The sequence below is a fragment of the Hirundo rustica genome, chromosome 3 (genome assembly GCF_015227805.2).
Source record: "Hirundo rustica isolate bHirRus1 chromosome 3, bHirRus1.pri.v3, whole genome shotgun sequence".
Classification (NCBI taxonomy): Eukaryota; Metazoa; Chordata; class Aves; order Passeriformes; family Hirundinidae; genus Hirundo; species Hirundo rustica.
This window is the reverse complement of record NC_053452.1, coordinates 80443888-80588066: the sequence shown is the minus strand read 5'-3', so window position 1 is coordinate 80588066 and position 144179 is coordinate 80443888. Positions and strand designations below refer to the sequence as shown.

The window sequence follows — 144179 nt, the reverse complement described above, 5'->3', positions numbered from 1 at the left end:
CAGAGTTTGTTAGATTCATGTTTCACTGACTTCATGCTGTATGAGCCGTGCCTGTGTACTTGCTTAGCAAAATGTTATACACAATGAGATTAAAGAAGACCAAACGAAGATTCAATGCTCCCTTTATTTGATTTAAACTTTACTTTCAGAGTTCTAATTCAAAGTTTTATTAAGGTTTGACAAAAAGATCCCCAAGGATGCAAGCCTGGGCAGCAAGACTAGGACCAGCCTTACTGTCTTGTACAGTTGAAAAGCAGATGATTATGCTTAGATATTATTTTTTGAAAATTGTCCTCGAACAGCAAGATGAGAAGAACAAGTGAAAACTGGAATGAAGGAAGGAACACATGCTGTCGCTTGTCTCTCTCGGAGCCGCCAGCTCCATTTTGCCCAGGCTAGCTCGAGATGAGCCGCAAGACAAAAGAGCTCCCTTGGGTCCTGAAAACTTGGAGGCAGCGGAGGGCTTTTCCCTTTATCACGAGAGAGAAAGACCTTGTTGGTGGTGGAGGAAAGGAGTCAGACTTGATCCGGGGGCAAAACCAAGGCTCTATTTCAGTCTTTGTCCCGTCCTCTTTGGGCTTCTGCCCCAGACCACAGCCCGAATTACATCACGGCCCAGGCTTCGTTGTCCGGGCTCATATGCAGGGGAGGAGCCAAAGGAGGGGACAAACCAACACCCAGTGAGGGATAAGGTGGGAATGGAGCAGGGTTGGAGGAACATTCAAATAAACCAATGGAAACATAAAGGGAGGAACCTCCTTGGCTCTTGCCCTATCACTCTATGCCTTTACCCAAACTTTCCAGAAGCTGGGAGGAACGGTCAAATGACAGACAGGGCCTGTAGGAGGGGACTGGGAGGAATGTGGGAGGATGGACAGGGAAGGGGGACAGGGAAAAGCCTTGGGATATAACATTTTCCAGGAGAACAGGGGAGTACAGAACAAACCATTGTAACATAAAACCCAATATAAAAATGAAATACAATATGAAGCAAATGCCAGAGTAGCAGACCCAAGGTGAGGCACATCTGGGTCTGTGTGACATGTAGTGTTAAGCCCTTCAACACTTGGCAATAGCTGCCATCTGAGACTGCTGCCCTTTCTCAGTAACCAGGAGCCGAGGACACTCTACCATATCAGTGCCCACAGCAGCAACGTTTGAAGGAAGAGCAGGAAGATTGGGCAGACCCCATGGACCTTTGAACCCCAGCCTGTAGTACCCAAACTGGTCCTAAATGAGTCCCAGAGTGAGCTATGGCTACTGCCAGGGAAGAGTGGAAGAGTGCTGCAGGACTCTCTTGGTGAACCTGCTTGGGAAGAGTGTGCAGTGGGAGTTGTGCCAAGAACCAAGACCCACACTTGCTGGTACACCACATAGTCCTGGGGTAAACTCATGGGACTACTTGCTAATCCTGTTCCATATTGTGGCACTTAAAAACAAAAGTAAAGCGAAACAGCATATGCCACCCTTCCTCTACATGATCTCTGCCCAGATATCCAGCCCCACTCGGCTGTCAGTGGCTTTCTCTCTTTATGGCTTGTTCTGCAGCATAAAAGTCCCTGTGGATTTTGGCCCTGTGTCTCTGAACAAGGAGTTCATCAGCTGACAGCTGACACAGATTTCTGGTACCTTAGGCAATTTTCCAGCCTCCACATTCTGGAGTACAGCTCTAAGGAAGAGACTGAAGTGAACAAACAGTCTGTTCTTCTCATGTGTTCCTTGGAAGACATGGGTTTCGAATCCTACAGATTTAATCCAGTCTTGGCCTGTCAGTGTGATCAGCTGTAGGGTACCAGAACACCACTGGGACCATCCCATAGCAGGGAGGATGCACAAACAGGGAGCCATGGACCAGCATCCCTCTTTGTGGGGTACTTCTGGAGATGTACCAGCAAAGTCATTAGTGTTATGTCTGTCCTGTGCAATGAAGGAAATGACCCAATCTTGTGTATATTTGGCAAACACCATGTCAAGGACATGTTTTTGCCAAGGGCATTGTCTAACTATAGCACTTGATGGAAGCTGCTGACAAAGCTGTGTGCTCTGAAGGCTGTGGTTTTTCCCTCACAATTCATTGCAAGGCAGAACCCAACCATTTAAGGAGGTCAGCTGGAACTGGGTCAAGATATCTGGCTGGGGTAGGTTTTTTGTGTGTCAGTTTATGCTCTGCAATCTCCATTCTGTCTGTAATTGTGGACACTGGGTACACAGGATGCTTTCCTACACAACCAATAATGTGTAAGGAAAAGCCACAAATTGTATCACTAATAGTAATTTTAAGTTCTGATTGTGTATCCAAGCAAAAATGATATATTAGAACTTTTTGAAGCAGTGGTTCAGCTTCTGTCATTGCTCTGCTACCGAGCTGTGCAGATGTTTGTAGTAGTCACAAAAAAGGAAATGAGGGCAGGCTGCACCAGAACATTTTAGAAGCCATTAATAAGGCTTTATGTTGTTATTCTGAAGGGCATTTTCTGCTGCTCTCAGCACAACATTGTGACTGGTCTCCCTGAGATGGAAAAAATGAAGTATTCTTACTTCATCCTAAATTAACTGCAGCCAGTGTGAGAACAAATCCTAAGGAGGACAAGATGATTTGCGGCTTCTATACACGTGAGTAAACTCTAATGTTAGATCTACAAAAGGGCCCAAATGCCACCAAGCTTCAAAATGTCACCTGGCTTTGAAATAGCAGCAGCCAATCTTTTTGCAGCACCTCAGAAGAGAGAAAAAAGCTGACCTTGAGCTTGTAATCCCTGTGTGGCAGCTGAAGCAAGGAGAAGGGCTTCTACCAGTCATGGATTAGAAGGAAGGGGCAGCTACAGCCTTTGACAGTGGCAGCCCACTCTCAAGGACCTGGCCCCAGGCTCAAGCAAGGGAGCAGCCACATCACTTTCTGCAGTCCCTTCTGGGTACAGCATTCCCCAGAGTGGCACATTTCAAAATGAAGGAAATAGTTTCTGCTTACGGGGCAGGGAGAACAAAACTTAAATTCCTTTTAGGAAAGAAAAAGAAGACATTTTGTTTCCCATGGAATTCTTGTATTGATGTATTTACTTTAATCCCATTTTGTCCCATCGGAACAAATACACATTGATGTATTTCAGGAAGGACGCTTACCCAAAAGATATCTTAAAGAGCCACCACAAAATCCTTTAATTTTGGACTTTATGACTAAGACGCAACATTGCCTCACTGAAGTGTCTGATACTGAACTGGCTGGAAATTTCAGGTCTTCAGTGCTCCAGGTCATCCTGTAAGAGGTGGTGATTCCCTGTTGGGAGTGATATATCCTGAGGTGTGGCAACTGGTCCTCCACGGGGCGTTGGAGTGCCTGAGGTGGGATAACCCCTTTGCAGCTCCAATGTATATCTCCTAGGAGTTACCACACTGCTCCATCAGAGAATGGCTGTATCTGTCAGGGGACTTACAGCTCGTTTAAGTAAAAGAGCTCTGAAAGTGCAGCTCCTCTGAGACTGCATCAAAACAGAGAAATTCATTATATAGTGTTACACAGAATCATAGAATCATGACAATGTTTCAGCTCAGTCAGACAATGCAAGTCATCTCTAATTGCAAATAAAATATTTTTATTCTGGAAAGAAAATAATAATTTGAATAAAATAATTTTTAAATTTTTTTTCATGTTTTCTTATTCTCTCCTCTTTCCACATAACTGTAGTGTGTGTCTGCATATCTGTATGTGTGTGAGCAACTACGCAGCAAGAATCTACCTTGTGCACATCTTGGATTTCTCCTAATGCAGGCAATCCTGCTAGTTCCTGAACTTTGCCCATCTGCTCGAGCCTAAGGGGCAGCAATATTAAATTAATCATAGTCTGACATTTCTTTGATAACTGACATTTGCACAAACAAGTTCTGCATGCACATGTACACGTTAGGAAATTAAAGTGTAAAGTAAATAAGATTATCATTGTGTGTTTCTGCTCAAAAACATATTGCAAGTCATTATCTCTCCCTCTAATGAGTGAAATTCTGTGTGTAAAATGGAGTAATTCAATTTACATATCTGAATGCATGCCATTTTCTTGCTGTTGCAGGGCCTATACCGAATGTCTCCCAAATTAAATCATTTCATTGTCAGGAGTGAGCAGAGCTGCGGGCAGATAACTCTTCCTGACACATCGCGTGAGAGAACAGACACGCACCAGGAAATCCTGCTCCCTCTGTCCCTCTGGAGCACTGGCGATTTTGGGGGAAGGCTTCTGCCACTGTGAAGCTCCCCTTTCCTTCCAAAGGCAAATCCTGCTCCCAGCTCAGTTATACATCTCTTCGTATTCCCACACAAGCCAATAAGGCTTTTCCCCATCTTTGATGGTGAAACCAAGACTAAGCCCACAAAAATTGGATGAATTTCAACTGCTTGGCTAGAAATTCACAAGATGTTGGGAAGCCCTGTCCTTCTGTCCACTGACAGGGGGTGTAAGGCTGCTGGATTGGTAGCTACCTCAAATCCCCTGTATTCAGATAGATAACATGAGTTGAATGAAGTAAGACATTTTGCAGCTGATGCAGGTATGACTGAGGATATCCACATTGGATGTCACAGAGAAGAAGGCCAGTCTGACATGTTAATTAATTTAAATACCAGTATCCACACCATGTCCAGTATGCACTGGGAGAGCAGCTAGGCACTTCTCACTGTTTTCCAGCTCAGTGAGCTGATCATAAAGAGTTTATTCTTTTTCTACACATAATGATGCTGGGGAGTAAAATTTTAGGTATGTGGAGCAAAATGTATTCAATAAGCATTTACTACCCTGTGTTCTGACATAAACTCCAGCAGTCAAGAAAGAGGAGTAGGTATTTTATTTTTCCCACTCACACACACAGTTTTGAGATCAGACAAGATTGTGTTGTCAAATGTCCATATCATTAGGCATCAGAATGGGTAGGAATCAAGTACTTCAGAAATGAATTTTTCAGCCTGGTCTGACAGTCTCCAAAGACTCCCTCACTGGAGGATTCTTCTGTGGTTTCTTTCTGCATTGGGGAGAAAAGAATTTGTCTCTCTCTGCTGCAAGCCGCAATCACTTCACTACCAACTGATAAATGGCCTCAGATTTTATTACGTTTTCTTCTTCTTTTGTTCCTATTATCTCTGCCACCTGTGATTTCTCTGCTCTTTGTAGAACCTTATTTCCTCCAGATTTAATTCCAACTGAGAAAAGTATACACTTATCTTTTCATCACATGAGGCCATTAATCTCTCCTGGAATGGTAGTTGTTGCTGAAACACAAGCACAGACACAGGCTGGGCAGACAATACTTTGAGAGCACACCTGAGGAGAAAGACTCGGGGTTGTTGGTCGATGAGAAGCTGAACGTACCCCTGCAATGTGCGCTTGCAGCCCAGAAAGGCAACAATATCCTGGGCTGCATCAAAAGGACAGTGACCAGTAGGTCAGGGATGGGATTCTCCCCCTTACTTCACGCTTGTGACAACCCACCTGAAGCACTGAGTCCAGCTCTGGAGTCATGACAACGTAAGAAGGTCATCATAATGATGGAGCAGATCCAGAGGAGGGCCACAAAGATGATTGGAGCATATCTCTTACAGGGACAGGCAGAGAGAACTGGGGTTGTTCAGCCTGGAAAAGAGAAGGCTCTGGGAACACCTTATAACACCTTCCAGTGCCTCAGGGTGTCCTGCAAGACTGCTGGAGAGGGACTATTTACACGGGCACATAGTGATAGGACAACAGGTAATGGCTTTAAACTGAAAGTGGGCAAATTTATTTTAAATATTAGGAAAGAATTCCTTACTGTTAGGTTGGTGAGGAACTGGAACAGATTGCCCAGAGAAGTTGTGGATGCCCCTTTAGATCTTTAGAAGCATTCAAGACCAGCCTGGATGGCACTTTGTCCAGCTTGATCTAGTGGAAGAGATTCCTGCCCATGGTGGAGGAGTGGGAACTTATGGTCCTTTCCAACCCAAAACATTCCATAATTTTATAAAACCTGCTGTGGTTCAAGTGGCTCACTAGAATTTCATGCTAGCATTCCTCTTTCTATCATCAGAGGGAGCTGCAGATGCTGAGAGGTTGCTCTGGTTTGGTGCTGGTCATATACATGACCATATTCAGGGAAAGGGTTTTGCTTTGATAAACATCCAGGGGCCATTAGGAGTGTAAAAATTCTGCACAGGTACCTGTGCAGGGTTTTCAGGGGATCAGGAGATGTAGGGTGCCACAGCACCCCTATCTTAAGCCCAGCAGCAACCAAGTGCTCATGTTTCAATGTCTGTCCCATGTCTTTCAGGGCACACCATGTACCAGAGTCACCCCTTATTTGTAGAGAAAGGTAAATAATTAGATACTTTAACTGTCAGCACTCCTTTACTTCTTCCACCACCTCTCTGCTCCCACCGGGGGAACTCCCACCATGGGGCAGTTCTGCAAGTGTCAGGAAGTGTCAGCTGAAGCACACCTTAATTTTAAGCTCCTTTTTTCTGATCCGGTCAGAAAACTGGAGAACTCCTTAAAAGGTCACCTGTTACCTTTGGACCAGCAGCTTCTGAAAACTCATGTCCTAGGACCAAAAAAAAATGTGTCAGAGTTTACAATTGTGATGCTGGGGTGACATAATGTTTTTCCATTATAAAAGCTCTCTTCACTATTCAAATGAATGAAAGAAAAGCAAAATCTCATCATGTTAAGCCTAAGCATTTAGTAGTGCTCACATTTCTTTTCCCTGTCTTTTGAGGTGATGCTTAATTTGCGAGTTCTGATTATCCTTCTGGACTAGAAAAATGAGAACTTCAGCGGGTGTAAAAACACCATCAAAAATTATCATAAAGAAAGCTGTGAGTAGATGGATGATGTGAGTGACTGACAACTCTTCATGTTACATGATTACAACCCTTGCAAATGGGCTTTCCAGAATTGTGAGACTCTCAGGTTTCCAGCAGCATGTTCGGACGTGGTATCTCATTCACTAACGAGGACAACAGAGCTGTCTCTGCTGAATGTTGTAAGGAAGCAGATTCAGCCAAGAGGCCTTAGCATTATTTGATATGCTTTTAGATAGCCTTGCAATCATTCCTTAACAGCTCCTCAGTGTGAACAGGATTAGCTTCTGCAGCCCTGTTCAGTAATATCACATGCTCTGCTCTTTCTGGTATTTGAGATATGCAAACACCTGATGGTTTTAATGACCAGTGTCCATAAACTATTCATTATTATTAGATTTGTGGCTTACATGTCACTTGGACTGGCATTTATTGAACATTGTCTGCATTTTCACCATAGAATTTTAATTTGCTGTTCTTAATGTGTATGACCAGATATACTGCTTCAAATTTTTAAACAAACAAGAATAGTACAGTGAAAAAGCTGTATTTTTCTCTCTGTTCTTATATCCTCAGCTATTGCATTGCTCATAGTTAAATCTCCTGTCTTTCCTCCATATACAAAACACTGTGTTTCCCAGGTGTACATGGTGAATAATATGCTCTTGCTTGAAAAGAAATTTGGTTTCTCCACACCAGAAGTGGATTACTCCAAAATCAGGAAAACTTCCAGCAGACATTGTATTTGTTTTGAACAGAGAACAGGAAGAAAGTAGGCATTGACATCACAAGGTACCACAAACATTGCAGAGTCACAGTTTTCCTCTAGCAACGTGAGATTGCCTTTGCTTATGCCATGCTGGAAGTAGCTCTTAACTGTGGAAACTCTGACAGCTCTCTGCATGGTACAGGAGATTAATTCAAAGCCAAGTGCAAAACAAAAACATAATATTATTCATCAGCCTAATCTTACAGAAGTGATCCTAATGTGTACCTCTGGGAAAGAACAGACTCATTACAAAATCAAGCCAGAGAACTTCCCATAACCAGAAAGTCTTGATTCTCTCAGACCGTTTCATTTTACCACTTTGTGCTCATTAAACATTAAGGAAAAAAAAGCAAGAATCTAATAAATAGGAGTCTCTCTTTTAGCTGGCCATCTGGTTCAGGTGGATAATGACATCTCTTCAGTAATATGCACTATATAGGAGTACTTAAATTTGTGATCTTAAACCATTTTCTACTGGATATAAATATATCTGCAGCAGCAATATCATTGTAAGTGTCTGCAGCATCACCTCTGGGAAGGACCCAGCACATTTGAATTCTAATACTGCTAAATGGTAACCAACACCCCAAATCTGTTTACTGGCAGTTAAACTTGTCAAAAGATGTGCACCCTCCACCTCTAGCCTTGAAAGTGCACAGGGAGGATGTTAAATGGAAAGATTTCTGCCTTTGTATCTGCCTTTATATTTGTATTTTCTGCAACACTGTCATTGCCCTGCTAGGAGTCCACAAGGCTCTCATTGTTTTTTCAAAGGAGGCTGGCAAAAGAAGTCCAAAACCATCTCAAGCATCCGTTTAATTGTTCCACCCTAAAAAATCAAACATGCATTAATTGCAAAAATTGCAACACTGACCCTCATATGATCTCCTGTTAATTCACCAGCTCCTGTCACTGTCAGGCCATTGCTCCATTTGAAAATGCTCTTTCTCTGTCACGAGTTTTGTGATTAAATGCGCTCTGCTGAAAATTCCAGGTTATTGAGTGGGAAAGTGTGAACAGGAGAGGTTCTTTCTTTGATAAATAAAGCCATTTCTGAACATTTAGGAAAAGAAATTTCAGGATGTTTTGCTTTAATAGTTTCTAATTTTTCTTCTAGTCCAAATCAGCTTTCAAAGTGCAGGTGGTCTATGCTAAACAGGCGAAGATGATCAAAGGTAGAAATAAAAAGCTTAGACACTTCAAATGTTCTGATCTATAACTGATTTTTAGATACTCGTTTCATCCCATTTTACAGCAATGCTGTAGTGCATATATTACCTGAGCAATTTCTGCCCAGCAAATTTGCAGTGAGTTTCTGAGGTAATAATCTCTGCCTTGGTGCTGTTCCCAGGGAGAATTTCCCATAAATCCTCTGTAGTACTGTGCTTGTTGACAAGAGTTTCCCATAAGTCCTACAGAGGCCTTATGGGAAATTCTCCCTTTTGACCAGCCCTGTAAGCACACCTGGCAGCACTTTCCCCTTGAAAGCACAGAAAATGTCACCACCTCTTCCTTAGGTATTTGTCCAAATCTTGCTGCAGGGTTGAGAGTGACAAAGTCTTGCTGTGTATGGAGCCAGAAGACAGTACTTCGCAGCTTGTTTGATCCCTTTAGTCCAGTAGCAGGCAGCCCTCATAATATTGTGGACACTTTATTATAAATCTCTCCACTGTCCCACATGAAAACCAATAATTGTATCCTGGGGACTTGGGAGCAGAACACAGCAAACAGAGGCGCCACAGGCAAATGCTGGGGATATGATGCATCCCTGTCTCTGTCTCCCTGAGTGTGGGTGACAGACACTGTACCAAAGAGCATCTGGAGCTGAGAAGCACCTCTGGTCCATCCCCATCTCCAGCAGGGTCAGCTAGACCTGGTTGAGCAGAACTATATCCGGGTGGATTTTGAGTTTGTCCAAGGACAGAGACTACATGACCTCTCCAGACAACCTGTGCTGGTGCCTGGTCAACTTCACAGTAAGAACACTAATTTTGTTTCAATTTTGTGCACATTGCCCCCCAGACACGTCATTGTGCACCACTGAAAAGATCCTGGCTCCCTCTTCTCCCTTTCCCATCAGGTGTTTATACATATTGGAAAGATCCACCTGAGTCAGGCCCAGCCCATCTCTTCCCCATCCTATAAAGGCTCTGATCAACCTTTTTTCGATACTTTGCCCTTTGCCAAATACTCCAAGAGATGAGCGCTGCTGCTGGACTTTGGGTAGTAACTGAGGAATGACACCCACTCCACGTATAATTATTCCATGTTGTACATAGCAGTTCCTGAGCTCATATTCATGACCTGGATGAAAGATCAGTGGGGGGTTTTAGCCTTCTTCACCTTTCTCTTATTATATATGTCTAAGGCAATTGTCTAAGGCAACCCTTCTTCATCACACTTAGCAAGGTCTTAGACGTGAATAGAAAAAGATGGATTTACATGTAAAACCTGATATTCCCCTTGTTGTCTGAATAGATACATCCTATTTTCAATTGTCCTGAAGCAATCGTTTCAATTTTTTTTTGAACTAAAATAAAAAAGAAAAATCAATGAGTTGAGGTTAGTATAGAGATCAGGTTGATATTTCTAGAGACAGAAGCTAAAAGAACTGACTAGAAACAATACATACTATTCTTATTTTGGCTATGTTGTGACTCATGTTGATAGGATCATAGGAAATCTTGTGTTGGAAAGGATCTTAAAGACCATCTAGTTCCAAACTCCCAGCCATGGACAGGGATACATTTCACTAAAGCAGGATGCTCAGAGCCACGTGCAACTGTGCATTGAATACTCCCAGGGGTGGGACATCCACAGCTTCTCTGAGCAACCCACTATCTCCTACTCAGTGTGCAACTGATATTAAAATAAGTTTCAGACTGCACTTCCTTCTCAGCTTTCCTCAGCTTCTAAGCTACTCCCTTCCTCACCAATATATTCACCTCGAAGGAGAAGGAGGGAGAAGACAAGCAATTTTTAAGAAGACCTGTGTATAGTCATTAGGACCCAAGGTTCACGTAAACCAGCTAAAACTTGTGAACAACATTACGTATAGCACCACAAAACATTATTTATTGAAAGGAAATTCAAGGCTTTTGCAGAAGAATTTTTGGCACAACTCCTTCTTAGAGCAACCTATGAAACAGCTCTTCCTCCTTTTCTCCTTGACAATTTCATAATGTGTATTTCATGGACAGAAACTCTGTTTGTCTTTAACAATTTCAAGAGATTTATATAAATCAGCATCTCTTCCTTCTTTAAGGTTTATGGAAATCAAATTATTTTCCCCCACAGAATAAAATCTATCACACTAAATCAGTGTAATACATGACTTTGTGTACTGTGGCAGTTCATTTGTCAGAGCTGTGAAATATTGCATTTTAAGGACAGCAATCAAGCTCTCTGGATGTCATTTCTGTTGACATTCTGCCCAAGGTCCATTTAAGCTTAGAACTCAACTTTGCAATCTAGCAATATTATAGTACAACACTTAGTACAAATTACTTATCTGAAAGCAGAAAAACAACATTAGTGCAACATGCAGGTGTCTCAATTATACTCCAGCATATGTGCTTTAACTTCTAGTACAGAAGTTTTCTAATCCAGTTATCCTTGTAAATTTATGCATAACAGAATCAACAGTCAATTATTTGCTAAGGTAACTGCGGTCCATTTTTACCATATTATCATGTGTATCTATTGCATTTCAAATTGAACCCATAAGGATCAAATATTTCAAATCAGGCTGTATGCAATTAAACAAAATCAATGCCTAGGTAATTGTTATTTTGTGTTATATGCAGTAAAACCACTTTTTTTTTTTTTTTCTTGTAAATCCCAGGGATTTTTGCACTGATATCCTTATTGTAGATTGAGAAGATGTAGGTCATTTTCAAACAGATAAACACAAACATGTATATTTTCATCACATTAACAACCTCCTGTCTGAGCTTGGTTAAATGAGGCATTTGCCAGTTGTGAGATGCTGTTCTTCTATCCCACTTTAATTGGAGGCAACTGTTCCAGCTGGACTGGTTGTTTTACACAGAAGATGATGACATTGTTAGCAGGATACAGGTTCTTCTAACCATCTGTCTCAAATGGCAAGATGCTAGGCTATCTTCAGCATCTTCCTGTTGGCTGGGATTTTCAAATGTGATGAAGAAGATAAAATTTCTGTTCATGTTTCTTTGGCTCTGCTGATCAAACACACTTAGGCTTCTCAGGTAATTCTAGCTTTCTTACAACTCTGCTTAATGACCCAACTATTCTCAATCTATGAAGACTGATTAGTACTACAATTCCATAGGGGCATGCAAAAAGAAAAACACTGTGGAAGCTGTCCTGGTTTAGGGACAAATTTGGGAGAAAACCCCAGAATAGGATCCCTCCGGTGAGCAAACCCAAATGGCCTCCCCCTCCAACCAGTCTGGTAAAAAAACTCCTTTGGAGAAAAGTGGAAAAAACTATTTTACTTAACAAATGAAGTGCATACAAATATAAAGAATGAATAATATGAAAAAATAAACCTCTTGTTCTGAAGTGAGATGGCAAATTGAGAAAGTCCTTGCCGTGGGTGTAGCTCGGCTCTCTCTCAGTCTCTCCTCAGTCCCAGTCTCTATGGTGCTGCTGGAAAATGCCGAGGTCCAGGCCCCGGTGGGCCGCAGGTGCGGCCCCCAGTGCTCCCCTGGGTTTTCAGTCCAGAGCAGGTTTGAACAGTCCCGAGAAAAAGGAAAAAAAACAGTCCAGGGAACTTCTCTGCCCTAGCTAGCTGAAACTAACTAAAAGCAAAAAGATCTCTGTCCTGCAGTCTCTCCAAGCCTCCACTGAACACCCCGTCCACAGAAGAATGTGGAGGAGTCGGGCAGTTTTCTTAAGAAAAACTCTGCGCTTCTCCTTGCTCTTAGAACCGGTCTTAAAGACACAGAACTCAATATACAGCACAAACAGAACAGACTATTGGGGATACAAGCATCATAAAGTCACCCTAGGACAGAAGCCAATGGTGTTCCTCTGTCATTCATACAGCAATTGTACCTCTCAACTCAGACCACTGGATATTGAACTCTGGCTTTCCATCTCCAGTGCATGTGCAACTATGTTTGCCTTGGACCTTTGTACAAACCTAACAACAGCCTCAGAACATCAGCTCTCACAACTTCAAAAGGTCAGAAATCAAAATAATAGGAGATTAATATAAAAATGAAATTCAAACTACTGGATAACGCTGGGCAGCCACCTTCTACTGTCTTTTTTCTGCCCATTTTTCATACATTTCACAATTTGGATGGTTAACATGAGTTTCTTGCAAAGAAATCACAGCCCCAGCTTTTGTGATGCTGCTTGAGTTCCCCATTTGTTGCTCTCTTCACACTCATGTTCCAAAGGACACCTCATTCTGCCTTGCCCCAGCTGCCAGCATTCCTAGAGATGTTCTCCCCTCCTTTTCCGTGCTGGCAATGAATTTCCTATACTGCATGTGATGGCTGGAGCAGGGTCTCTTCCCACAGCCTCAGAAAAGCATTGCACTGGGCTGCAAATGCTTCTGCCATCTGTTGCTCTGAAGACTTTAGCCATACCAGTGCCACTGAGGGGACATTGCAAGTGACTGTAATAAATGCTCTGAGGCTGATGCTCTTTCTCCTGAGAGAAATGGTCCCCTAACATCAGGCTGCCTTTTCAGCCGTGCCTGAGAACTGGCAATCCTTTATGAGAATTAATGTGAGTTACTTCTGATCTCCTGACAATAAATTTCATATCCCTAAGACACATGGAGTGACCCTCACAGTTATCTGTAACCAGAAAAACAGCTCAGCTTTCTTTCAAAGTAAAATCTTACCACAGTCACGTTTGGAGTAGGAGAGTCACCACTTCTTTCAGCATATTCTCCAGCCACCTCGAAATGACCCTTTTGCAGCCAGAGGAAGCAGCAGACAGGGGGTCTTCATTGATCCTAGAGAAGGCATCCTCCATCAGACCCACTTGCTGGGCCAACAAGAGCCTCGGCAAAAAAGAAAGCCTGGGTCATGGGGGTTTATTACCCCTTAATACCATAATCATGAGTCTTGAAAGAATGTACTATTTGCCAGTTTTGCTTGAAAAAAGAAAATTCACCCACTGGTGTGGTATTTCTTTGTGAGACCAGACAGAATCACAGAATCACAGAATAATGAGGTTGGAAGAGACCTCTAAGATCATCAAGTCCAACCTATGCCTTAACACCTCAACTACACTATAGCACTAAGTGCCATGTCCAGTCTTTCTTTAACACATCCAGAGATGGTGACTCCACCACGTCCCTGGGAAGACGACCGCCGATGGCAAAAGGAAAGAGTCTGCTCTCTCTCACTGGGTGGGATATAACAGCTTTATTCTGGAGTCCTTTCCCCATGGATGCTGGTGCCAGAGAGACCGAGGCCCCGCCCGTGCCAGGGCTTTTTCCCCAGGGGTCAGGCCCCAGAGGCAGGGACAAGCCACTGCCCAATCAGGGATAAAGTGGGAGTGGAACAGAGTTGGGTTACATTCCAGTGTGGGGGATGGGCACTGCTGAGCAAGGACAAACCATGTGATACAGAGAAAAAACATTACAAATCCGATGAAACACAATATAAACCCAATTAATCCATTACAACACACTGGGATTTTTATTAGCATATTTAAAACCTTGGCTCCTTCACTGGACATAGAGAGGTGGATACGATTAATGTGTTCTTGTGTGGTTTTTTTTTCTTCTTAGCTGTCTCCAAGATCACTGGAATTAAGAATGAGACATTGTTAAAATGCAAAGCATCAAGAGCTGTATAGAGCTACACTTTCCCTGAAATCTCCAAAGGAAGAGTTCAAGGGGACAGCTGAGACTCAACCTCTGACATGAGATGCAGTATTAATGTTACATTGCAACTGGACAAATCCTGTATATAAACTAAGCAAGAACTTGATAGGTCAGTAAAACAGAACTCTCTAGAAGCAGCAGCACTAGGATTGGAGATTTGGCAGCAGGGAGTGAGAAACATTGAGGGGGAAAGAGATCTGTGGAGTTGGGGAGAGGTTGTGTGTTGCACAAAGAATGTGTGTATCAGCAAAGGCATAGCGTCACAAGGAAGGAGTGGGGAGCAATGGAGACACGCTGAGGCTGGCCAGGAGAGAACTGGAGGATTGGCAGTTTGGGTGAGAAGATGTGGGAGAGGATACCTCGAGGTGGGTAGCAACGGGAAGCTGACAGGGACGGGGGCAGACGACACAGGGAGGCATGCAGGATGAGCTGAGCAAAGGCAAGCAGCTTTCTGAGAGCTGGTGTTGACATTCTCCCTCAGACAATGGTTATTTGACACACACTATGAGCCTTCTGGCAGAATTAGACATGTGACCCTCTCCTTCCTTTATATAATTGTTCTTCTAGGAGCTTTTAATGTAAGACAGAATAAGATAACAACTAAAAAGGCTTGTTATTAACACCAGCGCAGAACCCTGACTTTTACCCCCATTCTTAGAAATGAAACAATATTCTGTTTTTTCTATATGAAACATCAAAAATTATAGTATGAAAAAGTGTAAAACAAAAAAGAAAGGAAGAAAAAGGACCCCAGAGAGGGAGCAGGCCACCTGGGAGGTTCAAGGGAAAATGGTCTCTCCCTGAAGGCAGGTGAGGGTGCAGGGATGCACGGGAACAAAAAGAGACCTCTATTTCTGAATAGCCCAGGATCTGATTTGTCCAACGGCCCACACCTAAGAGGAGAAGCCAGAATGTTTTTGCACAGTAATTTTCAAAATCTGTAGTAATTTGGAAAATATTGTACTCTTAGAAGAATAAATTTCATGCTGTTAAGATCAGCTCAAATGACATTCACAAATTACATTCCTACAGAAATATATTTTCCAACAAAGGCCGTTTTACAGGCAATGGGCATTTAAAGTTGCTAGTGGCTGAAATGTATTGGACTTCAGTCCATTTTCTTCTGAGACTTTGAGAACACTTTGAGAAACCTGGGACTGGGAGAGGGAACACTGAAGACTTGTGTTCCTTGCAAAGCTGCATAACTGTTTTCCATTGCATTTTCAGAGATTCTGGTATCAATTCCTGCAGCTGGCAGATGTGTGCAATGTCTGAGAGCTGAAAGCAGTGCATAAGCAGCAGCTCAATCACAGCCATCACAAAAGCTTAGTAGCTACCACTGTGTCTCAGTAAAAGCTGAAAACAAAAGAAGTTGGTATCACAGCAGAAATAAATGGCAAAAGGATAAAATGTTGTGCTTACCTGTAGAAGAACTTACTAAAATGTTGTGTGCTTTTTTTTTTTTTTTTTAAATAAATCATTACATTATTTTCTTTCTAAACAAGAGAACCTTAAAGGCTTGATTATTTTTCAAAGGTATTGAAGTTGCAGGTGTGAGCACAATTTCTATCTCTGTGTGCATGTTTTTAACAAAAGCACAATCTCACTGTTTTTGAAAGGAAATACACTGCAATCAGACTATAACAGCATTTTTAAATCCTGTGCAATGACCTGAAATAATGAACATGTGATTGTAAAAGTCAATCAATTTGTGTCTTTATCCTACCTAGAACAGTTTCTTCTGAAAGACAACAAACAACAACAAAATAATTAAATACTTTAAAACTATATCAGTTTAGTGTAATGCAGAAACAAAAAAATTATGTTTCAGAGGAATTTATTAATTAATTTTCTGGGGGTGTGGAGACCATTCAGTTTATGTACAGTAGTAAGCAACTGATTTCCACATGACTATCCTGGCATGTTCTTTCCAGTCTTGATTAATGTTTTCTGGGTATTCACCTTTGAAAGAGACATGAAAAAAAAATCATGAATTGTAACATTTTTATTTAACACTATATCTGATTTCTGTGTATGTTAGAGGTAAAAAAAAAAAAAAAAATTTAAAGAGTAAGAAGAAGGCTGATGGATACCTTTTTTCAGAAACAGGATCCACTGCTTGTCCTAATCAATCTTGTCAGAATCATGGGCTAATTGGGCTGGAAGGGACCTTCAAAGGACACCTAGACCAACCTCCCCTGCTATGGGCAGATACCTAACTAAAACATGCTGCAAGGCAGAGTCTGCTGCCAGGGGAAGATCTCAGGTTTTTTAGTTGGTTCAGTTTAGTTTTGGGTGGGAGGAATTGAGAATAGATGAGAACTTTGTGAGAGTGGAAGATGACTTCCACAAAAGTCATTTTGCATAATAAAATTCATTAGTATAAGGAATTGGCAGAGAAAAAGCAGCAGAATTAGTTATGGAGTGCAAAAAGCAAACTAAGAATGCAGGAAATCGGTGGGAAGAATTCCTAGAAAAAGTTAACTGGTTTAGATGTGCCAAAGACTGAACGCTACTAAAGATTATGTGAAAAGCTGGACCACTGCAAAGGAAAAAGATAAGATAATTAAGACCAGTCGAATTATCCCAGGAGTTGTTTAGGGAGTTGAAAATCAACAGATATTCTGAAAAATATGGGGAAAAAGAGTAGTCTTTAAATCAGAGCATAAGGTTAAAAGTGAGGTAAAGACTACAGCAAAATTAAGGGAACCAAGAGAGAGATGTGCTGACTGTATGAAGAGCAAGTCTAGATCTACCACTTAAAAAAAAGAAAAAGCAAATTAATTTACACAAAAATGCAGAGATGTGCTTTCTTGGCATAAAAAGAGTTAATTCTAATCATTGAATTACTAACTTTCATTTAAGGTGGTGCTAGAGGAAAAGAAAGAAGAGTTCCTACAAGAGATATATTCAAGCTATCTGATGAAGAGGACTGTAAGAGGGAAAACAACAGACTTACCTTTAAAAAGCAGAAAAAATCAAACCGACGAAATCACAAACCCATCAGGTCAACTTCAATCCACAGAAAGCATGGATCTAGAGGATAAGATGGAATAAAAACAGCCAGCACAGACCTGTAAATAATGCATCCCACTGAACCATCCTACTTCTTTTCTTTGGCAGAGTAGCCAGCCTTGTGACTTTAGAGGGTTGATATGATTCATTCTGGTTTTAGTGAGGTCCTTCTAACTGCAGCAGACAAATATCCTGCAGATGCAATAATTTAATGACCCTGCAGATGCAATCATTAAAAGTGGGTGTATGGCAACGTGATGAAGTCCTCTTCACAAGAGTTAATAAAAGATTCTCTGTCACTCTTTAAGGGCATTGAAGTGTAGTTGTACAGGGGTCAGAGTCATTAGCAGTTTCAAAATTGTGTTTAATAGCTGAGAAGTTGTAATAGAGCACGTGAATATCAGATTTGAGAATGACACCAAACTGAGTGAAGAGAAATCGCAAGGAAGACCAGGAACGTGAAGTGGTTCTCAGTGAGATGAAACTCATTAAAGTCAAGTACAAAATGCAAAGTTTAGGCAGAAGGCTCCCATGTATAATGGGACATATCTGGCTGAGTGTCTGCACTGTAGGAAGGACTCACATGGCATTACAGGACAAAATGATGAAAAAAAGGAAATTTTATTCAGGAATATATTTTTAAAAATCAGTAAGATGGGATCACATTTTCAACTGTAGATTTCTAAATTGGGGGTCACTGACTTCTTGGAGTCATACATAGTACATGACATCTGAAGAGTGCTATCTAGTAGAATGATAGGGAAATGAGGGAGTCCAGAAGTGAGCTCCAAAAACGTGAAGTGGCTTACGCAAGTAATTTATGTGGGAAGGGAAAAGTAATATTTTTTCTGGAAAATGGGAATATGAGCAGACTGAGAATTGAGAAAACAGGACACAGTGATTTATAAGCTGCTGAAAAAGTAGAGCTGTGCTCAGTGTTCTCCTTTCCAGCACAGCAGAAATCTGCTCACTGTTCAGGAAGACGATTTAGGATAGGAATTGGGAATAACCTACAAGCAGGATGGTGAGGAATTGGGCACAAGCTAACTAGAGAAGCTACAGAAAGTCCTGCTCTGTAGTTTTTTAAGAATGTGTTAGTTAAAATATATTCTCAGGTGTGAGAATTGTGTGTTTTCTCTCACACAAAATCCTGTACCAGGGTTAAAAGATGAGCGGAACTTGAAGTTTTTTGGTCTTTAGAGATGTTTATTCAGTTTCTTATCTCAAGGTCCACACGCCACTAACACCTAGCTTAACACTGGAAAACACTGCTGGAAAGAACTCCAGCCAGAGAATTCCAAGGTCTTTTAAAGGTTTCTAGTCCAATTAATTCTTAAAACTCTATTTACAGTTTTGTGCCAATAATTAATACATATTTTAAACAAGCAATTTTTACATCAAACCCATTCTACCAATGCCTTTGTGCCACCATCACAGCAGAAAAATAGAGTAGAAGAAGAAGAAGAAGATGAGACACTGCCCCAAATCCTCCATCTTGCTCTCATCTATCTCCATACTAAAAACCCAAACCCACAAATTTTCACCCTGTGACAAACTAAACTACCATTTATTTCAAATCTTGGTTGCTTTTAATTAATTTCTAAGTGTTGGAAGTTCTGACCATGGACTAAGGTCAAAGGCAATGCTTTCCTGGGATCCCAGCCAGGGTTTCGGACCCCCCTTGGCCACTTAGAGGGATTTTCCACGTGCCCTGGACTCCAACACTCAGGGTTGGCAAATGTAAATTCAATCCTGCCTCAAAGCAGACTGCAGTGACCCGGGAGTCTTCTGCTGACTTTTCTACAGCTGCCATCCATTTCTGGTGCTTTCATCAGGTTCTCCCTCCAAACAAACTATCTGCAATGTGTCTCTATCTCTATTGTCTTCTCCAGGCTTCCCATTTCACTGCCTCACATTGCTCCAGGAAACCAAGAAAGAAATTGGTGCCTGTCAATCAGAAGAAGGAGGAGGTGCACACTGGAGCCCAGGTCTTAGACATCTTTAGATTCCTGCAGTTATCCCCACCACCCCCAGGCCTCCAAAGGGTGCAGGATCCCTCCATGTAACAGTTGAATTGATACAAATACATGAATATTTATGTACATTCAATACCTCAGCTCATCTTTGTTTCTTCAAAGGTAGCAGGAGGTACATTAATGATGCAGGTGGCGGGGGGAACTATGAACGACAGGTGTCAGTGGGGAGAGGGGGCTGCCAGCCTTTGCCATTCACCACCCCTGAGGCTGCACAAGCTCAGAGCCTCCTGCACCTGCAGGCAGGATGCTCTCTGACAGAACAAAGGGCATTGGAGCTATAAAGAGTAGAGAAGCCTGAAACTTGTGCTGAAATTATGGTCCCAGTACAAAAGTTTCAATGTCAGGTAACTTGAAGCAACTTTTTCTGCAGTCAGTGAGTTGGGTTTTTTCTTAAATTATATAAACAACTGCAAAAACATATATCCTTGGATGCTCTAAGGACTAGCTGACAACACATTTTAATGTATCTTTTAATATCATTACTTTCTTTCCTTCAGCTACTTTTCTCACAGTAACAAAATTTAGGGGAAGACAGGCCATAAATATCTTTTACAATTACTCTGTTAGCATAGTATCTCAGATCTTTGCACTAGAATATCTGTGCATGTGCAAATTCATCTCTTCAGGAAAATATTTCTCTTGTGTTGAAAAGAATAGTTCTGAGAAATTCCACAAAAAAGATATTTTAATGCAGTGATATACCTGTGCTGTGATTGTGTACATCCTTCTCTGGTGGTTTTTTTTTTTGGTTTTTTTGTTTGGTTGGTTGGTTGGGGTTTTTTTTTTGTTTGTTTGTTTGTGTTTGTTTTTGGTTTTGTTTTTGGTTTTGTTTTTGTTTTTTTCCTTTTTTTAAGAGCAGTTCAAACATCTACTGTTCCAGAAGTAGAATCATGGCCTTAACATTGCTACTATAAGTCTAACTCAGCCACTGTACTCAGTATATCCATAGAAGACATATTTATGCTTTCCCTAGCATGGTGTTGAGCAGGATCTACCTCTGTTTGCCTTATGTTCAATAATTTAGTCTTTCAAAAAAGTCTTCCTGTGATAAACCACATGCTAAACCATCTTGTATTACGTCATAACTATATTTCCCATCTGTAAGCCCATAAAGTGCTTTCAAGTCTTTGTCACTGGATATAGCTGGCCTTAATGTGACAGGAAGGAAGCAAAGGCAGTGTGGCTGCGCACTGCAGTGCTATATTTCTTGGTTTTCCAATATTCTGAGTGTTGCTGAGCTCCGTATTCTGGAAGGACAAGACTTATCTCACTGACTAACTCAGATGGGATTTATAAAGAAAAAAAAATTGCCTCTGAAATGGCAGAAATTAATTAGTGTAGACCCAAAATGAATTCTTGCAGGGTCCGTACACTCCGTGACGCACTGCAGCACTTTAGTGGCATGGCTAAGACATTTTGCTTTATTTCTCAGTAATGTGTGGGGCTCACCTGCAATTGGCTTTGCGTTACAGGTTTTACCTGCAGAAAGATATGCTGATGTCAGGTTAGTTGATGACATGACGCTGAATGGCACAGTAGACATGGCTGAAGGATGGGGCGCCATCGGAGGGACCTGAACAAGCTGGAGAAATGGGTCCATGTGAATCTCATGAGGTTTAATTAAGAGCATGTGAAATGCAATCTGGACCTGGGTCAGGAAACCCCCAGTATCAACACAGGCTGTGGGATGGGCAGAGTGAGAGCAACCCTGTCCAGAAGGACTTCGGGGTGCTGGAGGCTAAGAGGTTGGGCATGACCCAGCCATGGGCACTCACAGGGCAGAAAGCCAAACGTGTCCTGAACTGCATCCAAAGCAGCAGGACCAGCAGGGCAAGGCAAGGGGATTTTCTGCCTCTCTGTTCTGCCCTCACAAAACCTCACCTAAAGTAATGCATCCAGTCCCGGGGTACTCGGCACAAGAAGGATGTACCCCTGTTGGACTGAGTCTGGAGGAGGCTACCAAGCTGATCAGAGGGATGGAGCTCCTCTCCTATGAAGGAGTTCACATGGGAAGCAGATCTCAGAAAACACCTGTTCTGTTGATGAATTAAAATAAGATCTTTCTTCCCTGGTTTTCAGAGGAATGTTGGCCAAGCAAGTGGTGGCACCCATGAAATGTGGGACTCCCACCCTACATTTCGGCAGAAGTCTTAAGGAGCACAGGTGTTTACTCCAAAGAGAGTGGAGTTCTGGATTGATTGAATTCCCCTTCTCTGAACCTCTGTTTCTAGAGTGCTCATTGTATATGGGCATTTGTGCTGTCAAATGTAACTTGCTGAAACATTTGTAGAGTTCAAGCACATTAGCTGCCGTGCCAGAAGTGGTGCATTTGATGTGAGATAGGATAGTATTCGACAGGAGAAGGGCTGAATTCCCAAAATCTTCAGCTAAGGCTGCCTTAGCATGATAAGGTCTATGCACCTTTTGCAAGGAGGGTGCCTGCAAGCATGATTGGTTTGTTTTGGTGTCTGCAGCTCTGACAAAAATTGGAGGTGAATATCCAGTTTTCCAGTGGATTTTGTACAATATAGAACAATGCTCAGGACAGTGAACAGAGAATGGATCTTTTTCAAAATCTGGTACTAAGAGCTCTCTCAGGGTCCCAGCAAGGGTGTAACAAACAGCTTTAGCCATGAGGACTGTTCATGCAAAAATTGATGTTATAGTGATCTCCAAAATCCCATTTGCTTCCACTTCTATAATCGGAAGCTTCTTTCCCTTGGAACAATACCAAAAAAAAAAAAAAAAAAAAAAAAAAAAAAAAAAAAAAAAAAAAAAAAAAAAAAAAAAAGGCATGAGCATTTACAAATAGTATCCACAAAATAAAAAGTTTAAGTGGTGTGTAGAAAACACCAAAGCTCTCAAGCTTTACTTGAGAGTTACAAAACTACAGGGTCTGCTCAAACTCTGCCTTCTACCAAAGTTAGGCTTTACCTGGTCTAGCAGGAGGAAACTGAAACAAAACCTATCTTGTGAATTAGAAGCAGACAATGCTTGTACTGGAAGCCTAAAACACATGAACCAAACAGATAAACAGATTAAAGAAATGAACAATTAAATTCCAGAAGAAAAAGAAAATTCTCTTATCTCAGCAACAACAATTATGCCAAATTTATGGAACCTGTCCAAAAGGCTCTATATTATTGTCTTTTTTCGGGAGAGGTGATCAAAATTCCTTTTTTTTTTTTTTTTTTTTAATTCTAGTATAGAAAAAGAAAGCAAAAATAGGAATCAATGATCAGTGATGGCTTTGACAACGTGGCATCACGTGCTCTGTGTTGCAGTCCTGTCCACTCCAGCCATCTCTGAACTGCCAATGGACACTCTGGCCTTCCAGCTCCTCATGCCCGCTCTCCCTGTGTGCCTTCTCACTGTGGTTCAGGTTTTCGGTCTCTGAGTTTATCACTCCTCCCAGACATTAGCTGCATGAAGAGACATGTTTCTCTTCTATACTTTAGTCCCACCCCTTTTCTTATTACCCAGCTGATCCCTGTCTTTTTCAACCTAATAAGTCTTCATCCAGTTGCAGCATTTCCCTTAAAAAGGGAGTTCTCACTATTGCCTCCACCTCAATTTCTACATCCTCTCCAAATTTCCCTTGTTGACATTTTCTCCCAGTTTCTCCAGCACGGATGATCCTACACTCTTCTGCTCTTCCACCTATGACAGGCTCTAATGCTGACTTTTGCACTTATTTCCATTTTCTTCTAAGTGTGCTTCAAAGTGTGTCTAAGTGTGTGCTTGTGATATCTCAACTCATAACTAAATAGAGTCTTTGGTGTAGCAATGTTCTTCAATGCTTTAAGCAATAATCAAGTGCACAAAATTTTGTGTGCAAAACAACAAAATGAACACTCATTTTCAGTAAGAAGAGAACCAACAATTGAGTGGCACTTTGTCCCTGAATGTCCAACAATATTCAGCTTCATGGCTACTTGTAGTGGGAGCAACTTCCCGACCATAGTTCCTTTCAGGATATTTTGGCTTGTGTTCGCCCCTCATGGAAGAGCTTGGTGGAATTCCACCCACTGAAGAAGGAGCTTGAAGCACTGACACACCAGAGTGTGGGAGGTTCCCAGGAGTAACGTGCCACTTGCTGGGTTGCAAGTGCACCACATGTTACAGAATGTTATTTTCTCCTTTTCATTAGTCTTGTTCTTTCACTTGGTGCTTTTAAAGATATTTGAATGTGTGCATTTTCCAGGATGAAAATATATTGCTAATAGACCAACTCTTTGCATAATAATACCAACAACAGCAGCAGAATTTGTGTAGGAAATGTTCCTGTAGCTTTGAACCGTTGGTCACCTTACCTGTTGCTGACCAGCAACATCTTGAAAGGAGGAGGAAGCATGTAGGTTTTCTTGCTGGTGTCCCTCACTGTGCCTAGTACTGTGTGTGGCAGTCCTTTAAGGAAAAAAGGGGCTGCAGAGAGGTGATTAGGCACAGACAGGTGGAAGGTTTGATTACAGTCACAGAAGAAGTACTGGATCATGTAGATATGTTCCATCTCCCCACAGAGGGGTGACTACTGGCTACTGGCAAGAGAGGTGATTAGACAAGGTTGATTGCCTCGTCTCCTCTGTAGTCAACAGAGAGAAAACTCCAGAATGGGTTTTGTTTCATCCTGAGGTGGGTGGATAGGAAAGGAGGAATGACTCATCTTCTGGGTTTGCGCCTCTGTCTTTACTCACTATGGAGGAAGCTTAGTGATGAGTTATCACAAGGTCCAACCTTGTGAATTGCATGAGACAAGTCACACTCAGAGTACCTGTGGCAAACCTGGTCCTTACTGGAGACCAGCTGGGGCCCTGCAACAACTGTATACAGAAAATTCAGAAAATTTGGTGTGCAGCCATATTTGAAGACAAAGATCCTGACTCCTCCTGTGTTCAGCATCCATATCTGGGGTTTGAGCCAGAAGGAGATGCTGGAGGTGAGCTTCTTCAAAAAAATTATCTCCCAAACCACACTTCTAGGTTAGTTGAGAGAAATCTGGCAGTCTACTAGCTACTAGGCAGTCTGTAGCTCATTTTTCTTAAACTCTGTGTTGTTTTAGTGTTTATTTTTAAGGATAACTGGTTAATGGCTATTCAGCATGAAATACAATGACAAGAAAAAGGAAAATAAATTAATCAAACACACAAATATACAGAAACCTGAAAAGACAGATTGATTGACCATTTAATGAACAACTCAAGTACAACCTTGAAGAGTCAGAGGCTCAAGTTTGTAAAGTGTCTTGGGTTATGTAACCTAAAAATGCGCATTCTATTTCATCTCTTGAAAGCTGTTTTTTGGGAGATGTTTTATCCTTATGTCTTGTAACTCCAGGGTGGAGGGGGGCGGATGCCTCCTGATAATGGCCCAGCCATTAAAACCAGGTGGGGCAGTGTTTCTTATCTCTTTCACCACCCCTCCATCCTCCAGGGGGACATCTTCTGATAATGGGCCATTAGGGCCCACCAATGACACGACACATTCCATCATCCCATTGTGAGATGCTCCACCCAGTGGGGGAGGAGCCAGCTGTTCCCAGCTAGATAAAAACTGGGACTGAAGGACACAAGGTATCCTGTTTTTCCACTGGATTCTCAGAGGAAGACTGGACCCATCTCGCCATCACTGGACTTTCTACAGGACCACTTCTACTCCACAGAACCACATCTGTTACTCCAGGAGGATTTATTTGGACTGCTTCCAACACCCTGACCACCAGGGTGTCAGGTGTTACCCCTGACTCTGTCAGGGTTTTTCCAGGATTTTTTGTTTGTTTCCTTTCTTGTTTTTTTTTTTTGTACTACTACATTTGTATTTACCTTTTTTTTTTTTTTTTTTTTTTTTTAATATCCCTAGTAAAGAACTGTTACTCCTATTCCCATATCTTTGCCTGAAAGCCCCAATTGCAAAATTGTAGTAATTTGGAGGGAAGGGGGTTTACATTCTCCACTCTAAGGGAGGCTCTAGCCTATCTGTCCTTGGCAGATAACTGTCTTTCAAAACCAAGACATAAAGGTAAGAAGAAAGCAAAGTATGTGTGGCTGTTTTAAACTTATTACATAAGATTTAGGGGAAGAACCAAAAGGACCCATCAAGGTGAATATGGAAGGCACAAGTGTGGGGGGAAAAGGGTTATGAAAATAGCCAAAGGAAAATCATGTGTTATTAGCTGTTGGTCAGCATGCTCACCTGGACAGGCTTTGTGCCTGAGCCCCACAGTCTCTCCCATTTCCCTATTAAACGTTGTCCATAGCTATCTGCTATGAGTGTACCCTCTTCCATGGGTGCAATCTGCCAGCAAGCTGCAAGCCAGAAAAGCCAATGAGTAGGACAGGTCTGTGGTTGGGTGTTGGAGGGATCACAGGCCTGGGGTTGAGAATTTCACCCATTTTTTAAGGAATATGCTGGACACATACTCCCTTGAGAACTAGGATACTTTGGGGAAGGACTAGAAAGAATATCTCCTTCTGCACACAGGGCTTAAAGCACTGACATAAAAAATTATTACCCCAAATGAGTCCTCCCTCATGTTGTTCCACTTTGTCCATGGTGGATCTGTAAGCAGTAACAACTGTTGATAGGAACAAGGTGTGAAATTCAAGTTTCTAATTTCAGTCTTAAAAGTTAGGCAAACCTTTCACATAAAAGGAGATTTATTTTTCTTTTTATTTATCAGATATTCAGTTAAGCTGTTTTGATTTTCTCTGTAGTCAGCAGGACTCTGCTCAATTAGTACTACAGACAACCTAATCTATGGCAATAATAAAACACCAGAGGAGATTACTATTAGTTTTTGAATAATGCAAGGAACAAATAGTTGCTGCTTAATTTTCCATTTGGTTCCACATGAGTTACCACAGGCCTTAAAAATCTGACAGAAATACTTACCAGAGTCAAGTGAAGTTCATGACTTTTGGGAGCTTATTGTGTTTTTCCTCTGTGTATTTCCCTCATTTACCAAACTGACTCTGGACTACAGTTAATATTATTGATGTCACCTTCTAATATGTTCTTTAACTATATTTTTCTGCACTCATTTTTTCCTCAGCCATAGCAGAGCTACTTTCAACCCTCCATCTTCTCAGAAAAAGGACTATTTTGTCTGTAAAAGCCAATTTTTCTCTCTGATTTCAAGTGAGAAAGCTACTACAAGGGAGGTGTTTTTTGAAACATTGTTTCCCAGGTGATTTCTCCAACCTCAATCTATCCAGAAGCCTCTGGATTATAAAGGATTTTTTCCCATAAAATTTCAGATCCAATTCCTTCTTTCCATTTCTATATTTTATCAGTATCCAACATGTTTATCTTATCATTTCAATGGCATTTTGAAGAAAAGGATAAAAAAAACTAAGTGAGGAACATAGAGTACACCACCTTCTCTTGACATGTATTTTGTGTAAATAGCTCTTGGCTTGAAAGTCTTCTGTTGATATGAGGCAATTGAATAATAAAAAAACCCCACTAAATTGTTGTTTTAAATACCAGTGTCTAAATACCAGGAGCTTGCATCTGAAAAAGGGCAAAGAAAAAACATTAAAATATTTTTCCCAGAGAACAGAGCTGCAACTACAGCTATTCTCTTGGTTTTTTTCTTGAGTCAATAATTTTTATTTATCTCTTTCATGACTAGATTGAACAAGGAAGTAAATTATATTCTTCTTATGTATCTAGATTTATTTTAAGAGATATATTGGATTTGGGTCCATAATAAATATTGGAGTTGAAATCACACAGCAGAACCAATAGTTCAGGTTGGAAGGGACATTTGGGGATCATTTAGTCCCATTCTCTACTCTAAGCAGAGCTCATTTCATAGTTACATCAGACTGGAATCTTTGCCTGAGTTTCGAATTTCTGAGGATAGAGATCCCACAGCCTTCTGGGCAGCCCAAACTTGTGTTTCACTGCCCTCACAGGGGACGTATTTTTCTTACATTTGTTTGCAATATCCTTTGCTTCAACCTGAGACCATTGTCTCCGGCCTTCCTGCTGTGCATTCTGAGAAAACCTGGTCTTGTTTTCTTCAAAACCTCCATGTTGGATGACTGCAGTTGGCTGCCCCTAAGCCTTCTCTTTTCAAGGCTAAACATACATAGCTCACCCTGAATAATTTCAGTGCCTGCAACTCCTGGAGGTGGTGCAAAGGGCTGGAGGTGCAAAAAAACCCAAAACACTTCTGATGTAATAGTGTTGGTTATCTTACAATCCTAAATGCAATGGTTTGCTCCCTTAGCTACTTATCTTGCTAATGGTTTGCAAGCAATTTCAGAAAACACCAGGCCACATGTCAGTTTGAGAAATAAAAAGTTATTGTCAAAACCAAAACAGTGCTGTCTATCTCTCTTCTTCATATGAGTTACTCTTTTTATTTCAGTCTTCCATTTTGATTTTATAATTTATGTAAATTATACACAGGAGAACGGTTGTGATTTCCGCAATGCCCCAAAGTCTGTAGTTTGAGGAATTCATGTTTTACAGCTGAGGAACACCCGGTTCCCAGCACAACTCTTTGCAGATGTACATCTCTTGTAATACATTTTGTTACTAATAAAGAACAACATCTCTCATCTACTTGCCATTCGATAAAGACATTAGCAGCCATACAAAAACAATAATAGGCAGGGAACAATTAAAAAGCTTTATCCCCAAATAAAAATCTCCTGCTCCAGAACTATCATTTAATTTCGAATAGTGACTGTGCAGAGCTGAGCTAGACCATGTTTGTGGGTAGCAGTAATTTCTTCTATTAGATCATCTAGTACATTCATAATCCACAATATTGTTTTTAAACCTGCTTCATGGAAGTTGGTATCTCACAGACTGGCACATAGTGTCCAGCACATCTGTCATTTTAAACAAGACAAAAGACTCAAAAGAGAGCCTGTCATTTTCCCAAACTCACCTCAACACACGGGAAGAAAAAATGGAGCACAGAATAGTTGAGGTTGTAAGGGACGTCTCTGAATATCACATAGGCCAACATCAATGCTAATGCAGGGTCAGCTAGAGGACTGTGTCCTGTCAGGGTCTGAGTAACTCCAGGCAGGGACACTCCAAAACCTCTCTGGGCAATGTGTGCCAGTGTTTGGTAACAGGTAATAACTATTTTCCTTATGTTAAGATGAAATTTCATAGGTTTAAATTTGCACATGCTACCTCTTGTCCTGCCAGTGGGCATCACCAAGAAACCTCTGTTCATTCCTTTTCCTCTCAGGCTGAACAATTCCAGCTCCACAGTCATAAAAAGTCCTCCAGTCCCCTCAGCACGGTTTTCACTTTTTCCTGGATTCAGTCTGATACGTTCCTGTCTCCCAGGGGGAGCCCTGACCTGGAGTCAATATTTCTGATGTGCCTCAGCAGGGCTGAGAAGAAAGGAAGGATCACACCCCTCAGCCTGCTGGTAATGTTCTACCCGGTGCACCACAGGATACTGATGATAACTTTTGGCATGAGAGTGCATTTCTGGCTCATAGTCAGCTTGGTGAGCCCTAGAACCCTCAGGTTCTTTTCTGTAGGGGTGATTTCTGGTCAGACAGCCCTCTGACTGTACTGCTTCATGGGATTATTCTCCACATGGTATAGACTTTTCATGAGGTTCCTGTCAGTCCATTTCTCCAGCCTGTTGAGGTCCTTCTGGATGGCAACGCAACCCTCTGGTGGATCAGCAATGTTCCCCAGTATTTTTATTTCCGTTGCTCTCTGTTGTGTTTTTATAAGTGGTTTGTTCTGGTTTCACCTATGTTTCTGTAAGTTGTTGGTTTGCCCCGAAGTTGTACTCTCCTCCCTATTTCCCTATATGTCCATACCATACCTTTATTCTCCCTGTCCATCACCTAAATCCTGCATACCCTCCTTGCCCATCATTGTAAACCCTTCCCTTTTCCCCAGAATGTTCTATGTACATCAGACCTCCCTCAATATCCTATTGGACTTAACAATGCAATCCCTCCTACCCTGCAACCCTGTTGGTTCCTCGATTACTGTTCTCCTCCCATAACTCCTCCCCAGTTATACTTGATTGGTTATCTGTTTGTATCCGCCCCTCACTGCTCCTTCAGTTTATAATCCTGAGTACCTGTGCTCTTCCGGGCTCTTTCTCTCCAGATCTCTTCTGCAATAAAGTTGTGGACTATATCTTGGAAGAAGAGTCTTGCTTTAGTCCTTTGTCCTCGTCCTCGCAGAAACCCCCGAGTTACAGGAGTCTCACCAGGTTGCGAGTTCTCTAAGGCGCTGCTACAGAGGCTCTGTTTCCTGCTCCTTGCAGATTCCCTGGGGCGACAAGCTAGCCCTAGCTGCCCCGAAACAAAAAGGGTTTCTACAGCTCTCCTTGTGTTATGTTTGGTTGTCTTTATAAACTCCCATTTGTGATTGATTTCAAACTTTAGCTGTAACCCAGAAATTTGACTGGTGTGACTGTTATCCAAAAGGTTGCATTCTGTCCAAATGCATTTAACCAGGCTGTGCTCCATCGGATGCTCTGCCTCTGTTTTGTTGAGCTTTTAACCGTGCGTCTCCCAGTGCATCTCATAGGGGATTACATTTCTGATTTTACCCAGATGCATCTGAGAGAGGTTCTTTTCCCTAATTAGTGAAGCAGAAGAAAGCTACCAAGCAATCTGTAATGAAGTTATTCAGTATTTTCAGTTTAAAGAAGTACTACAAATTTTTCCTCTCTGAAATACCTGCAGGTAGTGATTTGTGGGTATTAAAGCAGTCTTGGATTCATCATGAAGAGAATAAGGTCACAGTTCTAATACTCTGCTTCTAAATAATTTCAGGCAAGATTTCCTCCCCAAGTGCTTTTCTGTATATAAACTTGCTTTGTCTCTCTTACCCTACCTCCAGTATATGCCAAGGTGCAAATACTTAACATCACAAATAACTACCAAGTGGCAGCACTTAATGTCAAATTTATAAATCAGTCCCAAAACTTATTTCTACAAAAGCAATTTTTCTTCATTAACTGAGCTGTTGACATGAATAACCACCACACTGTTTACTTAGTTGCTCTAATTAGTTCCCTGGAAGCATTTACCTTTCTCTTCTGACTAGATGGGAAACCTAGGATGGGAACAGTTCGTAATTTGAATCACACACTTAATCAGACGCAAAAGTTGCTTTGAGCGATGATGAGAACGCTTTGTCTATTCAGACCCTCTGACTTTAATAGAAAGTAAAGATCTGCATTATTTTAGAGGCACAGAGAAAAAACATCTGAATAAAACATGTTAGTTACACAAAAAAAAGCAGTGTAACTCTGACTATCTCGTTAAGTACTGAATTTTACGTAATCCCCCCATAATCCTCTGTCCGTAGAAACAGCATTTTTTGTTCCAATGTTTAGGTGTGTATGAAACTGTAAGAGATGTGTAAGTTATTACCAGGTTACTACTTCTATCTTCATGCCTCTGCATCTCTCAGATGCAAGAATTGTCTCCGTTCTCTTCTGAGAAGAAGACAGGAAAATATATACAAAGAGGCTAATTTTTATTAAATAAAGATGGAACCCTAATATTTTGGAAATATAAAAAGTGGAATTCGGCTAACAGATTTTTTTTTGAAATAGCCACAGATGGGTTGTTTTCTAAATAAATGGGATAGCAAGGCTATAGCTGTGGCAAGTGAATTTTACTCGCAATTCTATGCCACCTTGTTTGATATTCCCTGTTCTTCTAAATTTTTTTACAAGTGAACTTTCTCGAATAATTCTTACTAGGACTTCTTGTCTATGTGCAAGCTGAACAGCACGCACATAGGATTAGTACATGCATTAAATAGAAGCTTATTGGCACAAATAGTTCTACAGTTGGGACATATTTTGTTCCTTATTCCTAAACAAAACAAACAAAACAAAACAAAACAAAACACCTTTTGTTGTTATTGTTTATGAAGAACAAGCTAACGAATTTTAGGCTCTTCATATGTAATTTTACCTTTCTGCTGGTACTTCAAGAAAATCTCCACTAAGGAGGTTTTCTTCTCTCCATTTCCATTACTTTTGTCAGGCAACACCAATCTTGTTGCTGATGGATATCAGATTATGTTCCAAATTTTTCTGCACAAGAAATTGTAGGTTTTAGCCTCTTAAACTCTGTGGAGTGTTGTCTTGGTTTGAAAAGACAGGTGTCTGCTAAGGAAAGGGAGGCCTCTCTAGGAAATGAGGAATTCAAATCCTTCCCTCCATGTTATTATAATTTGGAAGATTAAAAAAAAAACCTTTTCAGTCAGAGCTATGGGGAAAAGGAATAACAGTCCTTTACTAGTAAATATAACAGGACAGACAAAAAAACAACAGCAATTATAACAATAGTAGAACAGAACCAAGAACCCCGAGGGCACACGGTGGAGGCTCCGGCGCTGATGGCTGGAAGCCGGGCGCGGTGGACTGTCCTCTGCAGGCAGGGGATGTCCTCGGCAGGCAGAGGTGGCAGTGCCGGAGAAGCCGCAGCGGCGGGACCCAGGCTCACCCAAAATCCAGCAGGATAGCGAAGAAACTCCGAATTCCTGGGTGCTCTAACAGATGGTAGAATTCCCAGGACTAGACTCCTTCATTAACCGTGGACTCCAGGCAGCTAGCAGTCGCCCAATCCGTGCTCCCCAGAAGACTGAGAGCCATGAGATGACCACCCTCAGCTCTCCCCGGAGCTTTCTCCCTCCCCCAAAACTAAGTGGTCAGCTTCCTTTGTCCAGGTTAAGCACTCTCTAACTATCAGTATTTAGTCTCCTAGCAACTTGGGGGGGGCGGGGGGGTGGGGGTGGAAAATTCTACAGGAAACTTAACCCTCAACAAGTGTCTTCACTCTCCTTTCCCTGGGTAACAGCAAAGGTGTGGAACTCATTTGTATTTTGGACAGAGAACAAAAGAAATCATGGTTTCATGTAAAAAAACCTATAAAAAGCAGTTGCCAATTTTTCTCCAGTTTGCAGTTCTTCACTTGAAAGAAGACCCAATCTTTAACACCTCTGGCTGAAATGGTGCCAGCTGAATTTCTAGGGAGACCTTGGGGTTTTTAACCTCTTTTTAGAAAATAGTAATGAATAAACTTGAGAATATTGCTCTAGTCAGCTTTTCTATTTACTTTCCCCAAACACATTTCTTAACAAGGTGCTAACACATTTGGCCTTTCATATTCTGTCATTCCTGCAGGATTTAAAGTCTGCAAGAACATTTACCTGAATTTCTGTACACAGCAATTATTTCAAATTGTAAAGTTAAGACAGATTTGTTATACGGAGGCCAAAAATTGTATTAAAATGAAAAGAACAAGCTAATGAATCTGTGTGGGCTCTTTATTGACAGTTTTATGCTTTCTGGCAAGAACCATGGAGAGAAAAATAATACCTTGCACTGCAGTAATGTTTTCTGTCTTAGCACCAAGAGAAAGTTTTACAAACTTTTAACAGCAGAAATGCTCAAATCTTCTGGCTTTGGGTAACCTAAGAGAATATACATTTTCTTTTTTAGCGCTAGGGGTTTGTCTCTGTTGGGAGCACTAACATCATGTCACAGGGCTCTTCTAGTTTCAAGAGGTCATAGTGATGTGTCTGTAGCACAAGGTTGACCACACTGCCCATGAGCTGTTCTTCCCACCAGAGCCAGGAGAGGCACTTGGATGGCCTTGGGGCTGCTCTTCCTGCTGTTCTATTGCTTCCAGGAAGGAAATGATAGTTACTGCGGAATGTGCATGGCCACTAACAGCTAAATCAAGGATGAATGCAAACTGACAGAGCATCCAGCGGCTTCTGTTGGGTGGGCAAGGGGTGGTGATTCCATTGTCCCTGAAACCACAGAGGATGTCAGACCTGCCACCTTTTTGGGAACAGATATCCATACCTATCTTGATGTGCTTTTTTCAAACAAAAAGAAATTGTGTTTGATTTCTGCAATGGGTATTTGGAACAGATAACTCCCTTCCTTTTGCTCAGGTCAGTCCATGGGGTATTTTCTCTTTGGTGCCTGCCATTTCCATCCCCTTCTCAAGGCCAAAACACATGCCATGGTCCCTTGAGAAACCAGATGGAAAGCTATCTCCTAGAAAGGAACATAAAAGACATATCAAATAAAGTACTCAGGGCAGTTGGCAGTAGGGGAGAGATATATGCAGAATAACAATGACTCAGAGAGGAGTTTTATAGGCAGCAGGGAAATGCTGCATCGAGGGAAGAAAATGTTTACAATTATAAATGATTAATAAGCATGCCAATTTTCTCCCTCATAATTTTGATCAACTTTTCTGAAGCCAGATTCCCTTCTAACATGTTCTCTGCATTACATAACAAAGCCAGGTTTGTTCCATTGCAGCCAAAGTAATAGAAAGTTTCTGCATGTCCCCTTAGTAGCTTGTATTTTTGTCTCAAGAGAAATAAGAGACCTGGTGTCCAGAGCCTGCTACTTGGTTGCTGTTTTCCACGCAGGGGTCACTCCTGAAAGCTCAACTGGTTTTCCTTTCCATAGGTTCTCTGCCAGCACTCAAAATCTTGGTGTCCCTGATGGCAAAGACAGGGCGTGGGTCCATGCTCAGCAGCTTCTGGATCTCCCCAAAAACTGACAAAGGTAATTTTTGGTTACCTGAGGAACCCCTAAGTGTCCTCAGTTTTATGAAGCTGGAGAAACCACCCAGTAGGTGAGGATCCACAGCACCTCTGCTCCTTGGGGAGGATCCAAAGCTTTAGGGATCCCCAGAGAGGACCTGTTTGAGCCAGAATCAAAATAATCTGTGTTGAAGACCTCTTCAGCCTCTTTTGCTGGAAGACAAACAAAAGCTGTCAGGACATGCAGTGTCCTGCCTGTGCCTTGAAAAGTGTGAGGCTGCATCAGTTCCCTGTCTGTTTATAACTGTATGGATTAGCTGGAGGGATCTATCCCATAAAGTGGAATTCCTTCCCTATTTGTGTGGGATCCCAGACATTTGTGTGCATTATAAGTGTGGGTCTCCTCTACTTTTTATTCCCTGAAGATAGGTTGACAGACAGACAAATAGATACATGCAGCCCCGGTTTATATTTGTATAATGTATAAGGAATGTTAAACAGCCATTTCTTCTGATAAACTCAAGTTCTTTCCTGATTAAAGAGCACCAAGTTTATATTTCTCTCTGCATATAAAATTGCAAGGCATTCATTAACTAATCTGTAATCTAATCTTTTCCAGAACATCCCATAAAATTTTTACAGTCAATTTCCAGCCAGTTACAAGTTTACTAATGCCTTCATTTTCACAGAAATAGGAGAGACCATGTATTTTCATTATGTATTAATGGAAGACAAATTTTACATGAAACATTTGAATTTATAAGTTTATAGAAAAAAAAATGGGTTTTTGAAAAGTAAAGTTTCACTCAGATGGTTGATCTGAATTCAAGCATATTTCAATAAAAAGTTCATTTCAATAAAGAAGATAATAGTGCAGGTGATAAACACCACTGTTTATTCCAGAAATGTTCTAAATAAATGCAGATCGTCGTGTTTTGTGATTGAATTGATGACTTGCAATAAAAGGACTGATGAATTCCTATGACATCTTAGAGAACATAACAGAATGATCAGGCTTGGGCCTGACCCTTCATCCATCATCTGTGAGTTCCCTATAATATTCTGTGATGGAATCTGCCCCGCCTGGTTCTGAACATGCTTGCTACTGCTTTGTGAGAAGGTAATTCAGCTGAAGTTTCATTCATATATTTTCAAAAGGAGTGTAATAGCTTCAGTTTGCCCTCCTGCTTATTTGTCCCAAAAGGACAAACTGAGGAGCAAGGAACAAGCACTCACTTGTTGAGTGGCACAATACAGACAAAAAACCCCAGCACCTTTGCCACTTAAGAAAACCCAGGGCTAAGAGCTGGGTGAATTTGACACAAATTAGACCTGTTTTGGAGTAGTGAGCATAGGTCTCCAGAGTTTCTCTGGGTTTGATTTTCTTCCCTCTTGAACCCTTTCTGTCTGGTGCTTGGATGAAGCAATACTGGTCCCCAGTATGTTTGTATTGATCACACTGGACAACTGCTCTTGGAGAGGAATAAAATCCAGATGCTATTTTTCTGGCTTCCCCAGTGTAATAGGGCCCAAATCCTGGGATTTCATGACAAATTTTATCTTTCTTAAACACAGTACTTTTCCAAAACTCTGTTATGAGAGGAAAAAATAATTTAAAAAAACCCCAAACAACACCCCCCTCAAAAAAGAAAGAAAGAAAGAAAGAAACAAACAAACAAACAAAAACAACAGAAGAAAGGGGGAAAATATCCACAAACATAAAAACCACCTGATTCCAAACCTTAAAAGTGATTCAGAATTACTGATCAGATTACTGATGCCATGTAAACTTGCCTCAATTTCCACAAGCAAAACTAGAATAAATGGGGATAGCAGGTTCTGCAGTCCCTTCTTTCCTTGAAAACCTACCCTCCTGGGAACACCCAGTTCAATTCACGGCACATTGACTCAGGAATTCCTTCTCTGAATTCAAAGGCTCTTCATACTGTTTACTGCATTGTGAGTTTCTCAGCAGAATCTTTTAATCTTGCCTGCAAAGATGTTTAAAATGGAGTGAGATTTCTAATACAGCAAAAGTTATTTCTGTGTCCTTGGCTCAGCAGCAAAACATCATCCCCTGCTGCTGTGCCGTGCCACTCTGCAGGCTGAGAGTCCCTGCCACAGGAGGAGATGCACTTCACTAGCTTTGTCTGTTTACAATACACAGTATTTTGCCCAGAGGTTTAAGAAAATGCATTGTATAAAAATTTTATGAATCCCATTCCTTATATCTTGGGGCTTGCTGCATGTTCATAATGATCTCTGCTTATGGGCCAGTGTGGACATGAAAACACATCAGGAGCTGGCACTGTAAGCCCCTAAAGGAAATCTGGATCTGAATATAAGCACCATGCCTTGTTTTGTCTACAAATAATTTATAGGTTTTTAGTGAGCACATTCCAGGCAATTAGAAAATGTTCTTTTTTACTTCCTGTTGTGCAAACAAAGTGAGGAACATAACTTGTAACCTGGAATGTGGACAAAAGGTATTTATGGATGTATTTCATGCTGAAATACGTTGTACACATGACTCTTGGTCATGTACTTTGATTACCCTGAATTTTCTCCTTGTCCATCCTCTCTCCTCTGCTTCCATATCCTCTTCCTGCAAGATACCTTTGGATGCAAGATGTAGCTCTTTCTGTTCTATCTCCCTCAGTAACACATTAAGTAGTCCAAGAATATTAAAAACTGCAGACCTCAGTGTTCTGGTTTTGGTTAGGATTTTCTTTTTTTTTCCTTGTATCTGGTGTAGTGTGTGAGATTAATGTTGATATCACACTGTTTGAGTTGCTGCTGAGCAGTGCTGACACTAAATCAAGGATATTTTCAGCTTCTCATAATCCTAGAGACGAGGCTGAGAAGGGGGACATAGAGAAGCTGAGAAGGAGCACAGCCAGGACAGCTGACCCAAACTGGCACAAGGGATATTCCATGCCATATAACATCATGATGATCAATAAAACTAGTGGGAGCTGGCTGAGGGGTACCAGGCCACTGCTTGGCGACTGACTGGGCATAAGTTAGCGGGTGGGGAGCAATTGCATTGTTCATTATCTGTTTTGTGTATTCTTTTATCATTATTTTTTTTATTTTCCCCACCTTTTTTTTTGTCCTATCAAACTGCCTATATCTCACTGGTAAAAATAACTGGGAGAAATAAGTGGGAGAAACAGATTCTGTCCTTCAGTCACCCTGACCATTAAAAATTATAAAGAGGAAACATCTGAAAATAAGAACATAGACTCCCCAACACAGGTTATAGTCTCAAGTCTTTAAAGGAATTAATGATTCACCAGACTTTTATTTCGGATATTTGTAGACCTTCAATAAAAGCAAGTAGATATATAATAGAGCTGCCTGTAACAACATTAATCTTTCATTAATTTGATTTCTCCATGGATATTATATTTTTACAATACATTACCGTGTGGCATGAGTAATTAGTCTTCCTTCACTTTAGAAGTTCTAATCTTTCAGGTGCAATTGCGGACTGAAGAATTAAACAAAAACAATTATAAACTGAAAATAAATATTTGAAGTGATTCCCCAAACAAAAATGACTGATGACTCTTTTCCTCTTTAGAGCTGCAATTGATACTAATAATGAGGGCTGTGGTCAAGCATGGTCTGTGCTCCCATTCCAAGTATCAAAGCTTATTACCTGAGGCTTCACCTGAACAAAGCTACTGCAGAGTGTTCCAGCTGCTCCAGCAGTTCTGCTCCAGCCCTCATCTGGGCTTTCCTGTGAGAAGGTCCCTTGACTCTACTGCCCCTTGCCTCCACCTGCCTCAGTTCAAGCATGATCTTACAACAAAGGTTGCCTATCAGAACAGTTCTTTTCCAGTTATATCAATTTTGGGAGACATTTAGATATAGGAGACAAACTATCATGGTTTTATGATGCTAAGACTGAGGAAAGATGTAAATGATGCAATAGTTGCAAACTATTGACTGAGATTTTGTTTTGGTTTGTTTGCAGTCAAAATTTATTTTGTCTAGAATGTCACACACATTTGAAGTTGTCGTGAGTGTAATAAGTAGGTAGGACCATGGATACACTTTTTCCCAAGAGAGAAAATTGCAATACATGAGTGAAATTGAACAGGGACTTTCTTGTTTGCTCCTGATCTATTCAGAGGAATGTGGCATTCTAGTTTGAAGAGATGTTTCTGCAAACATTGCTTTGGTTATGGAAATTTGTGTCAGTGGCATTGAGGAGATTCACGTACTTGAAACAAATGCCTTATTGAGAGGGGAGCATGGACGAGCCGTTGTCTCTGCTTCCACTGGAGAGAGGTGACACAGCGAGCTAGAGCTGAATGGCCAGGTATCCTGAGCGAGCAGAGGAGGCTGTCCAGGTGCCTGGAGAATTTTCCTACTCCTGATGACGGAAGTTTGCCTGAATCATCAACTGTTTCAAGTTCTAAGAATCCCTTCTGGGAGAGTAATTACATCTCTTAGATGAATCGTGTTTCTGCTAGACACACCTTTCTTTCTCCAGATGGATCTTCCCATGGAGTTATCCTCGTAGTTTTAAGAACTTAGCTTTCCCAGCAGCATGTGCTGGGGGATTACATGTTCATTATGTGGAGGATTCATGTACTTTTACTTTAATGCTGCATACATCCAAAAATGTGAGTATGCCAGTTGCTTTGATTTTTCATCATTTGCCTTTCTTTATTAAATGTGAACAGACTTTTGATTTCAGCAAGGATGCTACAAGTAGCATGCAGTGCTTCAATGTAGCTGTACAATTTCAGTTAAAAACTCATCTTTCAGTTCAGTAGAGAATATTAAGATAAAATCAACAGGCAACTTCAGCGCATGTCAAAGTATGCTGCTTTTCCAACCCTGGCTATCTCAAGCCTGGGCAGTGTCTTCCCCTATGCAAGTGTAGGAAAGGAAGCCTCAAAGTCCAATCTAACATACAGGAGAAAAGTTACTTTTGCTCTCTCTTGGAGCAGGAATTTCTGAAGAACCAAAAAAAGAGTTGTTATTGGGACATTTTGAGGCAAATCTTCCAAGAAGTTCAATGCACTTTTTAATGGACATTTTATCAAAGTGTTTATCTAACTGGTCTGTATGCCTTAACATTCATCCGTTACTTTCCCTACCATTATATTCTCTCTATTCATTTTAAGTTCTGGTCCCTCTTATTCCCTGTTTTTCTACTCTAACCTTGCTTCTCTGTGCTCCTTTCTGTTCATCTTTGTTTCGCTTTCTTCAAAAACTGAAGATGAAGGAATTGAAACAGTTGTCTATAATGACACCAACAAAAAAGAACCATGACATGAAAATTTGCTTTTGAAAGATAGATATTGGAAGCTTCTTTGGAAGCTCCAGATAAACATTACAGGAGCATTGAAGGAGCACAATTTTCCAAAGGCTGTTCTGTCTAGTAACAGGTTTTGCTGTTGGCAAAATATTTCCTTGGAGCCTAGGTATTCAGCCCATCTGTCTTTCTCTCTTCCTCTAACAATGCCTTCCCCAACTGTCATGGAGAATTCTGTGGAGGTGAACTTTAAAACATCAGTGGCAGATGATTCAAACTGATGCATTCAATTTGAGGCATGATATGAAGCTGTCATAATAAACACTGTATTCTCCCTATAATCCTTCTACAGAACTTAATGATATTAATCACCCTAAGTGGAAAAAGTAGCCACTTTGTGTTGCATCTTTGGCTTAACATGGCCTAATGTCATAGTTCATTTGGATTTCTCAATTTTACAGGACAATATACTCCCTTAATTAAACTTTTGTGAGTTCATTAGGAAAGAAAACAAGCACATCAAACAGTGGCTAAACACATAAATTCATTATTGGTTTCTTAATTCAGAATATTTCATAATTTGTAATTCATAAACCCTGCACCTATGAGCAAAATGGTTACCTGGCTGATGGTGAAGGTGCTTACACTTCCTCCTCCATCAAGTTGTGGGTGTCCCATCTATCACACCTGGAAGCATGAAACCTCAGCATTCTGGCTGCTCTTGGATCTCCTTCAGAAGCTCCTTGAGAGAGCTGACATGTCCCTTTCACCTTGCACATTTGGTCTGTACCATTTCTCTAAGTTAGATTCTAAAGGAAGAGACAGGCATTGATTAGACAAGGATGATAGCTGCAGGTGACAAGAGCTGCGTGACCTTTATCTTTTCCTGTCCATCATGTCCCACGTGTTGCTCTTGCTTTGACATAATGGCAAAGATCCCAGCACACAATGGGCCACGGCTGTCTGCCAACGGAAACCAAAGCTGAATTGAGTGAGTAGTCACATTGAATTATTCCTGAACCAGAAGCTCTAAAAGACACGTAGTGGGAGAAGAGAAAGAGATGGAGATAGAGATAGAGATAGAGATAGAGATAGAGATAGAGATAGAGATAGAGATAGAGATAGAGATGATAAAGAGAAAGAGAGAGAAAGAAGAGAAGAGAAGAGAAGAGAAGAGAAGAGAAGAGAAGAGAAGAGAAGAGAAGAGAAGAGAAGAGAAGAGAAGAGAAGAGAAGAGAAGAGAAGAGAAGAGAAGAGAAGAGAGAAGATTTTCAGTTGAAAGGGACCTGCAATGATCATTTACTCCAACTGTCTGAGCACTTATGGGCTGACAAAAAGGTAAAGCATGTTTTTCAGGGCATTGCCTAAATGCCTTCTAAACACGGACTGGCTTGGGATATTGACCACCACTGTAGGAAGCCTATTCCAGTGTTTGACCAACTTCTTTGTAAAGAAATGCTTCCTGATGTCGCATCTAAACCTCTCCTGGAAGAGCTTTGAACCAGTCCCATGTGTCAAATCCCTGGACACCAGGGAGAAGAGATTAGCACCCCCCTCTCCACTTCCCATCCTCAGGAAGCTATAGAGAGCAATGAGGTTGTCCCTCAGCCTCAATTTTTTATCTTTCACATTACTACTTTTTTTCCCCACTATTTTTCCACTGCATTGGTCACAGTGGGAGAAGATATTCTGCTCTTCTCAGTCCAAGGCATTTTTCCTTTCACATGAATGTTGGGTCAATGCATAAAAGATTTCAAAGTGTTATTTGCACTTACCTGCCAAAACAAAGTGACTTCAGCTAATAGTGTGGCAGATGCTCATGTTGCTTGGGTTTTCTACCATAAAAGAAGGCATCTTGTGTGGTACTGTTACGCTGATGTATCATATTATAAAATTGAATTTTATTTCTCTCAAAACCTTTATGCTCTGTTTATTCAACCAACTCTGTTAGCTGTCTCCTAGTATGGTAGGAAGGCTCTTGCATGGTTTGCTGCAGGTTAAAAGAGTGCTTGAAAGTGAATATTCTGTGTGATATTAGACCATCAAACCCTTCAGCCTCCCAGAAAGAGGTCAGAGCAACTTGGGTGCTCCTTAGGGGCCCTTATTAAGCCCTGGCGTACACAGATCCAAGAGTAGCCAGACAGACCCCAAAGTACATGCTGAATATAGGAATGAATATGGATATGCCTTAGTGCCCTTGTCCCCACCCAATTTTTGTCCCCCAAATACCTACTACAACCCTGGCTGCATCTGTCCCTTCTTACCTGTTTCTTTGAGCTGTCCTCACCCTTCCTCCATCACTCTCATCTCTGTGCTCACTTCTGACCTGTGTGTTTGTGCCTCAAAACAGACTTTGCTGTCCCCAGGCTGGGAAGGTTTTGTGGGAGATGTACAGTGTGACAATAGTATTTTCTTAGCAATACTTATCCCACACTATCCTTCCACTGCTATGTTCAAAAACCTATGCCTTGACCCATTTCAGGCTGTCTCTTCTCAACAAACTGGGCAAGTGTGGTCTATGGATGCCTTAGGAACATTAGCCTGAATTGTTGAAGCTGTGTGGGCAGTTACCCAAAATAGTTCCCTGCCTTGGAAGTACGTGCATAAGATCGCTGACCGCTGTTTCTCAATGCTTGCTCCTCAGTAGAATACAGGGTTTTCATCTTTCTATTCTAATATTTAAACTTGGGTGAAGCAGCAGCATTACCCAAACATGGAGAGTGATCCTGAGAGATTTCCTCTTACAGTTCTAATTCAGGCAATCAAAACACTTTGGAGCTGGATTCAAGCTATCATTTCCTCTCCTCTGTACTGCAAGGACTCACTTTAATTCAGCTTCCTGAGATAGTAAAAACATCCTAGTTATTGAAACAAAGTTTTAGGATACTATTCTACATTCAAATTCTAATATTTTTCTTTCCTTTTTGCCTCCTTTTCTCTGGTTCAAATACAACACCTCACTCTGAAGATCATTAGATTACCTTTCATCTCTCTCACCATGTTTAAAAAGACAAGTATTTTCAGTTATCAATCCTTTTTTTGTTTTCCTTTGTACTGAATAAATTATCCAGATCAGGAGGTGGGCCCTTCATGTGTGAAGTATTGGGTATTTTAAAAGTTTTGAAACATTTCAAACTTTTTCACATTACAGCTCCAACCTCCTAGGCTCAGATTTTCCGGTAGCAGAACTTCACACAGTCAAAGCAAAACACAGCATCTTTAAATTAGCTGATGTACGAGTGCCAAGGGAGGGAGTGGGCAGTGAGAGACATTTCTGCTCTAGCCCATGTTTTATCCTCTGCAGATCTGCTCCCTGCAGACACACAAATAATTCCTTGGGAACACAGCAGCAAAATAACTGTCTAAATCTTCTCCTAGATAGTCCTAAAGAATCCTATCTGCCTTTTGTGACATGAAGGCTAAAGACTCCAGAGTTCATTAGCCTTCCCTACCATGAGAAATATTTCTTTCATTTTTCAAACAAACAAACAAACAAAAAATCCCTTTCTATGTGCATTATAAACCCTCCACTCCAATTCTACTTCAGCCCGGCCCCTGCTTAATGTGCGTGAGGTAAAAGGATCCCACAGTCCATTTGGCAAATGACTGTAAATTTTCTGGAAGCGCCTTCTGACAGTGTACACAGAGCAATTAGCAGCTCTCTTTTTCCAGAAGGGTTACAGCAGCTCTGGCTATAACTGCTCGTGACACCCTCACAAGGCCCTGCAGGACACAGTGATCGATCAAGGCTGTAATTTAATACTGGGACTGCTGCTGCTGCTGCCTGTGAGGCTGCTCCCCTGCTTTTTTTTGATGCTGCAGAACCTCCTCCAGGATCTCTAGGGGAACTAAGTCATAACAGATGCTCCTCATTGGTTTTAATGCCACTTGCATTGCCTAATCATTTTTGCTGTTTATGATCTCAAGAAGATGCAATTAAAAGAGTGTGTGGCTTTATTTGGCAAGTTCAGTGTGCACAAGGAGAAGGTTTGGGCCGTGTGTCTCATCGGGTTCCATCAGTTTGATAATTTCTGTTCTTTCTGAATTTGTTAAATCACACTCTGCATTTAGATAATTCAATCCCATGCCTGAAAGATACTGAAAATTAACAAGGGTATGCTATATTTAAAGATTAAATCTCCAAAAGAGTAGGGTAGAGTGGTGAAGATAAAAGAGACATTTTTCTTGCTCTGACTGTCCAGCTGTGGTTGTCATGCATTGGGTTTCCAACAGCCTTGCACACTTGTAGTGTTTGGTGGACTCCAGTTGTTAGGAAAAAAAAGGCAACAAGCCACATCTCCGCCAAGGAGGTGCCCAATCTTTGGTGACCTTCTTTGCTTTATAAGACATCAAAAGTTACTCAGCATCATTAGCAGCAATTAAGGATTCTGTCTGTGGAAAGCAGCTTATACTGTTTGATGCTTTTTCTGTGATGAAGGCTGTGAGAGCAAACTAATTTTATTATGCATTTTATTATACATCAGAAAACATGAAATACAAAGCTCTTGGTAATGACTTGTCTGTGGATTTTGCCTTATGTGAACATTCTGGGTTTCATTTCAAAATTGGTTTATCTGGTTATAAGATCTTAGCTGAAAAGTTTTAAAATTTAAACAACTATTGAATAGTTTCCATATTTTGAGAATTATTTTGGTAATTTTATGTCATAAGACATTTAGGATATCTTTTCATCTTATCATGTTCAGAATAACTTTTCCTAAATCTGTGAACTCCTCAGGAGGGAAATATTCCAACTCCTCTCCAATTTTTGAGTTAGTGCTGGCAGTTCTTGTTAGTTGTTAAGCAGGATGAAGAACAGAGTGAAAGAGAAACAACTTTCAGCTGAAACATTCAGTCAACAAGTCACAGAAAAGAGAAAAAACCCTTCACAATGCAAGGCTTTCTTTTACCACTATAAATCTGAAGATATTTCTTCTTTTTAGGCTTTTTCCTTTTTAGGGTCAGGAAAAGGAGATAAAAAACCACATGAAAAATGTGAAGTTTATTCAAATATCAAAACTGTTTTGTAAAGTATGTTAATTTTATGAGTTAAGCAAGTATGAATTACAAACCAGGACTGATATATCTATCTGTTAAGGCTTACTGACGCAGTGTGAGAACACATCTTCCTTCATCTGCTGAATGAAAAAGAAGTTATAATTGGAAATCGAATAGAAAGAAAGAAGGGACTGATGTATTGTCAAACTGTGAGTGCTACCCGAGCATCAAGAGCATTGGTGCAAGTTGCAGCCCAGCTTCTCACTCTCCTGGTGGCAGCTCTTGCCCTCAGGGAAATCATGAAAGATGTTTGTACCTCCACTCTCATTAAACTTCAAAATTGACAAGATATCAGGGTGTCTGCAAGCCTAAAGCAGGCATTACTGCATTATCTTTTCCTCAGATTTGGAGGGGTTTTAGCAAGGACAACTTATCTCTCTCATCTCTGTCTCCGTCATTATCTATATCTAAACATATCTACATGATCAATTGCAATATACCTGTATCAACATGCATGTATGTCTATATTCATCTCTACCCTCTTTATCATTATCAAATAAAAGTTTAGCTTTTGGACTAATCGACTGACAAGAAATGAAAATTTGTTTGCATTATGCCCAAACATCTCAGTCCCATAAACAAAAACAAGCTAGCACTCAGCTTTGGTTGTTTTGTTTGGGTTTTGTTTTTCATATTTAAACTGACAGAAAAAAGCAAGGCTTCCATGTTTTCCTCATCTTTTTTGATTCAAGCTATAAATATATTACATTGTGATTTTGTTACTTGAAAGTAAATATGTTGCAAATTGTTCAGTTCCTAAGTGATGGAAATATTTACTATTTAATATGCTTGCACAACAGAGATAAACTAGGAAAGCTGCCTTGAAAAGAAGCAATAAGGAAAATCACAAAAAATTTAGGGTGAAACCTAATTTTTATCTGCCTGTGAATACGGTAGAAACTGTGGATCTGTCACTTTTACCTCTTCATAAGGGAGAAGCTCGATAGTTTCTCTTGGGCCCCAAACCATCATGTTAAGATGTACTCACAGCTGGCTGTCTTTCCATCATGCTCCAATGCAATGAGACCTTGGGTGAGGAACAGAACCTGGCTCAAATATTGCAATCTGCCTGATCTGAGCCGATTTGCTATTTCACGTCTTGCTTACACTTATAGCAGCCAACTATTCAGCATGTGTTCTGCAAACTTCTTTTTGCTTAAGTTCATGTTTTCAATCCATCTGTGTAGCAAAAGTAGTCCTTAATCCATTTAGCATCCTCCACGTTGTTCATGAAAAGGTGAGAGAATTAGTGAAATTATTTTGGTGCCTAAAGATGTGCCCAAGATACGGTCCACGCATCAGATGCAAAAATAAATTTATCAAAGATGTCAAAAAATAATTTCAATTGTTTTAGTGATCTCATTAATCTGCAAGTCTTAGCATGTGTCTTGCTATTGTAATGGACTTCCCAGGCCTGTCTTGACTCATATTTTGCCATGAGTACTGTTGCTAGAGTAGAAGTAGAATGTTTTACCTTGCACAGCTGTGAAGTGTATTGTAAGATTATTTTCTTGTAGCCCACAGGAGCATGTGGTGATCTGTTGTTGGATTTGATCTGTAGTGAACTAATTGAAGTGAAGGTGGTGTCTTCTCACAGATTTGTAAATCCAGTTCAGGGAGGTGTGGCAGACACAGGGCTGCATGTGCTAACTCCTCTCAGAATAATGTGTTTCTCAAATAACCTCAGGCAGTGGATGCTGCTGGTGTTCCTTTTCTTTATGCCATAGTACTTCCCTATCATAACTGTCATAGATTCCCTGCTGAAAATTGTAAATAGCCCTAAATCTCCTAAAATAATGATGCGTTTAAGCAACTCAGATGAAGCTTGGGTCTAATACTTTACAATGTATGATGTTGAAATTAAGGCTTCTTTGTACTTGAAACCCTTCACAAGAAATTCTGGAAAGCAGAAATAGGAGATACCAACAAAGCACATTTTCTCATTTTCCTTATACATAGGGAGCTCTATATTTGATTCCATGTTTCTTATAGAGGTTCGGGGGTTTTTTCAGTCCCCTAACAAACTTTTCTGATGGTGAAACTTCCATACATATATAATATATGAAGAAAAAATATTGTCCCTGCCTTTGGAATAAAATCCAGGTTGGGAATACTGTCCTTAGAAAGAGAAGAAGAAAATGTTCTTTGGAAGTAGAATCATGTGAATACTGTTGATTTTTAAAGAGATTTATTATCCTGTTAGTGTAAGAAGTTAAGTGGAGTTACATCAGACTTGACACAAGTGTTTTATCTCTTTCTTTCTCTCATCTCACCTGTGTCAGGCGCAAGATAAAAGATTTTGGCAAGGTGTGCGGTATAAGACTAAAAAACCAAGATAAAAGTTTATGAAAACTAGGTGAATTCTGTATGGGGAAGATAAAAATAACAAGGTTTTCGTTGCTACTCAGAAATGTCTTCAAGACTTACGGAAATGTAAGCTTAGAAGGAGGAATGAAAGTGAGGGAAGAGAGGCAAAGAGAAGCTCCTTGCGAGGCATTCTAACAGGAGAAAATGGGACGAGAAGGTCTTCTCTAACCACTAGAGACAGGTATCTGGAAGAATGTAGCAGCTGTGAAGTCAAGAAAGCAAAATGCCTCAAGGATTCTGGGCTGATCTAGGAGGATATTGTCATTTTTGTCCATTTTAAGAACTAATGAGTGAAGAGAAATCAAGGTCAATGTAGAGAATACCATTCACCTAGAATTAATAGCACTTTCAGTAGTGAGAGGGATTAGGAAAACTGTGAATTCCAAACAATTTGAGACATTTATATGCTATTGCAAGTGTTTGCCTTCATTCTGCAATTCCAGAGAACTGAGACAAAATATGTTGGCATAAAATTTGTGTAATGAGGTGATAAATTGGTTTGTTATTTTGAAGAGGGGAAGGGCAGTAAAGAAGTGAGATTTGATTTATAGCCACTGGTTAATAGCCACCAGAAAATGCCAATAGACATTAAATGGCTAATTATAATATCTACAGCTAAACTGATGCCTCAGACTCTTGCACAGTGTTCCCTTAAAAAGAGAGTCATCAGCTTAGTGAAAATATCCTTAATTGATAGCTTTAGTTCAAAATGTAACCTGAAAATATTAATAGTTTAATCAAACTTTGTGAACTAAAATTCAAACTGCTTTATGAAATCATTAGTAAAAGTTGCCCTTAGATAATGATTTCCATTATTTAATCAGCCCTATAGAGGACAAAATTTACTTGCTCTACAGGTGGTGGATCTTAAGAAACTTGGAGAGATGTGCATCTCTAAAAGGAAAAGCCAACAGGTGCTACCTAGCTGCAGCTGTCAAAGGAGAATTACACAGTACTGGGCTTTTTTGTGAATAGGTAATGTTCCTTGGCTATCATACAGCCAGAACCCCCCCAGTACTGGTCCTCTTTCTCATATGTCTCATTTCATGGATCCCCAAGGCATCCTCTCCTGCTCCTCTTCCAGGAGAATTCCATGGCAGTAAGATAGTCTCTGATAATTAAATCTCTTCCAAACAGAGAGGAAGAGTGACTTTTTGTTACTCAGCTCCCAGTGCTGGCTGCTGTTAATCTGCTTGTAAATGGGGTTTCTTTTCTAGAGACATGATGTATTCTGCAGGCTGTTTTTTCACACAAATCCTGTTTAATCCTGATGGATGGAGTGAAGCTCGGTTTCCTGGAAGCCATTAGACAGCATGTATTCTTTATGAAACACTTCTGCCACCTCAAGACTTTTGACTGAGCCCAAAGAATGACAGTATTGTCTTGCTTTCACTTTAAGAGTAATTTTTTTCCCTGTTGACTAAAGCTGACACATTAAGACAATTTAAAAAAACCAAAACAGTATAAGCAAACAGACTGAGACATATGTTTTTCTCTCTGAGTCTTCTAGATGCATAGTTCCCTCCTACACATGTGGAAAAACATAGAGCACACCCAAAAGCCGTAAGTCCTTTCCTCCACTTTTCTTTCTTTTGGAGGAGTAGAAGGTAAAGAAAATAAACATCACAGAACATATACTAACTGTTGATGGTATGCACATGTACTCAAAGACTCTCATTGCTGCAGAGAATGGCAAGAAACAGAAGGAGATGCTGGTAGATGCATCTGTCTTGAATAGAAATGAAACTGTGTTTTTTAATTCAGGAAAAGTACCAGAGTCTGATCAAACACAAGGTCAAGTGTTCTGAGAGCCTTTTTTTTTGGAAGAGTTATTCAAAAAGACTACTGCCTATGTATGAGACTTGATGTTTATGTGTAGAGCTCCTTTTCGGTACACAACTAATTTCTGAGGTATTTATTTCAGAGTTTCAACAGTAGCAAGGAAAGGCAGCAAAAGCAGTAGAGCAATTTTCATACATTCTGCTGCTAACGAAGTACCTCTCTGCTTTCTATCATCAAATTACTTTCATCCTAATTACAAGGGCAGCACTTCCCAAACACATCTCCCGAGAAATCCCTGAATGATCTCACAAGAAAATACTCAGCATGAAACTTCATCAATTCACATCTTCATAAAATCACATTTCGGGGAAAGTGATTAAGGGGTATTCACAAGTGAGAGGCAAATGTCTGATAATGTTAACAGAGGCTCTGCTACCAGCTTCTTAATCTGTGGGAGGACAGCCAAGATAACCATCTTCACTTCAGCAGCTTTTGAGATTTAGATGTTTATGACCAAAACAATCCACTGATAGCAAAGGCAGTTTCCTCCAGAGCTGAATTTGACAAAATTAATTTTTTAAAATACTTTTCTTCTTCTGTAAATTCAATTTTTATTTTTTACCCCCTTTCTTGGTTCAGGCAGCAGTTCCACACAAGCAATAGATAGCTTCCTTACAGGAAGCCCACACCACCGTGTGATGGAGGACGGTTTATCAACTATTTTATACGTAAAAAGTTTTTAGATATATTCCTTCATTGCCATTTGCATCTCAATTTTAATGACTTCGGGTACTAAAAAGTCTGTACCCTCAGCACTGTTGTTTACAATGAGAAAATCATCTTTCAGTCTTCCATCCAGCTCAAAAGAAAAAAAAATAAGCCAAATTTATGCTGGCATCTTTATCCAATAGAGGAAATCAACACATCCTTCTGTCTTCCTCTTGAGAAATTCAGCGCTTCCCTTTGCTCCTGGTTCACTCACGAGCACTGAAGTTGAGTGTGTGGAACTGAGTTTCTATTCTGGGGAAAGAAAAAAAACAAACAAAAAACCCGAAGAAGCAGCTATCAAATTTCTAACATTGCCTAAGTAGAGTCTGTGGTTGAACAAGAGACCATTCCAGGCATTAAAAAGTCTCAGGTTTATCTCTATGCTTGACACCAGGATTTAGAAAGTTCAGGTTAAACCACAACTTCTCTGCATCGGTGTGCTGCTGTTGCTGCTGTTGCTGCTGTTGCCATGGGGCTGAGATAAACTCAGCAGTGAGACCTCCAGCAGCCTGTCATGGAGATCTTCAACCAGGGACTCAGAGACCTTTTTAACTCCTGATCAGCCACACAGATCAAATGTGCTTGTAGGTGGGACGTAAATATACAGCAGCACTGACCTTCCCGCTTCCCCCTTCCAAACGTAGGCCACTTCATGCACCTCAGTCCACTGACATGGCATGTTGGATACTGCATCCAGACAGGATGGTTTGGCAGATTGTCACCCCAAAATGAGCTGCAGAAGGGCCCAAGAGATCTATCTGTAAAATCAAATTGTCTAAATGGACTGAAAGCAGAAAATACTGGTGAGAGCATCTTAAAGACAAACAACTTTCTGGCATAGCAAATAGTTTCGCCTTCATTTCACTTTTTAAAGAGAGTCTTCAGCATTGAAAAGAGATTGAGTAAAACGGTCTGTTTTAAGCTTTGGTCCACAAGCATGACACCATTAATTTTGCATTGGTTTAAGTTGGAGTTGCCCACAGGGTAAAGATTTATTTACATTCATTGGGACCCTTCGGAAATACTTAGTTCAAAATATTCACATTGACCTCTGGGAAGTAAAAAAAAAAAGATAATAAGAGTACATTTGTATTATTATGTCTGTCTGATTTTGCTCCTCTTGAAGGGTCATACTTAAGGATAGGAGAGTGACCATTTTTTTTGTCTCACTCTACAAAAACCACACAACTTCGAGAAAGAAATCGGTTCTTGGTGTTGTGGTGTTTTGTTTTTTTGTTTTTTGGGGTTTTTTTTCCCCTTGGTCTTGAATTCAATTTAAGCATAAGGAACAAACAGAAGTACACAGTATATATCTTGTGACTGATTTGAAAATAATTCTGTAATTCTTATGAATTTCCATGAAGTTCTACTGAACAGGCAGACAAGATTAACACTCAGAGCATCTTTGAAGAATTCTGTGTTCCTGTTTTACTTCACAATGAATTTAGAGCCAGTATAAGCCAGTATGTTTACCAAGATAGGAAATGCATTTACATATAGCTTTACAATAAGTTAATCTCATCAAAATATCTGTCCAGGATACTAAATTAATCCATTGTGAAATTCCATTGAATTCACAGAGTTTTGATTGCATGATTGAATATGGCACAGTATTTTTCTTCAATAATAATAGAGCACCTGTGGAAGTTATAATTTGGACAGAAGGTATTGGTAGAGCTGTGAATCTCCAGGTGCTCTTACACCTATAAATGACTTGGAGGATGAAGCTGATCTGATTCCTGTAAATGTACATGTCTGACCCGCTTCCCTAAGATTCCCTGTATAGTCACTGAAAAGAATAGCCACCTCTAGGGCAGGATTCACTGATCATAGAGCAGGTACCTGAACAGGTCATGTGAGTTATATCCTGAACAAAGCAATTCCTCTCAAGAGACTATCGAAGGAGTCTCAAATGTCTCGTTCCCATGAAGTGGATTGTGCCTCATGAACTCTCTAGGTCAGGTGAGTCTGGATGGATCTGTTGGATGATCCTAGGCCCTAATATTTCAGTCTGATGTCTTATATTATGCTTAGTTAAAGCGCATCTTAACTACGGGCACTGGAGCATCAAGATTTGAAGACCTCAGCAGATGGATTTGTTCCCTCCTCCTAAGGCTCAGACTTTTAATATATCAGCTGTAATTTGGGGACAATATACCAGGAGTATAAGTCATTTAGCAATACATATGCTATATACATTTTAAAAAACCCCAACCAAACAACAAAAAAAAAGCCCGCCTAATATATCTGCTAACTTTTCTATGCACATGCATGTGCAAGTGCATATAAAACGTGAGACTACTGCATCAAACAAAAGGTCTCTCTGGACTGACATCAGGTCTCTTAGTGTGTCCTAAATGAATGCCTAGGTAAATAAGTAAGACTAGACCAAATATGTATGACATTTTCCCTGACATACTCTACTTGTTTCCTACTTCTTAACATTCAAGGACTCCGTGAGCCAAACATTTTTCCTATCCTGATTGGACCCAATGATACTTCTGACCTCAGACTCTTTCACTGAGCTCTCTTCATCTCTAGAATTTTCAACATCCATGATATCTTGTGCAGAGGTGTTCTGGAGCCAACCTGCATTTGAGGGAAATAGTTACCGCTTTGCTATTGTGGAAGCTGGCACCCACCTCTTTCATTCAATTCATCCTCATTGTGCTAAGAAGTGATTTTTGCTTAAATAGTGCTGAGGTCTTCTCTGTCAGCCACTTGAATCTGGTCACACCATGACAGTAAATTTGGCTTTGATGTCTTTCCAGATAGCCACAAAATCTGTTCCTGCAAACCTGGTAAAGACTGCAGACTCCAAAAGATTTGGTGACATCACTGAGGGGTTAACTCTGAAATCCTAACATACTCTTCTTGGAGAAACTCTACCACACTGGGATTTTAGATCAATCTGCTGCTTGTTGCCTTTGCAGCTGGAACAATTATAGGCCCAAATATTCCCTTTGCCCTTTTTTTTCTGCCCAAGGAATCATTTAATAAAGTCTTCATAGGGCTGATTGGATTTTATGAGCAGCTTTTCCATGGTTGCTTATTCGGTTTCCCCTGCCTCATTGTTGTTCCCATCCTTTTCTGCAAGTAAGCTAATGTACTTAATGTCTTCTGGCATGAACGTTCAGCACAGCTGGGAATTCTGGCTGAACAGGAGCAGAAAACAAATTCTGAATCCCTAATTGCTTTCATCACAAGAAAGGGGACTTGTGGAGCTTTTTGTAAATAGTTCTGGTGTATGTGACCCAGTGAATAACATCAAACCACAGAGGTTAGCATCTTAGTCCCGGAGAGTTAACAACCTAATCCAAGATAAAGGCCTGACAAGCCACGGCAGCAAAGCACATAGGAGTAGGGATGCCAGGGTTGGATGTGATAAATTCTGCATAGTTTCAGAAAATGTTTGTAAGGCCGCAAGTAATTCATATTTTTTCTTGCTTGTTTTCAGATGTAAATAAATGCAGGCATGTTCCCCTGGCTGTGAGCAGTTGGTAGTTTTCTTCACTAAGACAGTCAGCATGGATCTCAGAAACAGTCATGAAGAAACAACGGGTGACTTCAGAGCTTAACATGGGGGCAGACTTTCATTTGAAAAATGCAGAAACAAGAGCAAAGAGGAAGTTGCTCTGATGGCAAAAGGAGCAGCAAATATATTATTTGCACACAGCCCCATGCGGGACAAGAGTAGCACAAAAAACAGCAAAATTTTAAAATTAAGAATCAGAAACTTCACATCCTTTCTTGGTGGGGCTTTCTGAAAATATACTTCCCTCTAGCCACCCCCCGGCTCTCGCTAGCTCAGTTATTCAGGGGTTTTAGGGAAATATATTTCAGAGAGACAGAATAGAGATTTCAAAAGAGTGGCTCTCACCCCCAGCTTCCGTCCAGGCTTTATTCTCGATGTGATGTTCCAGGAGGCCGAGGAGAGAGAGAGCGAACCAGGAAGAAACAGGGGTTTATCTAGTTTTTGGCCAAGGAAAGATATTGGCCCTGAGCCAATAGGGTCAGGAGTAGGTATGATAGGGAAAAAGGGTTGAACTACATAGCACAGGTTTCAGGGGGACTCTGAGGGGAAAAACCATTCCTCAGAGGAACACAACAGCTTTCAATATTCACTACACTGAAGCTATGGTTTTTCTCTCCATCATTTATGATTGGTGTTATTGTTTAAGTTGCTGTGAGGAGCTGAGAGCCCCTCAAGCTCTGTGCCAGTCACAGTCTCAGAGGCTGAGAACACGGCACATGCACCACTGTGGGTGCCCCCCGTGCCCAGCGCAAACAGCAATTCACAAAAGAACAGTCTGGGAATAGGTGCTGGAGGAAAGTTCAAGCCACTTGAACTCCCCCCACATTCAGGACTGACACATCACTTCAGTGCAAATGCAGTCAGATCTAAGAATGGCACGCCTGAGACAGGTTCCTACCTGGAACCATGACCTCCACTGTCAGTCAGCACAAATCCACAGGCAGGACTGAGCTACATGATTTATCCCATCCATGGGTCTTCATTTGAATCTATACGCTCGAAAGAAATGGAGCTGAAGTCAAGTATGGCTGTAGTAGATCTCACAGGTGACTAGGTTTTCTAAGTCACTGTTGTGTGGCTTACTCAGCAGGGTCCTGGTTTTGGCTGGGGCCTCTGAACATCGCTGTAAAAGAGAGAGAAAGTCAGATAGTAATATTTCAAAGTCGTAGGTCTTAGCAGAGAGGGACTGAGGCTTCTGTGTTTGTTTGCAGTTAGTAGTACAGAAAGCTGTTCCTGTTGTGAGCAAGAAAATGAAAATTATCCAGGGTGAGGGAAGGCTTTAATTCAGAGAGGATACCTGGAAATTAGCTGGAGCAGAGCTCATTATTAGCCATTTATACATTCTTCTGCCAGGTAAGGTATTGCCTTTATTTTAATATTTATGAAGAGACTAGTCAACACAGAGGTACCTGATAGGTGAAATATGCCAAAAAAATAACAGGTTACAGCAAATTAACAAGTGATGTCTCACTTTTTTTTTCTTGGGTTGTTTTTTTTTTTTTTTTTGAAGGCAGAGTTCGTTAGACCACAACTGAATACGAGACTGACACTGATGACAGAGCAGAACTCAGGAAAGACAAGTCATCTGAAAATGTGAGAGATCTGGTGATGCTGAACATGTCGGACTTGGTGAAGCTGCCACAAGGCAAGTTTTGTTGTCTAATGGGGCTTCTCTGCTTACTATCAATTACTTTTCCACAAAAATCTCTGCAGGTGCCATCTTACTGATCGCATGCTACAAGCAAGAACTACCACTGTTGGGGCTGAACAGTACCACAGCAGCTTTCACTGGGTGATCTTTTAGAGTGATGTGGAGGTTGGAAACATGACAAAGATTAAAAAACCCAAGCAAACGTATTTTCTTACTAAATCCATTATTTATATTTTCTGTCTCCCTTCTTAAAAATTTCCAGTAGAAAGTTAGCTTATGACTAACACTTGTGGGATTTTTCTTTTTCAAATAAACCCTTGCTCTGGGTATATCATTAAAGGATGTGTTGCTGTCAGGTCTGGTGAAACTGTAATTACAGTGAGTGCAATAAATAAAAGCATAATGACTCCACTGCATAAATAATGGCTCATTATCCCAGTTTTATTGGTGTTTAGTTTGCTGAGCCAATAAGTCCTCCTGCATTTCCAAAGCCACCATTTGGTTCTGAACAATTCTGCTACATTAAGTGAAAGAAACAAGGGGACAGTTTTTGTATAGAGAGGACATTTGGTCCCACTGATAGTCCCTTGCATGGTCTTGCACTGCTGCTTCCCAGCTGAAGAGATGTGTGAGCATCCCACCTTGCCATGGTGATTTTCCACCATGTGTGTTACCAGCACAGCAATCCACTGACTTGCCAGGGCATGCCCAGCCTGCATGGCCCTCCAAAATTCCCACTGGGGTCAGTTTGTGGTGATAATGCTTTGGGACTGGTCGTATTTATTTGTGCTGTGAGCAGTGGCGGGAGATTTGCTCCAGCCCCCTGCCGGCACTGTCACTCCAGATCCTGTCCTCCCAGCTTCCCTGGGACCCTTTTCATGTTTCCATTTACTGAGCCTTTCCCTTCAATTCTCCTAAACACTTGTTTAAGTACACTTGAGTGAGATTGTTAAGATATCAATGCTAGTTTGAAGTCTGCCAGCCTCCTCATTCCTCTTGCCTGCTGTGGGTGAGCTGTTAGCTCCTGTGTTTGCACCCTTGTATGTATTGATATATACCAAACCAGTAAGTCCAAATACAGCTAATATTTAAGACAGCAATCAGCATGGAAGAGTCTGAAGGTGAGATTCTCTCAAGCCTCCAGCTCGCTTGCCCTGTTCTTCAGAGCAGGTATGATTTATTCCTGTGAGACAGGCAGAAACCACTAATTCCCGATCCCGGTGTCCTTGCGGCATATCAGGCTCTGAAAAGGTTAGAGGCTACTCTGCCTTCTTGGCACTTGCATAATAACAACAAATGATGTAGAAGCCTCCAGGTCATTAGAAAGCTTCAGCATTCAAGCAAGGAAGAATCAGGAAATTCTCAATCCAAGATGAGCATGGATGAGAACTGGTGGTCATACAGACGGCTTTCGACACCCAAGTTCATGCCAAGTGTTTGTTCCCTTCATCAAACCCACCCACAGGACTGATTACACCATCGGGGATACAAAATACACTTTCAGGCAATTGCCTGCCTGAGGGGACACGTCAATCAGCTCATCTTATATGCAAGGCAGTGAGTGGTAACAGACGTGTCTTCAGGCGAGACATGTAACCAAATTACCAAGGCATAACGAGTTACTGGATGTCACCCAAGTCACAGTCACAGCCTGTGCCCGTGCTCCTTTCCCACGGTGAATGGAGCCCTTTGCGTTTGCTGTGAGTCAGAAGTGCCTGTGGACATTTTCCCTGGCCTAGCCAAGCACAGTGTCCCAGTGGCTGCAGTGCCTCCAGCAAGGCTGAGCGACCTGCTTGCAGAAAAAAGTTGTAGCCTCTCCATCAAGGGTTGGAGCTCCCACATTTTAGCTGCTGGTCCTCCAAATTTCAGATTTCTTTTAGCAACTGACGCTTTCCTAGAACTGGTGACTCTTTTTAGCAACACACTCTTCTCTCAGTGATTCTTGCTGAACTGGGTCTCCCCACGGGTGTTCTGAAACATCAGAAGGGTGACCCAGCCTGACACAGAAATGCATGAATAATATGAAATTTTCTACCATTATTATGACTTTTTTATATTCTTCTGCAGTTTAAAGTTTATATAATGTTCAAGAGTGCCATGAAAGTGGTGTTTTAGTACAGAATTATGATTGAAATGCTAGGTTTTCTCTTGTATATTGACAGTCTTGGATGATCTGGTATATCTAAGTCAAACCTGAACACAACACAACCTGCCTTGGGCTAGCTTTGCATTTCGGGTAGGGCAAAAATCTGAATTGGTTTTCATTGGGTTGTATGCATCCCAATCCTCAACTCAAGTCAGTGCATGGGCATTAACGAGAGGTGAATTATCAGCACAGAGTTGCTCATTGCCTCTCCCTGGGGCCACGTCTCCATTTCCAGCCATCCCACACTCGTACCATATACTTCCCTGGAGCCTGGCAGGTTGGCTCAGCTTAGCACACTGTCAGTGCTCTTGTCCTGAGCATGGATGTTGCTCACACAGCTGGATCCCTGACTTTCATGCACTGCCATGGAGAGGGGCACAAAGCCCTTTCTGGCTCCCTTTTGGGTCCTACCTTCTTGTTTGCATCTTGGTGATGCTGCATAGGAATCAACACATTTCACCACACTCCGCCTTTCTTTCCTCTTTTGGCATCCAGATTCTTTATTTTCATCCTACCTGTGCATTTGTGCATACACCTTCCAGAGCTTACTTAAGCTTAATTGTAATCGTTTTCCTTATAATTGTGTTTTGCACTGAGGACGTGCCAGTTCTTTCCTGGTGCAAAACAACTAGGTTTAATACGTTACATTAATTTGTTTTCCAAGTGATTAGATTTGCTGTAATTGCCTGAATACCCCTGAATGACCCCTGTTTGGGGCTTTAATGAAGATTTGTTGAAATGCTCTTCTGAGCTCTGTGTACTTTCTTTCATGTATGCTCCCATAATAAGAGTCCCCTCATCTGCAGGGACAGCACTCATCATCGGTGTTCTATAGGGAAGCAGAAATAAGAAATTGCCCTAAACTGTTACTCAGAATAGTTATTTTAGTTGCATCTTAGTAAGTTTTTCACAAAAGGCTGCAAATAATGGTGCAGAGAAAACATAATTCCTGTCTTTCAATTATAGTCTATCTCGGAGTTAGAAAAACCCTTTATAACAGTCTGGGCCATGCCTGGCAAGTCACATGCAAAATAATATATAAACAAATAATAAATATTAGGCTACAATAACTTCTCTACTCTTGGCAATGAATGTATTTTCGGGCAGTTACTGTGTTTCACTGGAGCTTTTGGCATTGTTCATTTACATCATTGTCTCAAAGGGAACTGTAGATCTTGCCTGCAACATATGTATCTGATATATGTTTTCCCTAGGTTGAAGGTTGAGTGCCTTAAGGGTTTTGCTTTTCTTTGTTTGTTTTTCTTTAAACAGAAGTACATGTAGAGAAAGAACGGGACTTCTGTTATCATTAAAGCATTTAAAAATCAGTGCTTATATAACTGCTATTATATAGTTCCATTATCATTTTTTGAACAGTGCATTACGAGTAATTGGTTTAAACTCTGCAGCCATATCTATCTCACATCCATTATCATAGCAGATTCAAAGAGTGCTGGCAGTGTGCAAAGATAAGCAGAACTAATTGAATGCATATAGTCTCACAAATAGAGTTTTCAAGAAATTTATCTAGTGCAAAAGTCAGTTTGACCCTGTCAAGTACTATTCTATGGAACCACCATTCTGGGGTGTAGGTGCCCCACTGCTGCAGCACAAGGAGCTTGATTCATGGTAATTTGCATGACTGAGCACTTGCTCAAAACTAAATTAAAAATGAACAGGGGCTCAGGAATTCTATGTAATGAGTTAATATTTCTGATTGTACAAGGTTTTAATGACTGATTATAATTCTCCTCAAATGTAATCAAGTTCAGATTGCTGTCTTTTTGAGACGGATATATGGGGATATTGACAGAAGCCCAGGACTAACAATCAATGCAGGCTGGCAGTGACCAAGGGAGACAAACAAGGAAAATTTATTTTATTTTATTTTATTTTATTTTATTTTATTTTATTTTATTTTATTTTATTTTATTTTATTTTATTTTATTGTATTATTTTTTTTTTTCCCCAGAAACAAGCATCAGGTGATACTAGATTCCCTTATGAAGATGTAATTGTATGCAAGTATTAGTCTGGAGCTTTGTCAGTGCAGCAGACCCAGCAGCCTTGATCCTTCTTCTCAGGATGTGACTTCAAATGCAATAGATTTAAACAATTTTATAAAAGGAGGTTTAAAACCTTTAAAGGGAATAATTTTTTTCTCCCTAACTGAGGATCCTTCAGATGACCCTGCTGCTTCCTTGACTGGCAGAACACAGATCCCCAGAGTTTCTGCTCTGCAGGACCTCAAGATTCTCTGTGGGAACAGTAATAGCAATGGCAGAGCCCAAGAGCACTTTATGTGCATGTCACATATTATCCTGAGCCAGTTAAAAATCACCATTAGCACTATCACCACTGTAAACTAGTTGAATCAAACAACGTGTGAAACATGTTTTTAAAGAGTTAAAATTTTAGCTAAGGGTTAGAAGCAATTTATATTGATCAAGATGTAGGTTAGATTAGTAAATGGTAGGTAAATCATTATTAGATGCCCAAGCTAGAGCTAACTGTTATATTATGAGCTTGTTTATAGAAAAAGTGGAGTAAGTGAACTGTCCAGATTGAAAACAGTAAGAACAATGGCCAGCACCTGGACTTCATACCAATCAATCACAAAGCAGGGGACCTTAGGTCGCAGAGACCTGATGAAGACTCTCCTGACTTCATCCTTTGAGACCACTGACCCAATTCGAGACCACCGACCCAATTCAAGAGAAGAACTGCACATGCGTGAAGGACTAACAGCCTCATTTTAATGCAGAGCAGGGATGGGAGGTGCTGGGTTTATGCATATGTATTGTATGTAAGATCCTGGAGAATAAACAGAGAGCAAAGAGCAGAGCCTTGTTCGGGGCGGACATGCCTTTTGGAGATGACTCCCGTGCTGCCCACCGGTGAATAAACATACCACTTTCTAACTTTAATTGGTTAGAGGGTCTTTGTCCATGATTATATCAGTTTTCAACGACTCGTGTAGTAGATATCTGTTTACACCATGAGCACAGCTTTTGCAGGGATGAAACTTCTTTAAAGCACAGACAAAGTGTGAGGCAGGGAAGCAGCAAGTAAGGTTTAGAGAACCCCCATTGCTCTTTCCTTCCTCCACTGAATCTTGCAGAATGGAGCACTACCTCCACTGAAGTGTAGAATATCCTGGACCCAGGAGAAACATTGAATCTAACACCTGACCCCACACAAGGCAACATAAAAGTTAAACCATGCATCTGAGAAAGTTATGCAAACACCTGTTGAACAACAACAGAGTTGACCTTTTCCCCAGGGATCTTGTTCTATTGTTTGATTACCCCTCAGTGAAGACCTTTCTCATAATGCCCAATCTGAACTTCTCCTGGTGCAGCTGTAAGCCATTTCCTCACATCCTAATAGACACCAGAAAGAGGAGATCAGCACACTCCTTTACACTCCCCTTTTGAGGAAGTTGTAGACAGCCCTGAAGTCATCTCTCTGCTTACTCCTCTCTAAGTTGAACAAACCAAATATACTCAGCCACTCATCATAAGTCTTGCTCTCTAGTCCTTTCACCATATTTTTCTCCCTCCTTTGGACAAATTCTAATGTTAAAACATCCTTCTTACACTATGTAGCCCTAAACTGTGCACAGTACTTGAGGTGAGGCTGCACCAATGCTGAGAATAGTAGGACAACCACTTCTTTATCCAGTTGGCTCTGCAGAGCTTAATGCACCCCAAAATAATAAAAAAACAGGGACTGATCTGCACCCAAATAGAGATGCTGTCAGGTACCATTAGAAGTAGGTAAGAGGAATCAAAACTCATCCTGACTTTTTATTTCTTGGTATTATTATTAGAAATGAGAAGAGACAAACACAAAAAAAATAAAATTTCACCTATGACAACAACGTAACAGCTGTGAAAGAAGAAACAAGTCCTACACAACTCCCTACCACTATCCTCCTCTGCTATTTCCACCTGATAGCTCCAGCCTTCTTCACCATCACTGCACCTTTGCTGCAGGGTTGGGGTTTATACCAGGAGGTACAGAAGATAGTAAAGGGCTGCTGGTGGGACTGCCACAGTCACTGGATGCCTAGCCACCATCTTGTGGTGGAGATACATTCAGTGATATAGAAAAAAGCTACTCAAATTCAACCATGATGAAAAAACTACACTCTGTACTTCCTGGGTCCCTCCAGGATAAGCTGGCACTTGATAATGTCATTTGTAGAAAGGCAACTCCAGGTTCTAGAAATTATGCTCTATTAAATAATTGTAGAGTCATTTATAAAAGGGAAAAGATTTAAAGAGAACATTAATAATGCCTTTGCTTCTGCTGAAGTCCCCTGAATGCTACCCTGAGTTACAATTCATTCCTCTAGAGTACTCTGAGCATTAGATATTTCTCTCTGGAATATGTATTGCCTTTTTTTAACTAAAATGGTAAGTAAAGCTAGATATTTTTAGTATAACGTCTCTACACTAATTCATTCTTTTCTTTACTCATTTCTCCTTCATTCCAGGAAAATATGATCCTTCCTTCAGAACATGGTTTTATTCATGGTATTTGTTCCTCTGACTGATGAGGCTGATTGTGCTTTTTTGTGGGTGAGGAGCACTTACCTGAAATTAGCTACTTGTAAAACTCCATGTTAGAGATATTCTTCACCTCAAGTAAACTTCCTGGAGGAAAGAGTGACTAATCTTTGGAAAGATTAAGGGATGGGAAGAGAGAGAAGATAGAAGACTAAAATCACATTTAATTTTTTCATGAAGCAGACATACCATACTCAGAGAGGGACCCAAGTTGGGTGGATCATCACACAGAAGGAAAGAGCTGATTCAGTGCATCCTGGTGCAAAAAGTAAAACTGATGTCTTGAAAACAATGAACGTTTCTACTGCCTCAAAGAGAACTTTACATAAATTCAGAGTTTTAGTCATGCTTTGCACGTAATCAGAGCTGTCTAATCTTGTCCAACATTTGCCCTCTGGGAAACAGGCATTTCCAAGGGGTGCTTCTGAGAGGCAGCTCCATTTTAGAGACTGGCAGCAGAAACACCTGTAAGAGCTGCACCAGGATCTTCCATCCAGCAACAGTGACATTTAAGATGGTTTTGGTAGTCAGGCAATTTTAGCTTCCAAGCATGGGGTGTTTTTTCCCCTTCTATTATGAAAAGTAATCATTTGTACCCCCCGTAAGTTTAGTAAAACCCAAATCATGTTCACATTCCACTTTGCAAGCTCTTCTAAAAGTCCAGGAGAAAGCAGTGCGAAGTATGATGGGGATGCTGAAAAGTTATGCAATTTGGGGGTTTTTTTCCTTCCCTGAATAACAAATGTGAAACAATTTTTCTGTGAGGCATTTTCTTTGCAGTTTCCAGATGTTATCTCACCTTAATAAGCTGTAATCACTGTCCCCCTTGTCACAAGGGTCTTCTATTTACCCTCCAGGAAGTTCCCCCTGCTGAGGAATGGAAAGCCCTGCAGCAAAAATGAGAGAAGGCAGAGAAGACGGAGGCATTTTACATAACTGGAAGCATCAGGGCCATATCACAGCTGCAAGAGTTCTATGGGTTTGCTTATCCCTGTGTGGGCAGGTGCGAAAACGCACTGTGGAAGTCAGAGGGAAGGAAATGCCAGTAAGCTGTCTGAAGTTGAACTCACTGACTTGGTCACGCAACCTCATTTCTGACCTCCTCCTGCAACCTCCTGGCCTGCCCTCCCTGTCCCAGCACCACCACCAGCCGTCACCCTCAATGTCCAGCTGCCAGGGTAAGGAGCCAAAAACTCCCTTTCCTGTGTTTTTTCAGGGCTGGGACTGGTTCCTCAGACTGGTCCACGGCCCAGCAGTTCTCCCAGAGCCCATCACTCCTTAGGAGATGCCAGGAGAACTGTCAGCTCCTAATGGGCAGGCAGCGCCGCCGGGAATAGCGACATCATTAAATAGCTCTTGCTGGCTTGCAGCCTCAAAAGGAAGATCTGAGCTCTGCATATTCTCTACATTCCATAGGCACGTTTTTCCATTGCTGTTGACATTCTTTTCCCTTCTACTCTCTTCCTGCTTGCTCTGCCAGATGCTTCCCTGTGGACAGGGACCATTCCTGCCCTGTGGCTGGAGGAGGCTCAGGTTGGAGCTCAGCCTCCGCACCTCAGGCTCATAAACTCACAGTGTGGGAGGTAAATAACACACATCGAACTGTCACCTTTGAATAACACACACACACACAAAAACAAACAAACAAACAAAAAAACCAACTTGCACTTGATGCCCACTGGTTATAATTCCTGTGGCAAAGCTGAAAACATGGGACAGATAAAAGAGAGAGGCACTTCTAAAAATTGATGATGTTTTTCTTTAGATCAGCTAGCGACTTTGTAGCCAGCTGTAAAAGAGCCGTGGGGGAAAGGTCAAAGGAGAGCAGGGTTGGGTGAATTGCCATTCCGGTTCCTGTCCTTCCCATGCCTCATAAAATGAAATAATGATACAGTAAAGTGCAGTTGCAGCCCCACTGGGAGATGTCAGAGCTGCGATAGCCGAATGAGCTTGAAATGACTGAAGAGTGTCAATAGATAAAATCTACTGTGGGAAAATTGCTAATGCTCAGCACAGCAGGGAAACACTTTCTGAAATCCCAGAACGTTCATCAGTGACAGTTCAGACTGTAAATTCATGCAGTATAAAGACATATTCAGTACTCTAATAAAACACATTTTCATTTTTATGAATCCTGAATATTGATGAAATAAAATGAGTACTAAACAAAATCAGAATGTAAAGTGTTATAAAGCAAAATGTACTTTAGAAACTTGAATTTTTGAAGGTTTGGTGGTTTTTTAGATTTTTTCTTTGTAACACAGAATATTAGATTAATTAAGTCCTCAGAAGAGCATCAAACAACTTCCCCTGATTCAGACACATGGCCAAGCTTTGTATATTAAAACAAACTGTTTCAAATCAACTAAAAAACCTCCTACATCTCAGTAGCAGTCCTTGTGAAGGAGAAGGTGTCATGGCTTGATCTTATTAAAGTTTCTTGTGTCGTTTCAATTGCTTTCTCACAAGGAATCTAAGGAAAATATGTTTAAGACTGTTAAGGGATGGATGCAAAACTAGGTGCAGACCCTGATCCAGGGGGCATGTAACCCAAAATTTACCATCCAAATGAAAGTCTGGGAATTTACTGTTCTGCCTCTACCACTGCTGAATTAACTGAGCTGGTGGGAGGCAGGCAGGACACAAGGAACAGACAGATAATCAATCATAAGCCCTCTGCCACCTCTTGCTACCATAAAAGGCAGTAACATCACTGAATGCACAGACCCAAATTCAGCGCATGAAATAGTCTTAAGCTCTGCTTGGCCCTGGTATGGTCCCATTTGATGTATCAGACCGGGTATGGGACCCTGTGCCTGGCAAAGGCATGGGTGACTTGAAAAAAAGCCAAGAAGATACCAGTGAATATGGCAGAAGATCCAGAAACCCTGCCTGTAAAGATTTAGGATGATGAATTGAAGAAAGATGGGAATTGTGGTACCAAAACACAGTTCGGATACCAATGAGAACCCAAGAGGAGGGTAGACAGGCATTGCCAGGGATTGGCATGTATGCAGGTGAAGCAGGGTAGAGGCAAGAACAAGGACCAAGAAGCCCTGGAGATCCCTCAAATCTAAGGCACCACAAAAGTGAAGCACCACAAAGGGCAGAACATCTGCTTGTTCACAAATCTATTGGCCAAAAGGCCAGACCAACCCTTGTCCAGACCTGTGAGCAGGCTGTCCCTGACGAGAGGGACAAGGGCATGAGGCAGAGGTGCTCCTCAAAGACCAAAAGCAGAACCAGACGTGGTTATACCATCCATAGTCTCAGTGCAGAAAAGTCAGTGTCATCCACCTGGGGACTGGAGCTCTGGATTTGCCACCTGACTTTATCAAAGCTGAGAGCACAGTACAAAGGCACTAAGAAATTACTAAAAAAAACATTACCGCTCTTTTGGTATAAGCAAGGAAAAGAATTCAAATTAGAATCTGAGAAGTGGGTCTTTTTAAATATCACAAATACACACAGCTTTCCTTCAGATGACTGCTTCACTTTGAAAGCTGTGTCTGACAAAATAGCTGGTCTCCTTGACAACAACATGAAGCCTTTTAGACAGAGTGATCAAGCTGTATGGCTCATCACAACTTCCAAGACACTGCTGCTGGACAAAGAGTACTCACTCAAAATAGGCAGGGTTCTATTGCATTGTTCATGGTAACAATTTCCTTTGCAGCTTTCCATGGGCAGTGATATGGGTTAGAAACTAGGGGAATGTCAGGACAGTGAGTTAAATATTTTTATTCAGGATCAAATAAAGCACAGTGATGCACTGCTGTTTTGGGTTTTTTGGGTTTTTGGGGTTTTTTTTTAAGTTAAGGTCCCCCCCTCTTTCTTTTTCTAACTAGGAGTGAGAAGTCATATAAATACATTGTAAGAATTCTTTCATATTCATCTTTTAGTAGCAATGATCTGTATGATTCAGAGTATCATATGACACCAGGGTTCCAGCTCCTGTTTTTTTCGTTGGTTTTTTTTTTTTTTTTTTTCAGGCAGCTAACTCTTTTTTTCCTGATTTTTACTCTGATGTAGAGAACAAGCATAAATGTTGGCAAATGGAAATACAGAAAACTACTGAGAGCTCTAATCTGAATCCTTGAATTTCTGTCACTCGGTTTTGCTATGTGTTTACTACAATAATATTGATATACAACAATGGAAGTGGGATAAATTTAATTAACACTTTAATAGTGGAAACAGAATAAATTAATTGACACATTTCTCATTTTTGAGTGCAAAAAGCTCTAGAAAGGACTATTACCATTTGGGAGTTTAATTGCATTATTCAATTTTAATAATGTGACAGGGTACTTGGACTCCAAAAACTAACTAGGTATTCAACTGTTTCCCCATTTTTCAGCTTTTTCCGAAATGCCTTTATATCAGTGTAAAACAGAACAGAAAAAAAAACAAAACAAAACTGTATTTTGCTGGGTTTGCTCTGAGAAGAAACCAGCTTTACAAGCCATAAGTAATTAGATCTCATTTTTAATAACTTGCTAACTTGAGTATAGTCATCAAAAATTTTGCCTAATTCTGAAAACTGCCTTTGACATCAGGAGTCAAAAGGTTTTGGAAACCAGCAGCCCCAGGCAACAACAATCCAGCTGGTACAGGCAAAAGCAGGATGTTCAACCTCTGCCTTCAAGGCAGAGGCACGTATTTAGAAGGACACAGAATGGCTGTTCCCATTTTCTCAACCTTGTGCTGCTGCTCAGCTCTTTCTTCTGCCATCTCTGATCTGTCAGGGATTAATAGATATGCAGAACAGAAAACCTGGTGTTAAAACAAGTGTCATACATCCTTGTATCAATTCCATCAGGACCTAACATTTCTGGTTAGACACAGGATCAGGGCAACAGTTTTCCTTCAGTTACTCTCTGATCTGAACATTGTTACTAAAACAGAAATTGGGTCAATGAAATAGGAGAATTAGCCAACAGAATAATTCAATGCATTGGGAAATATATGTAAATAAATATGTCAATTAAATGGTTTGTGGAGGAAACAGCCTGTTTAAAAAAAGAGTATCTGAAATTTGTTCAAGGTTATCATCTGCTATGTTGGCTGGTCATTTTCTTCTCCCAAACCAAGAAGATGATTAATACAAAGAAGATGAGAAACCATTGGCAAGAATTAGCTTCAAAAGAGATTGCTTTTCATTAAAAAAAAAAAAAAAAAAAAAAAAAGCGCATTCAAAACCCATCCCTCAATTTCTGCCCTGGTGAGCCTGGGAATGCTCTTAACAATAATCAGTCAGATGCAGCAAACGTAACAATTAAGCTTTATCTAATCTCAATCCAAACTCAGTCAGCGCTGGAGAGAACTTGATCCTGACAACACAAAGTGCCTCCCATGTTTCTGTGCACAGCATAACACAATGCCTGAAGCAGCCAAGCCCAACCCAGCCAAATAATCATCCCATACCTCTGAGGAGACCCGTTCAACACAAACTGGCAAAACAATTCCCTGCCTCTGTTTTGGTCGCTGCTGCTCACTGCCTCCCCTGAACCCCATGGGGCACTTTGCCCTGCAGGTCTGCTCTCAGCTCTTTCCCTCTGCAGAGCTGTGTGAGACATCAGGTCTTTACAACAAGCAGAGGATTCTCTAAATGAAGAGGCACTACAGTTATGCCAGAAGCAGTGGTGGCTGAAAGCTCATTTGCTTCAGAAACCTGTGAAGGTGCATTAAATGTGGTCCAGAGACAGCAGGAAAAAAATCTCATAGTCCAAATTAAGAGAGAAGTAGCAGACTGCAGTGGAGACAATGAAAGACCCTGCCATGTGCATCCAAAACACACAGCCCTACCCTGCCCTAATCTCCCTTGTGGGGGAATGATTTGTATGTACTCCTTTCTTTGGTCTGAAGAGCATAGATCCAAGAGCATTTCCATTCCTCCTGCATCCCACTGTTTCTGCTGTCACATCTCTTCTTCTGTCATCGCCCTGAAACTGATACCATGCTGAACTCACTGCAGCAACCACAACTGTTATTTTACTCTGAGAGCTGTATTCATCATCAAAAGTTAAGAAGTTTCAGAGACAAGTGTTCAGCTTGGAAGAGGCAAATAGACCAGTATCTCTGTCTCCATGCTTTTAGACAAAGCTCCTGTTAATGAGAAGCAGAAACACTGTTGGGATTTTCTCAACATTGTTTCATTGCTAAAAGAGTTGGGTCTTTTTCCTGCCCTCTCTGCTCTCCTGCTTCCCAGAGGAGAGGAAAACAAACATACAGATTCCACATATTCCCTATGGGATGGAGACCCTCTGAAGAGAGAGCTGGAGGAGTCAATGACAGCTGTTTCCAGACACTGTGGCCCACACACAGATGTCAAGCTGGACAGTTTCCCATAGACCTCTCTGCACTCGCATTGTTTAATTTGTGAGAGAAAAAAACCAGTCAAAATGGTTCTGAGGATTATTACCTGTCCTCACCAGTGCAACATGAATCAGAGTTTGGAAGCCATCACCTGAAGGATAAAACAAAAAAAACTGAAGCACTAGTGAGCACGTGTTCGAGTACAGCTTGTCCATGGATTGCAAGGGCTTCAGCAACAAATTCAAGTAATTTCTTTTTAAAATCTCAGCAGCTACAGAGACTTATACCTGAGATGTTCAGGCATATGGGATGTGGCTATGGTTTGGATAGCCAGTTGAGAAGGTGGGAGGTGAAAGATGATGGAACCACTGGGTGCACCGGGACATGAGCACAAAGGCAATGAGCAGCTCTCAGGAAGACCAGGAGCTGACTCCTGTAGGGAGAGGATACAGGAATATAGATGTGATATGGAGACTGGGTGCTTCCCTTTGTTTTCCATCCCCACGTGCTGGAGTCCTTCCTTTCCACTACATCATTCTGTTCCTCACAGTGGTTTGAAGTATTTCTTCTCACTGTTTTCTGGCATCTTTCTCTTTTCCCATGTTTTCCGTTGTACACGGCATGGATTTTCTTTGTTTCATCAGTTCTTCTCCTTTTTTGGCCCAGCTTTGTTCCCTGTCTGTTCCTGCATAAATTTATCCTGGTGGCTGGCCATTATATAAAATATTGTGGGAACAGGATGTTCCTTTGAAACATAATTAAGGATAGAATGTGAACAGCTGATATTCTGGCATTTTCACAAGGAAAAAAAGGGGGGAAAGCTCTTTCATTGCATGTCTATTTTAGATGAAGGTTGTGCTGGACAGAAGCCAGGTGGTGCAGTGACCCCATGTATCCCCCAGAGGTTTCATTCTTCACAGGCCAGGACAAGAAACATCCTCAAAGTCACCTTCCCACTCAAGTGAGGGCAGAAATCAGTCTGTTTTGGTAAGGTCTTTCAGTCTTTCAGTGAAAAATGACATGCACTGGTGGGTCCACTGCAGCAACCTGGCTTCTTGTGGGATTTCAACTCATTCTCCCACCAATCCCATAGCCCCCAGGGCAGTTATGGTGTGCGTGGGGGAAGCTGTACACACATGGAAAATTTCCTGTGAGCATGACTTTGACAAAGATGTGCAGATGGTGGTGTGGTCGTCCACCTGAGTGTGAAGTCTCAGGTCTAAGCAAAAACAAATATGCAACCTTTGAATCTACAGATCCAATGGAAGTGATGGATGAAAACTGGACCAGGCGAGCAGTTTGGAGGATGTTGAGGTACCCTGGGAATTCCCAGGTTATTAAACAGAGGTTAAGCACTATGCCACAAGTTAGTCTTACCTACACAGAGAAGAGACACTCAAAATAAGCAGCTATTTTTAGCCTAACTGCAGTCAAATAGAAAACAAATATTTACAAGTTTACTGCAAAGAGATGCTAAGCACTATAACACTTTCCTAGTGCTAATGGTAGCTGCTTCAGGACCAGAATTTTTTAGAAGAAATTAAGTGCCTTTCCAGGTGCTGCTGAATGTTTCAAACAGTAATTCATCTAGGATTGCTCTCCAGCCTGTGCAGAGCAGCGCCATGAGAGAGGTGATCACTGCAATCCTTTTAGGTTTATACCTGACCACGTGTTCTTAATAAAAGTGTGTTCTCAGGCTGCCTGGCACAGGGTTGCATATGGTGGATGTGTCTTTACACAGTATGCAAGATGCATCTGCTTTTCAGTGGGTGGGATCTGAATCAGAAACAATCTGCCTCAGAATTCCTGGGGGTGAGGAGCAGTCTGAAAGCCCCACAGGCACTAATACATAGAAGAGGGGAAAAGGGCCATGGACTGAACATGCTGTACAAATACTTCCTCCAGTGGAGCAGGGAAGGCTGCTCTGAGGCACCACTGGAGCCAGGCTGGGATTTGGGATCTTAGCAGGCTGAAGTCACACTGAAATTCACTGCCACTGCTTTGCACAAGCACCGTGTAAGCAGCCTGATGAATGGATGGCAAAAAGCAATCAGGATGAGAGATAACTCAGGTCTTATTCTTTATCTGAGCATTCACACTCTTTGCTGTGTTTTGCCTGACTTGTTAAGTATTTCATATTATATGTTAAACAGAGATATTAGGAACCAGAGGTGCTCTGGTCAATATAGAAAATATATTAGTCATGAGAAACACAAGCAATTGTCATCATCCACTCCATTCTTGCAAGTTCACCCATTGTGAAAATGTCAGAGTAGGCTAATTTTATGCTGCAGAATGTATTTGACCTACTCCTTTCCCTCAGATGCACTTGAAACTATTCAGCTGATCCTAAGCAAATCTTGCAATGGGCGCTAAATACCCAGTGTTATTGATTTATGGTTTTATTGCTCTATATATGATTATAACTGTAGAACACTGTTCAATAGGTCAAGTACTCTCTTTGCTTAATTAATTTTTGCCATAACCAGTAACCTGAAGGAATTTTGGCGGGAAAAAAATCTAGAAACATGCAGACTGCAAACTTCATGGAGCTGAGAAGGTTTTTACACTTCCTTTCCATCCTGTATTAATCTTCCATCATATCCTGAGACATATACATTGAGTATTTTTCTTTGGCTTGGATGGAGATATCCACAGAATTGGAATGCTACAGAAAATTCTGTTTCTTTGTCATACACACACCACACACATGACACAGCTGGCGTCATTCCCTCAGTGCAACCATCCACTCTCCACCTTCAGGTAGCTCTGTTTTCTTGCCCATGATACCAGTCAGCCGTGCTGTGTCCAGCCATGTGCACATTTCCAAAACTTCAGCGTCAGGCTGCACTTTCAGTGAGGAAGATCTGAGAGATTTTGCCTATAGCTAAATACACACCTGAGCTATCTTTAACTTAATTTTGACAAATATTGTGGCTTTGACCTGAAGACGATTGTCAGCAGGGCTGTGTATCACTGCCAGGAGGCCCCTGCACCACCAGCAGTGATCCCGTTCCTGAAGCATGGCACCTCTGGCAAGCTGCAGTAGGTGTGAAGGTCTGTGAGTCACCTAATGCACCATTCAATGTCTCACAGAAACAGCAATGCCCAGCCCTGTGGGCATGTCTGAGAGGATGGACTACAAACAGACATTGATTTCGGTGTGTTGGAGGGTTTATTAACATCCTGCCGTGGTCCAGTCCCACCAGCCAGGCTGTTCCTGTGCCAATAAAGCTGCTCCATGCTCTCACAGACAGGGCTTCATGGACAGGAAAAGCTGATCCCTGTCGACCCCCTTATGCCAGAAATCTGTGTGCTGCCTGCCTCTCAGTGTGGACAGGACAATTTTCACATGTCAACAAGTCAGGTTAACAGTAAACTTATACATCTCTGATCTTTTGGGAATTTCTCAAACACAATTTTTAGATTTTTTTTTTTTTTTTTTTTTTTTTTTGCTCTACAAGGCTGCAATGTTTTTGTATACATTCAATTTCTCCATCAGTGAAAAGTGAAATGGCATCTTCGTTACACTCTGCAACAGAACACATTTTGCATGCTTTCTTTTATTTGTTTTCAAAGATAAATTATTGGATTTTTGATCTCTCAGGCACTATTCAACTTTAACTCTTCCACATTTCCAGTCACCAGCAAATTCCATTGCTATCTTTTCTTATTTATCCTTACGTGATTCTCCCTTGAGTGAAGGTTCTGTGGTTGGCCCTGAGGAGAATGCCTTTCTTCTCTTTTTCTTCCAGGAAGGGAATGGGAATTGAACAACATGGAAGGAAGGAGAAAGGTGGAGATGTTCCCTTCTGCAGGTAGGAAGGTCCCTTTGACGTATTGAGATTTGCCTCTTGTTTTATACCCTCTTTGGGCAGACAATTTTTGCAAATCCATTAATCTTCACAAGCTGATGTTTCTTCCTGCACTCTGTCTGGGTTGTTTCAAGCAGATACCACACCATCCTTATAAAAATTATATTGGTGACTTTAAACTGCAGGGGTCTGCTGGCAATGGCGAATCCTACTGCAGTTTCTGCAAGTCCCTCTAACCCAGGTTCTTGCACCCACTGTTTCCTCTGCCTGCCATGGCCTGACTGTAGTGCTGCAGCTAGAGCTGTATTTCTGTTCCTTTTCCTGCCCTCCATGGATTTTTCCATTTTCTGATGCACAGATACCAACCTCAAATCCCATTGCTCCTTCTATCCTTGTTCCAGGGTGTCCTCTCTCTGCTATTTCTAAGCATCTTGGTTTTCTCTTGGTCCCTCTATTACTCTCCTAGAACGTCCAACCCACCCAATCTTCCATTCTCTCAAGCCGTGAATCTTTTTTTCATCTCCGTCTGCTCCTGGGACATTTCTTCCCTCATACAGGATCACCTCATTTCTTTCCCTTGGCCTTCTTCAGCTCGGTTCTGATGGCTGCAGCAGTAAACTCCACGCTGGTCCTTTGCCTCTCCAGTCATTCTGCGTCTTTTCATCCTACTCAGGTGGCATCTCTGCGTATCGAAGGCATGGCCCTCCACAGCTTGATTTCCAATAGATCCAAGACTTTAGTCAGTAAACATTTTCCTCTAAGTGCTCAGTGCTGCCTCTGAATGGGTCTCTTTATATAACTTAATTCTGACTAATTTCTTAAGAATACTTCAAGCAAGTATCTAAAGCTTTGGGCCGTATCATATTTGCTCCTGGATCACGGCTCAGGCAATTTACTTTCAGTGAAACCCTTGGATTTCAGGATATTGCATTTCTCAGCAGCTCATCAGACTTTTTTTCCCCTTCATATTTTTACTGCATTGAATTGAATTTCTGGATTACTGAATTTCTACAAAATTGAATCAACAATTGATATTGTTGATGGTGTTATTCCAGAAAAGGCATTAATAAAACCTCCTAAGGTTAATTCTTTTGCAAGAAGCTCCTTCTTGCCATGAGAGGATTTTGTTGAAACCCTGGCATCTCTCTCTGGTCTGTTACATAATATACACATTATGAAGATCCTGTAATGAACACAAATCTTATTTTTTAACTTTGTACCAAACACTTATTTTTTTCTGCAGCTCTTGTATTTCTGTGTACCTGTGAGTGACTCTGAGCCTTCATCTACTACTACTAACTGCAATGGGTGTGTTGTGAGAATACATCAGCATGTCCCTGTTAAGGCTGAAAGCAGGAGGTGGCATTTATCCCTGTACTTTCTAACAAGACCAGAACTCTAGTCCAAAATCGTCATGTCAGGAAAAAATAACATAGCTCTTCTAGCTGTGCTACTTTTAAAAACTTTTCAGCTGTAAACAGACAGATAGAGACTTTGAAAAACTCGTGAGAACAAACTTTCTGAAAATCAAAGGAAAAATTTCATTAAATATCACTAACATTTTAAGACTTTGGAGTCAGTAGTACTTGCTACAATATGTTTATTTAGAGAAAGAAAAAGGTTATTACTGTGGCTTAAATATAGTTGTTTAATATACTGTTTAAAAGAATAGACAATAAGTCACAGGAAAAACAAACAAACAAACAAACAAAACACACACACACACACAAAAACCAAACAACAACAACAAAAAACAACAACCAAAAAAAAACACCCACAACCTCAGACTCAGGAAATATTCAGAAAGCGCACCAGTTTTCCTATGGCAACAAAATGTGCAGAGGAAGTCAGCAGAGTGTGACCAAAATGTGTAGCTTTGTCTTTACTGAATGCAGGGGTAGAAGAAGTGGAGAATGATGATTCTTGGGAGATAAATTATGTTATGAGAAAGAAAAAGATAACTCCATTACTTGAAGTTCTTTGGACTGCCAGTTTATTTTACTCTGTTTTTCTCTTGTCCTGAGTGTTATGAGAAAGGGATTGATGCAGAAAGGCTGAATCCTGTGCAAGCACCATTTGTGGAGAAGAATATAGGGATTGAGAGAAACTCTTTGAGCAAGACCATTAAGAACATGAGTGCCTGGTCCATGGATACCAGCAGGATGCTTGAGCGTCGTTAAAAAGGGAGCAGTGGAAGGTACAGTGAAAACTGAACCTGAGTCTGGAATTTGGAGATTTTCTTATGAGGTTGTGAAGGGAAAACCTCCAGTTTTCTGGATGCTGGTTTGCTGGGATGCCTTGTTTGATAGAAGGAACAACAAAACATCTTTCCTCAAGACTTTTCGAGGTAGGCAAGCAAAACGTTTTGTTGCAGAGATTAAGAGTCACTTTGCCACAGGTGATGCCAAACCTTGTCCACTTTGTATTTGAAAGTCTGACTCTGCTTTTCCTGGGCTTTGTTTTACCCTGGAGGTACTGCAGCTCCTGACAGGCTGGAGCACAACCCACATAATTTTGTCTCCCATTGGTCATGGCTCCAGGAAGATTCAAGGTGATGATTACTGGAAATGGGGCTTCAGGAGGCCACGTGCCATTGGAGGAGGATGTCCAGGAGCGACCTCCAGGAGCTGGGGCTTCCTGAGCCTTGCTTTTGTTCGGCCACCCAGCACTACACACAATAATCTCCCCACAGATGATGGCAGGTACAACCCTGGCGGTATGCAGGACTGGAATGATGCATTGCAATGCCTGTGAGTCTGTGGAAATCAGTCATTGCTTTGATCCAGGTTAACGCAGAGAGCACAGCTGCACCAGAGGCTCCCAGCCATTGGCACCAAGGTACAGCTGTGATGTGCTTGCACAAGAAGCACATGCCATCTTCTGTAGTCCACTGTTACTGTTAAAATCTTAAGGACTTATTTGCTGCTTAATTTAAAATGTTGTAATCTTTCACCCCCTTTAACAATAATGCAGAAGGACTGATTTTCTCTTGGAGCACCTAGAAACAACAGCTGCTGTATGTCCCAGGTGGCAAGGGATGCTCCACCTTTGTACTTTATCACTACTAGCAGCAGAAAAAGGACAGGACTTTGCTGGAATGGGAATTCTAAGAAATCACCAATATATTAAACATAGTAAGAGAAAGGACTGTGAAGACTGATTTAACTTTTTCTAGTCTGTTAGGCTTATCCAGAAATATCACAGAAACCACCAAGTGACAATGGTAACTTGTATCCCATGGCAAGTCCATACCTTCCCACTACTGACAGGAAAAGGCATCAGGGTGGCTAGCACAGACCCAGCAGCAGCAGCAGACAGGGAAGCAATGAGAAAGACTACACCTCAGGTTGACTGTAGTTCTTTTATTTGATATTTTTCACCCATTTTCCTTCAGCTGGCCTCTTATTTGCTCCTCAGTTGGACCTCAGGTGACCTGTCATTTCCAGGCTGCAAAGACAAGAAATTGTACACTGCTTAATCACACTTCCAAATGGACCTTGTCACTTTGCTGAATTGCATGCACTGAAAATGTCTCACTGTTGTAGCTAATTCCCTGCACAGCACAAACAGCTCCGGCCAGCTGGCCAATGTTCATAACTACCTAACATTTATCCCATCTGATTCCCAAAGTGAAAGCAACTTTGCAGTTAGTGCAGATCACTGCCAGTTCATTTCTAGCAGAATAGCTCATCTAAGTGCTAATAGAAGCTGTCTTTGATTACCAGTATAGTCATGGAGATTTAGACTCTGGTTGAAGTAATTATTTCCTTGACCACCAAAGACAAAATGAAATTATGCAAAAGATTGAAAATGCATGGGAGAATATACTCATTAAAAACTGAATATATCCATTGACCAATTTTAATTAGAGTGGCATCATTTGCATTGCTCTAGTTAGAGGTTTACTGGTACTTCTGGTATAAGTAGACTGCCATTTGTCACAACATCTCAATATGGATTTGCAGTGGTGAGATAAAACTTGACAGGATATATTAGCTTGGTTTTATTTTTTTTTTTTAAATGCTAATTTAATACATATTCAGTGTAAGTAGAAATTTAAACCCAGCTTTGTGAGGAATTAAATGTCCCTTCTCTAGAGCTGTGTTGTATTAGAGAAACCTTTTCACATTAACCAAATGAGTTTCCTGCCCTGAAAAATATTTTCTGAGTTTTCAGGGTTTTTTCCTTCTTTCTATATTATGATGAGGTCAAGATGGTGCCAAATTTATTGACAATAACAAATACCAGTAGAAAAATTAGCTTTGCCTTAAACTACCTGGAAATGTCAGCATCTGATTCTCTCTTTTGATGCTGTCAGAAAACGTGTCTCTGATTCTCTGCATCCGTAGTCCATGGCTCACTACAGTATTTGGGGCTCAATCCTCAGAACTTCTTGCACTGCTGCATCCCTTGATGACTTCCATACCGATCCTCCTGGGGTGTCTTCTCTAGACTGGCACACAAATTTTGCCTGTGAACTGAGATACTTTCCTGGCCCATGGGCATTTGGCACCAGCTATAGTCGAGCAATAGCAGTCATAGACCAAGGAGCTCTCTTCCTCGTCACACACCCCTGGAGTGTTCACGTACACTTTTTGGGGAAACACCTCTCTCCAAGGGACCTTCCAAAGGGATAAAATTATTCCTATGGCACTGCCATTCTGCTCCTTTTTGTCCACTCACACATGCTGTCTAGGTATCCCTTTTTACAAGCACTACCAAGGGGCTGTAACCATCTCTGAGCACTGTTATGCCAGGTCACTTGGGAGTGTCCCAGGCTTCAGTGTGCTTGTGAGCAGAGGCTATACAGGCCCACCTATGAACTAAAGACAAATTGTTTTGTGTAAGCATGATGATAGGAAACTCCATTTCTGCTGCAGAAAGCTAGTGTCTGCACAGGTGTTGTCAGCTGCTGGTGGAGAGTAGAAACTGGTCTCCATGGAGTAAAACTACATGGGCCACGTCTTTGCTGAGCTTTGTACAGAAAGATAGGAAGAGGGCTTACAGAGCTACTGTCCCAGAGCAGAAACACTTCTGAACTGAGGAAGGTGACATTCAAGGAGAATCAGCAGAGAGAGGCAGAGGAAGGACAGGCCAGTCAGAAAAAATATCTCTTCTTCTTCTGTTCACATATCTTGGCAATCAGTGTCTTCTGAGTTTGCATTTAAAGAACACCTTGTTTGAGATTTTTTTCTATATATTTATTAGGAAAAGAAAAAACTTTGGAATTATGGCAAAACCTCTCCTTTCATGAGACACCATAGAATGAAAACGTTTTGCTCAGCTGTCCCAGTTTTTTTTTCTTTGCAGGTAGCAGTGGAATAACTCCCACACACGAACTCAAAAGGGATGCCTACGCTCAACTGAGGATCTGAACCAGTTCCTGAGATTCCACTTAGGTTTTATCCAGGTTTTACCTTTTTTCTTGTAGATGAGACAGAAGGTGATTAAGTACAGTTTCTGTGTGCACAGAACCCCAAAGGCAAACAAAATTTCATTCTGTACTTCTGAACTTTGTGAGTTATTTATCTCACTTCCGAGACACAGCTGTGACACTGCCAATGCAAAGCAGCTTTTCCTTATCCATACTGACTGTCATGGAGACAAGCCTTTCTTATTATCCACATCCACACTATGCTCACATATTCCAGCACTAGGTGCTGGGAGATGGCTGTGATATGTTTTTGATTTCCTAAGCAATACCGCACACGTGATCCTAGGAAGTGTCCAAAAGATTATTGTGGGACAACTGCCATTCTATCACTGACTTCAGGTACTTAAGCTATTTTTGAGTGACCACACTCCCAGACTTGTCAGCCTTGGACACCAGTGTGTTCCTGAGGTGGCAGCTGAGTCAGCAGAATTTTGGGGAGCTACCATTTGCTGGGAATTTCAGCCAGCATGCAGGGGGGAGCCAGGCAAGGTGGGCTTGGGTGATGCTCACAATTTGTGATGTTCCCCTTCCTTGCTGCTTCCCGAGGGCTGACTCACCAAATCAGGGGTAACCAAGGTCCTCCCAAAACAGCATCTTCACCCACTGCTCAGCAGGCCCCCAGAAGTGCTGTACCTGTTGTTCATGAGGCAGTAACAGCTAGACAAGCAGCTCCTCTCTTTATTGAAAAGTTCCCTCTTTTGTTGCCATGGATATGATGACCTGTTTCTAAACTCCTCTTTTTCCCTTGCGATATAGGATCTCCACTATGATCTCTACATTTTGATCCTTATTAAATATAATTTTAAATTAATTGCTCTTATGCATGTATCTTGGGATCACCAAGCTGCCCTGAAATTTAGTTACATCAGATTCACTTTCTGCCAGTCTTTCCAACCAATTCATCACATTAAAAGCAAGGAGAAAGAAAAGGTGGTTTGGCTGAGTGGGTTTTTCACTTGTTTCCTGTTTCCTCAAGAGATGTTTTGTGCCACAACAACAGACCTGGAATGTATGTGGTGAAAATAATTTACAACTATGTTCCCACATGCCAGTGAAAGAGATTCAGTATTTGATCAGTAATGCTAGAGAAAATTATCCATGCTAACTCTCCAACTTATTTATTCATCAGCTGTGCTTGTTTACACAATGTATGAAAGGGACAAATTCTGGGAATAATAAAAAATAAATTTGGGTAAGAAAATGAAGCCTGAAATCCAACTATCTAAGAAGTGAGGGGCTTGTTTATAATTTTTGGATGACTATGATATGTGCATATGTAAAGACACCCTTTAGATACTTTCCTTTAGAAAATATCACCTAAGAGCACCATTCTCCCTCTGTTATTTGCTCTTGAGAGTCGCTTTTCTCTGACAAGGGCTCCTTTTTATGCAAGCAATGTGAAACATCTGTGGGTGGATCTTAAGATTGAACACATCTGCATTGGTGTCAGAGTGGCCAAAGACAACAGCAGAGTCACGCTCACTTCTTCCTCTCTACAGTCCCTGACATATTCTGCTTTGCTCTCACCCAAGGACTTACTCCATTTCAAGCTTTGCCTTTAAGATGCACCACACCACAGTGGCGAACACCTTAACCCACAATGCAAGGAATAATTTGTTCACCATTTTTCTAGAAAGAAGGCTGAAGCTGGACTCCCTATTCTTTCTATGTGGTTGAGCAGAGAGAGAAGATAAACTTGGGTTTACAACACCTTGTTCAGCAACAGAGAAGATGAGGAGAGACATATTTTATTTTATAAACAGATTGTGGGTTTGTACCCCAGATGCTGCCATCCCTTCCCCCTGGGCTTTGACACCACGAGGCAGCACTCCAACAAGGCAGTCTTGTTGCTCTCCATGCAGGAGACGTCATCCAGAGGACGTGGTGAGGGTCATTTGGCCCCACACAAACACCCAGGACATGGGAAGTCTGAGCTGAGCAGTCAGATGACTTAAATTGGTGTTTCTATAACAAAAATCAGCAAGCAGAATTGTGTGGAGGGGGAGGGAGGGGGGGTGTTGCTAAAATGGTGCCGTAACTTAAAAGAAAGTAAACGGTTACAGTGCTTTGTGCACTGCTATTTGCAGCATCATTAAACCTCCCCTGAAGCCTTGCTATTGGAAACTAGATTTAGCCAGGGCCCATTATGAGCCCAGACAACTGTACAAAATTGCCTGCTTTTTGCATATAATGATGCCTGAAATATTTAGACCGGGGTGCCTCAAATCAGGCATCTCCCTATTTACATTCCTAAATTAGAGTCCATTTGTTATTCATGACCTGCTTACCTGTGATGAATAGTTTGGGTTGTTCATACAACCCATCTTGTCCTTTCTCAGAGGAATTTATTGTCATTAAATATTCCTAATTTCCTTGCAGCGCACTGAACTTTCTGTAATGTAATCCATTCCAGAGGTTTTGACATTTCTACTTGTCTATCTCAGGTGGCACCTAAAATATGAGAAAGGCGCTAGCAAGAGCTGGGTTTTAAAAAAATCCTTCTAAATATGCATCCAAATTTAAGCAATTTCTTTTCATGTTTCTATAAAAACTCAGTATTGGAATCAGTATGTGGTGTTAGCAGAAGGTCAAGTTATGAGTTTGCTGAGGGATTACCTGACTGTATCCAAAGAGGACAGTAAAGGACAATGCAAAGCATTTAAAAGTATTGAAAATATATTGAAAGTATTTAAAATATATATCAGAGATGAGGCATCAGGATTTTTCTTGCTGACTTTTCCAACAGTCACCACTGAAGATGTCCCTATAGCAAAATTTGATCTGCTTAAGCCACTTCATTGGTAACAACATTTTTGTTGTTTACCAGATAATGATGAAGCTTTGAGGTAGGAATACATGTATTTTTGGAAGGGAGGATGTATTCCATCTTTCATGGTTTCTGGTGCTCCCCCCTGCCCTGTGTGTCCCAGAGAACTCAGGTGATCCATGCTGGTAGTCACCTGGATACCTTTCCTTCACAACAGCGTGGCTAAACAAAGAACAGCTGGGGAATGCATCTTTGGACCCCCAGGGAAAAGAAGTGATGGAGGCTTTGCAGTAAGGGGTAGCTCTACAGTGCTGCTTCTGGGATCTGCAAATTCCCTCCTTTGTGTTTAGATAGAATAAAGTCCTTCCTAGGTCTCAGTATTTCCTCCCTGACCTGTGATGAAATATTGGACCACAGATATGCTGATCATACAGTCATCACAAGCTCCTATTGCGAGGGGCTTCCCAGTTCTCTCCCAGGTACGTCTCTCCCTCTGTGGGGGATGTCTGCATGAGTTCTGTTTGGCAGGACTGGGGAAGCCTTCCGTATCCTCCCAAATGGACTGTCTGAATTCCCTCCTCCCCGTTAGTCCCCATGTTGCAACATCCATACCCAAATCTAGTATATCTGATACAGCTGATGTAGGCAAATTCAGCTTCATATGCAATTACTGATGGTGTGACTCAGGTGCTGCAAGGCTTACAAGGCTGTGCTCCCAAAAAGTCCCCAGAACTCGTCTTTCACTTACCTGTGAACTTCAACCACTTCCCAGGAAACTCTCATCTCAACCACCTGCTAAACCCAAGCCATCCCTAGGGCATCATCTGTGACTTGTGCCAGGTGCCTGTGCTGGTACCTGCCACGTCCAGCATGTTCTCTGTTGTGCCCAGCAGTGTCCCCAGGGCTGCTCACTCAGCCCATCCTCTGGCCAGGACCGAGCTGGGACCCCATGGCTCCCTGCAGCACTGCAGGGAGAGGGGCAGGGCTGATCCTCCTTCCAGCTGTGGCAGGGCACCAAAGCTTAGGGTGGGAAGAAAAAAAAAGAGATCATATAAATCCAGAAAAACACTGTTGCTACATAAAATGAATGACATGTTCCCTTCACTTGCAAAAGCTGACAACAGCAGTTTGGACAGCAGGAGCAACTCCAGGCTGCAGCACACGACCACACAAACACGCAGGGCCAGTCCTGTCTCTTCTTGGTCAAGTACATGCTACTGTTCATACAGGAGGCTTGTTCTCCCTTCTTTGCAGCTACAAACCACTGGAACAGGAAGTATGGGCTAATAAATATTGTGTAATTGAATCTTACTCTGTGTACTCTGTGCTGTCAGTGGCACTGCTTTTTCTCCCAGCCACACATCTTTCAGCACTTGCTGCTGTGATTCCACATTAATACCCCCGTCTGCTGCTGGAATGTGCTCTCACATCAGCAGCTCCTTCCAGCAACAGCACTATTAAAAATAATGAAATGTCAGGTTGTGCTACTGTGCATCTAGATCCATTATGGAAATGTGCTGCAGGACGATAGCAGCCTGAGTCAGTCCTCTATTTGGCTTTCAGAGGGAAAGGTTCAGAGAAAGTTTTCTATGGTCTTAGATAGCACCTGGGTTCCTGTCCATGGCTCACCTCTGCTTGAGCAGTGCTTCCCCCAAAAGATGTGCAGGGCAACACTTTAGTGAAAGAGGTGCCAGACAAATCTTGCTTTTCTTACAGTCCTTCTGTTGGTAGACAGAACCCCTGCTATTTTTAACCACCAGAAGTGTGTGAATTAAAAAGAAATGAGAGGAGGTTGTAGGCTCTAGAAGGAGAAGACTGGCATAAGATTTCAGGAGATTGGGATAAACAGAACTAATAATGTAGAAAATTAAAATGTAATGGACACTGTACAGTCAGTTTTAAATACCATTCACTTTACTGCTAGACAGATCAATAATCTGTCATTACTGTTTTCCACTGCAGATAGATGGAGTATTGGGGAAGGAGCAACTAAATTACGTAGACGATGCAAGGAGCACGAAGAGCCAGGTAACAGGAATTTCTATGCAACATATGTGCTTGAATTCTTTTAAAACAGGCTAGCCTGGTTGCACAGACAAATTCATTTCCATCTATATTATTCCTCTTACTGGGAATTGTCCACCTGCTTCCTCTAAATAATCACAGGCTGAATGAGATGAGCCTAAAGGAGCATAGGTAAAGAAAACACTGCCCGGTAGTGACAGGGTGTGAAATATCTCTGGAATTACATGCAGAAATGTTCTACCCATCCCATTTAATTTGAGCCTGTGCTGGTGTCACATGGAAAACAAACCTGGCTCTCCCTCTGTGATCCCACTGCATCTCTCGTGACAAGGATGCCTGGGCTGTGTCACTTACCTGTGTGTTGTATTGAATACTCACAAGGACACACACACACACACACATAGAGGCAGCCAATAGGACCTAGCAGTGGCATATAAAAGATAGAAATGGCATAGAAAATGGCACATAAAGTTGTTTCTGAGTAATCTGAGATTCCAGAGGGAAGCATTTTCAGATGTTTTTGTAGCTCCAGGACCATGACCCCCTTACTGAAGAGGGCTGACCCATTGCCCATTCACTGTTTCTGTGTGTGTAGAAGCAAAACATCAGAGCTGCACTGCCCTGCATACATGGTCTCTGTATTCCCCAGCCATAGCCATGAGTAAAACAGACTGATCACATGAGGGCCATGAGAAGGAAGCAAAGCTGTCAACTTGTCAGGGATTTTGACCGAGCAGCAACCCTCAGCAGCTGGGATGCACCTGGTAGCCCATGCAGATAATCAGGCAACCGTCAGCAACAAACACAGTGCAAAGCAAACATTCCACGTGTGATTGAGAGTCCCATTCCTAACAGTGACATATCTAAGCTGGGCTCTGTCGTGTCAGAAAGTTTATAGAGAAGAGTCAGCTCAGCTAAGTGGGGCAGTGCTATCATAAAGAGCAGCAGAATCACAGCAGATAAGTAACTTCTTGCATTATCTGATGGTGGCGGGAATGCTTATTTGACCAACCCCAGCTGGAAGCATGGGGAGGATTTAATTGCTTGATTACCTGCAGCCACTGTTCTAAAACATTAGAACATACATGTTCTCAAAAACTTTGTATACTTCCTCAACCCCTGAATTTTTCTGCACTGTTAGATCTTAATATATCTTCAGTTTTGGTGATAAAATTGAAAATTAATGACCCTCTAACTGGGCATGGCCACCTTTACTGTGTTTTAGGTAATGTGAAATGTTACATAAGCATCTGTTACAGAAAGGGCAGGAATAGAACATAGGATGTCTAAACGGAAATGGTCTCTGCACGACTTGTTCCAAGTGTGTGATCCACAACCCCTCAAACCAAGCAAGTTTTCTTACAAATTTCAGCTGGCTTTTGGTGCAACTAAAACTCTTCCATGAAAGTGCCTAAAAAGACTTGAAAATAATCAAACACTGGCAACTATATCAAATGTCAGACTGAAACAGGATTGTAGCCAGAGTGTCACTTTCATTTTATCTTTTAAACACATAGTGAGACACATCCCTATTATAGGATCGTATTATCCCTTCCTCTATATATCACCAGTTAATCCTTTGATATTGGCAATGGCAATGTTTTCAAACAGCATCCCAAATCAATGATCCACCCCCATTACAGTCTGGTTAAGAACCACACAACATCCCCAGCTAACAGCAACCAAGGCTAAAGCTACAGCAGCATCACAGGCACACCCCCAGGAAAGTGGGATAGATATCATTAAAGAACTGCTGTGGGATAGGATAGTAAAAATAAGTCAAAGTTTGGGGAAGTTTTTTGGGAAAAGACTAACACAATGATTTTATCCATAAGGATTTTATCAACAATAGCTATTGCCTACAGACAACTTTAAACATGAGCTGCTTTGAGTGCTGAGTGTGAAACTAATTTTGCTTTTCACCACTTAAGCCACATTTTTTTCTTTTCTGTGTAATTTCTATGTGTTTATATTATGAATCATAACAGAACGCTATTTCCTTGATGTCTCCACAAATGTTTTTTATTAAGCTGAGAAGATACAGACTTCCAAGGTTTTATGATACTGTTTCAGTTGTTTCTTATCTAGAAATATGAAAATAATTTATGTGCATTTCTTTGTGGTTTGTTAGAATAACACTAAATTACAGAAAAATAAAAGCAGGGGAAATCATCCAGTCACTGTACGATAAGGGACTAAATTGCACACTTCAGTGCACTCCTGTTTTAGCAGAGAAATTCTGAGTTGTTCAGATATACAGACCACTGTACCGAACTCTCCTCATACATATAAAAACACAAAATTACTTTGCTAAGAAATTTGAATGAATTCTTAACAAACTTGGAGTTTAAATATTGACTGGATAGTCATAAGCAAGGGGTTTGTAGGGGACATCCTGTTCTGTTTGCTTTATTGTGAGTTAAACAGATCCCATAATTAATTTTAAGTGGCATCTAAATAAGAAGTACGTAGTTCTCTGTCAAGAATAGTCTGTTTTGTATTTGATCACAGTTTAATCAACACTGGGGTCTTTTATCCAGTCCAGACAGGAGCCCACAACAACTCTTGTACCAATAGTGAGTATACCATTGAGAATCAAAACTGGAGGTACATTTTAGGGAGTTTTGAAGCCCCTTAACCACATTTACATTTTTTTAACATCTTCTTCCAAATACATATGCCAGGAAAACATATAATGGTTCACCAACTTCCCATCTCTCCTAGGAAACCCTCGAAAACAACCAGCAGAAGTGAACACAACTTATTCGGTCAACACGCAGCATCTTCACACATCATCTCTGGGCGATCTGAGCCCTCAGCCTTGTGACAGAAGAGCAGTCCTCAGGCAGTGCACAGTGCCTGGCCAAAAGGCACTGCAGCACCATTGTCCCAGGGAAGCTGGGCTGAGGCAGGATGTGACAGACACCTTGCAGACACCACATCTCAGAAGGTGAGATTCAGTGGAGTTGAAGCTTGAGTGCTGTAGAGCACAGTGCCAACCAGACTGGCTCTAATCGAGCCCCAAGCCTGTGACGAACATCAGCCTTGGTGCAGCACTGGTTGGGATAAATCACATTAAGACGCCGCTGAAGCACCAACCAAAGCAGATTCCATACAAGCTGTGAGCAGTAAATGAACTGCCTGTGCAAGAACGAGCTACTGAGGCTGAGGAGGTGCTACAAGACAGCATCCTGCTAAATATGCCTGCCAAATAACTGAGGGAGAATGATGGAGTGCGTGAGAGGGACATTTGCTGAACACTTACCAGTGCTGCTGAGAGAGATGGAAAGAACACACCCCAAGTAAAGTACACACATAAGAGAACACATGATTATTTTGAGCACTGTACAAATAAACAAGTCACAAACAGACTTAGCCCCAGCACAGCAGAGCCAGAAGCTGCTGTGCCCATTAACACTTTATCTGCTGGATGTCAGTGGGTTGGTGCTCTGACCTCTGGGCCGTGCTCCCAGACTGGCCCTCGCTGCTGAGCTGACACTGAGAGTCTCCACTGACAGCACCAAGCAGCACATCACAGCTCCAGGGTGTCTGAGGCTGCAGTACTGTAGACAGCTCATCTAGTCTGCTAGTTTGCTCTTGTTCTCTCGTCCTTCCTACATGCAGACAAGGAAGAACCCGAGAACAACTGCAAACTAATGACCAATTGACTCCTTCTTGCTGAGGAGTATGATTCTGCCAAGTTCTGAATTTCAGTAGATTTATTAGGACAGCATTTTTTAAAGGGGCAGCTCTGCTTTTCTCTGCAGGAATTGCATTTGTTTGTACCTCAGGATCCTACTAATGGCTAGGGACCACCCATGAAAAACATAAACCTGAGAATATTTCTGAGAAGCTCAAACATAAAATGATACATTATTTACATCTAGTATTTTTGGTATCATCTCTCAACTGTTAACTGCAGAAGTTAATAATCCGAATAAAATGAGGATGCTGTTTTGTTAATTTTCTTGTGAGAAGTAATTGCAGTGCAGCGGATTACTGGTTACTGACAGCACAACAGATAATTTTTCAAAGGGAATTATCTCCTTAGAAAGGTAACAGGGTGTCACGCAGAGCTCAGAAAGAGGCAGCTTTGAGAAAATTACTAAAAAGGACTACAGTGAGTCTGGTGAGTCTCTCTTAAAACATCTCATCGTAGCCAGCACAAGGTGCTTCAGAGAGAGTGGCAAGAGCCCTTAAAATCGGTTTTGAATCACCCTGGTGCTGAACAAGAGCATAGACAAGAGTGGTTCTGTAAACACCTGTTTCTGAGCAGCCAGCCACCACGTAAAGATGGACAAGTAGATGGGAGCAGCCACCTGCCAGTACAAAATGGCACCTCTGGAACCTGCTTGAACAACATTTCTCTATTCCCTCCTAGATTAACATCGTCTTACTGCCCTGGGATTAACCTGACTGATCAGCACTGCTTTTATTTGCTAGAAAACTGCAAAACAGCTCAGGTTTGCCCCCAGCTAAGATTATAGAGGATATGCAGAAAAGCCTCAGTAGGTTCTCAATCTCCACTAGGTCATGGCTACCAGAATTACTCTAAAGAAGTGAGATTCATTTCACTTCACTGTACATATCTAAACGTTAATCATCTTTATCTAAGCAAGTCACCCTGGGCTCCCCTCTGACTCAGTGGAGAGAAATGGGCCCCTCCAGAAGGCAGTTCATTTCATCTTCCCATAGAGGATGCCTAAGATGGATGAGATGAGTTGCCTTCTGGAGGTGTCTATTTCTCTCCATTAGCTACACAGAGAGCTTGAGGTGATGTGCTTGCACTCTGATGATTAATTCGCCATGTCAAAAGCTAAAGGCAGATGAATCCCACGTGCAGTGCATCAGGATTTGAGCAGCCAGCCCTGCAGACAGAAGGGATGGGGCTACAGAGCACACTGTTGATAGCCACTCTGTAGTGCAGCAGAGATGTACCTGGTGACATGTCCAGTGACCACCTAGGAAAGAAACAGCAACCTCAATGCAAAGAATGGATCAGGAAAGAAGAAGGCCAATACATTAAAGAAAGGCAAAAAGAAATGTGTGCAGATAGCAACCAGCCTACAATTCCCTGCTGGATGTTTTCTGCCCAAAACATCATGGCTCAGCATGACCAGTCGTATCTGAGTGATCCAGAACTGAAGTAAGGCAGACTGTGGTTAGCCTACAAGATGGTCTCACACTACTTTTCCCGGTGCATCCACAGTTCTGCCGTGATGGAAATTTGGTAGACTGAACAGATGCATGCACACATACCTGAATGCACATGAACTCTTGTCTGAAAGGCGTGTTCCTTTCCATGGCAAGACATTTGTGATATCTGAAAGGAAGCAATTCAGCAGGCTCTACCTCATCTACCTACAAATATGCCCAGGAAATCACTGATCAGGTTGGAGGAGTATGGATGATCCAGTTATGGTGATTCCCCACCAGGCAAGCTGAGTACTTGTCCCCAGTACCACTTTGTGGAAATTGAAGAGTCCTCTTATCACCACTCAGAGCTGGGCAGATAAGACACAAAAGTCTCTTGAGTACCAGCCTCGTGCCATAATTACTGACTAATGCTGCCTCTGTAGCCTATCACAGGAACAGTTTTTGGCAGTCATTTCATCTCCTTTCACAGTCACATGAAATTAATTTAATTAGTTTTTAAAATCTAAAGAATAATGGGATTTAATTGACTTAATGTGAAACTTTCTGGGCTGTCACTCCACCCAGATTCCGATCAACTTGAAATCATTCAGCTGTGAGTGACTGATGCTTGTGCCTTTCATTGAGAACACTTTGTCTCAGTTAAAATCCTTCCTTCCATGCTTAATTTTTGCATAATATTGCTTCTATTTTTCAGTCTATGTTTTCATTGTCTGGTACTCTGGGTGAAGGGCTCTCCATGTAGGATTGATACAGCCACCTCCTGCCCCTGGAAGTTTGTTTCAGCGTAACTGCAGTATGTTAGGGGAAAAGGGGTGAGATGCAGAGTCACTGCCTGGGGCACATGTCAGAATGGAGTCAGACATCAAGTTGTTTTATACAACCATGCACATATCTAAATAAATACTAATCATGATGATGGCCCTGCTGAAGATTATGGCCCTGTCATGTGTGTATGAACACATATCAGCCTTACCATCCTCCTCTAATACCCATACAGAAGTAAGATATGTCAGAAACTCTTTGGGAAGTCTGAGACAGAAATTTTATTCAGCAGTGATGACCATAAAAAAAATGCTTGGCAATCTCATTCCTTTGTTATTCAAAATTCGAGAAGCGTATTAGCACATCATTAATGAGATACAGAGATTGCTCTTTATGTATGCCGTCTTCCACTCTCAGATCATGGAGCCCTCCAGCAGTCTTGAACAAACTTCACTAGAATGCACCAGGACAGATCTCTTTAATTTTTCTGTCCCTTTGGTAAAGTGGGAGAGACAGGAACAGAGAGTTTGTGAACAGACTTTTAAACAAACAAGCCACATTAAAACACAAGTTTCTAAAGCTGTACATTACAATACCATTTCTGATTAGTGACAACCTCATTAGAACAAAGCAGAGCTTCTTTTATTTCCATTCTTCACTTCTTGATTTCCTTGTATAGCATGCATCCTTCCTTCCTTAGAAAAGCAGGAGCCTTTTAACACTCTCCTGTGCGATTACTGTCCAAATTATTTGGTATGTTGGGGAGCTTCCATCCTACCTATTTTGGCAGAAAATATTGCATCAAAGTTGTGTTTGACAAAGTTAATATTACTAGTTCTCAGTTGTTCTCAGAGGGAACAACTACTTGATTTTTAGTCATTGATGGCCTCTAAACTCTCTCTATGGTGCTTCCATGGGGTATCTATCACTGTACAGTGTATACATTGCAAAACTGAGCGACACCACTCCCGTGTGTTCAGACAGCGCGAACGCAACGTTACAATCCCAAAACACGCTCTTAAGCCTGCATGGCTCTCGCTCCAGCCCCGCCCGCTCCAGGAGCGCATCTCCGGCATCGGCCAGCACAGGCTGGTCAGGGACGGTCTGCCAAGAGCGGGCAAGCCCCGAGCAGGCTCGCCCGGTTCCCAGACAGTCCCCGCATCAGGTACCAGCCCTCGCAAGGCGCTGCCGGCCGACACACCTCCCTCCGCGCGGCTGCCCGCGCCAGGGCGGGCCGAGCTCCAGCCGGGAGCGGGCTGATCCAGCGCCGCGGCTGGGCTCCAGGCAGGGCGGCAGCCGCCCCACGCCCCGACAGGGCAACCACAGCGCCTCCGGCACGGGCCCGAGCAGCGGCAGCAGCCGCGCCGGGTAGGAGGAGTGCCGGCGGCTCGTCCAGAGCGGCGGCGGCCGGGCCGGGTCCGCCCGCTCCGCACGCCGCTGTGCCCGGAGCGCCGGCGGTGCCCGGCGGTGCTCCCTGGCGGGAGCGGCGGAGCGGGAACGGAGCCGTGCTGCCGCCGCCGGGGAGCGGACCGGAGCCGCTGCATCCTCAACCTCATCACCCGGCTCCTCTCCCCTCCGCCTCCCGCCCCTCGGCTCGACCCCTCCGGCTCCCCCCGCCCAGGGGGGCGGGAAGGCAGCGGGTGCTGCCCGCGGTCGCGGCGCGCCCCGAAGTGGCTCCGCACGGCGTTTCCCCCACCCCGCCCGCTGCCGCCGATAAATCCCGGTGCCGGGGGGCAGCACGGCACTTGGCGGCTGCCGCGCTGCGGGGAGGCGGCGGAGCTCGGCCCCCTCCCCGCGGCGGAGACCCCCAGCAGGGGCAACAGGAGGCTCAGGTGAGCGCCCGGGGCTGGGGGTGGCGGGAGGAGGACCGGGTCCGTGCGGGAGCTGCGGGAGCGTGCGGGGCGCCGCGTCTGGCATCCCCCGCCGATGCCTCGAGGGGACCGGCTGCGAGGGGGAGCCCCGCTAATACAGCGGTGGGCGGCCAGCGGGGTGCTGCCCTTAGGGGCTCTCTGTGAACCGTGAAGTCTTCCTTCGTGAGCCTTGAGGCGGGGTCCCGGAGGGCTCTTTGAGGGCTGCGGGGCTCTGCCAGGGGCTGTGGTACCGCGGGAAGCTCGCAGAGGGGGTGAGCGGCGGGCGTACCCCACCCAGCGCGGCTTCCCCGCGGCTCCCGGGGTCCCGGTAAGCAGCGTGCTCTCCGGGCTTGTCCGGGCATCCCCAGTCTCTCTTTGTGGTGCTGTGAGGTCCTCTCTAAAGCACCTCTCAATAGTGAAAAAGATCAGTGCTCACCCCTTGCTTTCCCGCACCTGAGTAGGGGCTGAAAAGTGGAATTATGCACAGGATGTGAAAATAGTACTGTAGGAGGCAGACTGTATTCCTCGCTTCAGGAATGGACCTCCGGGGGCATGAAATGCAGGTGTTGAACTGTCCCTCTGCCTGATAGTCCTTGTGACTCAAAACAATCAGCAGGTGGAATCGAGACCTTCCTTTGGCTACAAGCTGCACGGTTCGTCAGTGTCTAGAGAGATGGCGAACAGGGAAAAGGGCTACTTCATTTTATTGTTTGTAACCAATCTTACACTTCAAGTTTGGGTCCACGGCAACTAAATAACATGCTATTGACAGGATAAGGCGTTTAATCTGTGTTTAGTTATTTCCCGATGGCTGGGAATCTTACAGAAAAAAAATCTGAAATGTTCAGTTTTAAAGGATGGGAATTGCCATGAGATCATACATTCAAAAAACTGGGGCTCTAAGTGAAAAAAATGAAGAAAAGACCCACCAAATCTGCACCTCTAATGATGCACTACTTCCTTATAGAGAGGCATGTAAAAATAGCACCAACCCAGCAAAGTGCTTGTTAATTTCAAGTGAGGGCTTACATTCCATGAGCTTCAGTGGAATTACTCAGAAGCTAAAGGCAAAGCTGAAGGCAAATGTGCTTCTGTGATTCCCCAAACCAGGGCTTAAGTACTGTTCATTGAAGTGTTCAGTCGCATGAATCACAGTCATTCAAAAGTTCAAGGCAGACCAAACCAGGGAGAGCATGGACTGAGCAGCATTGTCAGCCTCTCTGCACAAGAGCTAGGTAATCACCAGCCCTGTGGGTTTTTCCCGGGGTTTTTTAGGAGGTCTCTAAGTATAGAGTGAGCTGTTCTTGACCGCCTTGACATGCAGATTGCAATCTCCTAAGAGTCAGTAGCCCTCCATGATCATGGATTGGCTTCAGCTTACCTTTGTATTTCAGCCATCTCTCAAGCTTTGAGACTTGGGAGGGCACCTTTCATGGGATCTGCCCAATTTTAAAAATACAAGCACACAGAAAATCTCTTATTTGTTAAAACTCTGATCCCTAATTCACTTATAAGCACCAAAAGCATAGATTGTCAGGCACATAGATAATTTTCAGAAACCAGAGTACTTGCCAGTGTGAAAAAAGGACAATATTATATAACTAAGATGTTCAAAGAGTAGTATTTATTTCTAAAAAGATTGATTCTTCTGCAAGGTACTCTTGGATTCCTGTGAAATTAGAGAAAATTGTACTTAACTGTCCCCTGTTTTTCCTCTATTGACAAAGTCCTGTACATGCTGAAATAATCTGTATCCTTGGGCATCTTCACATTCTTTTCAGATGCAGATAAACATCTGTCTTAAGAGCTTTAATAAAGTTAAGGTGTATTTTTATTTAACAACTTCAGGAGTGTACAGACAGAGGCAGTGTTGGATTTGCTGTTGTGGACTTTAACCTGTTGCTGTTGATAATGTGTTGTTGTTGTTGGGGGCAGTTTTTTTGGAGTTCTTTCCTTTTTCTGTAAAACCTACCAGCTTCACCAAGTGGCCACCTAAAGACAGTGGATGTCAGCTTTAAAATTCAAAGACAAAGGTCACCAGGCCAAAGTAATTTCCCTTTCATAACATTAAGTCTGTCAAACTAATCCCTGGCACAACTTGACTGAAAATACTTCTCTGGGTCTCCCTTGTAAAGTGACTAGTGTATTAAAAAGACAAGCACATATTTCTTCACATGCTCATGTAATATTTTTGTGTTTATGAACAACCCTCTTAACAGCATTTGGCCTGTGTAAAATGAAACACCTGGCCAAGATTTTACTTCTGCGAACAGCTGGTGGATTATCCCCTGTAAACCTTTTTACACAGGTAATTTTGTGCTTTTGACAGTCCTGGCAGTAACAAATGTGGAGCCTGTGGAGATCGCTGTAGTGGGACATTCAGCAGGTGCTGATGAGGTCAGAATTTGAATGTGAGGTGAAGTAGAGATGTGATCTGCAGAAGCGAGTTCAGGAAGGCCAGGTAGGGAGCATCATGCTGAGCTGGGAATAATCTGCTGCACGTTGGTGGGGTCTTGGCTGAAGGAGTCTGCCACTTGGGACACAGCTGTGAACTACCTGGTGAGGGTGCAGGGAAGGGCTTGAAAACGTGGTCTGAGCGAGGTTAGTCAGGCTCTTTAACCTCAAGAGTCAAACGCAGCAGGACATGCTTGTAGCCTCCAGATTTATAGGTCTGCTCCAAAAGGAAGGGAGCTGCCTGCTCCCTGTGCAGGTGTGGATTCAAGCCCCCCTGTGACCATGTTGTTGGACTGCTGAGAAACTTCCCATAGGGAAGCAGCAGTTCTACTCTTATCCAGGCAAGGAGATACCCTGAAAGAGTCACAGGGTATATCCTTAGATATCCTGGGCTTGTGTAGGGCTTTGCGAGGGAGCTTTTGTAACAGGGAGCTCTTCCGACAAAGGGATATTTTTGTTTTGTCCCACAGACACCAAAGTCATCTTGGGCAAAACAGTTTGAGCCTCTAAATTATTTAGAAACCAAATAAGCAATCTCATCAGCCCCAGCATCTAACTCCTCTGCTCATATGCACCTACTCTTTTCCTTACTGTTTCCTCAAATCCAGAATGGGAACAAGAAGCCAAAATGCTGAAAATAAGGCCACCCTATTGAAGGTTAATCTTAAACATAGCAGTTGCCAAGGCAGTGGCTGCTGCATGGGGCTTTTTAAATGCCAGTTTTCCCTCTGTTGTCTTTGCTGGCTGGATCCTTTTCCCCATCTGGCAGTGTCTTGGCAATACATAGTCTGCCTGCTGTCCCTGGACCTGCAGGGAAACGCCTCACCAGGTGACTGATGGGGGCAGGGGACATGTCCACTCCTGCCTCTGCTCTGGACACCATCCACATTCCCAGAGTTTCCTTCTCCGTCACCTATAAGCACCTATTGCTGGGCACTTCCCTTCCCAAAGGTCCTGTGGGACATGGGGTACAGCTTCTTCCTGCTCAGCCCCATTCTTGCAGAAACACAAGGGGACATCTCTTTTGGAAGTGGGCTTATTGGGTATTTCTCTGTTGCAGAAGCTCAAAACAAAATTGCCTTTAAGTCCTGCCCATGTTCTCCCAGGGGTCTGTCTGGGATCCTATAAATGAAGGAGATTTTGATAGCACCCAAACCATCATTCAGTCTCTGCAGTACTGTCAAAATATATGCAGTGGTACCGCATCAGCAGCTCATCAAATACAATTTAAAATGCTTGGGGGGCAGCATATTGCTAGTTCCCAGCACTGGCATTTGGTTACTTCCACTGCAAACCCTGTTCCTGTACATTTCTGGGCAAATGCAGTGGCTTCAGCCTGGCAGGGAACAGGCTGCACCAAGACCTTTAACACTGCACTTGCAGAATTATCCCTTTTTCCCTGCAAGACTTTCCAAGTTCAGATGTCCTGGAGGAATATCATGCTGGCAGCTTCTAATTATGCTACTGGTTGATTTACCAATTTATGCTCTTTTAAGAGCTAGAAGTCAAGGAAGGTCAGGAAAGATCCCTTTCCTGAGCCCACATTTCAGCTGAAGTGCCATCTCTTTGGCAGAGCCTTTCAGAGGAGGGGAGTAACACACATCCAGTTCTCCAGGATGGACAGCCCCCAGTCCCAGCATGGACCACCTGAGCCCTTGACTTTTTCCTGTCCCTTCAGACACACTTTTTGCCTCTGGGAGTTTTTGCAGCTACCTGCGCTGTGGCAATATCTCACAATTTTTGACTTTCAGTTTGGGCCCCAAGTACAATGACTAGTTCCAGATCCACCTTTTTTTTTTAATCTGTTTGGAAAGATTTTGGTTTATAATTATAGCACAAGCAGCACCAAAAGGCAAGATAGTTATAGATCTACACATTTTTCTACTTTGAGATTAACGTATTCCTCCCCACAAGCTAAATTAGACAGGTGTTCCTATTAAGGTTTGTAGTGGTTCTGTTGGGGGGTTTTTTGTTGTGGTTTTTTGTTGTTGCTGTTTCTTCTTTTTATAATCAAGCAGGCCAAGCTAACTGCTACCCCAGACAGCGATTGCTACCTGCCCTGCTGTTCTGCTCTTTTGTCCTTTCTTTTTTCTTCTTTTTTTTTTTTTTTTTTTTTTTAATACTCATTACAAATGCTTGTATAAATACGCATTTCAAACTAGGATAAGAGCATACAAATGGGGTCCCACATAGCAAAATGCTCTCTTGAGCTGTATCCCGTGGGCTGGACCCTGTGCGGCTTCTGTCTTCCAGTGTCTTTCCTGAAGGAGACAAATTTGAAGCCAAGCACAGAAACTGAAAAGCACCATTCAGAAAGATTTATGATCCTGTTTCATTAGGGATGCATGTGTGGAATTATTCCCTGCCTGAAAGCACTGACTCAGAGCTCACATGTAAATTGCCAGGATAATTCCACTATTCCGTGTTTCACAGAATTGAATGTTCTGTGCCTTGCTTCAAGTGTTTTGTTGATGAAAATCTTTCCATTTTCTCTTAGTTTTGTAGACTGTTGAGCTGTAAGTATATTGTCCTGACTTACAAATGCACAATGACTGCCATCAAATTAATATCTTAATTTTAAACTGGACAGCTTCCTATCAACACCACTCTGTTCTTGCAGTAATGCTTTTGAGTAGCAGCATTTCCCATAGGTGTGAAGTTCTGCATGAGGGGAAATAACTGGAACTTAGCAAAGCTGTATCCTTGTTGTGTCTTAGCTTCATATCCCAAAATATCCAAAAGTGCAAAACCTAAGTTGGCTGCCAAGCAAGACCCTGTCATGAGTGTGGGTGATCATAATACACAGGCACAATTCACATGTTTATACAGCAAATAACTTAATTTTGATCTAGTTAAAATGACGTTTCATTAAAGGACATTAAAACAAAGTACTTTGTAAATTGCTGAAATAGTTTAGTAGTTAGCATCCAGTTTGGAAAGTGAGTGAGGTCTGAAATGGGTTACAAGCAAGCATGAGTATGTTTTGTTTATTTTCCAACCGATTCTGTCAGACTTGTTAGGATCAGAACAGTGTGACCGGAGTGAAGTGGCTCAGCTGGGTACAAGCTGCCCCCAGCTCTGACACATCTGTGTTAGCTGTCACTTGCTCAGGTGGTTTTCCATACAATTCATGTTTCCCTGAGTTGTGACTGTCAAGTATCCACTTTTCTCTTCCTGGTGAGACTAATGCCTTTCTAGCTGTTATTTTTCATAGGCCAGCATAGAGCAGGCAAGTGGTCTTGCAGAGTGGTAAATATTTGATAAAACTGCTTTGCACAGTATGAGTGTGAACTTCACAGTGTGGAGACAGGTAAAAATCAAATTATGCTGTGCATTATCTTCTTGAATTAAGAGCCCAGATTACCACTGGTTTTATTCACTGGACTGAAACAAAGACCTGAAAATCCTGAATAATTGGACAAATTATACATTTGGGGCTGGTATGAATGGGAACACTCACCTGAGTTGCAATTGTACTTTCCTGCTGTTTGTGTATATGAGCCTTTCTCTGGTCTGCACTTCACACAGCAGCTGTTTGCTGAGCCATAGGAGAGCTTTCATGGATATTAAAACACACAGCGTTCCCCTGAAAACAGCCATCATCTTGTCCATGTTGGAATTGCTCCTGTGGTTCCTCAAAAAACTCACCCACTGGACACAAGAAAGTGCTGGGGGTGGTCTCATCATCTATTTGAGCCTTTTGCTATTAGGGAGTCTCTTGTCTCCTTATTTGGATGTTTTCCAGCTGTCACGTAACGTAAGGACACAGAAGAAAAAGCCCCCCTCTTACAGGGGAGAACAAAACAAACCAAAAAAAGTTAGTAAGAAATAGTAATAAACTCTTTTTATAGTATGAGAAATAGTAGTTATCTAAGATCCTTACAATTTGTCCTTGAAGAAGACTCTCTGTGATGGGACTGTGCTGCCTGACTGAGCCTCTGTGGGGTCCAAAAAGCTGTTTGGGCATAACAGTAGAGGTGTAGTCCTAGTTGCTCCTGCTTGTGGAGAACTTTGGAACAAGAAAGCGGGGAAATTTCTGCACAGATTTTTTATTATTACTATTGTTTAAGTGAAACGAGCCCTGCATTTAACCTCTTAGTTATGTTGATCTCTGTCCTGAGGAGTTTGAAGCAAACACAGATTTTTTTTCTTCTCTCTGGTAGCTGCAGAAGTGTCTGTGAAAGACAGAGGAAATGGAGAAATCTTCCATGAACAGTGATTGTGTCAAATATGCTCTGAAACCTTTTCATATTAAATGGAAATTGACACTTCTTAATGACACAGTGTAGTCCAATTTTCTCTTAGAACAGGCTACAGTATTTAGTGTTAAAATATCAGTTTTCAGTCACTGCTGGTTTTAGGCTCTGACTTATGATTAAACATACATACTAAGCTGCTAGAAGTAAATACATATCATACAAAAGTAAAGCTTACTTGTTTCCCAGGTATTTGATAATAGAAGTGTTTGCAAACATTTCACTAAAAAAAAAAAAAAAAAAAAAAAAAAAAAAAAAAAAAAAACACAAGAAAATATACACACACAAAAAGAGAAAAGGAGAATACTTGTCATATTTCACAGAGAGGAAAAAAAACATATAAAGAAAACTAGATACACTAGACACTTAAGCACAGCTTGCTCTGAGGCAAGTTTGATATGTGGGCGGGTGATAAATATACTGGGATTTACTGGTGGAGGTATTTGTAACTGTTTTCACTTGCTGTCAAAAAGCACAGCATGGATGTTTGGAAACTTACAATCCTGCAGTTTCTGCGAACTGTTCCTGTTAATAAGTGCTAGCAGAGAACCCTGTCCAATGCTGATGAAGAGCAGCCAGAAGAACAAGTGAGAACATCCTGGACAAGCCTAAGGGACATCCAGGCTCAGGGAGGGAGATGAGCTTGAGGCTCCTGTGAAGGCACCACTCTGCATTACCAGGAAAGCTTAAGTCCAGAGTATGGGCAGGTCCAGACACCAGGGCAGAGGGAGAAGTAGGGACTTGGCCCAGTCACAGCAGTGTATTGGAACAAGAAAAAATCCTGCCAATTTTCTTGAGTCCCTGCTATCTCTACAAATTCACTGCACATGCTTTAGGGTTTTGTCCGTATCCCTTAGGCACTGTGGTGTCTGCTGGAGCCAATAGAGGTCTGGGAACTGCTGAGCATGTAAATGAACTTTTAATATATAATCAGACAGGGAATAAAACATTACTTAAATGTCTTCCACAGTGTATTAAAACATTTAATTTTTTTAAGCTCATTTCCTTTATTTTTTGGTTGTGGAGGAAGTTTTCTAAGGTAAAAACTATTATCCTGGCTCCTTTATAGTTTAGGGAATTCAGAAGGTGTGACTAGATCCAAGTGTGGATCCTAAGCTATTCATATGCGAAGGAGCTTCTGCATGCCCCGTGTATGAGATCCAGGCTGTCACACTCAAAATGATCCTGTAGCTTTTCCTCATGGCCAGAGTGAGCTGGCAATCATCACCATCTGCTGGCCACACTCAACACCATTCAGTAAGGCTTGTGACCAGGGGACAAGTATCTCACTGACCCCTATCTGTATTCACCCTGGCCATCCCCTGCCAGTGATTCTTCTTGGGCAGCAGAGGAGGATTGGGAAAAAAATACAGATTGAAAGAGTGGTTCCAGAGCAGCCAGACTCAAATGATGGAGAGAACCCCAAGAGTCTGCCACCTTAACTAAAGCAGTTTCCAACAAGTGAATGACATTGAGTTGCATCCATCTCTCGTAGTTTACAAGTGCTCCAGGTGTGACCAGCTCCTGTGTCACTGATCAGCCCCGTACAGGAGCATTCCTTTAAATACACACAGGCATGTTCCTCAAAATGCTCATGGCTCCCCCCGATGTGCAGCTGTGCCCTGGGACCTCCAGAAGCAAGCAGTAGAGCTGTTACCACACAGGCTTTGAAGCTTGAATTTAGAATGGAAAATGTAAAAGTAGGTTAAAAATGCAGAGGCTAGCATTTGTCTCATCTTGTGGTTTAATTTTTACAGCACAGCTTAATTTGATCTTCTCTTTTTCATGTATAGCACATTCTAGTCAGCCATTTAATAAGAAATTCACCTAACATTAAGAGCCACATATAGTCCTTATTTACTGATAGATTTATAGCCCAGAAGCTTGCAGACAGCACTCTGTGAGCTAGGTGATGATTTTAATGTACAGGCAGCAGGTTCGTGGATAAAATTTCCATTATTTCATGACCAAGCTATTGCTTTCTAACCAGGCACACAATGGACATTATGCAAGAGGGAGGGGAAAAAAGGTATCTTTCTTTCAGAAATTATATTCTGGATGCATGTAATATCTCTCTTCTCTGTGTGCTTAGTTCATTATATTGATAGTTCCATGGTTTATTTTCAGAAAAATGTGTGTTTTTTTCCTCTGGAACTGGCTTATAAAATAATGTTTTTTAAATGTTGTCTTCAGCAGGAAAGCATGGTAATCTTAATTTTAGTATTTTAGGCATAAAAAAACCCAACAAATATCTTTATGGAACTTTTAATAATTTCACTATTGAGTATGGCAGTACCAACACTGATTTAATTCTGGGCCAATTTTAGATAGTGTACTTTTAAGCTGTTCCATGAAGCATGAAATCCTGCATGTGTGGTTCAAACTGTGTGCAGTACAAGGCTGAGCAATTCTGCCTGGTCATGAAAATCATACTGAAAATCAACCAGTCTGAATTTTCACTTATGCTAGAATGGTTTTTGGCAGATAAAGGGCAGGGGTGGAGGTAGGGAAGAGAATAAAAGGGTTGTTACAGGATTGAAAGGAGCTTGAAGCACACAATGTATGTAAAAGTAGACCTTGGACAGTGATTACCAGCCAGATGATGGTAAGAAAATCATCAGCAGGTTATGTCCACTGATAACTGCCACATCCTGGACATCTACCATGCCTAAAATGATGGAGTTAAACTACCAAAAATTCCTTGATGGTTTCTTGCATTCCTGCATTGAAGTGTCAATGCACAGAGATCTAGGTAATCATTGGAGAGATCTAGATAGTCAGTGCTTCTTGTAGAATCAACGTTGCCTTCTGAAAAGTCCCTGGGCTACTGATTATTAATAGGTCTCAAAAATTGTGTCTCTTTACCTAATACCATCAGCCCCTCAAAATTTGTATTCAATTTCTATCATAAGCCTGTCAGATGTGCTAAAAAACAGTGCCCCAAATCGCTGATTTTGTCAGCTTATTTAGGCATAAATTTCCCTTGAAGCCATTCCCAGCACACTTTCTATCCTTCATATTCAATTTGAGCAGATGTGTTGATGCATCACCTCCTTCCAGTTACCCTCCAGTGTTAACCTTTTTGTGCCAGGTTTATCCCTGGTTGTATTATCCTTTGCACTGAATTCACTCGTGTATGTAGAATGTACCCAGCACCTTTGTAAAGAACCAGAATGCCTCTGATGATGTAGAGATCTCTACACCTTCACCTGTAGACTCTTTTTTTTTTTTAGATCAATGTCATCCAGGCAAAGGAAACTACTTCCTATGGCTCAAAAACACCTTGCATTTTTCTGACATTTTGAGTTCCAAACATAACCTAGCTAAAAAGAAAACCGTGACTGATGGTTGGATGGGGGATCAAAAGTGAGCTCTGTTCTTTTAAAGGCCCCTGCAAACTCTGTTAATGTCCTCAGAAGTGAGATATATTTAACATCAGCTATTTTTTTTAATGGCTGTTACTCCAACTACTAGAAAGTATTGCTGTTGTAAATACTGCTTCTGGGACTACAAAAAACAAAGAACGTGGGTTTGGTTGAAGGAGAAATCCTGCTGGTGTACTTCAGTTGGACCAACACTCTGGCTCTCCTGTCGTTGAGGTTTCCCAATGCATCATCTTTCCAGGATGCTCAGATAGCTGGCAGGGAGCTCAGTTCTGATTTCCTTCAGCCTTTCCAGAATTCTGACTTTGGTGAGACTTTCAACCACCCCAGTACTCCTTAAATGTTTTGTTGCCTTTTTTTTTTTTCAATTTCCCCTAGTCCTGTGATGTCTGGTCACTGTTGCAGGCAAGCAGCAGCACCACTCATCCCCAGGGGAAGGGAACTGGTCCTGACAGCCCAGCCATGGTGAGAAGAGATGCGACTAGCCTTCTGTCTGAAAACTGCTCATCCACTTTCTCTCTCGTTCTTTGCAACCTAGTCAGGGAATATGCATGCTACCACAAAGAAGCACTCAGGAACAGTTTAAAAATTCATTGAGGGACTATAGCTGGAACACTTCAGAGCTGCTGTGGTTGTGTAGATGATGTGCTGATGCCCTCCATTTCTAGCCAATGTTTTCTCTTGAAACACAAGGGGAGGTTTCTCTTGATGAGCACTCTCCAATGGCCGAGCATATGCACCTCTCTTGGACTTAGCAGGCTAAGACACTCAAGGGAGACAGTCAACTGCTTTCCTTTAGTCTAGAAGCCAGGTCCAAACAGAAAAATGGATAGAAGCCATATGAAGCTGGAGGGAGAGCACATTGTCCCTGTCATGAGGTAATGACAGTGAGACAGGAGGGGAGAGAAATTTCCCACAAGAAAGCAGAGCCTCTGAGCCCCTGTTTTTAGCCCAATTCATGTCCCCAAAGCCCTACACAGGAGTGTGGGGGTAGGATCCCTTGCTCCCTGTCCCAGCAGTGAATTGCCAAACCAGCAACCGCTGTTAGACACCCTGCTTCATGGATGCTTGGTTTCTTCTACCTGCATGTTCCTTAGAATGAGCAATTAAATACTGTAAAGAATGTTCTTTTTCTTTAAGGGCATCAAACTCAGCCACTGTTGCTTAGGTAGTGCTGGGTTTGCTATTTCCCAGTAGAAATTAGGCAGAAGATCTGGGATTCAGATGTTTGAGATTAATGGGATTGCTCAAGTATCGAAGCAGTGACAAAATAGAAAGTTATTCCTAGTAGAAAATGTAATTAGTCCCTTTCAGATCTTCAGTAAGACAGTAGCACTAACATCAATTATTCTCTGTTGGGAATATTCCATTTTAACAAGGTTCAATGTAATATCATCCTTTCTCAGTAGTAATTGGAAGAAAGAGGGCTTTTTCAAATCATTGTCTTGCTACCTTGAGATTTTTAACGTTTAAGCCTCCCACTTATCAGCTGATGCTTTGCATTGACTTCAGCACCTGAACAATTCCAATACTCTCAAGTGTCTGGAAATGAACTCTTCTTTTCCCTCCCTCTTCTTTTTTTTCTGGCAAGAGTCTGCAGAGAAAATCAGCAATGTTTCCAAGCTAAAAGGCATTGTCTAAAGTAAAGTTAAAATCCACCGGGTGGAGAAAACATGTCAAAATAATCTGGCAAAGCTACGAGCCTGGGTCTCAGGGAGAAAAGGTAGCTCTACTGTATTGGTTTCAGCTTAATGATGAGGACCCCTGGCTCTCAACTCTGTTCCTGCAGGTCACAGCAGTTCTTTCAAGCAGAGCATGCCATCCACAGCTTCTTCCAAAGGTATTAAATTATCAAACTCTTAATTCCTCAGACGCAAAATACACTTTTTTAAGAGTGGTGAAGTTGCCCTAGTGCATGCATCTTGAGCTATTTCACAGAGCCTGGTGCAGCTTGTGCTGTTTGGTTTTCTCAGGCCAAGGAGATCCTTCCTCCAAGCCAGCAGTGCTGGTGAAACCTCACAGCCCTATGCAGAAGTCATACTTTCACTTAGTTTCTAACCTTGGCGCTCCCTCTACCATTTCACCATCTCTAATCCGAAAATCCCATCTCCAGTTTAGCATCATGTATTTGAGACTGTTGAAACATGCTTAAGGAGATTTAAATGCACAGCTGTGTGACTCAATCCCCTGGATAGGTTGTATAATCAGCCTTTATGCATAGCTCCAAGTTATTTCAAATAGAGGACAGCTGAAAATAACCAGGGAAAAAAATTAAAGAAATTTTAAATGATCTCTTTTCCCACACCTCCAGATTGAGATACTCTGTGGTTAGATATCTCTGAATAAAGCTGTTCTAAATTAAATACCAGCTTTGGTGGTATATAAGATGAAGCTGGCAATAAAAAGTACATAATACCCCATCAAGATGTTGAAGACTTAATCCAGAACACAGTGGGAGCGGTGTGCACTGCTGCCAGCACACCTGGCCATAGTAGCTATCTCACAGAGTGCAGTACCCTGATGTGGCCTATAGCCGTGTCCTCTCACGCCTCCAGGTGTGCAGGCTAGCTCAGTTCTGCACTGCCACTACGAGGATCAGTCGGGGTTACGGGCAGGGCGAGTAACCTCCTCCCAGTGGGCTCTTGGTTCCCCACAACAGCGAGTGGACCCGATGGAGTTGCAATGGCGGCGACGGAAAAAGAGTCATCTCTCTTTAGGCAGGATAGAAGGTAGTTTATTAAGGGGAGTCCGGCAAAGAGCTCCGCCTCAGACCACTGCTGCCCAGAGAGAGCAGAGATAAAAGCTTGACAGCCACTTATAAACGGGGGAGGGCTGACAACGGGTCAGCCAACCAGGGAACACAGGGGTGGTAACAGGGGTGTCAACTTCTGAACCATTAACAAATCACAGGAGGGGAGGAGGGGATTCCCCAGGCACCAGCCTACCACTCAACACCTCTCCTGGATCTTTCCAGAATCCAGGGGAGGGTCCCGAAGTGACAGACAGGGCGACCACAAGGAGAGAGGGGGGATTGACAGGGACAGGTGCAGGGAAGGAATGACTGACAAAAAACACCTGGTTATATAACCAACTCAAAAGGGGGAAAACCAATACAGAACACGGGTATACAGTGGACTAAACCATTACAAAAATAACTCAAAAATCTTACAAAAATAAACAACTTAATAAAACAACTCTCACACCACTACAGTGGCCCATTTCTGCCTACCTGGATTTGCTGTTCAGATGTCCAGGGCAGATCGCCAGCTCCTTGGCCAAAAGACACCTTGGGAGGTGGTGGGACAAAATTGAATCACTGTTGTGACTCAGACAAAGAGTAGTGTGAGCATGATGAAACCAGTGAGGGGTGTGGAGCAAAAGAGTCTTATGAAGGGTCTTACATGGAGCAGCTGAGGGAGCTGAGGGTGTTTGGCCTGGAAGTAAAGGAGGCTCAGGGGAGACCTTATCACTCTGTTCAACTAACTAACTGAAAGGAGGGGAATGTTGGTTCCTTCTCCCAGGTAATAAGTTAGAGAACAAGAGGAAAATGCCTCACATTTCATCAGATGTTTAGATTGGATACTGGGAGCAATTTCTTCACTGAAATGTTGTCAAGCATTGGACTGGGCTGCCCAGGGAAATTGTGGGATTGCTGTCCTTTGAAGTGCTTAAAAGACACATAGATGAGGCACTTAGGGACATAGTTGAGTGCTGGACTTGGCAGTGCTGGGTTAATGGTTGAAATGGATGACATTAAAGGGCTTTTCCATTTTCCAAGGGCTAAACCATTCTGTGATTCTGTGACTGCCACAACTGGACAACATCTAGCTTCAGTCCGTGGGGCCTCCAGACGGGCTACAAAGTTGGGTGTTCTTCAAGGGCTCTCAAAAACCTTTGGGCTCAGTGGGGAAGCTGTTCTGCCTCTGGAAAACCAGAGGGCTCCTGGCACTTATAGTGTGGAGGCAGTCTAGCTGTCATAGGGCCTCAGATGAAAATGAAAAGGCATATTTGAATCCAGTTGTGCTGAATACTTTAACTTGATAATTTGAAACATTTATGATGATTCTATTAAAACCCTCATTTTAGCTGATGGGGCTGTTTTTGCAAATTGTTAACAATTACAGGTCACCTTTGAGATGGAAACATCTTAGAATTTGTTGTAAAAGCTTTTTTAAAGTAATTAATGTCTTGTTTGCTCTGTCACTAGATCATTTCAATGTGCTAATGCACTGGGAATGTCAAGCTGTGCTGATAAGAGCAGTTTTCCTTCTATTTGTTGTTAGTCCCTTGTAAATATAATTAAGGCAAAAAGTGTCTGAGGGGTGCCTGATCACATGCATTAAGTTGGCTCCCCTTTTGCCTCCTAAGGCACACATACCCAGAACTGCAAAGTCTCTGGGAAAGACCCAGGGCTTAGGGCAGCACCTTACCTGCTAGTCCCTGAGCCCACATCTGTGCTGGTTCTATGCAGGAAATCAAGGAGGGTGATTCACTGGGAACTAAATATGTGTCTCATCTTCAGCATGGCAACAGATCCAGCACCTGCCTCTGGAAGTACAGTCACGTTCACATTCGGCTTGCGCTGAAGGCGTTCTGAATTTAGGTCTGCAGCGAGACTCCAGCAAACATAGAGTCTTGGGAAAACTGGGATTGGAAGATTTGGGAATGATTATTCCAAAAATTGTGTGAAAATTGAAAATTTTCCATTGTCTGCCAAGAACTTTGTGTTAGTCTTATGAAAGAAAGGTATGAAGTGATATCAAGGGCATGTGTCTGCGTATCCGGAGAACATGAGCCAACATGACCGCAAAGCTTCCATGTGGCACAGGGGAGAGTAACAAGGGCACACTGAAGACATCCAAGATGCAGGGAGGACAATTTTTGAACACAACTATGTCTTAAGGGTAAACTTTAGAACTTGCTAATTATTCTCTAAAGCACCACTTGCAGTATTCAGTGGGATTCTGGCTGAGCATGAGGCATCCAAAAGGTAACTTCATCCATCTGCTGGAGGATTCAGTGTGTCAGAGACCTGGCACTCAAAAGGGTGGCTTGATCGCAGAGCATCTAGCAAGCAGTCATCTGAGATACTCTCACCATACACACAGCGTCATTTAGGCAGCGGTCTAGGCGTGCTGATGACCCCTACAAGCCAGGCTGTTTTTGATTAAGTACCCAAGAGTGGTTTCAGATGCCTGATATAAGACCTTTTCAGATGAGGAGCCTAGTGTGACTTGGTCAAACCACTCCATCACTGCACCATATAATTTGAAGCATATAATTTGACACTGTGTAATCCATCAGAGCTCATCTATCTCAACTAAAAATGACTTTTGTACATGAATATATGAAACCCTAATGCTGTCCCATTTTCCAGTTCCCATAAATTAAATGTGTTCAGTAGAAGACTGAGAATATATAAGTGAAAGGATCAACTCTCTGCCCTTTTACACTGGCAAAAGGTTGTAGCAGACTACAATTAAAAAGTAGTCATAACTTGTGCCACAAAAGAACCTCGGGTGAGCACAATTAGAAAAAGAGAAATGATGGTACGTTGCCTCCATATGATGGAATTGCAGATGGACAGTGAAGTGCCAATAATTTGAAGTGAGAGTGGCTGCTGTTGTTGCTATTTTTTTTTCAACCTGCTCCAACATCCTGTGCCAAAAAATTTCAACAGCTTCCAGCTATAAGGAAATACATAGGCAAAATTTACTGCTGTAAGCAAATATTCAAGAGGAGGATGGAGTAATTCTCTGTGCTAATCACTGTGCTGTCAGCATGCTGTTGAGTTGTGAGTGCTTTCTGGATGATGAACATAATGTTAGAAAAATAACCACTGTTTTTCTGTTTACATGACTTTCTTTTTTTTTTTTTTTTTAATACTAGTTTCACCATCTTAACAAAATGTCAGATGCAGTTGCTTTACACTGGTTTCAGCAGAGAGATCAACTGGAATAACCTGTCAATATAATAATGCTCACAAAAATGCAGGGATGAAGATAAGATAAACCATAGTAAGATTGGTAGTATAGCAGCATCATTAACTCTTTTTTCTTTCCAGCACTAAATTTTCCACAGACAAGAGCGTTAGTAATTTTAACTTTGATTGAGAACTGCTTTTATCCACTCACAGCATGTGGGAGCAAACAGGCACTTGGATAAATCACAAAAAAAAGAAAACCACTTAGCATGCTCCTTCCCACAACAACACCTTTTTGTGAAGGTGCAAGGCTGAGTGCTGCAGTGAGAGCATGTGCAAAGACAGAAGCAAGGCTGCAAAAGCCCCCTGAAGCATGCTCAAGGTCAGCCTCTCTCAAAGAAGATCAGAAGGTCACATTTGACTTAAAAGGTATTCTGATGTGCTTGAAAAATTTAAGTAATTAAATAATTCAGTGAATGAAAGACATCAGGATTCTAATGCGGTGTTAATGGGATCTTTCAGAAATCATGAAGATGAGTTTCATGAGTGACATAACTGGAGCCGTTAGCAAACTCATCCAAGAGTAATCATCCATTAAAGGTGAGTGCTTGCACCTTCTCAGTGCAGAGAAGCATGAGGAGCAGCACAAGCATTCCTGTTTGCAACCACTGCAAAGAGACACCTACAAATAACTTCTGAACTGCCTCACTTTCCTCCTGCAGGCACTCAGCCCTGGGGTCTGTTTGTCACCCTTCAACAACAGATGAAGCAGACAGCGACTCCACCAGCATGAGTATGCAAGAGGTCATCTTCTCTACAATCAGTGCTGCTCCAGCAGATTGCTGGGTGCGAAGCAAATCAAACTGATTTGAAACGTGGAGAACTTCACACATGGTCATTGAGAAGAGCACTACTTGCTGGACAGTCTCCACACAACTTCAACACTCTTACGGAATGGCATTTCCTACCAAGTGTGCCAACTGTGTCAGCATGACAAAAGACAACTAGTCATAAGGGTTACAATTGCTCCTTTGACCTTGTTGGGACAGCCATCAGAATAAACTTTCAGATCCTACTGGCTTTTACTGGATGTATCTTTGATGCCAATGCCTCCCCAAAGTAAAAGAATCAGAGGATGTTTGGAACTTTATCTGCACTGTGTAGAATCCAGCGATAAATTATTCTAATACAAAGGTCTAATAGAGTTAATAGAGCTTAAAAAACTGTCTGCTATGTTTCATCATATTTAATTTGCTGCAACAACCTGGAGATGTCCAGGTTTCAGCCTCCCTTTTGCAGCCATTGAGTACTCTGAGAAATGCTGTGCCAATTGAGGAGTCCCTGTGTCACCAGAACCTCTGTATCAATGGGCAGTGCAATGCTTCCAGAGCATTTGGCTGCTTCTCATTTTCCATTATGGTCCCAAATGAAGCAGTGCCCTCACCACTATGGGGAGAGTCACAAGGGATGACCTACAGCCTGGTCATCCCCATAAAGAGTGGGCGTGCAAGAGGGAAGACCCAGCCTTTGGCCACCCACAGATACAACCTCTTCTGGGACATGAGCTTTGGGGTTGCTCAGGCTGCACAGAAGTTTGGCGCGTCTTGCCAGGAATTTAGCCAGAGTTATCCCCCTGTTGTGTTTTGTGGTTTGTGAGGAATATGATGCACTAGTCCAGCAGCCTGTCCTGCTGCCTGTGCCCTGTAATAGTGCTTAGCCAGAGAGCAGTGACTCACTGGTGTCCCCCAGCCCACAGGATGGTGGGACCTAGATTCTCACAGGAGCTGGGGTATCACAGCATGCACTCCGTGTCTCTCAGCGTTTGGTCATATTGGCTTACGTGCCACAGCAGGTGGCTGTGGCAAAACAGGCATGTTGGGATGTAGGGAACAGACATATGTAGCTGAAGCTTACCTTAGAAAAGGCAGTTACTTCAGATGCTCTCCAGATGAGGTGTGGTACTGATGCTGCTGTCATTAATGTAACATTATTCATTTTTATCTAAAAAGATTTTCCTAGGTAGACAAGGATTTTTCATTTAAACTAGAGTAAGATGAGATGGCTGGTTCCCTCTTTTATTTTCTTGTAATAAGTGCAGCAGTGGCTGTAATCAGAGTCACGTAGGTTGGACCTCCAGAGGCCATCTAGCCCAACCTCCTTCTCCAATGTAAAAGGCATATTAGTCAACTCTAAGTATGTTGTGCCATGTGAAGGATCACATGGAATGAGTTTTCAGGGGATCAAAGGTCTCTTGGGAAGGGACATTACCCATCTCCTCATGGGGTGAGAGTGTTGATCTGCTGCAGGGTAGGAAGGCTCTGAAGCAGGATCTGGAGAGGTTGGATCAATAGACCAAATTCAATTATATGACATTTAACAAGGCCAAGTGCCAGGTCCTGCCATTCAACCACCACAACCCCATGCAGTGCTAGAGGCTGGGGGAAGAGTGTCTGGAAATCTGCCCAGAGGAAAAGGACTTTGGGGTGCCGGTCAATAGTAATGAACATGAGCCAGTGTGTGCCCAAGTGGTCAAGAGAACCAATGGCAACCTGGCCTGGATCACCAGCAGTGTGGTCAGCAGGGCCAGGACAGTGGCCATCCCCCTGCAGTCAGCACTGGTGAGGCCACACCTCGACTGCTGTGTCCAGTTCTGGGTGCCTCACTTTAAAAGGGACATAGTGATCCTGGAGCAAGCTGGTGAAGGGTCGACTTCTGTGAGGAGCAGCTCAGGGAGTGGGGTTGTTCAGCTTGGAGAAAAGGAGGCTCAGGGATGGCATTATCACTCTCTACAACTGCCTAAAAGGAGGCTGTAGCCAGGTTGGGGGTTGGCTTCTTTTCCTAGGGAATCTGCAAAAGGACAAGAGGATATAATCTCAAGCTGTTACAGGAATGGCTCAGACTGGGCATTAAAAGGAATTTCTTCACAGAAAGCACTGTCAACTTTGGAACAGGCTGCCCAGGAAAGTGGTGGAGTCATTGTCTCTGGAACTGCTTAAGGAACGACTGGACATGGAACTTAGTTCCATAGTCTAGTTGACATTGTGGTAGCCAGTCAGAAGTTGGACTCAATCTCAAAGTTCTTTTCTAACCCAATTATTTTGCAGTTCAATGCCACCAGGGATGCTGCAGCTGGAGGCAAAGGATACTAGGGGACAGCCACTACCTTTTGGATTCTGCCTCTGAACATCTTATCTCCTTCCTCAGTGTGTGCAGGTGGCACAGGGCCAGAACCACTCCCCAGCAGAAAGTGCCTTGGGCTCACTGGTGAAGTCCTCAGCAGGACAGGACAAACAGAATGCCCTGAGCTCTGGGGCAGGTGTGCTGATTGGATGTTCCAGCAGGGATAGAGCACTCCTGCAAAGGCCAGTCAGGATTCCACATTCCTTTGGATGTATTCTGTTTTGGTGACTACCGAATTCTAAATTCCATACCATAAAGTAGTACCATATAAGCCCAAAAATAAACCCAGATAGCAGTGGCACAGAATCACATCCTTGTTTTAACCCAAAGTCTGCTCTGTTTCTTTGCTACAATGCCCTGGAGACTCTGCTATGTGAAGGAGGAATATTTACCTTGCACGAGTTTTGACAGAGGAGATTTTTTTTCATCTGGTAGGGTCTTCAGGACCATCCTGTTCAGAATCTCTGTCCAGTTAATGTCACCCAGGTTGGTACATGTTTGCTTTAGAGACAGAGAAGTGTTGCCTAGTGAGCAATGTGCACATTTAACAAAGCAGGAGGGGTGTTGGTCCTGGCAGCCTATTCAAAAAGGATTAGCGTGCTGTGTGGCTGCTACCCAGCGTCTCTCACTGCAAGAAATGCTGGGCTGGGTATCAGCTGCAAAGCTGACAGAATCTAGGAAGTGGGACAGCGGCTCTTCCCACGTGGGATGAGGAAGCCTCAAATGCTGTGTAAGTGTTCCAGCCCTTTCTGGGGTGAACAGAGATTGTGCAACGTCAGCTCTTTTCCTCTTGCTACCTGGGGGGGGCGGGGGGGGGGGGGGGGGGGGGCAGATGAGTCAGCACAGCTGTGGCATTCATGATTAGAATTCAAATTCTCGAACTGATGAGGATCTTTAGGTTCATGGACTTTCATTAAGTATTTAGGGAATAACATACTGGTTGTACAATTTCACAGTAATTGTGTATGTACAAAACATAGACAATGCACACATTTTTAGTGCCTGTATGAGTCAGAGAATGTATGCTGCTTTAATTTTATAGAACTGATGATTTTTAAAACACCTTACTGTATTCATCTTTGATCCCACAATAAGTTCTACCCAAGCTTGTATCTACCCAAGCTTCCTGAAGCAGATGTTTGGTAAAGCAAGAGACAAACTCATCTTCTGTCCCCTCATCTTCCCCTTCATTTCTGAGGCAGAGTGAATCGAGGTTTTGTTTGTGCTGCTGATTAAAGTAGTCTGGTTTAATCCAGAAATTAGTATTGTTCTTAGTGAGAAGAATTATATTTGAAATGCACACAGTAGGTGTGAAATATATTATGCCCTTAAAATCAGTCTTCTACCAATGTGAAGAAGCACCTGGGGGAGCATTGAGGGGGAATTATGGTTAATTCTTTTTTCCATGACCCTGTCCTTGCTAGCATGATATTAATATCTCTTAATTGTTATGAGTATGAACTGCTGCAGCAAAATCCAAGCAAGGGCAGGATACACGGTCACATAAGCATTTTTGGGGTTAAAAGGGATATGGTGTGCTAGTCATCATAGGATGTTATTAGCATGAACCACATTCTTCTGTATTCAGTATAATCAATTTACGACAGAAGGGGAAAGTATAAATTTGGTATATACAGTTGGTAGCTGAAAAACAGGGGCATTGCCCTTTTCCTCTATGTATTACACACACCAACACCTGCTATTTTAATGTATACTATTTTCAACAGACTTTGATTCATGGTATTTTATTGCACCTGCTAAAGGACAACTCAATCTTCGTAGTGAGGGAAATTTTGTAATTACTCCGTAAGCGTGTTGTATCTGTGACTTAATTTTAGTGTGCCTACAGTTTTTGACAGCAAATTATCACTAATTCATATAATGACATGTCTGAAACTGTTGATATTGAATTGTTTTCATAATGTCTTTTTGCTTATTCTGTATTTACATGATGCTCCAGATAAGTAATTAAAGTGCCAGTTATGTGAGCTTAGTTGCAACTATAAGTCTCCAAAAGCAGAGGCATAGTTTAGTTATTCCAGGCAATGGACAAAAGTAAACATTTTAGCTTGGTTGTGTGTATTGTAAGGGCTTCAGGGGAAAAGTATGTCTTTCATGTCATGTGTATGTGAAAGCTACAGCTAGACATAATTATTGCTAAGGCCCTGAATAATGTGACTGCAGTATTACAACAGTGGCTATTTTATTTGGGTAACCAAAAAATGTGCTGTCAGCTCAGCTCATGGCTTCCACTACCAACAGCAAAGTTCTGGAAATAAAAGCAGGAACTTGTCAGGTTTTTCATGGGATTTTTCGGGACCTACTGACCATATTTAGTTGGAGATTTTGATTCAAATCACAGCTCAGAACCCAACCCCTGGAGCTTTTGCCCTAAGAATGCAATGGTAACATGATTTCAGCTCAAATACAAACTCATACTGCCATAAATGTACTGCAGCAACTTTGGACCCTCTTCAGCTGGCAAACTGAGAGTGCATCAGGCCACCGTGGAAGTCAGAGCTCCGCCAGTCTAATATCTGAGTGCCTCTGCCTCAGCAGGATTTGCACCTAGGGCTTGTACAAGTGTTTTCTCATGAGTCTGTCCTTGACCTTTATGTTGCTGCACACCACATGTCAGTAATTCATTTCTCATGTGCTTGCAGCAAGCACACTACCCAGATGGAAATCCCACGCTCACAGTCCCGGGCAGCAGGCTCATGCCATCAGCCCAGGGTTTCTCACCAACACGAGACATTTTTCTACATGATTAAGGACCCACAGCACCTTCTGCTACAGTAAAACTATTTGTTCAGTCACACAAGATTTTCCTTTCAAAGCAAATCTAGAACCATTGTGTGAGTCATCTCCTTTATGAGAACTAGGGTGTATATTCACTAAGACTTAATCTGAAATCTTTTTGCTTACAATGGAAACATTTCCATTGATTTCAAAGGATCTCAGATCAAGCTTCAAGAATTACTGAGTTTTAGTCTGTCAGGTTTATTCATTTGAGGCCTTTATGAATTGCAGAGCAGTTGTGTACTGAACCAAGTCATGTGGAGATTAAATAAACTCCATTGACATCACTCTCCTGACACAGAATAGCAGCAAGAAACAAATATTGACTAGAAAAACAATGCATGTACAGTGACATTTAGCTTCTATAAAGTGATAGTCTCCATATAAATGCAAATAGCACCATTTCCCCAGAGCTGAATAAATGATATTCATCAGTAAATATTTGTGTGTCTCTAAGCACCAAGATGAGAAATTGAGATGGAAAATGCATTTGCAGGTGAGAATTCAGTGCATATTTTTCTTAAAGTTTCTCTCTCAATGCACTTGGGAGACCTTGAAAAGCAGATATATAGCTTTCTAGTTAGTGACTAAATGCAAAGCATCAGAACTACACCAGACCATAGCACACTCAGTTCCTGTCAGTAGTTTCCTGACCCTGCCACTCAAGCTGTGCTACATGGCAGGGCTCCAAGTCTGAGGAGGCTCCTCAGAAAAAAACCCTAAAGCAGCTAATTAATTTAGGAGCCTCATACCAATACTCAGAAGGGATTTATGCACCAGGAAACTAATATTTAACTATCTTTATATGAGAATTAGGGATTTTATGGACCAGGTCTGCAGACACTTACGTGACCTAAGCTTCTTTAATAATGTAACACCTATATAAAGTACATGCAGAGGCTTTTTCCTCTGTGTAAGGAACAACAGCAAGTTCATCAATATAAGGGATGAGCGCTCAGGCTCTTCAGTCAAGAAAGAGAAGCCTGAGGGCTCAAATCATTACAGTAGAGGCCTTTAAAGCCACAGGTGACACAGAAAATCTGGCTAGATAGCAACTGTTCACCACAAGGAATGAGTCTTCCCTGCAGAGTTGCACTCTTAGAATCATATTTAGGTTTCCTTCAAACTGTAAAACAATGAAGATTAAATAGGATTTCAGGCAGGTGCCTAGAGATGATAAACCCAGTTCATGAGCACCTTACATTGCTGCTGAATTTCCAGAACCGACTCGGCATTCAGGCAGCAGGAGCTGCAAAAAAAGTCAATCCCATTGTCTTTACATGATCTCCCACTCACAAACTGCATTTCCCTCCCTGCAGGTACAAGTAAATGGGGCATTGGACTCTCTCTCCCTCCAGGCCTGTATACAGTATGTGAAGAATTAAACTTGCAAACTGTGTTGGGATCTTCAATTCAAAGAAGTAAAAAATAAGGATTATAATCATGTAAGAAAATCCAACTCTTCCCACAGCAACTCTTTCAAGTTATATTGGACATAGTCCTCTTATTTTTCAGAGGAATTTTTAAGATGTTCCACTGAGGTGCTTTAATAGTTTGCAAATGAAACAGACTTCTTTCTAATGAAGGATTCTTTTTAAAAAATAGTTTTCCCACATGGGATTTTGCTCTGGCAAAGTAATCATGGTTTATAACTATTTCACAAGCTCTGCATGATTTCTGTTCCAAAAGACCATGGGAGGAGAGTCACAAGGCACTTTTGTTTCTAGTTACAAAACAAACAGAACATCATTAGTTCAAAAGATATTAAACTTCAAAATAACTCGTTATTTTGAAAGTTACCTGGAGGTCTATGGACCTGGAGTTACCTGGAGGTCTGTCGACAGTTCTTCCATTCTCCATATAAATGCAACCTAGGAAAGTCAAGAATTTTTTAAAGAGTAAACATTGTTCAAAATGAGTTTGAATAATGGATTTTCTTTTCATAAGTCTATTCAAAAGGAAAAACAAAGATTTTTTTTTACTTAAAGAGATTACACTGTTAGTGACCAAGGGGACACTGAAACATTTTGTCCCTGGTTCCAGTTTTTAAAGTAAGACTTTTTTCATAAGAGGTAGAGTGAACTCCTCTCTTTCTGAGTCCTCCAGCACATTTTACGTGATTCTCTATTTCCTCCAAACACCAAGATGCTGTCTCTGCTATTCCCAGCTAAGAAACAGGGGATCACTTCAGCACCAGACTTCCAGTGCCGTGACAACATGGTCTCTACAGTTGGAATTACTGTTGTTTGGGGGTTTTAGGGCAAATGTGACTGTAGTTAGTTTTGCTTTGGCAAAATGTTCCTGAGAGTTGTTATGGATGGATCTTCATCTTGGTTGCTGCCTGGCAGACCGAGTCATGGCTGCAGGAAGAATTACAGGTTTGGAGGATGGATTCACCTGCTCAGGACCATTCAGACTTTGTGTGCCTTCACTTTACAGTTAAACCTCATTAACCAGCTTCACGAATATCTTTCCCTGGGCCGCTCATCTGTGGAGCACCATCCCAAGTGTTGTTTCTTTAAGGAGGTCTGTAAGTGCTGGTGATGGCACACTTGTCTGCCCTCTCCCCTTAGGAATTATAGGGAGCGATCTTGCACAGTTTAGCCGCCAGTGTCTGATAGGGTATGTCATTATCCAAGCTATCCTCCCACCTGTATTTTATCTGATTGCAGGTTTTAGTCATACAGTCAATGAATAAATACTCTGAATGGAAGGCTGAGCAGTAGGAGAAAGGAGTATGAAGGGCTCCAGGGCCCACCAATACCCAGCATCGACGCTCTTTTCTTTTGTGCCTGTGTGCCCCTTGCTGAACCATTCAGCAGGACAAAAGGGAAGCACAGAGCAAAACAGCCAAGCCAAAAGCAGCAGTGGGCACTGGCAGCAGCACAGAACCCAGGGCAAATGTCTTCCCTTGCGATAACCACCTGCTCCATAGCAAGTGATTTGTGTCTGTCACCAGGTCTTTGGAGTTTTTATGTTTTCCTGAAGCATGAAAACATCCACAGCAGAGATCAGTGACGTGGTCAACTTTATAAAACAACATAGGCTAAAAAAATTTAAAAGCATTAAAAATTTACTTAAAAGAGAGGAGAGGGAATTTTGGTGACACAGCATGTTGTAAAAATGTGTGTACAAAGTGAGGTAGGACCCAAAACACAGAGGAAAAGTCTTCTTTAGTAGTGAAAAACATTTAGAAACACGAAGCTCAAGAAAGACAGTCTTACCAACAAATTTTCTTAAAAAACCCACTAATTCAGAGAATAATGCCTCTGTGAGAGTGACTACTAAGCATGAAGGTTGCAAGGGTCAGTAACAGGTACAGATTGTATTTTTCTTTCCAGATGAGAGGTGAAGGGTGTAGGTTACGTGTCTTCCAGGCTTGGCTATTTACTAAATTAAAATTATCACTAGGCATCAAGGGCACCTTTGCACTGAGAAAAGATCAAGTGAGATGCACAGCTCTGGAGTCATTAAATGCTGCTCTAGGGCAATCAAACCAGCTTGCTGCCTCTGTTAATAGAGATGTCATGCACGTACCAGGGGAGAGCATGTCAGCTAACTTTAATCAGGTTAACTCACGTAACAAGGCTGTCTAGCTGTGGGAATCAGGAACTCCATGACTGAGAATTCACAGTTTCTTGGCTGGGTGAATTATCCTATTCAGCACTCCATACTAATGTAACATGATATTTCCATACCCAAGGTAGCTCATTTCAGCATTTATACAATTGAAGTCTGCAAAACAAATGGACACAAATCAGAACATCTTTTTATTTTCTGTTCTTTCAGGCACAGATTTATAGTGAAAGAAGGTTTCTATCTCCGTAAGTGATCTCTGGAGGAAGAATAGGTACAGGGAGAAGTTCTTTCTGCCAGTGTGGTGGAAAAGGCAGCACTTACATGATTTGACAGGGTAGGGTTGTTCAACTGATTACTATAAATTCTATCCCAAAAGATTTTTGAAAGATCCAGTTACCCATGTCTCTTGGCTCTGTGGTATGGGAAATTAGAGCCTCTGGGGTCCATGAGTTAAACATCTAAGGATATAAGGTAGGACATGAAAAGAATATAGTGAAATGAACTACCAGGAATGAGCTGAAGTTTACATGGGTATTTTGTGTAGTGTAAAACAAAAGAGACTTTCTATGTGTACAATGCTAAGGGTCTAAAGGGATGTGGTAATGAGATTTAAAGTTGGGGGGTTTTTTTCATTTGCTAGTCTCTTGAAAGAAATTATTATAAATTTAGAATATTATTTATTACAAAATATTGCAACTAGGGTAGGGTGCTACTCTAGTTTTCTTATGAGAAATCTGTGTGTTTTACTACCCCAGAGAACTTTATTTATGTCTGATGGTTTTCATCAGACATAACCAGGATTTTCATCATCAAAACCAGGATTAAATCTGCATTGAATCCTAGTTTGTATCACATTGCAGCCCAGCAGCATCTTGCAAGCTTTCACTGCCTAAGATTTACTAACTTTCATATTGAAAGTAGCTAAAAATGAGTAATCATCTGTTAATGATAATTATACCACTGCTTGTGGGAGGCAGCATGGTTTGAAGATCATCACTGATTATTGTTTCTCATTTGCATGTGCCAAGATCTGCACCACAAAACTTACCTCTGTAGTGTAATGCTGGGGAAATTATTAAAAAAAAAAAAAAAAAAAAAAAAAAAAAAAAAAAAAAAAAAAAACAACTTGCAAAACTGCACAAAGGGTTTTTGGAGGCAGCACATCCCCTCTCCCATCAGTTTTCTCCCAGGCTTCTAGCTTGGGAAGGAAATCCTCCAAGCTGGAAAGGTTCACTGGGATGGAAGGTAAAGTCTTCCTGACATGCAAGTGGAGATCCCCTTTCTAATGCTGAGGGAGTTAAAACATCATGGTCACCTTGGCATTTATCCTGGGCTCTTCAGCAAAAGAGACAGAGAGCAACATTACAATATGTGACAAGACACAAATAACAGTGCCTAAGCACCGCTTCATAGCTTGACATTTTAGCAGCCTCATGGACAGAATTTAGTTTTCAATGGAAAATAAGCAGAGCCATGAGGGTTCCTGCACACACAGAGAGCTGGCCTGCATAAACACTTGGTTTTGCTCTTGCAAGAGGACAAGGGGACACAGATTCACCTCTTTGCCCTGAGGAGGTGATGGGTAGCTTCCGAAGCCATCAGGCCTGGTGCAGGCATCGACACAGCAGCACCAGAGTACTACATCCCTCTGTCCCCCGGGTCCTATACTGCCTGGGAATAACCCAGTCCTCCCAGACTCCCAACAATGGTGTCAGGTTTGGCTCATGCTCTGCTCTGAGCAACAAGTTGGGTTATTGCCCTCATTTTGGCTGTGGATGAGCAAGGCATACTCACTTTTTCCCTTGTTATCCCTTCTTGCACTTCTTGTCCTTTTCACCAGGCTTGACACTCCCTTTCTCTATCTCAGACTCCTCCCAAAAGAACATCTCTGACCACCCATTGGTCCCAGTTTTGCAACAACCAGTGAAATATAGTTTCTGATAGGGCTGATATAGGCACACTCAACTTTATATGCAATTACTGCTGGAGAGACTGAGGTGCTATGGGGTTTGCAAGGCTGTGCTCCCAAAAAGTCCCCAGTGTTTCCCTCCACTCTTCTGTGAATTTCAACCACATCTCATGTAACTCCACCTACAAAACCCAGCCACCCCTTGGGGCATAGTTTGTGACTTGTGCCAGGTGCCTGTGCTGGTACCTGCCACGTCCAGCATGTTCTCTGTTGTGCCCAGCAGTGTCCCCAGGGCTGCTCACTCAGCCCATCCTCTGGCCAGGACTGAGCTGAAGCACAGATATCCCTGTATCCCTAGAAATCTACATTACACAAAGACAGGCTGCAGGCCATTATCTCCTTGATTACAACGTGCTGTGTTTGGGTTATTTATGACAGGGTCGCTGCATGTATGAATGTCAGTAGGATGCCCACACATGCAAACACACAGCTATGCCTCCACACACCTTGCTTACTGCTGAGTCCTTCCAACCCATCTTTCCATCATGCTGCTTGTTTCAGTGGTGTCCACAGGGTAAATCTTAACTTGAAGGTCAATTTTATAGGTCAATTCATACAAATTTCATAGTAATTTCATTCCTGGCCTCATTCAGTCTGTGTAGGAAAAGGTTGCATCCCTAAATCTATGGTCCCATTATGCAGCTAGGAACTCCTCAGACAGGTTCTTGTAAAATTTTGGGTTTCACACAAAAATAGCAACTTCCTTTATTGTTCTACCCCAGTTTACGCTTCTGTAACACAATCCCAATGCACCTGCTAATAGTTTGCCCTCATTTTGCCTACAGCTGACATCAAAAATCTCATGCTGTAGCTTTGCATATGAGCTACCTGGTGACAACAAGATTTTGCTTTGCTGACAGTCTTGCCACAGGTTGTTGTGATTCTGACCATCTCCACTTTCTCAGCTTTTGCATGCTGTTTTTCCAAATATGACGTATTACAAACAGCATCAGTGCCTATATAAATCCGTAGCGTGACCTTTGCAGCACTGGCATCCTTAGAAACCCAAAGCAACACCAGCATGCCAGAGTACAATACTTAGTATTTGGAAACCTATAATCTTCAGTTAAACTCAGCTGTATCATTTGATTACCAAGGAGCCACGAACTCCAAGATTTGTTGACTTTACAAAAGCAACAAAAGACCTGAATTTCAGGGCTTTGTAGACGAACTTGGAAGAGAAAACCTGTTTGAAGGAAGAGGAAGAGTACTGAAAGTGTAACATCTTTTCAGTTTGAAATATTAGCATTATCATAAATGTACTAAGTAGTATTATCCATAAACTGCCTCACAAATCATGGCACAGATTCTTGCCCTTCAGAGCTCCAGCCATGGAAATATTGAAAGTGAAAAGCACTCAGACCAATTCAGAGTTTAACACAGTCAAACTGATTTATTGCAGTCAAGGGCACAAAGATGTAGCAGTCATACAGTGCCATTATTGCTTAGAGGAAATGTAAAACCATGTACGTAAAGGAACTAACCTACCTTGTACATACACATGTGCAATGCCAGTTCCACTTGATTACTCCAAGTGATATTCTTCCATTTGTTATGGAATGGTGGAAATTTCAGTGGCCAAAGAGCAGGAGCCAATCTGTCCAGCAGAAATTCAGAGTATTCCGCTACACTGTGGTCCTCTGCTGAGAAGAGGGAGATATTTTTTTTGGCAAGAGCACACTTGGACATTGCCATCTCACAGCCTAAAGTTATCCGGTTCCTTTTAAGGAACAATTAATCAAACTCTTTCCCCTTTCTTCCCCCTAAACAGCACTCAAAGCCATTACCAATAATCAGTAATATGAAACATGATTGATTCCCATTTGGAGGAAGCCAGATGAGTTTCTTGCACTAAATGCAGGAAATTAGTCTGTGTGTGTAAAATTCTCTCTGTAGGAAATGACTGACAGCCTAAAGCGATACAGCTGCAAAACATAAACACAGCAGTGCTTTTAGTGAGAGCACTTTAAATAACTGTTATTAATGTCCCTTCCAAGATGTCACTTAGAAAACCACAATCAATTACTATAGTGATAGCAATACTATATATAGCAATTGTATGCAAGTGATAGAGATGATGCAAACCAGCTATTATTGCTTAGACATAGTAAAATTCTCCTTATTAGCTCATGTTATGACCATAAACACACCTGAACTTTTAAAAGATTGATGATAAGTAGCATTTAAATCTGTATTAATAAGCAAGGTCAATCACTGGCATCTCTTTATAAATCATTTCTCAGTTTAAAATATCATTTTTTTTTTCATGGGCCAATCTATCTGTGTCTTCTAATTCAAAAGTAGAGAGAAGACAGTTGGACAAGCAAGGACAGTGGGAGAGTGGCTGGGGAGCAGGCACTGCAGGGGAGCAGACGTGAGCCCTGCCTGAGCCCCTGGAGGCAGTGCTGAGATGACACCAGCAGCTCAGGAGAGTGTCAGGCTGCTCTGGCACAGGAGGTGAGCTGGGAGGTGAACAATCCACTAATTATAACTAACTACTTATAATGCCAGTGTATATCCTCATCATGTGGGTAAGGGAGGACAAGAGGCACACAAGCCGCAGAAGAAACCTGCAGCTCTCAAAAAGCATTTAAGTATACTTCCTTAATAATACTGACTTAGTGCCATTCTCTTATGTGGTATTTATATTGTCTGAATTGCTAAGGACTCACTTCCTATAAGGAACAAGGGAATTAAAACTGAATTAACTCTCCAGTGATGGGTTTGGACATGAAATGATGGGCGTGCAGGCTCTGAGGTACCTGTAGGCGGGGATGATGCTTTGTTTATATTTTTCCCTGTCTTCAGTTACTGGAGGGTTTTCCAGGCAAAAAAAATGTTGGCCCTCCTGAGCAGTAACAGAATCACACTCCCCTGTGTTATCAGCAGCATCCTTTGTCCTAAAGGAAACCTGATGTTTGGATCTGATTAGGTTTGTTTAAATACAACTTAATTAAGGAAAGCAAGAATTTATTTTTCAGCACGTCCCTTGTGGTACAGGGAACGAGTAGAGGTCAGAAAGAATTTTCCTTGGGATACATCTGTGTAGGCCGTCTGTGGGGAGAACCACAGCAATTCAGGTCTTACTGGATTAAACATGTATATAGACATTGCTCAGCAGAGAAAATAATGGGGACCACAAAGGGTGGGGAGATGTCCCAGGGCCAGGAAACTTCAGGACCCCAGAGGAGTGAAGGACGAGCAGAAAAAAGTGCAGCTTACATCAAGGAACATCACAAGATCTGTGTGTGTACTGGATCAATAAGTGGTTATGGAGGAGATGTGAATTCCATGGCGTCTTCCAGAATCTTTGAGTGCGCTTGCGGACCAGGGTGCACTCACTCAATGATAGTGCTGAAGAAAGGATATGGATTACAATTGGTTTTGGTCTGTGCTCCAGGAGTGCAGAGAGTGCTTTATCCTCTGATCAAAGCAGCAGACATAATAAGGGTGCAAACTAAAGAAATAAGAATCTGGCTTGACAGAAAAGACTCCCATGAACAATTTATGAAGAAGGTTTGAGCTGATATTTTGGCTTTAGGCATAAACAATTAAATTGACATTCCCATGTGCGGTAACCACATGATGGGTAGATTTCCTTCTGACTTCTCCAGTCAATTTTCAATTAGCAGGCCTAATATTTCCTCCAAGGCTATTTGTAGTTTAAAGATGTTTAAAGTAGTTTCTTAAGAGTAGAGCTTTGGGGGGAAGGCAGTTCTGCTGTTCCTTGGGCAGAATTAAAATTCATATTTGGCTAATCCAGAGACTAGGGAAGTACAGATCTGCTTTCTTAGAGCCTATCCACAAATAGAAGTTTTTATCTAAAGTTTCTATTTTTAATTTTTCTTCATTCAGCTCATTCTGAAGATGGCACTCCAATTTCTGAAGAAGAGCATATGTACACAGAGCTAAGCAGCCAACCAGCTTTAAATGCATAATTCCTCATTCAATTTCTTAATTCTTCATTAGCTTGCATGTGCAAACCCAGAGCCTAAACTAAGTCCCACTGGTGTCAGTGAGAATGGGTTTTACCTCTCAGATTTAGCCGTCTAAAAATTAGGCATGTATTCTAAATGCAACTGTGGAGGAGCCACTTGTAGTGAAAATAGAGAAAGATCAGCATTTCCAGGATATGATTCATAGCATCTTCCTTAAAGGCTTGTCTTGAGAGGGGACAAGTGTATTTCTGGCAGCCACTATCTTCTTCCCTTGCTTGTAAAGGGAGCCTGTACAACTAACCTAGAATCCTCCTTACTCTGATAAATGAAGCCAGGGGAAGGAACCTTTCTGTTTATTTCAATGGAAAAGGATTCAGACTTTCAGTTTTCCACATCCTTTATGCCAAGATAGATTACAAATGAGTAAGCAAGGTCCCAGAGATTATCCCAAGCTGTATCTCATGGACTGTTAACTCTGGCTTCATTAGCATTTGGGATGTATGGAAAAGACATGTGAACTTCTGAAACAAAATTAAACTTTTTTTTTTTAATTATTGTTCCTTGCACCACACTGGACTCCCTGACAGGGAGCAGAATTAGATGGAAAACTCAAAGCAAGGAGAGAAGCTTTTTGTCTGTCTCCTCTAAAGATATTCACAGTGGGATATGTGAAATGTCAAGAATAATTAGACAATACTATATGAGCTCCTAGCAACACTGATGTGCTGTGTAAAACCAAGCATTTGCCATAAAGCTTTAAACATTGTCAAAAACCTGCATGATGAAAGTAACCTGAGTAATTTTTAAGTACAGTTTCTAATATATTAATACAGACATGGATATGAAAAAGCAGAAGAGAAAGCTGTGGAATGCTGGCATGCCTTTTCTGAGATAGGCTGCTCTGCTGCTTTTTTTCCAAAGGTGATATATAAAAGTAATTGATGCCTCTCATATAGCAATTAAAATGAAAAGGCAAATTCTCTCGGCTCTTCATCTGCTGGAGTGTATTTTAACAAGCAGGAAAAGGACCAGCTCCTGGTATCAGTATCACAAAGATCATGGACATATTTGTGAAAAGGGACCTCTGGAGGTCCCTTAGTCCAGTCTCCTACTATAAGTAAAATGTCCGAAACCAAAGAAGGAATAACCATTTCACATCAGCAGGAAATCTGGCCCAAATTGCCCATTAGAGAAGAAAGAAATCAATGCAGAGAAAAGAGGAGAGAAGAGAAGGGAAAACCAACATTTTATTTCAGATGAAAATAGTAGAAATGCAAAACTTTTTTACCAAAAGGTAGGATTATCCTAGATTGACTAACATATGTGTTTTTATCTTTTAGAAAAACAATGAACAGGAAGAAACCTGGAAGCTTTTTTGCTGCTGTGTTGAATATGGGATTATAAAATTTTTTTTCAATTGCACATAGAGCATCTCTTTCTAATGGATAACTTCTGAACCTGGAACCCTTCGTTACCAACTTCTTGCATCCTGGAGGGGAAAATGAATTTCACAAATTGCACCACTGAAGCCAGTGTGGCTGCAAAGCCAAAAACAGTAACTGAAAAGATGCTCGTTACCCTGACCTTGGCCACAATCACAACCTTGACTATGCTGCTGAATTCTGCTGTAATTGCAGCAATCTCCACAACCAAGAAGCTCCACCAGCCGGCAAATTATCTCATATGTTCACTGGCTGTGACAGATCTCCTTGTTGCTGTTCTCGTCATGCCCTTGAGCATCACTTACATAATGATAGATAAATGGACTTTGGGGTACTTCATCTGTGAGATCTGGCTTAGCGTCGACATGACCTGTTGCACGTGTTCAATCCTTCATCTGTGTGTCATTGCACTGGACAGGTACTGGGCCATCACAGACGCTATCGAATACGCCAGGAAAAGAACGGCAAAAAGGGCTGGGCTGATGATAGTCACCGTGTGGACTATCTCAGTTTTCATAACGATGCCCCCCTTGTTTTGGAGAAATCACCACAGCATCAGTATTCCCAGTGAGTGTCGCATTCAGCACGACCACGTCATCTACACTATTTATTCCACATTCGGGGCATTTTACATCCCCTTGACTTTGATCCTGATCCTGTACTACAGAATTTACCACGCTGCAAAGAGCCTTTACCAAAAGCGGGGTTCTAGCCGCCACCTCAGCAACAGGAGCACCGACAGCCAGAACTCTTTTGCCAGCTGCAAGCTCACACAGACGTTCTGCGTCTCGGACTTCTCCACGTCTGACCCAACCACAGAGTTTGATAAAATCAACGCATCCGTGAGGATCCCTCCTTTCGAGAATGACTTGGACCCGGCTGGCGACCGGCAGCAGATCTCCACGACGCGAGAACGAAAGGCTGCTCGCATTTTGGGGCTGATTTTAGGTGCTTTCATTTTGTCCTGGTTGCCCTTTTTCATCAAGGAACTGCTTGTGGGCCTCCACATTTGCACTGTCTCTCCAGAAGTAGCAGACTTCTTGACCTGGCTTGGGTATGTCAACTCGCTCATCAACCCTTTGCTGTACACGAGCTTTAACGAGGATTTCAAGCTGGCCTTTAGAAAGCTCATCAGGTGTCGAGAACATACTTAAAATAACTGAGAGGTGACGACGTTGGCATGACTCCTGGCCTTAAAAATGAGCAAAATGATTTGATTCTGCCACTGTTTCCCTTTATAAAGGGGATTTTTGTGTTTGCCTATTTGCTTGACTGTTCTTCAGCCTGTAATTCATTATGCCATTTTTTAATCTCTAGTGTTACTCACGGTAAAGGGTTTGAAATAAATTTATTCTACAAAGGATAAGATTTTTTAGGAATTAAACAACAACAAAAAATATTATTAGTATTAGGTAGCAATGTCTAAGACATTTTGTGTAATCAATGATTCAAGAGGCAAAAAAAAAAATATTCACTTTTATACTTTTTCCATTTAAGAATCAAGAATCTAAATTATGTACTGTATAAACTGAACTCCATAAATACATATTCAAAAATTAATAAACACTTCATGGTCATGACAGCTAAACAGTACCTCTTTGCTGTGATGTTCTGAGGAACCTCTAACAGCCATTTAGGAGGAAAATTACCACCATTTCCACCTTGGGTTGAGGCAGAATATACTATTCCTTTCTTCAGAAATACACTCCCAAAACACAAAGTAAAGTTCAGTTCATTGCATCTAGAAATGATCCCATTTCATAGCCCAAAGGAATGGTGTAAGTGGCTCTCTTTGTGTAATATTCCAGATTTACTTTCAAGGTATTGGGCAGATACCTGGGCAGATTTTTTGGCAATTGAGAGGATGCAGCTAGCAAGTGTCATATTTTATGAAACTAACTGCACATCTGAGTGGTCACGCTTTCCATACCGCTAACCCTATTTCTCCAGGCCTCCTGCCTTAGTTACTTCTCGGGTGGTATTATTCACTTGTGCCACAATTCACCTAAGTCTTGATAGTAGGGAACCCCCAACCCTTGGAGTGCACAACCCCAAGGATCTATGGATCTTACCTCCAAGAAGTTAGACAATTGGATGTCTTCTCAGCAGGCTAGCAATATATAGAAATTCAAAAACATCATCTAAAACCTAATTATTCCCGAATATCATAAAAAAAAATTAAGTAAAATAATTTATTTTAAATAGCAGTCTGCACATATGCCTTGCTGTCATCTCACAATTTGCAATGGCAATCTTGCCCACTTAACCTATGGTCAGGTGCTCTGGTAGGATTTCTTGCACTGGGAGTCCTTCACAGACCTATTTCCCCTGTCCTGAGAGACAAAGAGTCGTTTGTATCCCATCTTTTGTGCTTATGGAAGTTAAAATTTTGTTATTCAAATATTGTGGAAATCAGTCTGGGAAGGGGCAAAATCAAAATCAAAACTGAGAATTTGGTATTGTCCATTAGCAACTCTTAAGCAGTATTTAAATATTTATTACTTGGCTTGCACCCTAATTTTCTTCCCTGTCCATTTTTTTGGACAAATTCTTTTTGAATTACACCAGTACACAACAGAGGAAATACCACATATGTCAACCTGACATGCAGTAACAGTGAAAACCACAGTACGGCAGCTCTAAATCCATCAAAACAAACACTAGAGGTAGAAAAAGTGTTGTAACAACACTGGAAGCCATCTCTTAAAAATGTTTTGAAAATTTACAAGATGACAATAATTTTTCTTATCAAGAGTCAAGGAAGTGTAAGTAATACGTGAGTAATAAACTGCAAATGGAACTGAGAAATGACATCCTTATGGGTGAAAGAAAGCATTTGGCTGGAAAGACGCAGTGCCACAAGCTGAGCATAAACCAAGTCTGAAGGTGACAAGAGCGTGACCTGCTGCTTACCCACATGGAGCGGGATTCTTCCTTCAGGACTCCCTGCCTGAGTTTGGGAGGCTCAGCTCCAGCTGTCCTTTTGAAGCTACTGTTGCAGTTGTCTCCTCCAGATGCTTTTGGGTTCACTACTAGCAAACATTAAAGCCTAAAAAGAGAGGAAAATTATCTCAGACACTGAAAATTTCTTCTAGTGAGGACAGACAAGCATCCATTATGGTTTTTCGTTTTTGCAGCTTGTTGGAGGTGGAAATTGCTGATTGAAATCAGGGAACTGTGTCCTGACCCTGCCTCTCAATAAAGTCTCCAAAACAGGTCCCCAGAGTACATAAGCTATTAGGAAAAAAAATTTTTTTAATTTTTAAAAAAATTTTAAAAACCTAACCCTACCAAACTGGAAATTAAAATAAAAATGTGGCATTTGTAAGAAGTGTTGCAGAATTTTTTTTTTTTTTTTTCCTTTCAGAAAGTGCAATAGAACTTATTATTAAAGAACAAGGACTTGGCACAGTTCTGAAAGAGGTTGACTGTGGCGGAGAAAACAGGACACACAGGCAGTTATGACTAGAAGAGAGTAGATTTTGGTGTCACTTGGGTGCACAAGGGTGCCCAGCTGCTCTGATGACCAGAAAAGGAAGAGTAATTGTGCAAGACTGCCCCAGAAGTCTGTCTGAGCCACCCCAAGGAACTCAGCGGAGGCAGAAGCTGAACCCCAGCCAGGTTCTTTGGGGCTGTCTCTGGGGCTCTGGCTCAGCCGTGGGGTGGGCTGCACAGGGGGATTTTCTAGGAGAAGGGAAAGAGTGGGAGTGACAGTGCTGGTGAAAGGTGTCTCAGAGGGGAAAACCAACAGAATGAGAGATGCTTCCAGCTCTGACTGCTGCTCCTAAGGGCACATGGCACACAGAGTAATTGAGGTTGGATGGGATTTCTGGAGGTCAGCTAGTCCAAGGACCCTACAAACAGCAAACCTCAAAGTGGGACCAGCCTCACAGCTCAGCACTGCTCTGACATGCTGTATGCAGTCATGTTTCTCATGGGAAAACAGCAGCTCCGTTAACTCTGTTGCCAAGAATGATGCTCACTTAAAGCCTTAAGTGAGGCTGAAGGACTGGAAATGCTGAGTGTGACCTCCACAGCAGCTGTCATAGGCAGGTAGCAGTGCTTCAGAAACATGGATGAAAGCTGTAAAATACAGGAGGTGCATCATCTTTATTTCTACTGGTGGCTTCCTTTTAGTATGTGAACACCACTATTACCACTCAAACTACCAATCAGGTTGAAGGCTGTATTCAATTTTAATATTTAGAGGTAATTAACAGGAAAAAACAGATGGATGGCTAATTTCCTGTGCTTTCCTGTTAAATAAAGACTCACCATTCACTGCCAGCTGACTACTGATTTTCTAATTAAGTCATTAGCTAAACACAGGGAATGTTTTCCAACAAATGCCACTAGATTGATGAAGATGTATGTTTTCCTCATGCTCAAATTCAGGAACAATATAGAGAATTGGCTACTTAAAACAACTCAACTCAATCAGAAATTACCAGTCTTCTCATGAAAATAAAAACTTTTGCTAGTCTGACACCACCATTTGACAATATTTTTTTTTTTTCTATGTTAAGTTTTTGCTGCTTTTACAATGGGTTTGGAGACATTTCTTGACCTGTCCATGGCAACTCCCCATTCACACCTATCCTGTACTAGGCCCACCCACACCATGTTCTGCAATACAAAGTCTTCCCAACAAACCCTTAGTGATGTATTCAAGACCTACCTCCATCTTCCTCAGCCTCTCTAAACCATCCCGCAACCTCAAAGCCTTATTTTGTGTAATGATGCCCTTGCAAAGATGCCCTCTTTACAATCCTAATTCCCTGCCTGTCCTGCCTTTGGGTTTCTGACTCTCTCCAATCCCTAAATTTATTGTGGTCTTACTAGAGCAAGCCCCGTTCCCTCCCTCTCTCAGCAGTTACCAGAATTCCCATGACTGTGGCTGTTCAAGTCTGCAAGACTTTACTCTGTCTTACGTGTATCCAGGCCATATCCAGAAGGTTTTTGCTCTCTGTAAGCAGCCAGCGCTTTGGAGTGAGTTCATACTTCCCTGAAGATTGCACCAATCAACAAGTTGTCCTCCCCTGAAGACAGACTCTTCAAATGTTATTTTACCTCTATTTTTACCCTGTTGCCTTTCTTCTGTACTCTATACTTTTGTTCCCTTTCTTCCACATTAAAATTGACCCTCGTATTATAAATTTATGGACCCGTATCTTTGCTTTGACAGCCTGTCCCTGCACAGATTGCTCAGGTTTCACTCAGCTCCCGCCCTTCTGCCTGTGCCGGCCACAACTCTTTCCTCTGTAAGCTTTGTCTTTACCACCTCCATGATTGTTCCACATCTCTCCTGTTCCTTGCAGCTGATGGGTTTTTTAATTCTCAAAACCACTTCTGATAGGGTAAAACTCCTGAAAGAAAAGCAGTCACCATGTGCAGTGGAGGAATTTGTGTGTGTGTGTTGTCTGTCTTTTTTTCTCCACCTTTCCCATACAGACTACAGCCTCTTCTGAGGTGATCTATCTCTCTCTAGACATAGACACAGCAAAAACACATTCAGAGTTGCATAGGTCCTGAGCCACTTGGATTTGGCTCATGCACAGTACTTTAAATCTGTGGGTTCCTCACCACAGTGATGTACCGAGTTGTTTATAACACGAAGTTAATTTTGTTGATCTTCCTGTATGGAGAAAGATGATGGGATTCACTTCCCAGAAGGTTTAAAACAAAGCCCCTGCCTCACCAACTTTACGTAAAAGGCTGTCACTATTCAGACTGCACTACTGTGCCCCTGAGCTATCCAGTTTTCCACAGTTAGCGCATCTTATTTCTTTGTCATTCACAAATACAAGGAAGGAACAAAACAAAACAAAAACAAAACACCAAAGAAACACACCCAAACAAACAAAAAACTGACTTAAAATTTTGGGTTATCCAAGACAAGATATTAAAAGAATAAAGGAATCTTTTCTAATGACTCTATTTTCACTCCTCTGTTTTGAATTCCAGTTATCAAAAAGTGAAGAACATTAGAGTGTTGAGGGGAAATACAAGATTTCAGCTTAAGTGCAGAGATAGTCCTTGTGCCTGGGTTTTGTTTAACCATTGCAAATATCAATAAGAAACAAGCTGGTTTATGTTCATCCTTTACACACCCAAATGATTTCTGTGAAGAGTTATCTCAAATTGCTTTATTGCTTAAGTAGACACTAAATCTTCTGATATCTTTTATTGTTCAAGTAGTATTTCATAAGAGTCCTATGCAATATACAGTCACTGTTTCTAATTGCTATCTGTTTTTCACTTGGGGCCAATTTTTTTTTTTAATTATCTGATTTTGGATAAATTTCAGGTTCATCCACTGTAAAATTATTTTTCAGCAGTCTCTATTTTACTGCATGTACATCTACAAACATTGCTCTCTTCCTCTGTTACACTGCCAGGAGATCTTCTTCCTTAATCCCATGCGGGCTATCACCTATAGATGATATTATATGATTAAATTACTCCTTCCTACTCAACTAATTTCTATGCTTCTGTGAATCAGCACTTCAATATAAACTTTTGATATTGCTGCTGTGAGTAGAAGATGTAACCATGAATGAGCTGTGGGGAAAAAAACACGATTAGAAAATTATATGAACATCTCAAATACCTAAGGGAGAGAGACTAATTTCGACTTTTTACCTTATTAATCACTTTTTTTTCCTCCTCATTTTATTATTTCTTGGTCTGTGAATCCAGTTCATTAATTTTTACCCCTGTTTATCTTTCTCTCCTTTTCCTCAGCAGCCTTCCTCAGCACCACAGCGGCATCTAGTAACCCGCAGCAGGAAGCAAGGCCACTTTGTGCTATATTGTTACACATCACCTCAGCATCTGCTCTTGGTTTTAGGAAATCAGGTCCTCAACCTGGTTTCCTGAATTTCCAGGGTCTGTTCCAGGGTACTGTTTTGCACAGTGCCTCTACTTCAGCTTCACTGCAGTTTTACTACAAATCACATTTCTAACGTGCATCAAGATTCTTCCAAGTGAAAGATGCTTGCACTACACCATGGCTTCTTCCCACGTATCACAGTATTTGAAGATATCTTTTTAATAATTCCCCCTCTCTTTTCCCCACCTGTGGGGCTTCTATCCATAAAAACTAAAGCCACAGCCAGCATGGTTTCCAGATGCAAAAAGTGGTGCTGGAAATACCCACTCCACTCCTCCCAATGCCCCTCATATTTCACGGTCTTCCAGTTGCTTCCACTGCCTACTTAAAACACATTAGCATAGAGAGCAGCTTTAGGAAGCTTTTGTGGGTTAATTTCCTGCATGACAAGTTCTGAGCCTCATTTCTATCTGGTGCAAGATCCCTTGTCACTGGGGTACTCAAGTCTTCTAACATACTGCATCCCCCATATTCATTTTGTACACTGCATGACTGCAAATGGCACGCATTTCTATGAGATGAGGCATAAAACACTGTCTCCTTGCAACTACACTTATAAAGATGCAAGTTTTGTCAATTAAGAAACAAAATAACTTTTGGGAAGGAGGGGACAAAATTCCTATTCCTTTATAAATTGTTTTGCACACAATTTGAAACGATTTCTGGATATTAATTTAAAAGAGCACTAAGAAACAAAACATGAAATCACATGTGCATGCCTGAACAACTTGCAACAAGCAGAGTGACCCTCCAGTGGATCTTACAATAAAAAATTGTTTCTCTCCAAAGCTTTTTACAATGACCTTTCCAAGGGAATAGGAAGTTCCACACAAATGACTTTCACCTTTGCAATGCCACTAGAAATATTATCTCAGTCCTTTATAGGAGGAACAGCCTGCCAAGCTGCTAGACTGCTGGGTTAAGCCTCAACAAGCTTATTTCTTCAATAGATAGAAAATGAGGCGAACGCCTCCAGCTTGAGGGTTTTAAATTGAATTGACCATTGAAATAAAGTCTGTCAGCTAGAGTTTTCCTTTTGTTCATACATATTCCAGTGCAATTCCTCATTCGTTTATTGCTAAGCCTGCATCTGAGAAATTAAAATAATCACTTTTTAAATTCAGAATAACAAGAAAATACTCTCTCTATTTTTCCAATTTCAGAACATTTCTGTATTATGACTGGACAGTCATTTTGAAGCTGGCAGAAAGAAAAAAAATAATCCAATTAGATTCACAGAAGTTAATCTAGGATTGCAAAATTAAGCATGGTTGTCTTGGTCTGCTGCTTGCATATACACACAAGTCACATATCAAAATCCTTTAATTTTTCAGTACAGCAGTTTCACTGCTTGCTGAAGAGCAGGTTATCTGTGGTTTTAATTGGATGGGTAGGAGGCCGTACCCTTCCCCACCACGCAGGCAGAGCCCACGGGCAGGAAGGGGACTGAGAGCTGGGGCTTCTTGGCTGGCAGAGACTGTACACTGGGGACGTGGTGTCACCGCTGTTCCCTGCCTTCCTCAGAGTCCAGTCTTCCCCCACACAAACCATGGCTTCCACCTTCACCCAGAGGACTCAGGGCACCTCCGACCAAATAAAAGTGAGAAGTGTGGAGGACTGACCCACACTTCCTCCTGGGCTGTGCACTAAGCACTTGGCTGGAATTGTGTCCCCCAATACCATCAAACCAGCAGGCACGTGACAGGGCAGGACAGGCATCTGGACACTGACAGACTGCAAATAAGCCACCTTCACAATCACCACACCCTGGCACCTCTCAGCAAGGCACTGTCCCCAAAGCAGTCGCTGTCCCTCTCTCTGCAGCCTGGGCCAGCACACCAAAGGTGCTCCACACCAGCAGCTCCGTTCAGACCTACAGCAGGGCCTCCCAGGAGAGCGGATCTGCCTGGAGCAAGCACATGCTGCCACATTCATCAAGCCCTTCTAGCACACTACAGCAAGGCACACAGCAGGCAGAGCTGAGCATGGTCCCTCAGTGGGGTTGTGCTTGTGTGTCAGCCTCGCAAAAGCTTGGGCTGCAGCGTCCTGACCAACAGTACCCTGCTTAATGCAGAAAGGACACATCACACGTTACAGGGTGCCTTCACCTTGCCCAGCTGGACTGCCCTCCCCAGCCAAACCCTTCTTGGGATGGCAGGCAGGCACACACCCCTACGGCAACCCCAGATCAACTCTCAGGATAAAACAGCCACATGAGGGACAGTTTCTAAACCTCCTCATTTCCTAAAGCAGACTCACAAGTTCTGACAGTCTACAGATCAAAACAGTCCCAAGCAGGAGATTCAACCCTCCTGTAAAAGGAAGAATTGCTGTCCTCCACATCCAGAGGTCCTGGCTGGGAATAAGCCATGTCTCTCCTACAGACGCTGGAGTGACTGTTGTGGCTGTCAGGTGCCAACAGTGTTATCGGGACCAAACCTAGCCCACTCACAAATACAGCCAAGGCACACGAAGACAGACACTACTTGGCACCAAGACAACTGAAAGGTTGTGTGGGCAAAACCAAGGGAAAGCCAGATAAAACCCACCATCCAGTGACAGCATTAACTCCCAAGCTCCTCAGCTGGAATTCCTAACACCTTACACAGCTGTCACCAGTGTTCCCAAAAGAAACCACTGCTGAGACCTTCCCAGTCTTTAGCAGCTTGTTGAGGTGAGCAGCTGAGGAAACACAATAAAGACACCAAATGCCCTTTTTTTTGCCACAGGCTGGGGAACAACAAGCAGCTGCTGCTGCTGCAGCCCAAGAGCAACTTCAAACTTGTGGCTTTGCTGCTCTCTACCCTCAGGATGGGCACGAGTATGGAATAAGGCAGCTTTGGTCCCCAAAACTGACAGCTTAGTTCACCCTGACATGAGCCTTGTGGCAAACAGCAAGGGCAGCCTTGGCACTCAGCAACAGTCAGGCATGCAAAAGCTTGTGGGGCACAGAGAGCACTGAGCAGCTCCCATTGACTCTCCTGGCTGATTGACATCCTCCTGCCTCCTTCCACATCTAAGTTTGTTCCTTTTCCTCTCCCTCTTTTGAAAATCAGTCATTATTGATGGATCCTGATAGAGTCAGCACAGTCTGTCATTGACACATAAGTCTGATAGTCTTAATATTAAACCCCTCAAGGTTTGAATCAAACTTTGCAAATTTATTTTTTTTTTAGTAGCTAAAGCGGGACAGTTGTGATTAAACAACTGCACTGTGAACACTGTATGCTTGGCTAATCTTTTGTTTTAAGGAAGAAGGAAGTTAATCCCAAGATGAATGGGCTGTCTGGGAGCCACTGGGAGTGAAGTCAGCAAAACCGAGCACTAACTGGGGGAAAGGTAATTCCGGCAGTGGGAGATTGCAATCACTGACTCATTGACTGCCTACTTAAAACAGACCTCAGACCCAAATGCAGGGGGAAAGCCTCCACAGGCAGGCTAATTAGCATGAGAAACAAGAGATTAAAACAGTAAATAGGGATTTGAGTACTATTTTTTAAAAATGCCATCTCTAACCAATGAATGCTGATGCCTTTGTTATTAAAACATAATAATGTAAAGTTTTGATGCCCAGGGAACCAGCCTTTTGAGAGTTACCACCTGGCTCACTACTTTGCACTAACTAGAATGAAAAATGGAAATACTTCACCTTGGTGTGTGAATTGGTGTCGTGCATCAGGAAACGAGCCTACATTTGGGACAACAGTCTGACACTGACACCCGAAGTCAGTGGGGTGTCAGTGTCAGACTGTTGTCCCAAAACAGACCTCCACAAAGTGTGAAGGTCATCTGGGTCAGCTGCACTCTATTTGGAGATTACAGTTATTTTCATAATAAAGGAACTTCTTGTAAGGTATCTTCTGAAGTAGAGTACTTTTGAGAGGACAAAGTACTGAGAAATTCTAGTAATGTCCCCAACTATCTTTGAATTAGTCTCTTGGCGTGCAAAATTTGGAGCTATTTTTGAAGGCTGTTTGAAAACTTGCCTTATAATCTGCATTTTGTAGTTACAATAATCAGTAGCGTCTGGATGCTGATTAACTTAGATTAGTGGCTTTTTCTTGGTCCTCTCTATTTTCTCCCTCTTTCACACATTCTCCCATTAATACCGTTGGATTAATATTTTACTGTAAACCATTATCTTCAATCCAGTGGGTCAGTTTGACTTTGGCAGCAGCGCAGAGATTAGAATGTGCATTCCTCAGACCTCAACCGAAAGCCACAACAAACATGAGAAGCAGGATGTGAAACAGCAGCAGAGGTAGAGCATACCTTGGATGAGGGCTGATGTGCCCTCTAATATGCTCCTTACATATCCACACCATATTTCTCAACGATTTTGTACCTCTGCAAGGCACTCTGCATTTGGTGGCACTCTGAAATCAACCTTTCTGTCATCATAATGGCAGGGGAAAACGTCAAGCAAACTGAAGAAGTGACAGGTGAAGTGTATTATGCTTTCACATGTGTATGTGCACCATGAGGGACAGAAGTGCCACCGCCAGCACGAAACCCACAGGCTGCTGTCACCCGAGCTAAAAGGAGTGCTCTCCTAAAGAAAAGCCTTCCCTCCTCGGCAGGCCAGCGGCTGGCGGCAGGGGGAATGTCACACGCCTGCACAGACCCTCGGTGCAGGAGGCAGCGAGGGCTGCCCGGTCCTGGCCCCAGCGCCGGCGCTCGGCGGTCAGGGAGCGGACCGGCACTGCGCTGCCCCGCTCGCAGCGCTCGGGGGATGCTCCGAGTGAACTACGGCACAGCCCGAGTCTGGATCTAACACACGGTTACTGAGTATCGCCTTCCTCTGCACAGCAGCGTGATTGCAGGGTGGAGTTAACACGCTGCAGGGAAAACAAAGGTGTGGAAGAGAACCTCCTGCCAAAGACTGTTCCACAGTCATCCGGCTGCAATGGACTTTGCCGTGGGGCTGTGGATCCCAAGGAAGTTGGATAGAGTCTGTGCATCCAGGTGTCTCATGTGCTGTAAGCTAGAGAAAAAGCACTTTTGCCTATACTGAGTTTGACTTTGTTTTCCCCATTGCAACTGACATCGCACATTTTTAACAGCATCACTGAGGAGTTTGATTTGAAGAGGCAGCCAGCTACCGACCCCAGCAGGCACAATCTCTGGGCTCAAAAGCACAGCTGCCAGCCCCCCGTGCACATCTGTGTCACAGATGTCACCTCTCTGAGCTGGGGCAGGCAGTGGGAAGGCAGCAGCTTCATGCCCGGCACTTGCACCTGAAATTCCATTTCTCAGGACGGCCATGAGCCAGTCATCTTCAGGAACACTCCTGAGCACCCAGCTTGCTTTGTAGTGCAGACAAGTGTCTGTGCCAGAGCTACCCGACCATCAGGGGAGTTTTGTCTGAAAAGGAAAGTCGTTGTTTAGTAAATTATTAAGTTAACTAGTAAGTTCTGTTTATTAGGAGGGTGTATTTCGCAAACAGACTTCAAACATCATTTGTTAGGTATGCAACTCACCAAAATATTATCAAAAATTAACATGCACAAGCCTAATAACCAAACAGATCCTGAAGATCTTTATTTTTAAAGGGAATTTTGAGTGAAGTAGAAGGAAACAGCCAGGGGTGCTCCAGACATGGATATTTCCTACAGGCTTTCACATAAGTCTTTCCATTTTTCCTGGTATCCATCATTTCTTGATCTTATTAACCTAGCTGCAATTACATGTAAGGTGATTGACAAGTAATCATCTTGAGAAGCTACATTATTAAAAGAAAAATCAAACACTTCCATAGATGTAAGACCTCTCTTTGGCTCTAAAGTAGCTTGCCACTTATCTCTCAAGTTCCTGCCAATGCAATTGCTACATTTTGCCCTACAAGAAGCTAATTGTCTTGCTAGCACAGAAAATGTAGTACTTGGCTTTCTTGGGATTCAAGAAAAGAAAGCCTACTTTTGGTGTCCAATTCATGAATACTTTGTTTTCTAAAGGCAAAAAAGAGAGACCATTTCACTTACCCTTCCGCCTAAAAAGAAGAAAGCTCAGTTGCTCTTTGACAGCGATACAAAATGTATTGAAATATCAAACTGCCAAGGCTGCATCATAACCCCAGCTTAATGAGGCTGAGATTGGGAGCACAAGAGAGATATCAGAGACTGTCTGGGCAGATGGGACAGAATAGGGCTGCTTATGAAAACACAAAATTTAGATGTATAGAAACACCTATATGTGTGCTGGGTTTGTCTGCTCCCTTTACATCCAAGAGGGATTTGTCCAACACAGCCTTTGGAATCAGGGGCTGTGATTCACTTCATCCTGGAAGATACACCTGCACCCAGGCATGACACAGGCCTCACAGACCTGCAAACAACAGCAGGATACTTTAGGGCACCTCAGGTATCAGCAGACCACACCTGCGGGTAGTGGAGTTTAGACCTAGATTTTCCATGTCTCCAAAGGGAGGCAACTGCATGTCAACTACACTTGAACACTGAAACACAGTCATGCAAGAATAAGTTTGCTGCTCTGACCTTTTAAAACCAATGAATTTTAGAAATACCCCACACTCCCTGTGAAAATCCCATTTCTTAGGGGGAAAAAAAATTCTCTTCTTTTTCCAGCTAAGCACTTGCTTTGGTCTGTCTTTGAATCACATAAAAGAATTTTCTACTGCACGTTTTCAAGTTTGTCATGTGTAGCTCAACAGGGTGCTGGAAACAGCAAGACTATCCAAGGAAATAAAGGTGAAAAAATATGTTCAGATGAAGGAAATAGCCACCTTTTTGTAATGAATATATGAACATGCTGGAGAAAAGGGATGCAAACAAGGCCCGTCTTTCAGGTCACCTAATTCCAAAACTTGGAGCTAAGAATAAGTTTCTGCACACACACACACACAAAAAGAGGCTTAAAAATAATTGTTGAAAGGTAAGACAGTGCAACCCCTCTGCTTACGAGCTCATGTGATACATGTGGGGCTGTGTTAACACAGTTTTTATTGAGGGTATTTTTTTTATCTGATGTTGTATCTCTGTTGTTGAAATATTTGTTCATGATCTTTTGGTCTATAGACAGAGGCAGGAAATGCAAACATGGTGGAAGTTCCTTGGCTTGACAATAGCCATGAATCCATGTGTGAGCTCCAGCCTGCTGCCCTCCAGGGCAGCCCAGTTTCCTCAGCTGCACGGGAGAGAAGCACCAGTGCTTTGGGGAGCAGCATGGTTTGGGGATTTGTCTCCATGTCCATGGCTTCACCTGGCTCTTCAGGACCACATTGACACTGATGTGGTCATGAATGCATGATGTGATCATGCACTGCCACAGACAGGGCAATATCAGTCACAGAAGTATCCTCACAGATGTTTTTAACATTCCAGTTTGTTCCCATCCTTGTCTAATCTCCTGTCAGAAGCTTGTGCCTACCCCCAGGCTCCTGATCTTGTTGTGTTGGCCTCTCCACCTGCTCAAAAAGGGAGAGAAAAGCAGCAGGTGATCCTTGCATACCTCGGGCACAGAGGGCATGCCACAATTCTCTGTCGTCTACACTGCAGCTATCCCAGGGCTGTTTTAGGAGCTGGAGCCCCAGCACCAACACCAGCCAGTCTTTCACACACCGGAAGCATGGCCCATTGATGAGAGCCGTTGCCATCAATTGTAAATCTACCGTGTCTTGGCCACTACAGACAAGACAAGCGCCCTGTTGGGATAACCCCTCCTCCTGATTCAGAAGAGTGCCAGGCACTCGCCTGAGGATGTGGACCTTCATGGTCCTGGGCTCAGAGCAGAGTAGCAGCAGCTCACCAATGCCCAGCTTCAGTCCCCATACAGATACAGGTGACTGCTTTCTTCTGAAGGCTCACACCAGTAACCCATCCCCACTGCCCCAGGAGGGTGCTGACCGTCAGCAGCCTCACCACAGAAGCCTGCAAGGCACGCTGTCAGCTGCTGCCTCTGCAGCTGGCTCCCCCTGTCCCAGCCCAGGCCCCACCACCGTACAAGCAGTGTGTCTGGCTGTTTTGGAGCTGTTGGGACTGGACATCCCTCCAAGCCAAGCAGTGGTTATAGCAATCTCAATTTCTTCTTAGACAGAGGCCTCACCAGTCACTGCCAAATTCACTCACCAAATCTTTCACAGGCTGTGGCGCCGGCACTCTGGAACCCCTTCTTCCTCCAACACGTGTACCTATACTGACACCTAGGGTGTAGTGAGGATGACACTTGCCGATTTTACCAGCACTTCTGCCGTCCCAGCAGCCATCGTTTTCCCTGCGAGAGCAGCCTTGTTGTCACTTCCCAGCTGATGCTGCCAAGCACAGATTTTGGTGGCCAAAGGCCATCTGGCACTAACTACAAAACCACAGAGATCTGAGGAGGCTGCCTAGATCACCGTGGCCAAACTGCAGTACACACACCATGGGAAACTGTGGGGAGCAGATGCTGAGTGGGTGGAAGCTGACTGGATGCTGGGAATAGCACTTGCCCAGCCAGCTGACACAGCTTTGGTCCAGGTGGCTTCTGTAAAAAGGCATCATGTCACCTTAGGTTCTGTTCAAAAAATCCAGTGAGAGAAGGAGAGATAGCAAGGGAAGCACAAGCAGCATGCAGGGAAGAGGCATTGTGCACCAGCAGTATCAGGAAGATGCTGTAATTCACACAGATTTGTTGTAAACTACTCAGGTCCTGAATAGAGTAAGTCACACTTGAAAAATAACCAACCCTCCCCTCTCCTGCTCAGTTCTTTAAAAACGGCAGTGCTATATGAGCCAGTCTGCAATATTAGAAGCAGCAAGTTTTACACTCAGATTTTTAGAATAGGCTTCCTAAATAGATTCCTCCATTCCTTGCTTCATTTTAGGAAACAAACTTCAATTAAATGGGAAGCATTAAACTCATGTCCGTTAGGCTGACTATTTGTACTCATAGTAGTCCAATAGTCTGAGAAACACATTGTTGTGGTGTTTATTCCAACAGACTTGTCTGAATTAGATAATCCATCTCAGAAGGAGCAGATCATAAGGCTGGAAGGGCCTCATCCATTCCCTAGCCTCAAGGCAGGGTCACCTACAGCTGTGTCACTTCTGACAAATATTTGTTCAATCTCTTTTCAGAGTTCTCCAGTGATGGAGATACCTCATCTTCCTCAGACAGCCAATTTCCCTGCTTCATTTCCTTCAGCAAGAGAAAGCTTTATTCACTATCTAACCTGAACCTCCTGATTTGCTACAATTGGCTCATGTTGCTTTTAATCCCATCTACCACCAACAAAGAGAAAAAAAAAAAAAATACCCTATTCTTTGCAACAGCCTCTGAACCCTTACCATCTGACAAATCTTCCTTTATATTCTGGTTATGTCTTGCCCATAAGCAGATTGCATCTATTTGGACATTACAATCTGAAAAAATTCCCTCAAAATGTCATGCATTTTAAAAGCTTCCACTGTACAAACTGCTGCTCTGCTGCATTTATTTCACATACCTCCTGAAACCCCTTCTTCGCAGCTCAGCCACAGAAGAAGGCACTAATACTCCAGTCTCTGCTGAGAGTGTTTGCTGACAACAAACTTCAAATTTGCTTAATATTAATAATTGCTGAGTAAACTTTGGCTGCACAAAAATGCATGGAAAGTGAGCCAGAAAAGTTGGCTGTAGACAGATACTTGCTGTTCACTGGAGGAAAGTATGCACTATAAAATAAGGTATTTAACAAGAGTCCTCACTGTCACTTCCTACCTGAACCCTCATCCGGGGTCTGCCTCCTGAGATTCTCAGTAATTTCCATCTCCCGACCCATCAGCCTTCTCCTTGAGGCAGTGTCAACAGCCTCACCTTCTTCAGTGTCCTCTCTGCCTCAGGCCCCAGGCAGTGCCCCTGCACGGACCAGGCTAGCAAGTTCAGCGCTGCTCTACCATCATGATATGCAATGGTGGCAGCACTTCCAGGCTCATCTCACCAATTAGCCAGCACTCAGGTGGGATTTATTTCCCCTGGTTTTGGCCACCCAGAAAAGAGGCACCTGAGCTGCTCATGTAGTCTTGTTCACTGCACAAGGCACAAATGACCCCCTGTACAGGGAGGGACATGTCTCTCTATACTGGTTATAGAGGCGATTTAAAAAATCCTACTCCTAGTGAAGAGAAATTGTTCCTTCACTAGGGCCAAAGTCATTGGATTTCACACAATTTCTAGAAAAATTCAAACAAGGAGCAGTGTTTGAAGAAAATTCTACTATCTCACACCTAACGATAGAAAGGTCAAGGTCAGCATCAAAGCCTCACTGCATAGACAATTATTTTCCTTCAGATGCCTGTTTTTCTGTGTATCTCAGTGCACAGGGAGCCTGAGGCCCATGAATTGCAAGTGAAAAAGATCATCAACTTCACCTCAGGTCAAGGGGTATAGAAGACAAGAAACCAGCCTACATTCAGTAAACAGTTCAGAACTACATGCTTTCTTATTATTCCTCTGCAGCTGGGTGCCTATTACAAGAAGTACTTACAAGTCTGAAATGCCCCACACAGCCTACACTTAACCATCAGAGAACTCTTCAACAGCTCTTATTCCTGGAGATAAGTATTATGGGAAGCACACAACTTAAGAAAAGACAAGTTTATCAGGAAAAAAAAAAAAATAGCTTTAGCAGCAAGAGAAATCTCTGATGCATACATGTGAGCTCCAGGCTTTACAGCCAATTGTTTTTCATATGCCTCCCAAATATGCATGAAATAGTTGCTTTTTGATGAAGTACAGAAGCCATGCACATAAAATAACCACTTATCCTCAGGTGGCATTCTCAAATATCCCTGGCAGGCACTGACTAGGAAAGGAGAGCACAAGTGACTCCCTGCTCAGCTAGCAGAAGGGTGGCAATCCAGGCATCCAGCAGGTTTAGGACTAACCGGCACAATAGGGACAGCCCTTCTCATTTGAGATAGTTGTTAATTACACAGAGGTAGCTGGGACTAGTTCTTTCCATACTTGTTCAATCAGACATGTTCAGACATCAAACTTACATGTTCTTTACCCAGTATTTCAATCATTTTTAGTCTATCTTTGATCACTTCTTCACATTTCTGACCTCGATGCAGAGAAAAGCAGAGAAAGTGCAAAACTGTCAGGACTGTCCTCCCCCCCCCCAAAATACGTACTTCCTCATGAGGGGAAAAGGAGGGGCCGGCACTGATCTCCTCTCTCCAGTGACCAGTGACAAGGACCTAAGGGAATGGCCTGAAGCTGTGTCAGAGGAGGCTTAGGCTGGGTATTAGGAAAAGGTTCATCACTCAGAGGGAGGTTGGGCACTAGAACAAGCTCCTCAGGGAAGTGGTCACAGCCTGGCAGAGTTCAAGAAAGGTTTGGAGAATGTACTCAAGTACATGATGTGACTCTTCAGGATGGTCCTGTGCTGGGACAGGAGTCAGCCATTGATGATTCTTGTGGGTCCCTTCCAAATAAGGATATTCTATGATTCTATGTACTAGCTTCTGATGTTTGATTCGTTTTGATGGCACCTGCTGGCAGACACAGGATATGCCACTGCAAAGCAGAGAGGAGCCAGCGGACAGACAGACTGTCAGCAGGAATATTTGCACCTCCGTGACAGAAACCAAAGTAAGACAGAACTGAAAGTGAATTGTTAAAAAACTGGTATGATCACAGGCAGAGAGAGATTTTCTAACTAGTTAAAGCTACAAAGTGGTATGTTTATTAACACCAGCAGGCGGCACAGAAGTCGTCTCCAAAACGCGTGACTGCACCGCACAAGGCTCTTTGCTCTCTATTTATTTTCCAAGCTCTTACATACAATACATATGCATAACCCCAGCACCTCCCATCCCCACTCTCTATTAAAATGAGGCTATTGGCCCTTCACGTGTGCGCAGTTCTTCTCTTGAATTGGGTCGGTGGTCTCGAACTGGGTCGGTGGTCTCAAAGGATGAAGTCAGGAGAGTCTTCATCAGGTTTCAGTGATCCAAGGTCCCCTGCTTTGTGATGGACTGGTATGAAGTCCAGGTGCTGGCCATTGTTCTTAGTGGTTTTAATCTGTTCTTATAATGGTTCACTTACTCCACTTCCTTCTGTAAACAAGCTCATAGTGGCAAACAATACAACAATTAGCTATAGCTTAAGTGTCTAATAATCATTAACCTATCATTTGTTTATCCAACTTACATCCTGATCAGTATAAATTGCTTCTAACCCTTAGCTAAAATTTTAACTCTTTAAAATCATGATTCAAAAGCATAGATCCTGGTGAAAATCATGATGTCTCGTGAAGAAATTATCTCCATCCAGCACCCAAACTTGTTTCTGTGCTGCTGAAAACAAGACTTTCACTGTACTACAGGCAAATAGAGAGGAAGCCTTCAAGCAGCACAATGCTACTCAGAATCAGAAATCTGGAGAGAGGCTCCAGGCTGAAGCCCAGCTGAAAGGCAGAAAACACACCTGTGTGGCAGTAGAATAGCATGGCTCTCAATACAGCTGCACAGTGTCATCTTCTTCAGACACGAGAACCATGGCCTCAGATAGCGCAGGACTGACAGAAAACCCCATGTTTGGCACCAGCTGCTAGGACCGGAGATCTGTGCTGCCTGCTGGTGTTGCCACCATCCTGAGCACCAGCAGGACACGTGGCAATCGCTGCAGGGCACTGTCCAGGCAGGCGCAAACACCACACACATGGTACCTGTGTCAGGATTAACTCAGTGTAGCAGTCACATTCCCTCCCTGCTTCCTGAATCACCTCCCTTTACCCTTCTGCTTGGAATCAGCGGCTAACCCCGAAAATGGGGTGAGATACTGAACCCCTTGGACAGCCTGAAGTGAGGAGCTGAGGGAGATGGTGGAAGGACCACAGGCAGCCTTGCCAGTCTCTGCTTGTTTCCCTCCACTTGGGTGCAAGGGTACAGGGAAGGCAGGGATGCTTAAAAGTATGGTAGCGCTAAGGGCTGTAAAACTAGCAAGCAAATAAACTCACAAACTACTGCTGTGAATAATTTAATTACTTTTACACTACATTCTTAAATTTTGAGGCTTGATCTGGGCTTATTTTTCAGCACTTGGAGAACTGCAATGAATCCTGGTTTCTAAGAGCACTTTGTTCCTTGGGAGATGTGGCAGACAAAAGAGAGATGTTATTTGCCGCATCAAGAGACGTGTATGCAAGATCCTAATGGAAAAGGCATTGGGAATGTGTCTGTCAGAGCAAAGAGTAAAGAAAAGTAACACCAACAGAGCTGAGTGATACCTCTGTCCTGGGATTACTGTTCGATGACAGACATACTTGGAGTGTGAATCCCACAATGTATGCCACTGTTGCTGCAATGGTTTTCCTGAAACTTTTATCTACGGAATTTAGTGGCATTTCTGATTCCATAGTCCCCAAACCATAGCAATCCTCATAAACATGCAAATTGCTTTAAACACTCAGGATGAAATGAAAAATTATTTTGTGCCTCACTACAGCAGCTAAGGACTGAGTAGCCATTAAGGCCAATGCCAAACATAATTACAAACAGTGTCTGGGATTCTGGAGATATTTGAGTACTATATTCTAGAAGCCCAGGACACAAAAAGTACAGACACCCAGCCAGCTAACACCATTAGTCCTGCTTCCAACTCCTAAGGTGAGCTCAGGAGCTCTCTGTCCCTCTCCAAACTTTCCCTCCAAAACAGGAACCATACTGGAACAGTCCCAAGAGTTCTCTCTTGAACCAGATCTGGGATTCGTGCGATACGGCATAAACTGACACAGTGTCCTGGGTGTCCCAACAGGCCAACATTGTGAATGTCCAAGCAGATGGAATCTGCTCTGGTACTGTCTGATAGTAGCCAGGGAGAAGGGAATTGATAGGTGGAAGACCACGAATATCCTTTCATCTCTGCACCCCAAATCCTTGCAGGGCAATCTGTGAGGAAGGTACATGTAGGAGCCTGAGGCTTGGGAACAAGGGCTGACCTTCGCTCTTGAATTGGCGGTTTAGCATCAGGCACCCTCACTGGTCACACCTCAGGGTGCAAGTGGGGAATCCCACTGGAGGGCAAGAAATCTGGGCAATAATCTCACTGAAAATCAGAAGTGACTGGGTAGAGAGTGTTGAAAATTAAAAAAAATCTCCAAATGTAATGAATTCTAAAAGAATGAAAATTCAGTTTTAAGGAGAGAGAAAAAAGAGGATGCTCCTGCATATCAGAAGAAATAAGAAAATGAGGATTTAGTGGGGTTTCCTTGTTGTTTTAGAGTAGCTTTTTGAAACTTTTTTCTTCTGTTTATCCAGCCATTTCCTCTTTGTTCATTCTATATTGACATCATTAAATGGCAGCAGTGGGACAAAGAGAAACTGTGTGAGGAGAGAAAACAGTGAAAATGTGACTTTAAATTGTGGTTTAAGAATTGAGCCATGATAACTACTTGAAGAACTGCACTTATCCTACATGTTTGTTGTTTCAGGTTTTTTAATTACAAAAACCCTTCGAAATATATTTCTAACTTCCAGACAAACCTGGTGTTTATTTGACAGGCTGAACTGTCTTTGTTGATGGATCCAGTCTTTGATGTTATCTGCAGTCTGTGTTTCTGTAATTGCATAGAATCAAATACTTACTGAATCCACACCATAGGAAAGGCAGAAAGTGCTATCACTTAAGTAACAAGGTACTCTCAACAAAGCATACCTTGCAATCTCTGCATGTTAAGTTTCCAAAACACCCAGTTGTTCCAAAGCTCTGCATGGAAATAGTTAACAAAGATGTCTCCCTCCACGGCAGCTCGCACTTTAGCTGTCTTGAGCAAGCAAATCCCGAGAGAAAATTCTGCCTTTAAAAATCATGATGAAGATGAAAAAGTCAGCCCTAGCAGTTGTTTGAAGCTTGAGCTTTAAAGCCAATTATAATTCAAATTACAAATACGGTCTATTTCTGTCTCACATTTTAAAGAACTGTGAAACGCCAGATGGCTTTTCTGTCGCTGTGCCCTGCCATATAAAATATATTTTTATGGTTTCTGATCTCACTACAAATAGGGCATGAGAATGATAAGCTGTTAATGTAAAAATAATTTCCCGTGTGAACTTGCCGTGTCTGGAGGCGGTTTCTCAGCAGGCTGGGAGATGCCCTGCTCTTC

The 144179-nt window shown here is 42.2% G+C and overlaps 1 protein-coding gene and 2 long non-coding RNA genes across 7 annotated transcripts; 1 reads left to right on the top strand and 2 right to left on the bottom strand.

Annotated features, from left to right (window-relative positions):
* Positions 1-83973: 83973 nt before the first annotated feature.
* Positions 83974-87141, bottom strand: LOC120750493 (uncharacterized). The gene is made up of 2 exons (XR_005700018.2): positions 86773-87141; positions 83974-86474 (listed from the first exon to the last, which is right to left on the bottom strand). It is a non-coding gene; the product is annotated as an uncharacterized LOC120750493 (long non-coding RNA).
* Positions 87142-89183: 2042 nt separating this feature from the next.
* HTR1E (5-hydroxytryptamine receptor 1E) lies at positions 89184-123589 on the top strand. 5 transcript variants are annotated; one of them, XR_005700308.2, is made up of 4 exons: positions 89184-89264; positions 105512-105727; positions 105821-105898; positions 106021-108450. XR_005700308.2 is itself a non-coding variant. In XM_040060696.1 (3 exons), the coding sequence occupies exon 3, from the start codon at positions 122265-122267 to the stop codon at positions 123357-123359; it is 1095 nt and encodes a 364-aa protein (XP_039916630.1). In that variant the 5' UTR covers positions 112676-112722; positions 119127-119282; positions 122104-122264; the 3' UTR covers positions 123360-123589. The 5 variants fall into 5 exon arrangements, 2 of the variants coding, with proteins under 2 accessions (XP_039916631.1, XP_039916630.1); XR_005700306.2 differs by having other exon boundaries at positions 103847-105727; XR_005700307.2 differs by having other exon boundaries at positions 89204-89264; positions 105440-105727.
* An 11495-nt stretch (positions 123590-135084) lies between these two features.
* LOC120750657 (uncharacterized) lies at positions 135085-139004 on the bottom strand. The gene is made up of 3 exons (XR_005700092.2): positions 138887-139004; positions 137182-137575; positions 135085-136520 (listed from the first exon to the last, which is right to left on the bottom strand). It is a non-coding gene; the product is annotated as an uncharacterized LOC120750657 (long non-coding RNA).
* Between the last annotated feature and the right edge of the window lie 5175 nt (positions 139005-144179).

Bases quoted from the DNA above. Each gene is read 5' to 3' on its own strand.
- HTR1E (XM_040060697.1), top strand. From the start codon at position 122,265: ATGAATTTCACAAATTGCACCACTGAAGCCAGTGTGGCTGCAAAGCCA.